This window comes from Oncorhynchus nerka, linkage group LG28, assembly GCF_034236695.1.
Source record: "Oncorhynchus nerka isolate Pitt River linkage group LG28, Oner_Uvic_2.0, whole genome shotgun sequence".
Taxonomy (NCBI): domain Eukaryota; kingdom Metazoa; phylum Chordata; class Actinopteri; order Salmoniformes; family Salmonidae; genus Oncorhynchus; species Oncorhynchus nerka.
Genome location: NC_088423.1, coordinates 46041730 through 46147260, shown reverse-complemented (window position 1 = coordinate 46147260; position 105531 = coordinate 46041730). Strand labels below are relative to the sequence as shown.

The 105531-nt window shown below is 42.9% G+C and overlaps 3 protein-coding genes across 5 annotated transcripts; all 3 read right to left on the bottom strand.

The window, feature by feature from the left end:
* Positions 1–7044: 7044 nt before the first annotated feature.
* On the bottom strand, positions 7045–21393 carry LOC115113304 (zinc finger protein 318-like). Its single transcript, XM_029640819.2, has 10 exons — positions 20916–21393; positions 19615–20526; positions 18225–19434; positions 15964–16046; positions 15757–15856; positions 15323–15642; positions 12047–12229; positions 11198–11297; positions 10669–10787; positions 7045–9957 (listed from the first exon to the last, which is right to left on the bottom strand). Exons 1-10 carry the CDS (start codon positions 21177–21179, stop codon positions 7999–8001), a joined length of 5250 nt encoding a protein of 1749 aa, XP_029496679.2. The 5' UTR covers positions 21180–21393; the 3' UTR covers positions 7045–7998.
* Positions 21394–31849: 10456 nt separating this feature from the next.
* LOC115113303 (uncharacterized) lies at positions 31850–42819 on the bottom strand. The gene is made up of 18 exons (XM_029640818.2): positions 41784–42819; positions 41543–41575; positions 41259–41431; positions 41056–41101; positions 40836–40961; positions 40612–40716; positions 40197–40415; positions 39794–39931; positions 39487–39591; positions 39246–39371; positions 38916–39122; positions 38630–38770; positions 37751–37855; positions 37534–37622; positions 36663–37362; positions 34573–36447; positions 34139–34223; positions 31850–32792 (listed from the first exon to the last, which is right to left on the bottom strand). The coding sequence occupies exons 1-18, from the start codon at positions 42327–42329 to the stop codon at positions 32161–32163; spliced, it is 5451 nt and encodes a 1816-aa protein (XP_029496678.1). The 5' UTR covers positions 42330–42819; the 3' UTR covers positions 31850–32160.
* A 9376-nt stretch (positions 42820–52195) lies between these two features.
* Positions 52196–102382, bottom strand: LOC115113302 (cullin-9-like). 3 transcript variants are annotated; one of them, XM_029640814.2, is made up of 41 exons: positions 102226–102382; positions 100649–101311; positions 78725–78879; positions 77996–78589; positions 76117–76258; positions 75742–75932; positions 73708–74107; positions 73294–73486; positions 72991–73192; positions 72609–72802; positions 72291–72487; positions 71823–72060; positions 71518–71623; positions 71170–71397; positions 70867–70957; positions 70428–70599; positions 70051–70156; positions 69843–69938; positions 69546–69721; positions 69329–69462; positions 69026–69211; positions 68688–68717; positions 68282–68418; positions 67891–68073; positions 67534–67691; positions 67218–67419; positions 66863–67034; positions 63790–63935; positions 63536–63665; positions 63083–63285; positions 62649–62902; positions 61449–61824; positions 59000–59140; positions 58620–58784; positions 58221–58384; positions 57961–58054; positions 55515–55700; positions 54114–54231; positions 53874–54007; positions 53645–53736; positions 52196–53535 (listed from the first exon to the last, which is right to left on the bottom strand). In XM_029640814.2, the coding sequence occupies exons 2-41, from the start codon at positions 101304–101306 to the stop codon at positions 53328–53330; spliced, it is 7752 nt and encodes a 2583-aa protein (XP_029496674.2). In that variant the 5' UTR covers positions 101307–101311; positions 102226–102382; the 3' UTR covers positions 52196–53327. The 3 variants fall into 3 exon arrangements, with proteins under 3 accessions (XP_029496674.2, XP_029496675.2, XP_029496676.2); XM_029640815.2 differs by having other exon boundaries at positions 68688–68714; positions 102226–102309; XM_029640816.2 differs by lacking the exon at positions 68688–68717 and having other exon boundaries at positions 102226–102309.
* Positions 102383–105531: the final 3149 nt, after the last annotated feature.

The following is a 105531-nucleotide window of genomic DNA, read 5'->3' as shown; positions in this document are numbered from 1 at the left end:
CAATCCAGCATGACTTCTACCGCTTTCGAAACTCGGAACTGGGAAATCTCAGACTTCAGTGAGTTCAAGACAACTGGGAACTCTGGGGGGAAAAAAGAGCTCAGATTGGGAAAATACGTTTTGAATGGTCATCCAACTCGGAATTCCAAGTCGGGAACTCTGCCTCTTTCTAGAGCTCCGACCTGAAAATCACTAACATCATGATTCCACCCTGTTTTTTTCTGAGTTCCTTAGAGGAAAACCTGGTTGTCTACTTTTCACCAGACACTGGGAGATACATTCACCTTTCAGCAGGATAATAACCTAAAACACAAGGCAGTAGCGATTTTAGCATTTAAATCTTAGTGGGGCAAAATCCCCAAAAATGTTTTAGATGCATGCCAGCAAAGCCATTACACAACACAACACTAAACAATACATTAATTGCACTATATCATTGAAAACCCACAAACTGTTAGGGCCGACATAAAGCTGTCTCAAGAGCAGAGTTCCAACAACACCTTACCACTGCTACACCTGGCTATCAGTGGAGCCTAGTCTGGCAGCGAAACAGTTAATTCAGCCTCATTTACTGCCTTTCTAAAAAACATAGCTGATATGGCTGACTTTCTTAAACAAATGTAGTTTCTACTGACAATTGAGATGTACAAACTATGGCATAAGGGGACAACAAGCAGATGAGGCAATCCGTAATTTCGATTAAGACATTAATGAGCGAGCTAGGATGGACGTTGTCAATATAACTACTTGTTCAGCACTTTGAAATGTACAGTAACATAATTCAGATCATGGGCCGTTCTTACAGTATTCTCCCTGTACACCAAGTCAGAACAGTAGGATAAATAAAGGGGGCATATAAGGAGACAATGAAAGCTCTTTCTCTAAAACATGCTATAGGCTACATGTGCGCTACCAAGTCAGAACAGTAGGCTAAATTGAGGGGATAAGACACCAAATTATTAGGGTGGGGCACATGGGCTACTAACAGCTTACTACACAACATACTTAGTATTACTTTCTTAGCTACAGAATACATCTCCATGGCATATTACATCATTTATGCAGCAACATACAAGACATTTTTAGACTCACCTTGTTGTGCTCATTTGAACAGGAAGGTGGCGTGGCGACTTTGTGGGCAAATTTTGTCAACAAACTTTGTCATCAAAGTCTGGCATTCTCTGGATTTATGGTGCTTTCAAGACAACTAGGAACTAAAAAAAACCAGGTTGAATCATGACGTCAGTGATCTTCCGGTCGGAGCTCTAGAAAGCGGCCTGAGTTTCCAACTTGGAATTCTGAGTTGGATGACCGTTCAAGAGGTATTTTCCCAGTCGGAGCTCGTTTTTTTCAGAGTTCCCGGTTATCTGAGATTTCCCAGTTCCGAGTTGTTTTGAACATGTAAGAAGTCATGCTGGATTGACAGCATGGCCAATGTTGAATGCTTATTCTTTTAAGCTAGGAAAAAATACCCTTACACCCAGACTTGGACAACACACCCACTCCGCTGAGTAGAAGGCTAGTGATTACTTTGCAATGCTTAGCCACGGATTCCTTCCAAACCACTCATTGTTGAATTTGTGATATCCAACTTGTTGTGTAATGTCCAATGGCCGATGATCACCGATACGTTTAATCTATAAATTCCCTATATATGACAAGGTTTGAAAAGGATTTGCCAGTAGATTGTCAACTTGATTCATGATGATTGCTAGCTAAGATTTAGAAAGTATGATGTTGACATGATCAGTCAAATCAAAGCCACTGTAGATATAACGTTATTTTACGTAATTTTATCTGTGGCCAATTACTTTGAGCCTTCTTGGATGGGCACTTCTAATGTAACTCTATGGCAGTACCCAAGGGTCTTCAATTTTTTAGCTCTCCTCATAGATTTTACAGAGACATAGTGTCCCCATGAGTGACAGAACACTGAGCCAATCACAGCGCAACTAGAAAACATTACCAACCCCTACGCTCTGTATTTTCCACTGGCTGCCTCACCACCACAGAAAGGACTGAGCTAGGCTGAAACACCTGCATTTTGGAGCTGCCTTAATCAAGAAACCTAAAAAGAGACCATGTTGCATGCAGCTTTATAAACTCAATGATTATTGATTTTTTTTACATTGTTTGCAAACTGATACGTGACACGTGTTAATGCCAAAATAACATGCAAAACAGGAAATAACAAATATGGAATCATGTAGTAACCAAAAAAGTGTTAAACAAATCAAAATATATTTTATATTTAAGAATCTTCAAAGTAGCCACTCTTTGCCTTGAGAGCTTTGCACACTCTTGGCATTCTCTCAACCAGCTTCATGAGGTAGTCACCTGGAATGCATTTCAATTAACATGTGCCTTGTTAAAAGTTCAATTGTGTTATTATTTCCTTCTTAGTGCATTTGAGCCAATCAGTTGTGTTGTGACAAGGTAGGGGGTGGTATACAGAAGATAGCCCTATTTGGTAAAAGACCAAGTCCATGTTATGGCAAGAACAGCTCAAATAAGCAAAGAGAAACGACAGTCCGTCATTACTTTCAGACATGAAGGTCACTCAATACGGAAAATGTCAAGAACTTTGAAAGTTTCTTCAAGTGCAGTCGCAAAAACCATCAAGTGCTATGATGAAACGGGCTCTCATGAGGACCGTCACAGGAAAGGGAGACCCAGAGTTACCTCTGCTGCAGAGGATAAGTTAGAGTTACCAGCCTCAGAAATTGCAGGCCAAATAAGTACTTCATAGAGTACAAGTAACAAGACACATCTCAACATCAACTAACTGTTCAGAGGAGACTAAAGGACACCAATAACAAGACAAGACTTGCTTGAGCAAAGAAACACAAGCAATGGACATTAGACTGGTGGAAATCGGTCCTTTGGTCTGATGAGTCCACATTTGAGATTTTGTCTTTTTGAGATGCAGAGTAGGTGAATGGATGATCTCCGCATGTGTGGTTCCCACTGTGAAGCATGGAGGAGATGGTGTGATGGTGCTTTGCTGGTGATACTGTTAGTGATTTATTTCAAATTCAAAGCACACTTAATAATGAATGTGTTGTGAGAATATGAACTGCAAACATGCACGAGCGTGAGCCTAGGCGGTTCTCACTGATAGTGAGTTAACCAGCATGGCTACCACAGCATTCTGCAGCGATACACCATCCCAGCTGGTTTGGGCTTAGTGGGACTAACATTTGTTTTTCAACAGGTCAATGACCCAAAACACAACTCCAGGCTGTGTAAGGGCTATTTGACCAAGAAGAAGAGTAAAGAGTGCTGCTTCAGATGATTTGGCCTCCACAATCACCCGACCTCAAACCAATTGAGATGGTTTGGGATGAGTTGGACTGCAGAGTGAAGGAAAAGCAGCCAACAAGTGCTCAGCATATGTGGGAACTCCTTCAAGATTATTAGAAAAGCATTACAGGTGAAGCTGGTTGAGAGAATGCCAAGATCATACAAAGCTGTCATCAAATGTATTTAGATTTGTTTAACACTTTTTTGGTTACATGATTCCATGTGTTATCTCATAGTTTTGATGTCTTCACTATTATTCTACAATGTAGAACATTTTAAAAATTAAAAAATAAAGAAAAACTCTTTAATGAGTAGGTGTGCCCAAACTTTTGACTGGTACTGAATATTTAATACATTTTTAATTTAGGATGTAACACAAGAAAATGTGGAATAAGTCAAACGGTATGAATACTTAGAGAAGGCACTGTATTTGATGGGAACATCCATGACAATTTATTTAAGATGTGTTGTTCATGACATACAAATACTCTGACTTTGCAAAGCATTGGAAGCCATTTGTGCTGAGATACTCCAATTTATTCAAGGGGAATTTAGCCACCCTCAAATCTGTCATGATAAAAGCACTTCATCCAAGACAAATCTGGTATTGTCAAATAAAATAGTTTTGTTATATTCTGAATCAAAAGTCCTGAGAAAAGCTGGATGCTTTAAACCACCTCACATTCTGTAGCGTTCTATTGAACACAACAAACTTTACTTACTGACAATGTGTTACACATCATACAACTATAGTCAAGTTAGAGATTTCAACAAGTTAGTGAGACATTAACAAATTCACCAAATGCTTTAGAAAGTATGTGTATTTGTGTGTCATAAGAAACATGAATCATCTTCCATAAACTGTCGTCATGGATTCAGAGTATACATACTGTATGCAGGCAGCTCTGGAATGGAAAATAATCCATAGTAGCTGCAGTTCATAATCTCTAGAATAGTATGTTGTTCTGAAATGGAGGATTAAAGTTATGACTATCCATTACCTTTATTATAAATAATATTGGGTCTATAGGAAGATTTAGGGTTTACCAGAGTAATCCAATACTGTATATGAGGAAAGTTTGGCATGCATGTTGGACATTTGTGCATGTCTGTGCAGCACACCACTGGAAATAAGGCACAAGGTTTCAGACCGTGGCAAGCTATGCAGCCTACAAAACTATAGCCACAACTTATGTAACCACTTACTACAATGTACTTTTACTTGTCAGAAAACCTACTGGTAAAAGGCTAAGTGATCTCAGGGTCTGTAGCCTCAATGCACTTGACCAGCACCACCTACCTAAGAGGAATCGCATGTCTGTGCTTGGGAAAGGATGTCAAAATGTGCCTAATTTGTTAAAGGTTCATAAGCACGTTATTGGCATTGATCAGTATCCTTTTTTCACACGTGACATTATCAATATGACAATGGGTTTGCCTTCAAAATATTTTATTTGGCAAATGAAATGACATTGGTTTGTGCAAGGTTTAAATCAAATACATACAGGTAAATAAACCAAACATTTGAGGCCATTCCGTAGACCAATGAGCAATTATTCACATATGGTATCATTGGCGATAGAGTGAAACACAGTCAGTGTAATAAATGAATAGACATGTGCATTTCAGTACAGCTGAATAATTCAGTGACATTGTAGACCGTATTATGAGACAGAACAGCAACAACCTCTGATATCCTGTCCCTGGATTAGCATAGCAAGTACATCAATTCACTTTATGTATAGGTTGTATTGCCTTAAATTCTATCCACCTTCCACAGCACATTTACAGGAACATCATATCTTCATTGTTTTGATGCAAGTGGCCTTACCTTTTCTGAAGTGAAGACTGATGTCCCAGCAGGCTTTGTTGAAAATTACATTTAGTAGAAACTTTAGATGTTTTTTGCCAGACATCTGATCAAGGCCAATCACTGGCACTCAGAATTATATAATTCTTAAAATAGCATACAGCATAACTAGACTGCTCTCACCTTTGCTATGTTACCTATATAGGTTCTGCAGAAGAAAAAAACTAAGAAAAATAAAGAAATCGCTGTCAGGTCAGACTAATTGGACACAATGACATCCATCATTAATTTAGTGCCTTTGCAAATTATTCAGACCCCTTGACTTTTAAAATTTTGTTAGGTTAAAGGCTTATTCTAAAATTGATGAAATATTATTTGTTTTAGCAATCTACACAATACCCCATAACGACAAAGCGAAAACAGGTTTACATATTTTTACAAATGTATATATCAAATTAAATAAATACCTTATTTATGTAAGTATTCAGACCCTTTGCTTTGATACAAATTTGAGCTCAGGTGCATCCTGTTTCCATTTATCATCCTTGGGGTGTTGCTACAACTTGGGAGTCCACTTGGGGTAAATGCAATTGATTGGACATAATTTGGAAAGGTACACACTTGTCTATTTAAAAAGGTCCCACAGTTGACACTGCATGTCCGAGCAAAAACTAAGCCATGAGGTCAAAGGAAATTTCCGTATAGCTCTGAGACAGGCTTGTGTCGAGACCCAGATCTGGGGATGGGTATCAAAACATTTCTGCAGCATTGAAGGTCCCCAAGAACACAGTGGACTCCATCTTTCTTAAATGGAAGACATTTGGAACCACCAAGACTCTTTATAGAGCTGGCTGCCTGGTCAAACTGAGCAATCGGGGGAGAAGGGCCTTGGTAAGGTAGGTGACCAAGAACCCGATGGTCACTGACAGAGCTCCTCTGTGGAGATGGGAGAACCTTCCAGAAGGACAACCATCTCTGCAGCACTCTACCAATGAGGCATTTATGGTAGAGTGGCCAGACGGAAACCACATGACAGCCTGCTTGGAGTTTGCCAAAAGGCACCTAAAGGACTCTCAGACCATGAGAAACAAGATTCTCTGGTCTGATGAAACCACGATTGAACTCTTTGGCCCGAATGCCAAGCTTCACGACTTGAGGAAACCTGGCAACATCCCTACAGTGTAGCATGGTACTGGCAGCATCATGCTGTGGGGATGTTTTTCAGCATCAGGGACTTGGAGACCAGTCAGGATCGAGGGAACGATGAACAGAGCAAAGTACAGAGAGATCTTTGATGAAAACCTCCTCCAGAGCACTCAGGACCTCAGACTGGGGTGAAGGTTCACCTTCCGACAGGACAACGATCCTAAGCACACAGCCAAGACAACGCAGGAGTGGCTTCGGGACAAGTCTCTGAATGTCCTTGAGTGGCCCAGCCAGTCTTGACTTGAACCCGATCGAACATCTCTGGAGAGACCTGAAAATAGCTGTGCAGCAACGCTCCCCATCCAACCTGACAGAGCTTGAGGGGATCTGTAGAGAAGAATGGGAGAAACTGTGCCAAGCTTGTCAAAGGTGAGGGTCTGAATACTTATGTAAATGTATATTTCACTTTTCTTTCTTTTTATAAATTAGCAAAAAATTCTAATAACCTGTTTTTGCTTTGTCATTATGGGGTAGTGTGTGTAGATTGAAAAAAAAAATATTGAATAAATTTTAGAATAAGGCAAAATTGAGAAAAAGTCAAAGGGTCTGAATACTTTCCTAAGCCACTGTCTATTAACATTGTCCTGTTCATTTCAGAGTTGCCCGTTGCAGACACTCATAGTGAGGTTTTTCTTCAGAATTCCTTTCGACTGCAAGGGGCATACCATAGTGATGCTTTATGGTTACAGGGTCCGACTAAAAGGTCTGAGAAATAAGAGAAAATGTTGTGGTCACTGACATTTATTTGAATTCTCCTTTAGCAACAACAGTTAAAAGGGACAACCAGTTTGATTATTTTCACTAACTAACACAGAATAGCATTGCGCATAGTACAAGTCAGTGAACCAATGGAAAGTTCAAAAAAATGTAAAAAAGGAGCAACAATTCCAAGGTTATGTTCATGAGTGTATATATATCCACATCTTCTTTTCTGGAGGGTGCTGTAAAGAGTGACAGATATTACATGGCACAATTGTAAAAGAAAACATTGTTCAGATATTTTGGTCCATGCTGCACTACCTTACCAAATTCTGTTTTCTTTGAACTTTTTCTCTTGTTCCTGTATTAAAATACCATTCAATCATTTAAAGAGAAAATAACTACTTGCTTAAGAGGCTGAACATGGATACACACAAAACTATAGTAATCAATAAGCATGGTACTGTACGTTACCTTAAAGAAAAGTTGAGATGAATTAAGAAATTATTCAACACAAAAAGAACTGCAGCACAAGCTTCAACATTTCTGAAGATTCATCACTTAAGAATGTCTCATATCTTTCAGTGGAAGTTTCATTTCCTTATCCATTCAAGTTCGAGCTGCCTGCTAGGGCCACTAAATTACGCAGGTTGGCATTTATTGGGATGATTTATGTACTGGAAGCAACTCTGCAGTGGTCACTAGGTGGCATAGCCACAAAGTCATAATATATAACCTTACATTTTTACGATATAGCCAATTATGACTTTGCAGTTGGCCCATCTAACGGAAATCACTCAGTTCTGCCTCCAGGGCAAGATTCATGACAATAAACATCAACCTGCCCAAGGCAAACAGGGCTTAGTTTTCTAATCAGAGGGATGTGTTGGTTACTATTTGTTCCCCTCGAATGTACACCCTAATCCCATCAACTACCTAAAATACCCACCCTCCAATGGCCTGCGTTCTAGTGGGATCTGTTAATCAAAATTTAAATCAAACAGATCTAAGCCCAGCACTTCTGTTGGGAGATCCAGGGTCTCTGTTGAGATACCCAGAGTATCTGATGGGTTATCCAATTGTATGGGGGCATTCTCATCTTCCTTGGGCTGTGGGTCAGACCCACGTTCAGTCTCCATTGACTCCTTTGTGTCAGTTTCAATGGTGTTACTGTTGTCAAGAGCTGGGAGCTCAGGTTGGATTTGCTCTGTTTGTGGGGCCGTAGCCTCCAAGGTTTCGCTGTTCTTTAAGTAATTCGGAGCAGCTTTGGACTCTATGACTGCTTTAGTGGACATGGCAGTGCTGGATGTGGTACTGCTGCTATAAAATATGTCAAATAAATCTTGTGCTTTTGCGGCAGCTAGGCTAGACTTCGGTTTTTCTGATTTCTTCATCACCTCACTTGGGGGTCTCTGCATGAAAGGAGGGGGTGTGACCATCACTGGGACATTCTGCTCACTCTCAGGGACTCCTGGTGCAGATACATCCGACTCCATGGTCATCATTATCAGGACAGGCGGGGGAGGCAGGGGAGTCTTGAACTCCGACATCACTGCTGAAGGAGTGGACGTGGGGGCTTGACTAACAGATTCCATTGTGGAAGCTTTCTTTTTGTCTGGTGTAAAATGGGGACCTGGCTTCCAGGTGCCATCTGCTGACTCCAATTCCTCACCACAGAACGCCTTGGAAATTATGTCTGCTGCCAGTACAGGGTCCTTTATAGGCTGGTTCTGTATGACAGGCAGAGGCGTCTCTCCACTGGCACCGGGTGGTTTGATAGAGGGGGAGGTGTTGAGAGGGGCCGGTTTAGCATAGACCCAGGGCCCAAGTCCGGAGGACTTTCTCAGGACCACGGAGGGAGCAGGAAGGTTTGGGCGTATTTTCCCAGAGTTGAAGGGTACCCATGTGTTAGTTGGGGGGATGACTGTCTTCCCTGACAGCTTGATAGCAATGCTCTTGGCTGCGGCCACAGACTTTGAAAACGCATCCGGGTCGTCATCCTCTTCAGCATCTGCCTCATCTTCCTTCAGGAACTCAGCAGCCACTCTCTCGGCCTCCTTCGCAAGCTCATTTTCTAGTTTTTTCTTCCAACTGAACTTTCCAAAAGCAGACGGAGCCTTTGGCTCTACTTTGGTTGTTTCCTCACTTTTCTTGCGCAGCTTTGCTCTCAATGCTGGATTAGGCCCACAGAACACTTTGGGAGGCTCACCGGGTTTCTCAGGCTCAGACTGCTTTCTAGATCCTGACTTCTCATCTTCCCTTTGACGCTCACCCTGGTCTTTCATTGATTGTCTTTCCTCCTTTTCATTCTTAGATTTCCCATCCTCCCTCTCTGATCTACACCTCGCCTCCTCTTTCTTGCTATATTTGGGGTTGGGTTCTTTCCCCTTACCATATCTGGACCGGTCTTCCTCCTCCTCATTATGCCTCCAACTAAACTTGGGTCTCTCCTCTACCCTGCTAGACCTAGGCCTCTCTTCCTCCTCCCTGCGATTTTTTAACCACTCCTCCTCCTCGCTATGCTTGTATCTCTCTTCATCCTTCTTACTGTATTTGGGCCACTCTTCCCCCTCCTTGCTATGTTTATATCTCTCCTCTTTCTTGCTGTACAAAGACCTCTCGTCTTCCTCCTTTTTGCTATACTTGGCCCTCTCTTCCTCCTCCTCCTCCCTCTTGTAATATTTGTACTTCTCCTCCTTTTTGCTGTGCTTCGCCTTCCCCTCTTTCTCCATGTGTTTGAACTTCTCATTGTCCTTTCCCTTGTCCTTTTTGCTGCGTTTATGTTTCCCTTCCTCCTTCTCTTTGCTCTTTTTGGATTCTTCCTCTTCGTGTTTGCGTTTGAACTCAGAGTGCTTTTTGTCACCAACTTCCAACGTGAGGGCAGCCTGACGATCCAGGTTCCTTCTCTGTTCGTAGAGTGGATACTCATACATTTGTTTCTAGCAGAAGGACCAAACACATATGTAAATCATTAAAGTTAATACAAAATAAAAACTGTCTCTAAAATTAGACTTAAAGGGACAGTTCATCCAAGTGTTCTTACCTTGTTGGCAGTGTATGGACAAGGACAGAGTGCAATCCACAATGAGTTTGTTTACCTAGCCACCAACACCAAACACTAACAGAATTTTCTAACCAAAAACCAACGTTAATCAATGTACCCACTATTAGCATGTATGAAATTTCATGCCCAAATCATCTCATAAATTCAAACCAAGTCATTGAACTTTAGACTTTAAATGATTTTAGAAAATGCTTAAATTAGCAGTTGGTGACAGTGGCTAAGTGAACATACTTAAACTTGTGTTGCAACCTCTACTGTAGGAAAACATAGTTCACCTAAATGTCTAAGCTATCCAAAGTAGCAGACCAGGGTTCAAATAGTATTTTAAATACTTTGCTTGAGCCTGCCTGGGGTGTCAAATGAGGTACTATTTTATGATTTCTATTGCACCAGGCAAGCGCCTTTTAAACATTTCAGATACTATTTGATCATAGGCCTGCAAAGTAGACAAAAGACTACTGTGTGCACAAAGCAATAACAAAAACGCAGCAGGAAACCGAACCAGGTTTCCGAATTTCAAATTTGTAAACATCCTTAATGTAGCCCTAGTGAAATAATATCCTACTCCCAACTAGTAATGGCCTACCTTGTATTTCTCATTGTGAGTATGACTCGTGGCATGATCTTCAGCACAAATTGCATCCCCGTAAAACTCCTCGCACAGCTGGCAATAATATCCCCTCACAGGCACCAAAAACTCAGATCCTATGAGAAAAAGAGAGAGGTTTTTAAAAATACCTAATGGTCACAGGAAACAATCATTGATTATTACCTTTACTGTGCTCTCCATGGAAGAACCTGTTATAAAAGTAGATTGTTATAAAATGTAGGTCCGTTACTTGGAGAGTATAAGTACATTCAGTAAACATGGACATATAAACATCAACATTTGTAATTGACTAGCGGTTGCCCAAAATGACCCCCTTTACATTGCATATAGAAATCAATGTTTATTTCTTACTTCTTATGCATAGTTTTGTATTCAGTGACTGCAAACTGTGGCAGTGATCCAGCACAAAGAGCCTAAAAGTAAAAGATTGCTAACAACATTTAACAGTACATTACAAATATTTAGAAAAAGGGAAATGTATAAAAAGAGAAATTCAAGTTTGTACCTTTAGCAGGTTTAGTCATTTTCTCCCCTGAAGAGTAAATCTTATTAATCTCATTGTTGGAGGAACTTGACGTCCATGGTCGATTGTAAGGATCCTGAGTCTGCACAGTGCCAATGAAAAAAGAATGCATAAACAATTTGCTGTAAAAATACAAGACTGCACAATTCAAAAAACGCCATGTTGGAAAGGTAAAGGAAATTCAACCAGATATGGGGACAAAGAACAAAAACAGGAGACCTCAATTTCATGATAGTAAACAAAAGCTCTTCAAGTCACTGACTGAACGACCAACAAGGGTCCAGCTGCAGCCAAGTCCTTAGCAGAGCACAAGAATCCTTGCTGAGAGCAGCCAATAGGCTTTCCACATCACATTCAGGAGTCTGCTGCGTTCATTTCAAGGTAGCTAACTAGCTAGCTAGTGGACTTCATAGCTAACAGGGCCTGTAAAGAGATGTGTCCATCCAAGTGTTTAATAGATAGCAATTTAATTATTAAGTTAAATGTAAACTTCACTATCTAGCTAGCTAGACAGGATGAACTGAAGTGACACAATGCTAGGTCATAATTCATTATTAAATATTAGTTCCGGCCATGCAATTTAATTGATTATCTTGAGCTCCAGCTGTGCTGGTAAAGGCATGAACAGCACGGCTACCTGACCACTCGATCGCAAATGTATTATTAAAGACTTGTACATTAAGCAACACTGTCTAGCTAACACATTTCTTTATTGCGTAGCCTTTTGGTTGTTCTCTGTAGTCTGTACGTTATGTGACAAGTTCCACAGCAAGACTCCGGAACTGCTGGAGCTGGAGTCTTATTGGAACATTCTATAAATGGTACACAAACCTTTCGGTGTGATTTGCTGTGCAAGTGTGTGAAAAAATCGAACATGGAACCACAAGTGACATTGCAGCTTTTGCACCAGTGGTTCCCAGCGTCATAGTATTCAAACAGGTCTGCTGGATGCTCAGGAGGCTGGGTACTGGCTGGGGATTTCTTAGTAGAGGCTCTTAAGGACAATGATGCTGCCTAAATGAAGAACAGAAGTTACACAAGTCAGCAAAAGAGCTAAATAATCCTAGAGGAAGCAGGCAAAAAAAATACTGAAACACGGTATTAAAACGACAAAACACAGAGAATTTTACGATGTTCCCCAAACATTGAAATTTCAAAAACGCTCACCTTGACAACATAGGAGATCTGTGTTCCAGCCTTGAGGGAGTTACTCAGGTTATGTCAGAGAATCCTGTTTTTAAGGCTAATATTTGACTCGCATTGTCATATTCTTGTACGCTTATCTCCTCCAATTAATGGTCAAAATTAAATTTTAAATACTGATCTGTGAGTTGAGCAAAAAAGTTGTGAGAAATGAGTGCTCGATGAATGCTGTTCAGAGACCATGAGTGGAAAAACATCAAATAGGAGATTTCAGGAGATTTACTCCTCACAACAAAACAGCTACAATTCAGAGTTGAGTTTCCAATGAGATCCATTTGACTTTCGTGTATTCTCATCTTCAAATGTTACATATTTTCCATATCCAATAACAATTATTTTAATTGAATACCCATGTTTAAGTGTTCTAATAAATTAGAGATACACCATCACCCTATTAACAAATTAGAAATAATTTGATCCAGTGGAAAGGATTAAAACAGTCCACATTATTGGGATCCCTCTCTGTATGCAAAGTATTCATCCCAACTAATCGCTGATCTCCTAGCTAGCCTACATGTTGATGGTGAAAATGCTCTTATGAAATGACAGTTAAATTACAAGGAATGATGTTAATCTTTCAATCCATGAAAGTAAATACCCTATATCCAAGCTTCTAACAAACATCTTACCTGACTGTGGCATCTCCAGAAACTCTTTCAGAGAAAAAGTTTGACATGGTGGTGGTCTTTCATAAACAAATACTGTGAGCTCTGAAAAATATTGTAAATTGTAGGGTGAGACATCAGAGAAGATGTAACCCTATGCTTAATCACAACTGTTTGCCATATGAAACTGAACAGGTTTCCACATAAGTTGCAGGTTTAAAACACAATCATTTGTAAACATGCATGCATTTGTAGACCAGTTTTGAGATTAGTTGGGTCAGACATTGGCATACAAAGAGGGAACTTTTAAACCGAGGAGTCAAACTCTGCCTCTTGGACAACACCAACAGATGACATAGCACACGGTCTGTCCAGGTAAGCCTGAGCAGTATGTGCACCACACATTGTTTAACCCCATATATGATGTATAAGCAAAAGGCTGAATGCCAGGTATTCAAAGTACACTTTATATACAAAAGTATGTGGACACCCTTCAAATTAGAGGATTCGGCTATTTCAGCCACACCCATTCCTAGCAGGGGCCAGATTGGGAATTTAGCCAGGACACCAGGGTTAACACCCCTACTCTTACCATAAGTGCCGTGGGATCTTAAATGACCTCAGAGAGTCAGGACATCCGTTTAACGTCCCAGCCGAAAGACGCCACCCTACACAGGGCAATGTCCCTAATCACTGCCCTGGGGCATTGGGATATTTTTTTTAGACCAGAGGAAAGAGTGCCTCCTACTGGCCCTCCAACACCACTTCCAGCAGCATCTGGTCTCCCATCCAGGAACTGACCAGGACCAACCCTGCTTAGCTTCAGAAGCAAGCCAGCAGTGGGATGCAGGGTGGTATGCAGGGTGGTATGCGGCTGGCTAAATAACTGTTTGTCAGCAGCTTCATGAAATGGGTTTCCATGGCCTAAGATCACCATGCACAATGCCAAGCTTCAGCTGGAGTGGTGTAAAGCTCGAGACCATTGGACTCGGGTGCAGTGGAAACTCGTTCTCTGGAGTGATGAATCACGCTTCACCATCTGGCAGTTCGACAGACAAATATGGGTTTGGCAGATGCCAGGAGAACGCAACCTGCCTCAATGTATAGTGCCCACTGTAAAGTTTGGTGGAGGAGGAATAATGGTCTGAGGCTGTTAATGATTTGGGCTAGGCCCCTTAGTTCCAGTGAAATCTTAATCTTAGCATACAATGACATTCTAGATGACTCTGTGCTTCCAACTTTGGGCCAACAGTTTGGGGAAGGCCCTTTCCTGTTTCAGCATGATAATACATTTACATTTAAGTCATTTAGCAGACGCTCTTATCCAGAGCGACTTACAAATTGGTGCGTTCACCTTAAGACATCCAGTGGAACAGCCACTTTACAATAGTGCATCTAAATCTTTTAAGGGGGTGAGAAGGATTACTTTATCCTAACCTAGGTATTCCTGAAAGAGGTGGGGTTTCAGGTGTCTCCGGAAGGTGGTGATTGACTCCGCTGTCCTGGCGTCGTGAGGGAGTTTGTTCCACCATTGGGGGGCCAGAGCAGTGAACAGTTTTGACTGGGCTGCGCGGGAACTGTACTTCCTCAGTGGTAGGGAGGCGAGCAGGCCAGAGGTGGATGAACGCAGTGCCCTTGTTTGGGTGTAGGGCCTGATCAGAGCCTGGAGGTACTGAGGTGCCGTTCCCCTCACAGCTCCGTAATGCCCCCATAAACAAAGCGAGGTCCATACAGAAATGGTTTGTCAAGATCGGTGTGGATGAACTTGACTGGCCTGCAGAGCCCTGACCTCAACCCCATTGAACATATTTGTGATGAATTGGAACACCAACTGCGAGTCAGGCCTAATCGACCATCATCAGTGACCAACCTCACTAATGCTTGTGGCTGAATGGAACCAAGTCCCCGCATCAATGTTCCAACATCTAGTGGAAAGCCATCCCAGAAGACTGGAGGTTGTTATAGCAGCAAAAGGGGGACCAACTCCATATGAATGCCCATGATTTTGGAATAAGATGTTCAACGAGACGGTGTCCACATACTTTTGGTCATGTAGCACAATTACTATTTACTGGTATTTAATGAATCAGACAAGGGCAAGTATACATTTAAATCAAAACCGTACCTTTTGAATAGTTACTTATGTCATTTAGACTCATATCATGAAATAAAGCAACGTTGACCTGTCACTTTCTGCAGAATAATTACATTTCTGCAGCAATAATGTACATGTTTTTCTAAGGTTTTACCAGTACTTCAGCTCTCTGGCTTGTGCCTGGAGCAGCTTACGGAATTCTACCTTGACAGAGGCCTGGACCCCAGGTGATACCTCTCGGCTGCGAGCGCGCTCCTGTTTCTTCTCCTTGTCTGGAGGTGGTGGGTGTGTTGGATGCTCAAGGTCTCCAGAAGCCCTACCCTCTCGCCGGGGCTTGTCAGTTGGTTGTAGACCAAGAATAAGAGCCACTTTGTCAAGCTCGCATCGTTTCTTCTCTGCTACCTCGTGCTCGTTGCGGAGCACAGCAATCTGAGACATGACCTCTTCCTGGAGCCGACTGATCTCTGACAGTAACGGGTCCTTATGGCCATCCTTTTCACGCCGCTTTTTGCGCAGCAGTTCCCCTACAAAGTCAACAATGAAAAATGGATTTAACTGTGCAACAACCTTCTGAATAAATTTTTATTTTTTAAATGTAATTAACAAATATAGAAAAGGCTTTGAGATGATTGAAGTACCTTGCTGTTTTCGCAATCTCTCCAGTTCCTTCATGAGATAATCTTTCTTCTTCATGCGGATGTCTCGGTCTCTTCTCAGTTTTTCACGTTCTTCAAGAACCTACAGAATGCAGGAGAATCATTAGAGAACTAGTGTATGCCAAAACAGCATCAAATGACAATACTGTAGGCTTCATTTGAATTTAAGTGGATAGCTGAATACTCCACCTTTTGTTTTTGGCTTTCATTATTTCTCTCTTCTAAAACCCTCCTGTCCTTGCCATTATCCTGAGCGGCCATCTTTGATGATGCTATACAGGAATAATGTACAAAATTAGACAAGAGTTACATCATTAAAACTACAGCTTACAGTATTTTCAGAAAGTATTCAGACCACTTGACTTTTCACATTGTTACATTACAGCCCTATTCTAAGATTACTTTTTTTCTCATCAATCGACAAATTCCCCCATTATGACAAAGCAAAAACAGGTTTAGAACTTTTTGCAAATGTATTAAAATAAAAAAATGTAAATTAAATATCACATTCACATAAGTATTCAGACCCTGTACTCAGTACTTTGTTGAAGCACCTTTGGCAGCGATTACAGCCTTGAGTCTTCTTGGGTATGACGCTACAAGCTTGGCACACCTGTATTTGGAGAGTTTCTGCCATTCTTCTCTGCAGATCCTCTCAAGCTCTGTCAGGTTGGATAGGGAGTGTTGCTGCAAAGTTATTTTCAAGTCTCTCCAGAGATGTCAAATCAAATCAAATGTATTTGTCACATACACATGGTTAGCAGATGTTAATGCGAGTGTAGTGAAAAGCTTGTGTTCGATCAGGTTCAAGTCTGGGCTTTGGCTGGGCCACTCAAGAACATTCAGATTTGTCCCGAAGCCACTCCTGCATTGTCTTGGCTGTGTGCTTAGGACCGTTGTCCTGTTGGAAGGTGAACCTTCACCCCAGTCTGAGGTACTGAGCACTCTGGAGCAGGTTTCCATCAAGGATCTCTCTATTCTTTGCTCCGTTCATCTTTCCCTTGATCCTGACTAGTCTCCCAGTCCCTGCAGTTGAAAAACATCCCCCACAGCATGCTTCTGCCACCACCATGCTTTACAGTAGGGATGGTTCCAGGTTTCCTCCAGACGTGACACTTGATATTCAGGCTAAAGAGTTCAATCTTCATCAGATCAAAGAATCGTGTTTCTCATGGTCTGCGAGTCCTTTAGGTGCCTTTTGGCAAACTCCAAGCGGGCTCTCATGTGCCACTACCATAAAGGCCTGATTGGTGGAATGCTGCAGAGATAGGAGAACCTTCCAGAAGGACAACTATCTCCACAGAGGAACTCTGGAGCTTGGTCAGAGTAACCATCGGGTTCTTGGTCACCTCCCTGACCAAGACCCTTCTTCCTCGATTGCCCAGTTTAGTCGGGCAGACAGCTCTAGAAAGAGTCTTGGTGGCTCCAAACTTCTTCCATTTATGAATGATGGAGGCCACTGTGTTCTTGGGGACCTTCAATGCTGCATAAATGTTTTGGTACCCTTCCCCAGATCTGTGCCTCGACACAATCCTTTCTAGGAGCTCTACGGACAATTTCTTCGACCTCGTGGCTTGGTTTTTGCTCTGATATGCACTGTCAACTATGGGATCTTATCTGGACAGGTGTGTACCTTTCCAAATCATGTCCAATCAATTAAATTTACCACTGGTGGACTCAATGGACACAAAGTCTTGTAGCAAAGGGTCTGAATAGTTATGACAATAAGGTAGTTCTGTTTTTATTTTCAATACATCTGTCTAAAAAGGGGCCTCCCGAGTGGCACAGAGGTTCTAAGGCACTGCATCGCAGTGCTAGCTGTGCCACTAGTGATCCTGGTTCAAGTCCAGTCCGGGTGACCCATGGGGTGGCGCACAAATGGCCCAGCGTCGTCCGGGTTAGGGGAAGGTTTGGCCAGCAGGGATGTTCTTGTCCCATCACGCACTAGCGACTCCTGTGGTGGGCCGGGAGCAATGCACACTGACACGGTCACCAGGTGTACAGTGTTTCCTCTGACACAATGGTGTGGCTGGCTTTCGGATTAAGAAGACATTGTGTCAAAAAGCAGTGCGGCTTGGTTGGGTTGTGTTTCAGAGGATGCAAGGCTCTAGACCTTCGCCTCTCCCGAGTCCATACGGGAGTTTCAGCAATGGGACAAGACTAACTACCAATTGGTTACCACAAAATTGGGGAGAATGAAAACATGTTTAAAAAACTTTTCGCTTTGTTATTATGGTGTATTGTGTGTAGATTGATGAGGAACATGCTTTGATTTAATCCATTTTAGAATAAGGCTGTAACATAACAAAATGTGGGGAAAGAGAAGGGGTCTGAATACTTTCCGAAAGCACTGTACGTGCTGCAGTTTCATTGATCACCAACCAAATGTATTTATTGAAGAGGAATGAACAAGTAATTAAACATCCACTTATTCAATGGTTTGTTCTCACCTTTTCTTTCACCCCCCTGGTGTAACTCTGGCTGGATGACATTCAAGTATGGTCTGTCAAACGGCGGGACTTTAGGAAAATCTTCAATGGGAGATTGAGGAAGCATGCCCATAGATGGAGGTGGGTACATCGGCCACTGTTGGGGCATGTACGGCCAGTTCCCATACTGCCCAAAGCCATGAGGTGGATAGTTGGGTGGTACCAGACCATGTGACTGGGCTTGGGCGTAGGCAGGAATCGAGATAGAAGGGTGGGTGGGTGTCACTGGAGTAGTTTCAGTCTTCACCTCTCCGCCGCCTTGAGTCTTCCCATGGGTGCTGCGTCTGTCAGATGGGGGTGACTTCTTCTGGCTCCTTCTGTTATCAAGGCTGCTGCTTAGGCTCCTGCTACGACTCGGGCTGTTGCTTTCGCTACGACTGCTACCACTGCTGGAGCTGCTCCCACTGTGGCTATTATGCATGCCCTTGCTCCTGCCTGAGCTTCTTGAAGAGTCACGGTGACCCCGCCTCCTCCCAGGACAAGGGGAAGGGGGTTTCGGAGGGGGCCTTTTTCCATGCAGACGCTCCTGAGTCCTGGCAGCCATCTTGCTGATCTCCGTCACCCCCAGATCCAGCCCAATGGTTTTGAGGAGGTCCTGGATCTTCTCGTACTCCTCCACGTCTTGCTTCTCCTTCCCTTCCAGTGGTCCTGTTCCTAGTGGGTAGTCATTAGGCTCTTCAACCTTGATATTATGGTCAGGGGTGGCAGAGGACCTGCTTTGATGCTGATACCTCATGTCCACCTGTTGCTGACGAGAGCTTCTCTGATCGACAATACCAGGATGGGCCTCTAGGTGCTGTGAGACGCCATAGCTTGCCGGCTCACTCATAATATCACCATAGAGCTCTGACAGACTGTGTTGTTGACGGGGAACTCCTGCTGGAGTCTGAGACCTGCCCTTCTCTAGATCATCTTCATCGCCATAAAGGAACTTCTCCTCATCATCAATGTCTGGTACCCTCTTCCTTTTCTCCTCTTGCGGTGCAGATGCATCTCCCAACAAGCCAAGGATCCCTGCAATCCCACTGCGATCAAGTCTGCCCTGGGCCATGCGTGGGTCATCTCTCAGTTCTCCCAGCATGGTGGCCAAAATGTTAGGGTCCATGCCTTTCATAGCTGAGAGGAGACGCTCTGCCTCAGCACCAGGGGTAACTCTTGGAGAATCACTGTTCTGCAAAACAAAAAAACAATATATGTTTAACAAATTAATCATTATAATCATTTAGATAAAAGAAAAAAGGTAATTGTGGGATGACAGGGTTAGAATGAGTATGAAGATCGGTAATACACGACACAGCTATATACTACATAATTAATTTAACACAGTAATAAAATGGCATATGTCCCTTACCTGCACAAATGGGGGGGAGTCGGTCTCTGAGTCCATGCGCCTCTTCAGGATGGACTTTGTGGGCATGTTCATGTCTTCCATCTCTTTGTGGTGACGGGCCAACTCCAGCTCCTTGAACCTGCTCATCTTCTTTATCTTATTAGCGCCTCCCTTGCTGCTCCTGCTACTGCTGCTACTGCTACTACTGCTGGTACTGACACTGCGGCTCCTACTCTTGTGTGGACCAACACTCTTTGCTCTGCTTATACTGCGGGCCTGTCCATAGCTCTGGCCACGACTCCCGCTCCTGCTTCGGGACCTGCTTGGCGGACGGCTCTTGCTCCGTCCCCCCATTTCAGGGCTGCGGCTTCGGGCCCGGCTTTTACTCTGTCCCCCCAATTCAGGGCTGCGACTTTGAGTAAGGCTTTTGCCCTGTCCCCTCAATTCAGGGCTGCGGCTTTGAGTAAGGCTTTTGCTCTGTCCTACCATTGCAGGGCTGCGACTTCGGGCACGGCTTTTACTCCGTCCTACCATTGCAGGGCTGCGAGTTCTGGCACGGCTTTTACTCCGTCCCCCCAATGCAGGGCTGCGAGTTCTGGCACGGCTTTTACTCCGTCCCCCCAATGCAGGGCTGCGAGTTCTGGCACGGCTTTTACTCTGTCCCCCCATTGTAGGGCTGCGACTACGAGGACGGCTCTTGCTCCGTCCCCTGATTCCCGGGCTGCGACTACGATGTCGGCTTCTCCCTCTGCTGGGACTCTGCCTCCTGGGGCCACGGTCGTCAGGGCCATCGTAACTGGACCTCTTTGGCAGGTAAGGAGGGTAGTCTCTTGAGGGTAGCCCTGCCCCAGGTGGTCCAGTCAATTCATTGCCCACAGTGATTACCAGATTGTGGTCTGTGGGGATGCCACCACGGGGAGAAGAATGAGAGCTCTATTGACAGAAACAGATTTGTAATCAAATCCCTTAACTGTAATCAGTTTCATTACAATAAATAGTTGACTGGATTTTGAAGTTATTAGACACAGCATTTCGGCAAATGAATGCATTGCTCCAGTGAAAAGGAAATAGGAGCCAATGCAAGGGACAGGGCAACTTCCAGTTCCACTGTAAATAAAAATTGCACCTGCACTTGTAGCTGGTTAACAATAAACAGTGACCAATAGTCATGATAACTAGCCTAGTTAGCTAGCTAACCAATGCGCTATGTAAACAGACAACACGCACGATTTTTTTTTTTTTAAAGCTACATTTACCAATGGAATTAGATAGTGGCAGACTAGTCGGGTAGACAGTATCCCGCACTTAATTATCGCACTTACTTCTCTTGGGGGAGGGCCGCTGTCCCAATATTCACCGCCTGGACCTCTGTGATTTACTGAACCGGGAGAAGGATACCTCCTGAGCGGTGGAGAACGCCTGTACGGGTCTGGAGGTCCGTCATGGTAACCCTGAAAAGGAGGTCTGGGCCTGCCTCTTTCTTCTCTAAACGGTGGCCCAGGATAAGGCCGGACAGGAGTAGGACCACGGCCCTCGCACTGCTGCGGGTACCCTCCTCGAGGTGGAAGAGGCCGACCACGATACATATTTCACTGTTAAATTGGGCCTTTTCTATCAATTACAGCTACTTGCTACCGCACTGATTTCATGCACATTTAATTGTTTTATTACTTACAGTCTGCAGTTGGTGATAACAAATGCAAGCTACCATGTAGCTATTTGAATTTGAGTGTTCAACGAACAACTCAGCGCTCAATTTGTTGTGATTTCCGGCCTGCTTGAACCTTCTTCTTTGGTATTACTGGCGGTCGGCAAAACAACGTGAAAGATGCATGCCGCCACCTACCGTGCCGAAGTGTGTGGTTGAAAAAGGTTTACATACTGTAAATCCCCCTACCCAATCCCGTACTACTAAGAAAATAGCAAGAGCCATACTAATTCCATCCATCGCCCGTAAAATAACAGGCCCCAAATCCATCTCAATATCTCTACACCTCATTGCATTGGTCTGAATTATATGCGTCTAATGTAAACCCAGACAAATTGATACAAGCAAGTAAGACGTTTCTATTTTTGGCTGAAAAGGGGTAACATTTTTGTTTAAAGTGAAAACACTTGGTTTGAGTTGTATTCTATTTGTGTAATCATCAAAACCTCTAACTTTTGTCTAACTGGCTTGCTTCTGAAGCTAGTTTAGCAGGGTTGGTCCTGGTCAGTCCCTGGATGGGAGACCAGATGCTGCTGGAAGTGGTGTTGGAGGGCCAGTAGGAGGAACCCTTTACTCTGGTCTAAAAAATTATCCCAATATCCCAGGGCAGTTATTGGAGACATTGCCCTGTGTAGGGTGCTGTCTTTCGGATGGGACATTAAACAGGTGTCCTGACTCTTGGTCAGTAAAGTTCCCTTGGCACTTATTGTAAGAGTAGGGGGTGGTAACCCTGGTGTCTTGGCTAAATTCCTAATCTGGCCTTCATACCATCATGGCCACCTAATCATCTCCAGTTTACAATTGGCTCATTCCTCCCCCTTCCTCTCCCCTGTAACTATTCCCCAGGTCATTGCTGTAAATGAGAATGTGTTCTCAGTTCATTTACCTGGTAAAATAATGGTTACATTTTTTTATGGCAAATCATTTGAGTACGGTGCCTATAGAAAGTCTACACCCGCTTGAACTTTTTTCTCTCACATTTTTCTGCCTTAAAATGAATTTGATGTGTTTCCCCTACAGATCTATCTACACAACTTACTCCATATTTTCAAAGTTAAAGAAAGTTAGAGAACATTTTCCAAATTAAAGATATACAGTGCGTTCGAAAAGTATTCAGACCCATTGACTTAATCCACATTTTGTTACATTACAGCCTTATTCTAAAATGTATTCAATTGTTTTTTCCCCCTCATCAATCTACACAAAATAATGACAAAGCAAAAATAGTTTTTTAGAAATGTTTGAAAATGTGTTAAAACTGAAATATTACATTTACATTGTTATGCAGACCCTTTACTCAGTACTTTATAAAGGGTCTGCACCTTTGGCAGCGATTACAGCCTTAAGTCATCTTGGGTATAATGCCACAACCTTGGCACACCTGTATTTGGGAAGTTTCTCCCATTCCTCTCTGCAGATCCTCTCAAGCTCTGTTAGGTTGGATGGGGAGCGTCACTGCACAGCTCTTTTCAGGTCTCTCCAGAGATGTTCGACCAGGTTCAAGTCCGGGCTCTGGCTGGGCCCCTCAAGGACATTCGGAGACTTGTCCCGAAGCCACTCCTGCATTGTGTTGGAAGTTTGCTTAGGGTCGTTGTACTATTGGAAGGTGAACCTTTGTCCCAGTGTGAGGTCCTGAGTGATATGGAGCAGGTTTTGATCAAGGATCTCTCTGTACTTTACTCCGTTCATCTTTCCCTTGATCTTGACTAGTTTCTCAGTCCCTGCCACTGAAAAAACATCCCTAAAGCATGATGCTCCCACCACCATGCTTCACCGTAGGGATGGTGCCAGGTTTACTCCAGACGTGACGCTTGGCATTCAGGCCAAAGAGTTCAATCTTTGTTTCATCAGACCAAATAATCTTCTTTCTCATGGTCTGAGAGTCTTTAGGTGCCTTTTGGCAAACTCCAAGAGGGCTGTCATGTGCCTTTTACTGATGAGTGCCTTCCGTCTGACCACCCTACCATAAAGCCCTGATTGGTGGAATGCTGCAGAGATGATTGTCCTTCTGGAAGGTTCTCCCATCTCCACAGAGGAAGTCTGGAGCTCTGTCAGAGTTACCATTGGGTTCTTGGTCACCTCCCTGACCAAGGCCCTTCTCCACGGATTGCTCAGTTGGGCCGGGCGGCCATCTCTAGGAAAAGTCTTTATTGGTTCCAAACTTCTTCCATTTAAGAATGATGGAGGCCGCTGTGTTCTTGGGGACCTTCAATGCAGCAGAACATTTTTGGAACCCTTCCCTAGATCTGTGCTTCAACACAATCCTGTCTCGGAGCTCTACTGACAATTCCTTTGACCTCATGGCTTGGTTTTTGCTCAGACATGCCCTGTCAACTGTGGGACCTTATAGACAGGTGTGTGCCTTTCCAAATCATGTCCAACCAATTGAATTTACCGCAGGTGGACTCCAATGAAGTTGTAGAAACATGTTGAGAAAATGTTTCTCATGGTCTGAGAGTCTTTAGGTGCCTTTTGGCAAACTCCAAGTGGGCTGTCGTGCCTTTTACTGTGGAGTGGCAACTCCGTCTGGCCACTCTACCATAAAGGCCTGATTGGTGGAGTGTTGCAGAGATGGTTGTCCTTCTGGAAGTTTCTCCCATCCACAGAGGAACTCTAGAGCGCTGTCTTGGTCACCTCCCTGACCAAGGCCCTACTCCACGGATTGCTCAGTTGGGCCGGGCGGCCATCTCTAGGAAAAGTCTTTATTGGTTCCAAACTTCTTCCATTTAAGAATGATGGAGGCCGCTGTGTTCTTGGGGACCTTCAATGCTGCAGAATTTTTTTGTACCCTTCCCCAGATCTGTGCCTCAACACAATCCTGTCTTGGAGCTCTACTGACAATTCCTTTGACCTCATGGCTTGGTTTTCGCTCAGACATGCACTGTCAACTGTGGGACCTTATAGACAGGTGTGTGCCTTTCCAAATCATGTCCAATCAATTGAATTTACCACAGGTGGACTTACATTTGCAAAAATGCATGAAAAAAAAACCAAATTTCACAGTGAGTGCGAGACCTGGAGAGGCCTACAAGCCACAGTGTCTCGCACCCACGAGGAAGATGGATGGTCACAAGCCATCAAACAAAGCCGAGCTGCTTGACTTTTTTGCCCCAGGAGTGGCATAAAGTCATCCAACATCAATGTGAAAGACTGGTGGAGAGCAGGCCAAGACGCATGAAAGCGTGAAAATCAGGGTTATTCCACCAAATATTGATTTCTGAACTCTTCCTATGTTAAAACATCGGTATTGTGTTGTTTAAAAATAAATATCAACTTAATTTCAATTGCATTATTCAAGGTCTGATAACACTGCACGTTTTTCGTTATTTTGACCAGTTGTCATTTTCCACAAATCAATGCTCTAAAGGATAATATTTCTATTTGGAATTTGGGAGAAATGTTGTCATTAGTTTAGAGAATAAAACTAAATGTTTCATTTTACTCAAACACATACAGTTGAAGTCGGATGTTTACATACACCTTAGCCAAATACATTTAAACTCAGTTTTTAACAATTCCTGACATATAATCCAAATTCAAATTCCCTGTCTTAGGTCAGTTAGACCACCACTTTATTTAAAAAAAGTGAAATGTCAGAATAATAGTAGAGAGAATGATTTATTTCAGCTTTCATTACTTTCATCACATTCCCAGTGGGTCAGAAGTTTACATACACTCATTTAGTATTTGGTAGCATTGCCTTTCAATTGTTTAACGTGGGTCAAATGTTTCAGGTAGCCTTCCACAAGCTTCTCACAATAAGTTGGGTGAATATTGGCCCATTCCTCCTGACAGATCTGGTGTAACTGAGTCAGGTTTATAGGCCTCCTTGCTCGCACACGCTTTCTCAGTTCTGCCCACAAATGTTCTATTGGATTGAGGTCAGGGCTTTGTGATGGCCACCCCAATACCTTGACTTTGTTGTCCTTAAGCCATTTTGCCACAACTTTGAAAGTATGTGTCATGACATTGCCCTCTTTGGGTATAGCAAGCCCCATATCCCTCTCCCTGCCTCCCCCTTGCCTCCTTCAACTAGGCTGCTGTGGTCAGAGAGAGGTCGTAAATTCCTGAAAAGACCCTGCCACATGGCCCCACAGTATAAGAGGCAGAGTAAATTTTCATAGAGCACAAAGGAATTTCTTCCACCTCACAGATATTTAGGTACGAACAAATTTCATGTTCCAGAGAAAGTATAAAAGATTGGTGAAGTATCCAGCTACGAACTGGTCCGTTTGTTACAACTTGGGGAAGCTCATGGGAGACGGTGTGGCCACATTACCATAACTCTGTTTAAATACTAGCCTCAGATATGAGGTTTACATCTAATTGTTGTATAAGATGAATGAGTATGATACTGTTTGTAAAATTGTGTAATATGATTTTGGACTGTTTAATGAAGGAAAATATAATTCCCTTTTGATTTGAACTAAATCAGAGGACCGCCCCTGAGGGTCAGGCATCCTGGGACAGCCCCTTTTCTGCAATTCCGAATAAAACCCAACTTTGAGAAATTATCACCAGACCAGGATGAAGGTTGTAGACCATTGTTGAATCTTTTAACCATACCACGTGGTTAAAACTCTTAGACTATCGATACCGACAGAATAAGAACAAGTCTTTGATATTAATTACTAGTCTGCAACTAGGAATTCAGTATCATTGAATGCGAAGAACGACAACCGCCGAAACATTCATTCTATAACAAATGAATGTCACTCTGAACTATCCCCTCTAACCAAGACAGAGAGGGAGAGAGAGAGGACGAAACTCTCCAACAGAAACAAACTTTTCAACAGCGATCAAGATGACACACTTAGCGTAAATATACACTGCTCAAAAAAATAAAGGGAACACTAAAATAACACATCCTAGATCTGAATGAATGAAATATTCTTATTAAATACTTTTTTCTTTACATAGTTGAATGTGCTGACAACAAAATCACACAAACATTATCAATGGAAATCAAATTGATCAACCAATGGAGGTCTGGATTTGGAGTCACACTCAAAATTAAAGTGGAAAACCACACTACAGGCTGAACCAACTTTGATGTAATGTCCTTAAAACAAGTCAAAATGAGGCTCAGTAGTGTGTGTGGCCTCCACGTGCCTGTATGACCTCCCTTCAACACCTGGGCATGCTCCTGATGAGGTGGTGGATGGTCTCCTGAGGGATCTCCTCCCAGACCTGGACTAAAGCATCTGCCAACTCCTGGACAGTCTGTGGTGCAACTTGGCGTTGGTGGATGGAGCGAGACATGATGTCCCAGATGTGCTCAATTGGATTCAGGTCTGGGGAACGCGCGGGCCAGTCCATAGCATCAATGCCTTCCTCTTGCAGGAACTGCTGACACACTCCAGCCACATGAGGTCTAGCATTGTCTTGCATTAGGAGGAACCCAAGGCCAACCGCACCAGCATATGGTCTCACAAGGGGTCTGAGGATCTCATCTCGGTACCTAATGGCAGTCAGGCTACCTCTGGCGAGCACATGGAGGGCTGTGCGGCCCCCCAAAGAAATGCCACCCCACACCATGATTGACCCACCGCCAAACCGGTCATGGTGGAGGATGTTGCAGGCAGCAGAACGTTCTCCACGGCGTCTCCAGACTCTGTCACGTCTGTCACGTGCTCAGTGTGAACCTGCTTTCATCTGTGAAGAGCACAGGGCGCCAGTGGCGAATTTGCCAATCTTGGTGTTCTCTGGCAAATGCCCACCTGTGGACGTTGGGCCCTCATACCACCCTCATGGAGACTGTTTCTGACCGTTTGAGCAGACACATGCACATTTGTGGCCTGCTGAAGGTCATTTTGCAGGGCTCTGACAGTGCTCCTCCTTGCACAAAGGCGGAGGTAGCGGTCCTGCTGCTGGGTTGTTGCCCTCCTACGGCCTCCTCCACGTCTCATGATGTACTGGCCTGTCTCCTGGTAGCGCCTCCATGCTATGGACACTACGCTGACAGACACAGCAAACCTTCTTGCCACATCTCGCATTGATGTCCCATCCTGGATGAGCTGCACTACCTGAGCCACTTGTGTGGGTTGTAGACTCCGTCTCATGCTACCACTAGAGTGAAAGCACCGCCAGCATTCAAAAGTGAACAAAACATCAGCCAGGAAGCATTGGAACTGAGAAGTGGTCTCTGGTCACCACCTGCAGAACCACTCCTTTATTGGGGGTGTCTTGCTAATTGCCTATAATTTCCACCTGTTGTCTATTCCATTTGCACAACAGCATGTGAAATGTATTGTCAATCAGTGTTGCTTCCTAAGTGGACACTTTGATTTCACAGAAGTGTGATTGACTTGGAGTTACATTATGTTGTTTAAGTGTTCCCTTTATTTTTTTGAGCAGTGTATATATTGATTGCAATTGTTCCCGAATGAGTGAGCGTTCATGTGCAAAGGATTAGCATTTCAATTGTTATAATTATCAACTTTGTAGTGTCTCATCTCAGTTGACCCCCACTTCCCCTTTTGTCTAACAAGCCGCGATGACACATTCCCCTATCATTTCTTGTAACCACATTTACCTTGTTTGTTTGTTTATGCATTTCTGTGAATTACAATTGATCTATGGATGACTCATAGTGAAGACTGGGTTCGTACAGATAACCAACAATCTATGACGTTTGGAATGAGACTAACGTGAGGTAAAGTAAATAATTCATTAATTCGAAGACTAATTGATCAGATAAAATATCTGAAAAGTTATTTTAGGAAATGATAACTTTGTAATCTGAATATTTTTCCTTGGTGTCCCGACTTCCTAGTTAATTACAGTTACATGATTAATCAGTTGATCGCATAATACTAATTAAAGAGAATCTTTGATAAAAACTATAAGTCTTCAATTTAATGATAGTAAAGACACAACATATGCTTGGGGTCAATGTCCATTTGGAAGACCCATTTAAGACCAAGCTTTAACTGATTTCTTGAGATTTTCTTTAGATTTTGCTTCAATATATCCATATTCAATATATCCACATACTTTTCCTCCCTCATGATGCCATCTGTTTTGTGAAGTGCACCAGTCCCTCCTGCAGCAAAGCACCCCCACAACATGAGGCTGCCACCCCCGTGCTTCACGGTTGGGATGGTGTGCTTCAGCTTGCAAGCATCCCCCTTTTTCCTCCAAACATAACAATGATCATTATGGCCAAACAGTTCTATTTTTGTTTCAACAGACCAGAGGACATTTCTCCAAAAAACAATCTTTGTCCCCATGTGCAGTTGCAAACCGTAGTCTGGCTTTTTTATGGCGGTTTTGGAGCAGTGGCTTCTTCCTTGCTGAGCGGCCTTTCAGGCTATGTCAATATAGGACTCGTTTTACTGTGGATATAAATACTTTTGTACTTGTTTCCTCCAGCATCTTCACAAGCTCCTTTGCTGTTGTTCTGGGATTGATTTGCACTTTTTGCACCAAAGTACGTTCATCTCTAGGAGACAGAACGCGTCTCCTTCCTGAGCGGAATGGTGGCTGCATGGTCCCATGAAGTTTATACTTGAGTACTATTGTTTGTACAGATGAATGTGGTACCTTCAAGTGTTTGGAAATTGCTCCCAAGGATGAACCAGACTTGTGGTCTACAATGTTTTTCTGAGGTATTGGCTTATTTCTTTTGATTTTCCCATTATGTCAAGCAAAGAGGCACTAAGTTTGAAGGTAGTCCTTAAAATATATCCACAGGTACACCTCCAATTGACTCAAATTATGTCAATTAGCCTATCAGAAGCTTCTAAAGCCATCACACAATTTTCTGGAGTTTTCCAAGCTGTTTAAAAGCACAGTCAACTTAGTGAATGTAAACTTCTGACCCACTGGAATTGTGATACAGTGAATTATAAATTAATTAAATAATCTGTCTGTAAACAATTGTTGGGAAAATTACTTGTCATGCACAAAGTAATGTCCTAACCGACTTGTCAAAACTATAAAACCAAAGAAACTGATAATTTTGCAGTGGTCTCATAATTTTTTACAGAGCTGTATATATACACGCACAGTACCAGTCCAAAGTTTGGACACACCTACTTAAAGGATTTTTAGTTTTTCTGATAACATTTTAGAATAGTGAAGACATCAAAACTATGAAATAACACGTAGTAACCAAAGTGTTACACAAATCAAAACGTATTTTACATTTGAGATTCTTCAAACTAGCCACCCTTTTCCTTGAAGACAGTTTTGCACACTCTTGGCATTCTCTCAACCAGCTTCATGAGGTAGTCACCTGGAATTAACATTTCAAGGTGACTTTCACCTTTCAATTAACAGGTGTGCCTTGTTAAAAGTTAGTTTGTGGAATTCATTTCCTTCTTAATTTGTTTGAGCCAATCAGTTGTGTTGTGACAAGGTGGGGGTGATATACAGAAGATGGTATTTTACCAAATAGGGCTAAGTCCATATTATTGCAAGAACAGCTCAAATAAGCAAAGAGAAACGACAGTCCGTCATTTCTTTGAAGACCTGATGGTCAGTCAATCTCCTCTGCAGTCTCCTCTGAACAGTTGATGTTGAGATGTGTCTGTTACTTAAACTCTGTGAAGCATTTATTTGGGCTGCAATTTCTGAGGCTGGTAACTCTAATGAACTTCTCCTCTGCAACAGAGGTCACTCTGGGTCTTCCTTTCCTTTGGTGGTCCTCATTTAGAGCCAGTTTCATCACAGCACTTGGTTTTTGCAACTGAACTAGTAAACTTTAAAATTTATCGAAATTTCCCGGATTGACAGACCTTCATGTCTTAAAGTAATGATGGACTGTAGTTTCTCTTTGCTTATTTTAGCTTTTCTTGCCATAATATGGACTTAGTCTTTTACCAAATAGAGATATCTTCTGGCACTTTTACTAAAACGTTGATTAATGTGCACGGTCCCTGTAAAAAATCAACTCAAACTCACATAAGGAAATCAGTCAATTGAAATGAATTCATTAGGCCCTAATCTATGGACTTCACATGACTGGGCAGGGGCGCAGCCATGGGTGGGCCTGGTCTGACTTAGTAGCCAGATCCAGCCAATCAGAATTAGTTTCCCCCCCCAAAGGGGCTTTTTTGAATATCAGTCCATCAATGATTCCCAACCAAATGTATGAGTTTGTTTTTGTCAAAATTGCACAATGTCTATACTGTGTTGCCCAGAGAATGTTGGGAGAATTTTATTCCAAATTACTCACAGCTGTAATGACTGTCAAAGGCGCTTCCACCAAGTATTAACTCAGGGGGGTGGAGACTTATCCAATTATATCAGTATTTTATATTTTCTTAATTTGTAGGTTGCGTAGATCTGTAGGAGTAAAATAATCAAATTGCATCCCTTTTGAATTTTAAGGCAGCAAACTGATTTTTTTAAGGGGTGTAGACTTTCCAATGTATTAGCCAGGCTACACTGAAAACGTACTGTGTGTCGAAGTAGTACCAACATGGAATAGGTTCAAGTAGCCTGCCAATCTAATGTATAATTAAAGACACAAGTCATATCTTCATAATAGTCTGGTGTTTATTGTCACACCATAGAAAGATGATCTTTCAGGATTGAAATGATGAAAATAGCAGTTTGTTTAGTAACAAGCCTTATGACAGGTGTACATTTATTTTTAAGAAACATTCTTTCAGCGACTAAACACAACAACGAAAAACTTACCCAGATGCAATTTTTTTTGTTTTGTTCTGAAAATAATCTTTAGGGTGCATTTTCATCGATCTTGACGCTCTGTGCACTACATGTTTATCTCAACAACGTCAGATGTCACAACATGCACACCTCACGGTCACCTATGTACGTCATTTTATATTTCGATCGAAATAATACAGAAACATCACAGAAAAGTACGGTGACAGAACTTCCAAAATTACTACACTGTACATCAACACTGGATTGCACAGATCTTTGTTATTGAATGCTGTATCATATTATATATATATATATATATATCATATATTTTCAAAAAGTGACAAAAAAATATATATATATATTTTTAAAATCTAATTCAGCTGAACTTGTGTTACCTTTGCTATGTTGGATGTTCAAAACCTAGTCCTGAGATCATCCTAGTAAATGGATAAAGGTAAAGAGACTCCTAGGTAGGTAGGAGGGAAAGAAAACTTGGCGCTGGTCAGCAACAAGCAACCTTACAGCTTGGATAGTGAATATAAAAAAGAGAACATTAAGTTACAGAAATAAAAGGTAAAGTAATACATAAGAGAACCCTGGAGTGGCCAATCTGCTAGCTAACTACTACACTAGAAAAGCTCTAGCAACAGTGTACAAACAAAAGTTACCTCTTGTATACCTGTAGAATTTCCGTTGGATATTTGTGTACTTTGGACAATAAAGTCATCTTCCTTCTTCTTCTTCTGCAGTTAACTTAAAAATTGAGTGAGTATGTTTTGACAAGAAAGAGACAATGTTAGAATTTCCACCTAACCAACAGACCTTCACTTTTACCGCCATAATTTACAGACAACCTAGTTTGAATGCCTCTTCTATCACAAGTTTCATATCTCAGAGGCTTCAGAGCTGAATGAAATGCCAAGCACATGATATTTTCCAATTATCTAGTTTATTTGTTTCTGTCCAACAAAATTCATACAATAAGTAAAAGTCTAGCATTTTATGGATAAACAACATGCTAATCATCAGTATGCTAAAACTTAAAAGAAAAGATTACATACAGCATTTAATCAAAGTGGATACTACCATAACAGAATGTATTATTTGCAATGAAGTAACATTACATCTAAAATCAACCCGTAGGTTGGTATCCAGCGCTCCAGCACAGTAAGGTAACTACGACAACAGAGAAATGAAAATAAAACCACCCTCAATAAAAAAACAAATTCATTGGGCATTTCTTAACTCATCTCAGGACCATTGCTTGCCTCGGTCTCCCACTTCTCCAAAAAGTCCTGCAAGTTCAAGTTGAAAGTATCAATACCTTTACCAGACAGATGAACACCATCTGGCCTGTACAGGCCTGCGTCTGAGCCACACATGATGTTGTCATGGGTCAGAGCAGTGCCACCTAGCTCAGCGATGATGGTGTGAATTCTTCTGTTGATGGCAGCCCTAACATTGTCTACTGCTTCGCTGTCCTCCGTTTGCCTCCAGGACATCCGGGGCAAGATGTCAGACCAGACCAACAGGCATTGTGGGAAAATGCTCCTCATGGAGGTCAAGTCCTTCTTCACAGATGCCAGAAGGGCCTCAGGGTTGTGGGTGCCCAGGTCATTCCCACCCAGGTGCAGGATGACCACGTCTGGGCTGGGCCACTTGATCTTCAGCTGGTCAAGCTGGGGCAGCAGCTGGGCCCACGTCATGCCCTGTGTGCCCTTCCACCACACCCGCACACTGCTGGGGTCCATGCCCAGCTGCATGCCAATCTCGGGCGACTTGGCCCTCATCTCTGCCCAATATATAAGGGAGTGGCCACAGATCCACACGTTCCTAGGCTCTGTGTTTGCAAAGGTAACTTTGGGAACTTTTCCTGTAAAAACGCAACAATAACACAGGGTACATGTGTGGGTTAGCATCACAGGGGCTCTGCGAGGTTGACGTTACTGACGCTCCGGCTCTTGGGACTCTGCAGGCTGCTGGTTGGCTGTTAATCTTCCACCTTTGGCTCAGAACTGACGGAGCTGACACTCAAGACTATGTAGTTAGTTAACCTAGTCTAGTACTATAAAAAAATATATCATAATGAACTGAGGTATGAGAAATATTTGACACTAAAGATAGCTTATACACTGAAGCTAAATAGCAAATGACACCATCTGCAGTCTGACCTAGCTTTCTCTTCTTAACATAGCACTACCACACCACACCCTCATTTCCTCATTATTCAGGCCCTAGCTAGTTGTCAGATTGACAGCAGTCCCAATATTTATCCCTGTTTTGGAGTAAAAATAACACTAACAAGTCCCCCCAAGTAAAAGTTTCTCCCTAGCAGTAGAAATTGGAACACCCACTCCCCTAATCAAGAAACATATAGTAATTCTAATATTGCCGAAGAGTCCTAACACTTGCGGACTTCCTACAGCTTACCAGATCCCTGTTTCTGTATTACGCATAAACAATAATGCAATTCAACAGCTTAAGACCTGTTGACGCAAACTCTGCTAAAATACTTACCTTTATCTGTTGGAGAAAACATTACATTTTAAAGCTAGCTAACATTAATATCTGTCTTTAGAGCAACTCCTGTCAGAGTAAAGGAACATGGGAGTCTATGCCTATCTATTGTTTCTGTTAGTATTAGTTTATCTGAGCAAAACAACTTGAGTCTTGAAGACCACATGCTTCTAAATATGAATTGCATGCACAACAAATAAACATATTTTTTAATACTTCATTATGAGCGTAAACCAAGTATGGGAACTCATTTTCCTACTAGAACATACTTGCATTACACAATTCAAGACAAGTGCCAAGCTGGTAAATAGTTACAGGGCCAGGCCTTTCAAAGCAAATATATAGGAACACTTAAAAACCTAGCCCTAACACAAGGATAAAAACAGAAAATGTACATCTAGGAAATATAATAGCTAAAGCTATCTAAGATATCACTGAAACCTGATTAACTGTGGCCGGAATAAGAGCAAGTAAAACCTACATTAAACCTGTCTAAATGAAGCCTCAAATCTATCCATGTTCCCTCCATGGCTGGTTCTTGACACCTACAGTATGGTATCATCTCATCTTGTACTTTAAATGTGTGTTTAGTGCCCAGTATCAATTAAGTTGGCTATAGCTCTTGACTAGTTCTGGTATCACCTAATCTTAACCAATGTGTGGCTGGACACCTCTCTACACTTCAACCTCACTAAGGGTTACCTGTTGCGTTCTTCTTCCTACTGTCACGAGTATCGTTCATTCTTTGCTGATTCTTCTGTCTCATCCGCAGGTTAAACTGCTCCAGCTACAAAGCGACACACACACACACACACTGTAAATACAGTCAATTCCTGAATGCAGCAGCTTTGGACTGACTTGCCAACATTAAGTTAACAGAAGCAATTTAATATTGGGAATACAAAAAGTGTGTACACGCACTGAACCTTTCCAAAGTGCACTATCAGGAATGTACAATTTCAGACAAATAACCAAAAAGCTTTAGAAAATGGCCTATAATGCAATTCAAATGTCAACAACACCAAGGACTGAAGGTGGGTTGCTGGCTTGTAGATTACACACAAACTTAACATGATCAGACGGGTACAACTTTTTCTCATTTCTACAAATGGAATGAACAAAAACATAAAACATACCCTTTTCTTCTGTTTGGCCTTGATATCGTCTTCCGTCACTGGTGGACCCGGAGTCTCTGGCGATAGAGGGGGAGGCGAGGGCTGTCCAGCTGCAGCATCGGGGCATTGTGTGTTGATCTGGAGAGGTATGGTGATATTATGTCTTGGCGAATCCTGCTGTGCACCAGACCCACTTTTGACTGTTTCAATCACCTTGAGGCATCTAGACTGGCTGTTGACTTGGAGGATTTGACTCAAGACATCCATTGTGGGATTCGATACAGTCACCTGATTCAATATATTCACTTGTTGTGTGAGCTGAGTCTTTGCAAACGGTATCATGGGGGCACCAGGATGCCCATAATAAGCGGTGGGCAAGGCCGTGGGTAGGCCAGGGGATTGTCCCACAGGCAAAGCATAAGTATACACCCCAGCTGCTTGTTGACCAGCTGGAACATGAGGTGTGTTTGTCAAGGATGGGACAGGGGAAATATTTTGGGGGGGGCTTAAGGGACCGGGCGGCAGTGATGAGAGATAGTTGGTAGTAGACCCCTTGCTAGGCCAACCCTTAGGAGCAATGGGCTGTCTCTTCTCAGGGAAGTTCCACTTTGTGGTGGAATAGGATGTGCCAGGATGTGAGGAGGAGGTGGGAGAGGTGGTGGGGGGCGAGACGCTCACTTTCTTGGTGAGGCTCTGCATCTGCCTTGCCTTCTCCAAGGCAGCCTCCTCTTCCGGGTCAAGGAACCCTCCATATTCCGGGGTGTCTTGGGGGCTGAGGTACACCTCCTGCTGGGAAGACCTGGAGGGCGAGGCCGACCGGAGGCGTTCGGAATCAGATGAGTCGGTGTTGCGTCGCCGATGCCGATCTCCCCGCCTAGATGAGTGCTTCGTCTCTCTCTCAGAGGAATCTGATGAGTGTTTGGATGACTTTGTCCCGTAGAGGCGCTCCTGGGTCCTGTCTGCCAGCTTGGTGACCTCGGAGGTGTTCAGGTTCAGGCCGATGGCCTGGAGCAGGCTCTTGATCTTGTCGAAGTGCTGTGTCTTGTCCTGACTCTCCTGCTTCTTGGTCTCCTCCACCGGGGCTCTGGCTGGGCTGGACCTCCCGTCATCCCTGGATCTGTCTGTGTGCCCAGGTTTCTCATAGCGCTCCTCCTCAGCCGCTGCTGCTGGGGCTTTACCCCCATAGAGGAAGTCATCCTCTTCTTCCACACGTTCAGGTTCTCTCAGGAACTGGGTGTGGGACGTCATTCCTAGAATTCCGGAAAAGCCACCACTGTCCTGGATTGCTCTCTCGTGAGGCAGCAGCCGGTCTTCGTCTCTGGGGTCATCTTTAGCCTCAGAGGTCTTCACTCGCTCCATGTCGAAGGCCCTGTGCGGCCGCTCTGGCTCCTCCTCTCTTCCCCTGTAGGCATCCTTGTACTGATCTTCATCCCCACGTTCACGCGACCCACGATAACACTTTTGAGGGAGGGAACTATCCTCCTGAATACCAGCAATCTCCTCTCGAGACTCCTTGACCACAGTGGACAGCAGACCGGCATCCACACCTTTGTTGAGGATGTTGAGGAAACGGGCGAGCTGGGTGTTCAAGTTAGGGTTCTTTTCCTGAGACTCTCGGCTGGGAGGAGGTCGTTTTGAAGAATGAGGGTCAAGAGGTGTTTGGCGAACTGGAGAAGGTTGTGATGGGTGCTCTCTAGAAGTCTGCTCATATGGATCATACTTTGCAGATAGGTCAGGAGCAGGATGTCCAGCAGGTGAACCTTCATAATAGGACTTCTGACTGGATGTTTGGGTGAAGGGTGGTTGGGCAGAGTGTGGTTTATAGGGCGTCTCAACGTCATAACCGTACTGTTCCACGAGCCTTTGATCAAGAGGTTGAGCTTTAGGGGGTTCAGTCTGCAAAGAAACAAAACATTTTCCCACCACGTCATACAAATCAAAATTGTCTCATGTCGTGCTGATCACAATAATATTGACTGTAATAGGTTTCTTATATCGATATATGAAAACTATGTAAAGCACCAGCACCCCATGGAATTTAACCAGCTCTTGAAATTCCTAAGAACAAATGATTTTCTAACTGAAAAAGAAGTTTAGAAATAACAACTGACCTGAATTGGGAAAAGTGGCCCTGTGACATGGTCTGGGCGCTTCTTCAGAATGGACTTGGGTTTGATGTCAGTGGGTGGTTTAGGTTGTGGAGGAAGCTCTGGCATTCCATGATTGTAGTCAAAGCAGGTCTTCTCCATAGGCTTCCCTTCTGGCAGGAAATTGGGAACTCCACCATGTTGCTCCATGGCGACCATGGCTCTCTTGCGGTATATCAACTCATTGAGCTCATCTAGTTCTCTCTTCTTTCTTTCTAGCTCATCGTTCATTCTATCTGGAGGTTTACTTCCCGAGCTTGAACCGTTCTTGGAGCTCCTCTGACTGCTTCCATCTCGCTCCTTGCTGTGGCTCCTTTTCGAGGATGTCCTCTCCTTGCTGCTGCTCCTGTGCTTGGAATCTTTTCTCTCCAGACTGTGGCTTCGCCTCCTGCTCCCACGGCTGCTCCTCTCCCTGCTCCGACTCCTGCTGCGACTGCTCCTGTACCTGTTGCTACCATCCTGCTCTTTGCGCTCCCTGCTGGTGCTCCGCCTTTTCTTCACCCGGCCAAACTGGTCTAAGCTGGGGCTCCGGCTTCTGCGCCCGTATCGCCGCCGGCTGCTGTCCGAGTCCTTGCCACCAGATCCAGAGCCAGCAGTTTTTGACCGCAGAGTTTTTACGACTGCTTTCATCTTGTCCGACTCCTCCAAGGCAGGTTTGTCGTTGCTGGGGCACAAAATAATGAGGGAAATGACTTCAAGCACATCTGTTAAACGTTTAGATTTCAGGGTACTTGTGGCTTGAGCTAACAAGTGCCATCCAAAATCGTCACACAATGATACTTTACCTTGACTTCATGTTGGAACCAATACTACTACTAATCACAATCAAACTCACGTAAGATCATCATCTTTGTGCTCTACTTTGACACCTGCGCCCTTGATGAGCAGTTTTGAGTCTCTCATCAGTTTGATGGTCATCTTCTTCTGTAAGACAATAGGCAATTTAATACAACATAGACAGCAACATGTCTATCCCCTAAGTCAATATGACATCCCCCAGCACTAAACATCATGGAACAAAAGCCTGTGACTTTGATCAATCATAAACCAACCTTTTCTTTTGCTGCCACGCCCACAAGCTTGGGCACACGGGTGAAGACACTGTCGATAAAGCGTTTGATCCTGATCGCTTGGTTACCTCCTTCAGCTGTTTCAAGCTAAGAGAAAATGGAAAGCGTTAAAATGCCCAGCGCAGCTGTTTTTATCTCAAAATCAATTCTGGGTAACAATTAGCTAAGTAACAGTTTGTAACAGTTTTCCGTTAAAATTGTTAAAAAGCAACAAAAATAGCTTTTTAGCTAAAAACTCATTCTCAAACAAGGTTTTTGAAAACCTTGAGGGGAGTGGGGAAGGGCACCAAAGCGCTGCATTAACCGCAGTTAGGATTGTGGTGCGGGAATCACAATCCACCAGAGTGGAGGGGCTTAAAGGGAGGGATATGTAACCTGAAAACTAACTGTTATTTGCAGAGAGGTTTTGAACTTGCTTTGTTAATCGTCTATTAACTTATATTGCCAACGTTGCAAAACCTGCTGAAGGTCCTGTGGTGATTGTATCTTCAACCAGCAAGTATAGGGAAATAAAACGGATCACATTCTGTCATACTTTTACAGTGCTAGTTTCATCAGCTGTTGTACACGTATGATACAAAACACAGGATAAAATCATTTTGACTGTTACTGGGCCTTTAACTTTGGTCTTTCTTTTGAAAATAATCATCATGTCAACCAGACTCAGTGGAGGACAGTATTTAAATCGATCCATGTGACAGCAGCAGTGTGGGTTATATGGAAATGTAACCGCGTGATCCTCAAGTTGGAAACAACTGGTCAAAAGAACTACATTTCTCGAAATAGCTACTTGCATGTACAGTATACCAATAGATATTAATTTCCCCATGCCAATCGGATCACAGCTCCAGGGAAACTTACCGGAATGACACTAAACTCCACCTTCTCTGAGATGTCCAGTTTCGTCTCCTCCATGACCTCAGTCAGATGGAAGAAGAGCAGCTGGGGGCTCTGATGGCACTTAATGGTCCCAGACAGCTCCCCAGCTTGCACCACCACACCCTAGAAGGGAAAACACTTCACTTCGACATACTGGGCAAATCCATTAAGGCATTACATAAAACATCCCATCCTTCTTTAGTGTGGAAAAACCTAGCCAGCCTCAGACTTAAAGATATCATGTACCACATGCTAAACATGATCTTACAGTTCTGCGTTGCTCTGTTGACTCCTCAAACGTCTCGGAGAGAATCTCCACGTTGACGGCACGCTCCTCCTTGGTCTCACGGTTGGTGGAGATGTTAAAGTGAACCTTGTCTCCGTCGAACATGGTGGCGTCAGTCAGAACGTCAGCGGCTTCAAACGATAACGGTTTCTGTGTGCCACCCACCCACACCTCCAAAAGGCCCTGCTCCTGGAAGGAAAAGGAGATAACATATTCTAAAATCCATGATTTGACAACCCAAACGTTCTCCAACAAGAACACATAATAAAACTGTCTGATTTATACTTTCAATCTCTTAGTAATACACCGTACCTGCTTCTTGTCGGACACCTTGGGGACAGCCTTAATGACCGTTCCTGCCTGCTGCACAGTGCTAACGTCCTCAAACACCACAGTCCTCTGGGGCAACACCATCTCCACTGGGGCCACTGGCTTCCACTGGAGAGACAGTAATAAGGACATGATTGGGTATGTCACAGATGAAAGTACTCAACTCTGAATGACAGGAGATTTTCCACCACCTATCAGATTTTGCACTGAACTGTGCCCCCACCTTGTCTTTTCCTGCAGTGTCTTCAACCTTCTTCTCCATGGTATCTTCCAGTGTCACCAAGCACTTCAGCTTCCTTACTCTGATGGCCTTCTCCTTCCCTTTGACCTAATGAAAACAATGACGACATGTTAATGTAACATGTATCGGTCAATCAACAAATCATTTATACATTGCTATACTTAGGATCAAAACCTTCACATTTAGAGGGTACTAACATCATTCCCAGGCACAAACGGGTCCTAATTCAGTGTCAACAAACTCAATTTGCCATATAATTATGTGGATGGGAAAGAAACAGTATGCTCACTGTGACGACTGTGAAGTCCACCTCATCCATAACAGCGAACTCAGTTAGACTCATGTTCTCTGTGGTCTCAAAGGGCAGGTTGTTCTGGTTCGCTGCCATTATGGTGCCAGAGCCACCCTTTACGCTCATTATCACACCCTGGTTAAGAGAGCAAAAACGATATCAACAGCTAGCTACAATAGGGATGGCCAACTCTGGTCCCACTGGGCCACTTTGTTTGCAGTAGTTTCTTCCAGCCCAGCTCTAACACACTTGATGTAAATAATTGTGGTCTCAATTGAAGATTTTGAATAGATCATGGAGGCGTGCAGCTCTCCAGGACCAGAGTTAACGTCCACATTTTTTAACAAAATTAAAGTGTAAGAATAAAGTGTAAGAATATAGGTGTGCCACTCAGACTTACCACCTCCCTCTTCTCTCCAGTGATCTTAAAAGTCTGTGGTGTCTTTGGCCGAATACTAGTGGCTCTAACGTTTTGGGAAACTATGTCGGTTAACAAATTGAACGTCACATGGTCCCCTTGCAACAGGGTGATGGTGCTGTCCTTCTCTGAGTAAAGCAGCGCTCTTGTCTTGCCATCGATGTTGGCCTCAATTTGGCCAGGTTTCTGCTTTGCACCAGGCTGTGTGGGGGCACATACATTCAGTTAATACCAACTGGGACATTTTTAAACGAGATGCCAAGTATTAGTCATAACAAGCCAAGCATAGAATCAAATAGACTTACAATAATCAAAACATCTCGTTGTGGCAGTGATGAAAATATTCATAAAGTCAAGAAATAACACATTTTTTCTTTGTGCTACAGAGTTCTCTCACCTGCTGCTCCGGGATAGCATTGCAGACAAAACCTTCAATAATGGTGGAGTCAATCTCCTCAGTCCCCCCTGGAGGTACAGATACATCGGTGGCACACTCCCCTGCCTGGGTTTACAATACAGGGAAGTATAAAAAAGGCAAATACAATGAAAACCAATGGCTCAAACTCCTCCGAATGTTTTCCTTTTAACAATATCTAGCTAAATGTTTCTTAAGTGACCCACCTTCTCCTTATAGGCTGTAAAATGCACCCTGACTCCAGGTATCATGTTCTTGGGGACTCCCAGAAAAGCATCAAAAGTGAAGGAATATTTTTTGAGATCGTCTCTTTCGATGTAGCCATAAGTTGGCTGTGGACAGGAAAGCACAATTTGAGAATGCAATGTTTACTAGTGGAGATGAAGAACCTTCCCTTCAAGCAGGCTTCTCAGCATTTGGACTTACCCCAATGAACGAGATGACCCCCTTGGATCTTCCAGGTGGAGGAGGCCTATGAGTTATAAGTGTTGAGAGGAAAAAAAACATATGCGTATAAATAGAACTTCCTGAACAACTAATGTAACGTATGGAAGATCCAACTACTGTATGCAATCAAACACTAATCGCAGTGATGATGACACCCAATTTGTTGACATAATGACCATTACTTGTCATTGTAGCTCTTCTTCCCTGATGATTTTTTGTCCTTCTTGGACACTTTGGTCTTCTGTTCATCAGGCTGGGGTGGATCAGGCTGAGGGACCTCGGAGCCCCGGCAGAGTCCCCACACATCAGGCACTACAGTTGTCTCAGTCGGAAGGAGGGCTGTTGTCGGAACGGGCTGTTGTCGGGAAGAGAAAAGGAGCCAGTGAAAAGTTGAAAGTAAGTAGGAAAATGTGATTGAAATTGTATCATAGAGATGACAAGACAGAACAGACACAGTGGCACTTACCCACGATGGCGGAGGAACAGCATAAGGGTTTACCTAAAGGAGGCAGACCTGATGTTAGGGATGATTTTTTATTTTAATATTTTAATCATGAAGAACAAACTAATTGTTCTTGATTGCACATTCAAACCATGTCATGTTATTATAATACCAAGACAGTTAAAAACATTTTTTTTTTTTACAAGTATAACATTGAGAATTTGCCATATGCAGAAAGCACTACAAGTTGTCTAGCTAACATTACCTCGCTTTGCCAGGGTGGAGGAAAGCCAGAGTTGTCCACCAGAGGCGGGACCATGGGCGGCATACCTGGGGGAGGAATACCAGGGGGGGGCATAACTGGCGGGGCCATGACTGGGGGGGGCATTGGTCCTGGTACATTGCCCATCATTGGATCATATGGTCCGGGCATACCTGGACCATACCCGAATCCTGGCCCATCCATCGGTGGCCCATCAAAACATCCATCCATAGGTCCACCTGGACCCATTGGCCCATACCCATCCATGGGGCCTCTTGGCCCGTATCCATCCATGGGGCCACCTGGACCCATTGGCCCATAGCCTGGCCCATAGCCGTGATAATCTGGGGGCATGGGCCCTTGCATCATTGGATCTCCCATAAAGTTAGGATGTGGACCGGGGCCACCGTGAAAAGGACCAAAAGGTCCAGGCGGCCCACACCAACCTGGTCCTGGGCCCATGTCAAATGGATGAGGCCGCCTTGGTCCCATGTCAAATGGAGGAGGTCCATTGCCTTTTCCACGCTTCCGACCACCTCCTCGTCCCATTTCGAAATGTTTTATGAAAGCTAGCTAGCTCGCAAGCTAACGTAAGCAGAAAGAACTATTCAAAGGGGACGCGAACGTTGAAATGCTGGCTAGATTACCATCCTAGCTGGGTACATATCTCTGATATTGCTATATATGAAGGTGCACGTATTCACTATTGCAAGTGTGTGGTTTAATTGGTAAATGTTCGGTTAACGTTATATGGAAACTCAAACAACTCACGTTAGCGGTATAGCTATATAGCTAGCTATATAACCTCACACCACCAGATCCGAGCGAACTTGTTGCGGATATTGTGGCTGTGGAGACATGACGTATATCCGATGTAGATAGCGCCAATCCATAGACTGTGAAAAAAAATCGATGAAATCATATGAAAGGGTCGCCACTAGTTTATACAATGTATCTTCTTAAAATGTGATTTTAAACATAACCCAAACCACACTGATAACCGTATGCCAAAAATGTACCTTAAATTAAGACCAAAAAGCACATTGGTAACTAGTCACAACCCCCCTGCCCTGACCAACCAAATACCCCCTCCTCCTCACTGCAACTGCATTGAACTATTCTCTAGCACTCTATGCTGATATTATGACGTTATTAATAGCTATATAGCAGATACATTTTCAGGACACAGACGCTGACATTCGAGCTCAGAAAGGTCGAATACCGCCACTAACAGCACAGGTGATGAAATTACATTTGAAATGAGAAGTTAGGTACTGGCAAAGACAGTACAGTATGTACTAGGTTTAGAATCTCTGTGTCCACAGTTTAGCAGATATTAAAGCGGGTGCAGCGAAATGCTTATAGTAGTGTGGACTACAACTAGCTAGTGTGTATTTAAATCTGTCCAATTTCACACGTACCAGTGTATTAATATGCTTGTGTGAATCGGAAATGTGTTTTTCCATATCCCACTCTCCCTAAAACAACCTCTAAGAGTGGGGTCAGGGTCTGCCACATCCTGGTCTATTATTCTGAACATAAAACCAAGACACTCCATCAGACATGGACCTTAGAGGCTGCTGCCATATGTACATAGACATGGAACACAGGTCACTTTAATAATGTTTACATACTGTTTTACAATTTCATTTGCACAGTTGAAGTCAGAAGTTTACATACACATTTACACATTTACATTTAAGTCATTTAGCAGACGCTCTTATCCAGAGCGACTTACAAATTGGTGCATTCACCTTATGACATCCAGTGGAGCAGCCACTTTACAATAGTGCATCTAAATCTTTTAAGGGGGTGAGAAGGATTACTTTATCCTATCCTAGGTATTCCTTAAAGAGGTGGGGTTTCAGGTGTCTCCGGAAGGTGGTGATTGACTCCGCTGTCCTGGCGTCGTGAGGGAGTTTGTTCCACCATTGGGGGGCCAGAGCAGCGAACAGTTTTGACTGGGCTGAGCGGGAACTGTACTTCCTCAGTGGTAGGGAGGCGAGCAGGCCAGAGGTGGATGAACGCAGTGCCCTTGTTTGGGTGTAGGGCCTGATCAGAGCCTGGAGGTACTGAGGTGCCGTTCCCCTCACAGCTCCGTAGGCAAGCACCATGGTCTTGTAGCGGATGCGAGCTTCAACTGGAAGCCAGTGGAGAGAGCGGAGGAGCGGGGTGACGTGAGAGAACTTGGGAAGGTTGAACACCAGACGGGCTGCGGCGTTCTGGATGAGTTGTAGGGGTTTAATGGCACAGGCAGGGAGCCCAGCCAACAGCGAGTTGCAGTAATCCAGACGGGAGATGACAAGTGCCTGGATTAGGACCTGCGCCGCTTCCTGTGTGAGGCAGGGTCGTACTCTGCGGATGTTGTAGAGCATGAACCTACAGGAACGGGCCACCGCCTTGATGTTAGTTGAGAACGACAGGGTGTTGTCCAGGATCACGCCAAGGTTCTTAGCGCTCTGGGAGGAGGACACAGTGGAGTTGTCAACCGTGATGGCGAGATCATGGAACGGGCAGTCCTTCCCTGGGAGGAAGAGCAGCTCCGTCTTGCCGAGGTTCAGCTTGAGGTGGTGATCCGTCATCCACACTGATATGTCTGCCAGACATGCAGAGATGCGATTCGCCACCTGGTCATCAGAAGGGGGAAAGGAGAAGATTAATTGTGTGTCGTCTGCATAGCAATGATAGGAGAGACCATGTGAGGTTATGACAGAGCCAAGTGACTTGGTGTATAGCGAGAATAGGAGAGGGCCTAGAACAGAGCCCTGGGGGACACCAGTGGTGAGAGCGCGTGGTGAGGAGACGGATTCTCGCCACGCCACCTGGTAGGAGCGACCTGTCAGGTAGGACGCAATCCAAGCGTGGGCCTCGCCGGAGATGCCCAACTCGGAGAGGGTGGAGAGGAGGATCTGATGGTTCACAGTATCGAAGGCAGCCGATAGGTCTAGAAGGATGAGAGCAGAGGAGAGAGAGTTAGCTTTAGCAGTGCGGAGCGCCTCCGTGATACAGAGAAGAGCAGTCTCAGTTGAATGACTAGTCTTGAAACCTGACTGATTTGGATCAAGAAGGTCATTCTGAGAGAGATAGCGGGAGAGCTGGCCAAGGACGGCACGTTCAAGGGTTTTGGAGAGAAAAGAAAGAAGGGATACTGGTCTGTAGTTGTTGACATTGTTGACATAGCCAAATACATTTAAACTCTGTTTTTCACAATTCCTGACATTTAATCCTAGTAAAAATGCACTGTTTTAGGTCAGTTAGGATCACCATTTTATTTTAAGAATGTGAAATGTCAGAATAATAGTAGAGAGAATTATTTATTTCAGCTTTTATTTATTTCATCACATTCCCAGTGGGTCAGAGGTTTACATAATTAGTATTTGGTAGCATTGCCTTTCAATTGTTTAACTTGGTTCAAATGTTTTGGGTAGCCTTCCACAAGCTTCCCACAATAAGTTGGATGAATTTTGGCCCATTCCCCCTTACAGAGCTGGTGTAACTGAGTCAGGTTTGTAGGCCTCCTTGCTCGCACACGCTTTCTCAGTTTTGCCTACAAATTTTCTATTGGATTGAGGTCAGGGATTCGTGATGGCCACTCCAATACTTTGTTGTCCTTAAGCCATTTTGCCACAACTTTGGAAGTATGCTTGGGGTCAATGTCCATTTGGAAGACCCATATCCGACCAAGCTTAACTTCCTGACTGATGCCTTGAGATGTTGCTTCAATATATCCACATAATTTTCCTTCCTCACCAGTCCCTCCTGCAGCAAAGCACCCCCATAACATGATACTGCCACCCCGTGCTTCATGATTGGAATGGTGTTCTTCGGCTTGCACGCCTCTCCCTTTTTCCTCCAAACATAACGATGGTCATTATGGCCAAAACGTACAAAAATGTGCATTTGAAGACCATAGTCTGGCTTTTCATGGTGGTTTTGGAGCAGTGGCTTCTTCCTTGCTGACGGCCTTTCAAGTTATGTCGATATAGGACTTGTTTTACTGTGGATATAGATACTTTTGTACCTATTTCCTCCAGCATCTTCACAAGGTCCTTTGCTGTTGCTCTGGGATTGACTTGCACTTTTCGCACCAAAGTACGTTATTCTCTAGAAGACAGAATGCGTCTTCTTCCTGAGCGGTATGACGGCTGCGTGATCCCATGTTTATAGTTGCGTACTATTGTTTGTACAGATGAACATGGTACCTTCAGGCATTTGGAAATTGCTCCCAAGGATGAATCAGACTTGTGGAGGTCTACAATTTATTTTCTGAGGTCTTGGCTGATTTCTTTGGATTTTCCCATGATGTCAAGCAAAGAGGCACTTAGTTTGGAGGTAGGCCTTGAAATACATCCACAGGTACACCTCCAATTTACTCAATAATGTCAATTAGCCTTTCAGAAGCTTTTAAAGCCATGACATAATTTTCAGGAATTTTCCAAGCTGTTTAAAAGCACAGTCAACTTAGTGAATGTAAACTTCTGACCGACTGGAATTGTGATGCAGTAAATTATATGTGAAATAATCTGTCTGTAAACAATTGTTGGAACAATTACTTGTGTCATGCACAAAGTAGATGTCCTAACTAACTCTACAATGAGATCGTTTGTTAACAAGAAATTTGTGGAGTGGTTGAAAAACGAGTTTTAATGACTCCAACCTAAGTGTTTGTAAACTTCCAACTTCAACTGTATATACTGTATTCTAGTCAATGTCATTCTATTCAACTACTACTGTACATATGATATTCTATCCTGCGTATTCTTCAGATATACTACATATTCTATCCACATACTGTCCATAATGTTTATACATCCCATTACACACACACATATATAAACACACATTATATACAGTACCAGTCAAAAGTTTGGACACACTTGCTCATTCAAGGGTTTTTCTTTATTTGTATTATTTCCTAAATTGTAGAATACTAGTGAAGACATCAAAACTAAGAAATAACACATATGGAATCATGTAGTAACCAAAAAAGTGTTTGTTAAATCATTTTTAATAGCTGTGCAGTGACGCTCCCCATCCAACCTGACAGAGCATGAGAGGATCTGCAGAGAAGAATGGGAGAAACTCCCTAAATGCAGGTGTGCCAAGCTTGTAGCATCATACCCAAGAAGAATCGAGGCTGTAATAACTGCCAAAGGTGCTTCAACAAAGTACTTAGTACAGGGTCTGAATACTTATGTAAATGTGATATTTTCTAGTATGTGAACTATGTGGAATATTTTTGGCCCATTAGCTTCCCTGAAAACAGGTACTAACAGGAGGGGCAATATGAGTCTGCCAGAGGTCTTTACCCTGATGGGGATAGTGATGGAGGCTTTGGTGGTCCACACAACAAAGAGGCAGGTGTCCCTTCCAGTGATGTGGAGCGGCCTTTGGACCTCATGGAAGCTGTAAGACCCTCCCTCCATGATATAGAAATATATAAATCCTTTGACTTCACTACCTCTTCAATGGTGTGGTCCCTTTTGCACCATAGGGACACTTGATCTCCACCACTGCTGTGGTGCCCACCAGACCATCCGGTAGGCCACCCTGGATCCTAGACTCTGTGATCCAAAGCCCTGACTCATGCACATCCATCTCTGTAGCCATTTGATGCCCCCCTCTTCGTTATCTGTGCCACACTTTACAGACAACACCCAATCCAACGACTGAACACCTTGAAATGCAGTCGTTGTAAGAAATGTGCCATTTAAATCAAGTTTGATTTGATTGATGACATTACAGCTGTAGAATATTTAAGTGCAGTTTTTCCATAAACGTTTAATTGATAACTTGGGGTATTACCACTTGACAATTCTATAGTGGAAAAGATCCTATAAATCAAGACTGTGTGAATGCATGACTCTGGTCATTACATTTACATTTCAGTCATTTAGTGACTAACAGGTAGTGCATTAATTTTAAGATAGCTAGATGGGACAGCCACATATCACAGGCATAAAGTACATTTTCCCCCAACAAAGTAGCTATCAGTAGATTAATTTGCATCAATGACAACCTTCTAGAACTGAGTTATCGCTCATAGAAGTCTAGTATCCGGGGTAATCTGGTTAATGATGATATAATTGATCAAGTGGCTCTTTCCATGTAGAATGTTGACAGTGGTATAGAACACATTGTATTGCTAGATGCTAAAACTTAACTTAATAGCTACACTCACTGACACGGGATAAACTTTATCCCTCATGCTGGCCCTGACCAAACCGGTAAATTGCCCCTCACTATAGCTGTACTACTTTACATGGCCAGACTTCTAGTGGTCTTCGCCCCTTTTAATGCTCATATACTCATCCTTGAAAAACGCTATAATATCTGAAATAGCCACCAAATACGACATACAGTACAAAACAATTATCTAGTCTAAGTAAAACAAACAAATGTTTTATATTTATACTGTTCTGCTAAACTACCTAGCTAAAAAGTGTAGCCAGTGGCAAGCTAAGACAGAGAAAGGGGATGTAAATTCATGGATAGGGCACAAAGGTCACAAAGGACACAAAGGTCTTGAACGCTCCCGAGTGACACAGTGGTCTAAGGCACTGAATCTCAGAGCTAGAGGAGTCACTACAGACCCTGGTTCGTTTCCAGGCTGTATCACTAACGGCTGTGATTGGGAGTCCCATAGGGCGGCGCACAATTGGCCCAGAGTCATCCGGTTTAGGGTTTGGCCGGGGTAGGCCGTCATTGTAAAGAAGAATTTGTTCTTAACCGACTTGCCTAGTTAAATAAAGGTTACTTTTTTTATATATAAAACGGTAGCTGACGTCGGCTAGAGATGACGTGAGGAGCTTCCTGCAGGAATTTGTTGTCAACTACCGTTGTAGCACTGATAGAACAATGAGACAGATATTTCACCAGATGTATAAATGTGAAGCATCTGGGGTTTCCACTCACTACCAAATATGGTAGCGAGAGGAAGCCAAAGTGGCCCGCAGAAACGAGATGGATTTTGGCCAACATTCTGCTAATTTACTCATCGATTAAACATTTGATCCCAATGCAGTTCTGGTCATAAAACTAGAATATATTATGCACCGAGTGGACTAAGTTAAGTGGACTTTACCATTTGACAAAGTTTTTTTTTTTAAATTTGCGTTTAGGTGAGCAAAGGCGAATTTAATTATTGCACACGCGCACTTCACAGAGTAGGCGTTCCCCAACGGAAATATGCAAATATAGGCTACAGGATCTCGGTGGCTCGTGCTTGGCCCTCGTCATCCTCCTCTGCCTAATATTCCCATTTCAAACGACAGGTTATGGACTCTTGGTTTAGTTATACACATCTTTGGTCGTATTTTAGGTGTTATCTGTTGCTAATTAGCATTTTGTTGAGTACATTTCGGCGAATATATTGAGAAAACTCACCTTGTCCAAGAGAGAATTTACATGGCTATCAAAACGTCACACCAGACTACACGAAACACAGACTATATTGAAGTCGTTCTAAAATCCCAGATGTAAAATTAATGGGGGAAAAACGATTGAAACCACTACCGGATTTTACCGCTAGATTGTATGGGTATTATGACGCGTCCACTTCGCGGTGCTATTGAGAGGCTTTCGAGACACCAAAAAAACAGAAGAAACTAAATCAATGGCTACAGAGGGACTTATCTTTAAAAGATAGAGTCCTAATAACCAAGTCTGAAGGTATCTCTAGACTAACATATGGTGCTCTATCTTTATATCTTGACCGTAAAATAAGCAAGGAGATAGACCAGATGCTTTTCAACTTTCTTTGGAGAAACCGTACCCATTACATTAGGAAAACTGTTGTAATGAACACTTTTGAGAATGGTGGACTGAATTTTCTGGACTTTACTACTTTAAATAATACTTTTAAGATCAATTGGATAAAACAATTCCTAAGAAGACCCACTTCTATCTGGAATTTTATTCCTCATCATGTCTTCTCTACTTTTGGTGGCCTTAACTTCATGTTGTTTTGCAATTATAATATTGACAAAGTTCCAGTGAAACTTTCTGCTTTTCATCAGCAGGTTTTCTTGTCATGGTCCTTAATTTATAAACACAATTTTTCTCCACACAGATATTATATATGGAATAATCGGGATATATTGTATAAAAATACCTCTCTGTTTTTAGAATATTGGTTCCGAAATAATATCCTATTGGTGAGCCAACTGGTAAATGCAGAGGGTCTTTTACTCAGTTATAAAGAATTCTTATCACTTTACAAGGTCCCTGTAACACCTAAAGATTTTGCAATTGTTTTAGATGCCATTCCTTCAGGTGTTGCTATGTTATTCAGGAACATGTCAAGACCTGACCCTCAGAGCCTACCTTCTGTTGACCCTGTTGACTCATCAGTAGGAAAGATTTGTTTCTCTTTTGGTCCATTCAACAACAGAGCAATACGATCCTTGTTTCAGCAGGATGTTGTATCTATACATTATGTCATGCCTTATTGGAATGGATTTATTGATAATATCTGTTGGAAAAAAGTGTGGATGTTGCTACACACATACCTACTTGTTAACAAAATTAAGGAAGTTTCCTTTAAAATTATTCATAAATATTATCCTGCCAACCACTATATGAAGAAGTTTAAGGAAAACATCAACTCAAATGGCTCCTTTTGTATTGACCACCCAGAAACAGTTTTGCATCTTTTTTTTGGCATTGTATGCATGTAAGAAAACTGTGGCAAGACATCAGTAGGTTTATAATTGAACACATTTATGAAGATTTTACACTATTGTGGAGAGATGTACTGTTTGGATTCTTTACATACAATAGAAATAAGCGGAATCATTTTTATGTAATTAATTTCATTATTCTTTTGGCCAAATTTCATATACACAAATGTAAATTTACAAACAGAAAACCACATTTTCGTACCCTACAAAAAGAAATTGAACTGTATTTTAAGACTGTTAAATGCTCTACTAACAAAAAAGCGGTTAGAATTGTAAGTATATGCATGTCCCTTAAGGTCCTTGTGTAATTGTAATGTGATATTGTACCCCTATATTGTACCCCGATTGTCTATTGTCTGTAATCTATGTATGCTTGTGTTCCCTCATGTGCTTTATATATTGTTTTGTTATTAATAAAAAATATATAAAAAATATTTTAAAAGGCTTTCGAGCCACCATTCGGCCATATTGGTATTGCCCATTCGGAGCAGTCCTCCATAGGAATGAATGGAATTCTACATTTTTCAATTACATTTCAAGGACAAAATTACATGCATTTAAGTATTTTGTTGTAGTGGGGACAATAACATTAGTCATCTCAAAAAAGTGTACTTTAAGGAAAAAGTGTTATATTTAATTTGTATATTTATCTCATGTAATATCATTTAAAAGTATGTTTTAAGGTGTCTTTAATAGAATAAATGCGGCAAAAACGAATGTAGACATTGGTAAATGCATTTATATGGTCTGTCAACGTCACGAAAACGATGTGTGCGCTTCCATGGAGAAAAAGTTAGCCTGTTGTGATTCTGGATGGCCAGATTGCTAGCAAGAATGACAAGAAACTGCCACGTGGGGAATGGTAAATAGCTCCATTCAGCTTGTTTCATAAAATAAAATACACATATTTAGCAGATGTTATTGCAGGTCTATCGAAATGCTTGTGTTCCTAGCTCCAACAGTGCAGTAGTATCGATTCACAAACATCTAAAAGTAAAATAAAGGAATTAATATATAAATATTAGATCAAGCAATGTCAGAGTGGCATTGACTGAAACACAGTAGAAGATATAGTTTTTAAATATGAAAAGAGTAAAGCAGTTTGTAAACATTAAAGTGACTAGCTTGCCATTATTAAAGTGGCCAGTGATTCCAAGCAGCCTCTAGGGTGCAGGGTTGAGTAACCGGGTGGAAGCCGACTAGTGATGGCTATTTAAGTCAGATGGCCTTGAGATAGCGGTTTTGCAATCCCTCTGACTCAGCTTTGATGCAGCTGTACTTACCTCGCCTTCTGGATGATAGCGGGATGAATAGGCCCGTAGCACAGGTGGTTGATGTCCTTGACATTTTTTGCCTTCCTGTGACATGGTGTGCTGTAAGTGTCCTGAAGGGGAGGTAGTCTTAGGGCAGGTCATCCATTTGATACCATGTCTTGTGTGTTATGACGGATTTCATATTAATGCTAATATGGCTAAAATTCGTTAGCTAGCTGACCAACAACTGCAACGATGTATTTGAGATAAGTGCTCATTGTGCAAATGTATGTTTTCAATAAATATTGCAGAGGAAATATAGCTTACATGTCAACTATCTAAACTAATCACATCGGTTTTGCCCGTGGTTACGCACTGGTCTACTTAGTTCATTGACTTTCATAAAAGAGAAAAGAAAGTGGGTTGCCTCGCTGGATGCTTCTAATTTAAATCAGGTAATACAGTTATGAAATCACTCTAGTACGGTAGCAGAAAAAGCATTTATTTAGTCAACTGAAGATGCACAACTTCAACAATGAGATCAGAAAGATAACATTTTGGAAGATGCTCAGTATGAATAAGGATATCTCAACTTCAATGAGCAAAGTATGTTGAGATATCAGATACCTCTCAACCCATTAAACAGATGAACATTGACATGTACAAAAATCAATGCCATTTTCCAGCAAGAAAAAAAAGCATGTAGGTTTTCGCTTAGCAAATAATGCATGAGCTATGATACTTTCAATCCGTTACATGCAGAGGTTAAGAGGTGGCGACATGTTTCTGATTTGTCAGTCTGATGGGCTGTGGCTTGTTGCCAGACACACCAAATATCTTACACCCCCTGCAACCCTTTAACCCAGATGCATGAAAATGTTTCACTCTTCAAACATTGTATTAACTGATGTCTTTAGTAGGCTACTAAACAAACCAAATATAACTGAACAGTATTAACTTTCACTATGGAAATCAATTGATTGTGTTCTTTATCATTTTTGAAGGCATATATCCATGTATTAAAAAATAAACCAAGGCAAACCATTTGAACGACATATGCCAACTCAACATGTCAGTATACAACCGATATAAAAACCATTAACTTAAAACTAAGACAGCCATCCTAGCACTGGATTATAAATCCCTTTATTGGATAAATCAAAATGCAGCATCTGTATTAAACAAAAGTATGGGCTTTGTTCCGAAGTATACGGCCACACCTCCCAAATATATCTTCTTACAGGGATCCTTCATTATGCATGATGATCATGGAACCCTCATCGGCTTCAAAACAGTCATGTGAAAAATAATGAAAGGTTCTAGGATTTCAAACCCATTTGATAAACAATAAGAGGAAAAAGTAAGTGTACGCCCCTAACAATTGCAGTTGTGGCATGGGACAAAAATTGTGAAAGATCAGCACAAAACAGGCTGAACGGAAATGTGAAGGCTCACAGCCAGCCTCACTTTAAACAAGACCATGGCTTTCCTGTTACCAAAGCGCTCTTAATGGATATTTGTTTGTTTAATAAGTACTCTTTCTAATATAGTTATATGGTGTTTGCAGTTCCTGCACAGATTGACATTTCCTTCCTTTTAATATTTTCAGATATTTAGTCAAAAGGACTGAAATCCCTCTCAAGGTTTTCAGACTCATCGTCATCAGAGAAGAAGTCGTCCTCGTCTATGTCATCTTCATCATCTTCATGCCATTCGAGGACTTCCTCATCGTCATACTCATCATCCTCCTCTGCCTCATCTCCACCTTCCTCCTCATTGTTGTTGTTGTTGTCAGAGTCACCAGACTCAGAGGCTCCAGCCCTGCAGAGAGAACACCATTCTCATCTTGAGCACAGAAAATCAGGAAAAACATGCTACTAGATCCAGATGGTAATGTGGAGATCCACTTCTCAAAATGTTCTGTACTCACGCTTTGTTGGCATCTGTGGTCTTAGAGAGATTTGAAGCTTGAGCAGATTCCTGTTCCTGTCCCGTTTTGGAGTTGTAGCCCACTCGAAAGTCCTGTGTTTGGAGAGACCAGACAGGAGGAAACCCTAATGATTTGCTGTTGATTGGACCACAATGCATCCAGTAAGTATTGTAAGTATTAGCACCACACTTTGTGTTCTGCTCTTCAGAGTGTGTGTGCAAGTCCCTACCTGGGTCGAGTGTTGTAGAATGGCCACCAGACGCTCCTGAATGCGGCGGATGAGTTCCAAACCAGTGTTGAGGTGCTCAGGCTTCAGGAGACGGACGCAGGACGCTAGATCAGTACACTGCAACAGGGTCTCCTCTGGGGGGGACACGATAACTTATCCATGAGGCTTGCAACATCCTCAATAGCAATCTGCTTTGACAAAATCTTACTATGATTTTCCTAGAATTCATGAAGGTCCTACCCAGCAGGATCTGTAGAGCATTGGTGTGAAGCTCCAGGGCTTCCATTTGCTGCTCCATCACATCCATCTTCTCGGTGTCCTGGTTGTAGTAGCTGTACACACACGAGTAGGCCAGCACCTACATGGCAGTCAGGCAAGAGGTCCATATTAGTCATATGGATATTTTTTGAATACTAAGGGGTGAAAGCAGATTTAATTTCTTACCGGTACGGGACACCCAAGTGAGTGCACACTTTTTTATATATATATATATATATTGATAGAGTACTCTATCCCGTAATATATATATATATATATACTACAGAAATTACGGGATAGAGTACTCTGCAGACACTGACAAACCAATCAATAAAAACGCAATCATATATTTGGCATTTGCAGCACTTGCTGCCCACATTGCGGGTCCTTTCGACTGTAGGCTATGCAATATAAAACAAAATCGACAGCTTTTATACATTTTTTTAGACGCTAATTATTCTCTATGGCCAAATCATGCTTTCTGGTGTAGTAGCCCAATTATAATTATTTTATTGATTTCTTTAGACTGGAATATGCAATTCAATTTACTTTAAGGAAAGCTCATCATCCCCCTAGCCTTATGGACACGCCGTCTATGCCTTTTAATGTGGCAGAAACACAACCAGTCATTGTGTTTCATTCGATTGTTAAACAATCAATCATTTAACAAAGGCCTTCCTGTAGACTACGCACACATTCATCCACTCACAAAATAATTTCAGCATCCAAACCAACAGTGCACCCGCAATTTGATGAATGGAAAGAGACATTAGTTACAAAACACCTATCGTTATTTGTTTATTTTTTTTTTTAAACCTTTATTTAACTAGGTGAGTCAGTTAAGAACAAATTATTTTCAATGACGGCCTAGGAACAGTGGGTTAACTGCCTGTTCAGGGGCAGAACGACAGATGTGTACCTTGTCAGCTCGGGGATTCGAACTTGAAACCTTTCGGTTACTAGTCCAACCACTAGGCTACCCTGCCGCCCCGTAATAACATTCTACGATTTGTCATTGGGCCTACACTTGATGCATCCACTGTAATCCACGCGCGTCTCGGTCTCAGCCACTCATCTCCACCTTCCCAAAATGTAACAGTTCTCCACAAACCACAACGCATTTTGGAGCGTATACCACTCGGTTTCCAGTCAACTTGCTAATTTGTCATGCGGCTGACCTGCAGTAAGTTTAAATAATGGTGTAATAACCCCACTATTTATTTTCCCAGGACGCAGTACCGGACCACCTTTCACCCCGGCTTGTATGTGAAATCACATGCTGGTATATTTTTCCAAAATGCTCTTTAACACAAGAGACACTGTATTGCTTCAATGTCGCAACAGATTAGTTGGTTATTTTCCTATTAGTTTACTTCCTCTTACCTTGCGAGCTTGAGCAAGTACTTTGCAGGCATCAATAACAAATGTCAATGACTTCATTTGGAGGGCTTCATTGATGGAGGAGACTTTGCTTTCCAGATTGATGGCGAAGTCCTTGGCCTGGTTGTGGAAAGTGCATCTCTCGTTGTAGTCTTGGAACTTCTTTTCCTGCCTTGCTGCTTTACTCACCTGCAGACAGACCCAAAAAATATCACTGCATTGGAAATCAAGAGCTTTTGTTTATTACTTAGTTTTGTATTAATTGGTGAATGCACCAATTTGTAAGTCGCTCTGGATAAGAGCGTCTGCTAAATGACTTAAATGTAAAAAAATTAACTTAATTGGGATAGGGGGCAGTATTTTCACGTCCGGATGAAAAGCGTGTCCAAAGTAAACTGGATAGGATAAAAAACACTGAAGTTTCTAAAACTGTTTGAATGATGTCTGAGTATAACAAAACTTATTTGGCAGGCGAAACCAAGGACAAAACATGCAGATATTTTTTTGTTTTGTTGTTAAGGTCACTCCTTTCAATGAGTTTTCATTGGGATCCAGAATTCTAAGGGGCAGGCTTACAGTTCCTATCGCTTCCACTGGATGTCAACAGTCTTTAGAATTTGGTTGAGTTTTTTCTTTGAGAAATGAAGCAGCACTGTTAACCTCTTGAATAAGGGAGGCACCATTTTCATTTTTGGAAAAATAACATCCCCAAAGTAAACGGCTATTTTGTCAAGACAAGATGCTAGAATATGAATATTAGGATATTAGGACCACTTAGGATAGGAAGACACTAAAGTTCCAAAACTGTAAAAATATTGTCTGGGAGTATAACAGAACTGATATTGCAGGCGAAAGCCTGAGAAAAATTCAATCGGGAAGGGACTCTTGTTTAGAAAGCTCAGCGTTCCTATGCATCCCTATTGCGCAGTGAATGAGATATCAACCAGATTCCTTTTTCTATGGCTTCCATAATGTGTAGTGTCACAATACATAGTTTCAGGCTTTTATTTTGAAAAATGAGCCTGAACGTCAACATTGCGTCAGTGGTCAGCTGAAGTCTCTGAGTGTTTTGTGCGTAAAGGACAAATGCGGCCATTGTTTCTCTCTATCCTACTAAGAAACCACCAGTCTCGGTTGATATATTATCGAATAGATATTTGAAAAACACCTTGAGGATTGATTATAAACAACATTTGCCATGTTTCTGTCGATATTATGGATCTAATTTGGAATATTTGTCGGCGTTTGTAGTGACCGCAATTTCCGGTCGATTTCTCAGCCAAACGTGAAGAACAAACGGAGCTATTTCAAAAAGGAACATTTGCTATCTAACTGGAAGTCTCGTGAGTGAAAATATTCAAAGCTCAAAGGTAAACGATTTAATTGGATTGCTTTTCTGATTTGTGACCATGTTGCCTGCTGCTAGCTAGTCATAATGCTATGCTAGGCTATCGATAAACTTACACAAATGCTTGTCTTGCTTTGGCTGTAAAGCATATTTTCAAAATCTGAGATGACAGGGTGATTAACAAAAGGCTAAGCTGCGTTTCAATATATTTCACTTCTGATTTCATGAATATGAATATTTTCGAGTAATATTTTTTGTACATCGCATTATGCTAATTAGTGTCAGTTGATGACAATTCTCCTGGATCCGGGAGGGGTAGTTCCAAGAGGTTAAGAAAGAGAGTAGAGGGAAGTGTACTCTTTGTTAGAGGCGCGTGACCTGAAAAGCACGCTCTACTTTGTTTTCCTCCGTTATTGAACGCTGTTTTTTCCATCTTAAATTTTATCGATTATTTACGTTAAAAAAATACCTAAAGTTGTATCAGGAAAGTTGTTTGAAATGTTTAGACAAAGATTACAGGTAACTTTTGAGATATTTTGTAGTCATGTCGCGCATGTTGGAACCGGTGTTATTCTGAATCAAACGTGCCAAATAAATTGACATTTTGGATATATATCAAAGGAATTAATCAAACAAAAGGACCATTTGTGATGTTTATGGGACATATTGGAGTGCCAACAGAGGAAGATCTTCAAAGGTAAGGTTTAAAATATATCTTTATTTTTGCGTTTTGAAATATGATTGTCTGTGTTTGTTTGCTGAGGTGCTATACTCAGATAATAGCATCGTATGCTTTCGCCGTAAAGCCTTTTAAAAATCTGACATGTTGGCTGGATTCACAACAAGTGTAGCTTTAATCTGGTGTATTACATGTGTGATTTCACGAGTTTAATTTTTATAGTAATTTATTAGAATTTGGCGCTCTGCATTTTCACTGGATGTTTGCCAGGATCCTAGAGAAGTTAAAGTATGTAGGATTGGACATGGATGATCATATCACATACCAAAGGGGAAAATACTCTGCAATTCATGGAAACCCTTTGCATTTGGACTAAATCTTATGAAGCGCAAACTTAATTGAATCAAGTCATATGGACTCACCATAGCTGAGCAGTTGTAGTAATCTTTGTGGGTTGGTTTCCATGGCTTGAGACACCTCCAGCAAAATCCATGGTTACATTTGGCACAGGTCATACTGGAAGAAAAACAAATGGAGTGGTAGTAACAGTGAAGTCTATAAATCCCTACAACATACTTCTGGTAAACCTTGAAATGGTTTGATGGAGAAAAATAAAAATCACAAAAAAAAATCTACAGAACAGGGCTGAGGATTAAAACTGGTCCAGTAGCTTTACACTTACTGAAGGCAGCCTTCGTTCTTCTCTATCTGGGCCTGGCAGCTGGGGCAGCGTTTGGAGATGAGTTTGGCAAGGTGCTTACTTTGGGCTTCCATGGTCATACCCTCATAGTAGCCACCATCATCCATCCACTGGGACATGTGACTGCAGCTGGCTGGGTAATGAGCCTGGGGGAGATGGAGGTTAAGCTGTACTCTGTGCATGCTTGAGTGTCTGGAAAAATGTATTGATAGATTTACCCTACACCAAGTTTGATCACTAACCATACAAATATGGATTTCTGATTCAATACCATTAAAGTAAAAATATTACAAATCAACCCAAAAATGTTTACTAAAGCCCTAACACACAAATGAGAATGAAGACATGAAGCTGTGTACTGTATGACAGCTCAGTGCTAACCTCTGGGAAGTTGCAGCTAAAGCAGGAGGACCAGCAGCACTTTGAGCAGGTTCCCATGCTGCCGATGTTCTCCTTGCACAAGATCTGGTCACAGCCCAGGGGGTTGGTGCACCAGGTCAAGTTGGAGCAGCACTCCACGTAGCCCCGGAGGAGCGCATTCTCATACTGGAGGAGAAACAAAGGACAGGAGTGGAGGGACTCAGCGAAATGATAGGTACTGCTGTTTTAAACTCACAAGACGCAAACAAACATTGTAAAACTGGACAGAAATGTCCATGCTAAACTGAGCCAGCACTTCATATGACAACTAGACTAATGTGGCATAACATTTTGGGTTAAAATAAGTGTCTTTCTCTCATTGAGTTGTGTGGGGGACAGACCTTGGCAATGGTGTCTTTGTCGGTCAGGATGTTGAAGAAGAACTGAGAAGTAGGTTGCGCACGGCAGTCTGTGATTGGACAGTTGCAGTTCATCACCAGGTTCTGCTCAATCCTGGCCGTGAGGTACTCCTGCCAGCAAGACTGTAGGAAGGAAACATACAGGGCCTTCGGAAAGTATTCAGACCTCGACTTTTTACACATTTTGCTAAGTTAAAGCCTTCTATAATGTATTAAATAAAACAAAAATGTCCTAAGCAATCTACACACATCCCATAATGACAAAGCAAAAACAGATTTAGTAATTTTGCTAATTTATTAAGAACAAAAATACCTTTATATAAGTATTCATACCCTTTGCTATGATAATCAAAATTGAGCACAGGTGCATCCTGTTTCCATTGATCATCCTTGGGATATTTCTACAACTTGACTACACCTGTGGTAAATTCAATTGATTGGTCATGATTTGGAAAGGCACACACCTGTCAATATAAGGTCTCACAGTTGACATTGCATGTCAAAGCAAAATCCAAGCCATATGGTCGAAGGAATTGTCCGTAGGGCTGAGACAGGATTGTGTCGAGGCGCAGTTCTGGCAAAGGGTTAAACATTTCTGCAGCATTGAAGGTCCCCATCATTCTTAAATGGAAGTTTGGATCCAGCAAGTCTCTTTCTAGAGCTGTCTGCCCGACTAAACTGAGAAATCGGGGGAGAGGGGCTTTGGTCAGGGAGGTGACCAAGAACCTGATGGTCACTCTGACAGAGCTCCAGAGTTCCTCTGTGGCAATGAGAGAACCTTCCAGAAGGACAACCATCTCTGCAGCTCTCCACCAATTAGGCCTTTATGGTAGAGTGGCCAGATGGAAGCCACTCCTCAATAAAAGGCACATGACAGCCCACTTGGAGTTTGTCAAAATGCACCTAATGACTCAGACCATGAGAAGTAATATTCTCTGGTCTGATGAAACCAAGATTGAACTATTTGTCCTGAATGCCAAGCGTCACATCTGGAGGAAACCTGGCACCATCCCTACGATGGTGGTGGCAGCATCAGACTAGTCAGGATTGAGGGAAAGATGAACGGAGCAAAGATCCTTGATGAAACCTGCTCCAGAGTGCTCAGGACCTCAGACTGGGGCGAAGGTTCACCTTCCAACAGGACAACGACCCTACGCACACAGCCAAGACAACACAGGAGTGGCTTCAGGACAAGTCTCTGAATGTCCTTGAGTGGCCCAGCCAGAGCCCGGACTTGAACGCGATCAAACATCTCTGGAGAGACCTGAAAAGAGCTGTGCAGCAACGTTCCCCATCCAACCTGACAGAGCTTGAGAGGAATGGGAGAAACTCCCCAAATATAGGTGTGCCAAGCTTGTAGCGTCCTACCCAAGAACACGCAAGGCTGTAATCGCTGCCAAAGGTGCTTCAACAAAGTACTGAGTAAAAGGTCTGAATACTTAAGTAAAAGTGATAGTTTTTATTTTTTATAAATTTGCAAAAACAATTGGTTAAAACCTATTTTTGCTTTGTCATTATGGGGTATTGTGTGTAGATTGATGAGGGGGAAAAAAACAATTTAATCAATTATAGAATACGTCTATAACGTAACAAAATGTGAAAAGTCAAAGGATCTGAATACTTTCCGAAGGCACCGTAAATAATCATCAAATGAGTCCTTTGACAAACTGTACACATGAATTAGGAGAAGATGTTACTACTCAGTATGTACAGCGTCATTCATCCTTAACCCCCTAGAGTTAATTCTCACGTAACGTCTGTAGCGTCCCAACAGTTTGACATACAAACTCTTATGACCACTATGGAAAGGGGGAGACTTTCACGTACACAATAGTGGTCACCAACCCCCACAAGTGTCAGAGGACTCGTCTGAAGTCGGTACCGTTGACATGCACATTTCTGTTTGTAGTGTCCAAACAGCTGGCTACAAACTAATGTGACCCACTACAGAAAGGGTCACAGGACTCGTCTGAAGGTAACCGGTACGGTTTACTAAAAAAATATTTAAAATAACAGAAGTTTGAAGGTAGTTTTATGCCTAACCCCTCCAAAAATAAAAGAGTTAAATGTGTAAAAAAATATATATTTCCTGAGCTTTCTCATATCTTCTAGACAAACACTTAAATCTGGTTCCTTATGATAGTTTTTTTTTACCATTTATGAATGTGTTATTCAATGCGTTTCTCTAGGCTATAGTAGTAAACTAACAAATTCAATATTTGATCAAATAAATATTTTATTCCTGAAGGGGTACTGAAATTCAGAATCAAATAGGTAAATTATCTATAGTATGACCATCTTAAAACGATTCCATGTCAGTGTAGAACCCTCGCTCCCCAACAGCTTAGACATTAGAATTAAAGTATCCGTGCAAGATTTTTAAAAATGTAAAAGTCTGAAAAGGGGTAGAAAAATGTGTAAGGTGACTGACCCGGCAGCAGTAGTGCATGCAGCAGAGGGTGGGGGCAGGCTCTGCCTCCCCTGTTTGGGAGATGAGGCACACGGGGCAGCTGGCCACGGGGCTAGGGGGCGGCTGGGGGTTCAGGCCCTTTAGCCCGGCAGCCAAAACCAGGGAGTCTGGGTCGTCTGTGTAACGCTGGATCAGCACATCCACGTTCCACTTGCAGTGGACCAACAGGTGCTCAGCCCAGTCCAGGTCCAAACTCAGAGTGCCAGAGACCTGCTGGACGGTGCGCTGCATCAGCTGCCGGACTTCCTCCTGGTTCATGGTCCGGCCCATGGACAATAGGACAGCCTCCAGGACTCCATCTTCTGCACTCGGAGGGGCTGCAATGATGCCTTCCAGGCTGCAGGAGGAGACACAGTGGGTCACAAGGGTACTTTACAACTATGGAAATCTTAACTTATTAAAAGTGAGGGTGTCAGAGTTTAGTATGATTACATTGGAAATGCTCTCCTTTAAGAGAACACGCATGTGTTACTTAGTGAGTAACCATAACATCCTTATAGACAAGCAAAACTTAGTCATCAGGTTAGTAGTAAGTGTGATTTTAATGACAGCGTGACTGATTTTGGAATCTTCGTTAGAAAATCTCACCGCACAGAACATTTCTAGACTATTTCATTATAACACAAAGAAAGCAACAAACATGGTTCAAAGTTGATCAATTTTCTTTATTTATAATAAAACATTCACTGGCATATTTTGCCTGTTCCTGAACATATTGTATAAGAGCCTAGATTATTTTTTATGTTGCATTTATCGTTTGAGTAGAGCCATGGGTTTCTTGGAAAGTAATGGCTTAGATGAACAGCATCAGTGGTCATCCTGAATATGAAATTACTGACATTGGTGGGCATCGCCATGCAGCCACAGTTAAGGTCAAAGTGCATTTAAAAGCTTAAGTAGGACAGAACGAGAACATATATGTCACAAATACGTGCTGTAACAGGACTGAAGACCTCAACCCAATTGGTTATTTATTAAAGCATTTATCCGATGCCTAAGGCAGTGGGACATAAATGGAAAAGGCCTGTTAATCTAGTCTACTCTCCTTCCCTACAAGTCAAAAACCAAACTAGCCCCGAGATACAGAATCTCCCCAGAGGCCACACCAGCCATCCACATTAAAATTCTTTCCCCCCACTAGGTCAAGGCCAGTCCGCACACCTGATGTCAGCGTTGCTGCTGCTGGGGTTATTCTTCAGCTCAGCCTTGCTGAAGGAGAAATGCGCTTGGCCCTTCTGGGGAGTGGAGGGGTCCTCAGGCAGGAACTCCACGATGTGGGGGCTGTCCTCGTTGCGCCTGATGTAGCCCTTGCTGATGACATGCATGACGCAGGACAGCACGTCTGTAGTGCTGCAGCTGAAACGAACTGAGCCCGGGGAACGAGTCACCTCCCGCTTCTGACACGTGTCCAACACCTGGGGGAGGACAAGTGAGAAAAGTAGTACATAAGACACCAGCTGCTAGTATCTGGCCCATCAAATAAAGCTGGTCCTGAACCACAGAGGGATGGACATCTACTACCCCTACATAGGTTCAGTTGAGGATCTCCATTGCTCACACATGAAAAAGGACATGGGGAGGAAACATGGCCTTACTCTGAACACCAGGTTGTCTATGTGCATCTCTTTCTCAGCCTTCATGATCTGGATGATGAGGCAGTAGATGAAGTTCCTCTTCCTCTCCAGCGAGCGGGCAGCATCCTCATCCACATTGAGGTAGGTCTGCTTGGGCAGCAGGTAGCAATAGCTGTGGTTTTCCAAACTCTGAGACAGAGCTTTTTTGTTCAATCTCAGGACTCCTATGAGCAGAGAACAAAACTATACATTCAGTGCAACTCCACCGACAAATGCCAACAGTAATTTCAAAATGGTCATTAAAATAAAATCTAACTGGGGAACAATGCAGGAGATGAGGTCTGTCAGTAAAAATGTAAATGCAATGTCACAAAATCTGATGGATTACAGGGATCAACAGTAGCTCCATAGAATATTTGTGAAAGGCTCAGAGAGAAAGAGCTAGCCAGGGGAAGACAAAGAGCAGGAGCTCACCCTTCACAAGATTGTTGTCAGGGTTGTCTTGGGTGAGAATGCCCTTCCCTGCTGTGAGGGGAGACAGAGCATGGGCCAGCATTGTCGGGGAGAGACCTGTGGCCTGCTGAAGAGCCTCCACAGATACATCCTGAAATAAAATACAACAGGCGGTAGGGTAGTATCAGAGACAACAGCCCATTGTCAAAGGAGAAAATGTATTACTTCAACTCCCCATAGTGCATTGCACTGTACCCCCCTGGTCATATAGTTACCGCTTGGTGGTTGAACTGCAGGAGGATGTACATCTGCAGGGTGGAGACGTAGAGAGTGCAGGTGCCGTAGCGCAGCTCTGCATGGCCCAGCCAGGTCCACTGTAAACGCCGGGGCTTACTGTGGGTCAGATTGTACATGCACTGGCCTGCAGACAAACACACATCACTCAACGTTTAGCCTTGAGCACTTTCGTTCTGAAAGATGCCATTGTAACGGACTGGTTCTGATGAGATTTTGGCATACGTGACTCGTTTCAGGAAACTAGGCATACGTCTCTGAGATAATGGATGGGCTGGACATGCCGGGAGATGAGTTTGGATGGGTCTGCCATGTGGCATACTTCTGTCTATAACGTGAGCTGCTCAGTACGTGTTCTTTCTACCGTGCAATTTATTTGAAAGATATAATGCTAGCCATCGAGAACTACAAAATTTTTGCTACTTTCTCAACAGCATTGATACCCTGAATTTAGCAGGCACTTTCGACAGATAAGATGGAAAAAGTGATGGGCTACTTTCTGCACACGCCACGGTAATTGTGAACGTGAGTGACTGGACAACTCTGGCCAAACAATGTGGCTACAAACAAAATAGAGTTCAAATGGTGCCCGTTTGCTATGATGCGTTCAACCATGTATACGGACGGGTAAGACTAGCAACATTTTCAGATACAAGTGTCTAATTTTGTGTGAAAGTCATTTTCATTCCAAGTTAAAGCGTACCGTTTGCTGGCAAACTGGCAATAATATTATTACACAAATCATGTATGATCTGTGTAGTAATATTATTGGAATCAGAAATCTATTTGCATTGCTAGTTATAGCCTAATGTTAACTAGCTAACATTGAACATAGCTAGTTGGTTAGCTTTAGCTACCTGCAGATTCATACTACAGCTATGACTAGAGGTCGACCGATACCGATTACTGGAGGACCAAACAAGCCGATACCGATTATTGGCGGACCAAAACAGTCAATACCGATTAAATCGGCCGATTTTTTAAATGTATTTGTAATAATGACAATTACAACAATACTGAATGAACACTTATTTTAACTTAATATAATACATCAATAAAAATCAATTTAGCCTCAAATAAATAATGAAACATGTTCAATTTGGTTTAAATAATGCAAAAACCAAGTGTTGGAGAAGAAAGTAAAAGTGCAATATGTGCTATGTAAGAAAGCTAACGTTTCAGTTCCTTGCTCAGAACATATGAAAGCTGGTAGTTCCTTTTAACACAAATCTTCAATATTCCCAGGTAAGAAGTTTTAGGTTGTAGTTATAGGACTATCTCTCTCTATACCATTTGTATTTCATTAACCTTTGACTATTGGATGTTCTTATAGGAACTTTAGTATTGCCAGTGTGACGGTATTGCTTCCGACCCTCTCCTCGCCCCTACCTGGGCTCGAACCAGGAACACATCGACAACAGCCACCCTCGAAGCATCGTTACCAATCGCTCCACAAAAGCCACGACCCTTGCTGAGCAAGGGGAACAACTACTCCAAGTCTCAACGCTATTAGCGCACACCCACAACTAGCTAGCCATTTCACATCGGTTAAACCAGCCTAATCTTGGGAGTTGATAGGCTTGAAGTCATAAACAGCTCATTGCTTGAAGCATTGCAAAGAGCACGAAAGTATGGTTTGAATGAATTGCTTACCATCGCTCAGTCAGACTGCTCTATCAAATCATAGACTTAATTATAACATAACACACAGAAATACGAGCATTTGGTCATTAATATGGTCGAATCCAGAAACGATAATTTCGAAAACAAAACGTTTATTCTTTCAGTGAAATACAGAACCGTTCAGTATTTTATCTAATGGGTGGCATCCCTAAGTCTACTTTCCCTAATTATAAGAAATTCACGTTAGCAGGCAATATTAACTAAATAAGCAAGTTAAAAAATATATACTTGTATATTGATTTTAAAGATAGGCATTGATATTTATGGTTAGGTTTGGTGCAACGACAGTGCTAAATCACCACCGGTTTGGCGAAGTAGGCTGTGATTCGATGAGAAATGAACAGGCACCACGTCGATTATATGAAACGCAGGACACGCTAGATAAACTAGTAATATCATTACCCATGTGTAGTTAACTAGTGATTATGTGAAGATCGATTGTCTTTTATAAGTTTAATGCTAGCTAGCAACTTACCTTGGCTTCTTGCTGTCCTCGCATAACAGGTAGTCAGCCTGCCACGCAGGCTCTTCGTGGAATGCAATGTAAAGGCAGGTGGTTAGAGCGTTGGACTAGTAACCGGAAAATCGGTGTCCAAAAATACCGATTGTTATGAAAGCTTGAAATCGGCCCTTCTGATTAAATCGGTCAACCTCTAATTTCCATGTTAAAATGTTACGGGATGCATTTTCTCCGTTTTTGATGTAGGCCACTGGTTAAAACTTAAAGCAGGTACAGCCTCAGTGTTCACAGTAAATGCACGCTGGAAGTTGCACAAAATGTTCATTACATAACTTGGATGTTATTTGATAGTGTGTGTTTACCAGGGACGCTAATGTGAAGAACATGACCTGCACCAAAGTTAGATTAGGATATAGGCCAAGGACTAGACAAGTGTATTTTACATGGATTCTTTCCTTATTGTAGGACACTACTTTTAACACGTAGACTTAAAATATTTGGTTGTTTACTAAACTACTTAATCTGTATAGCACTTGGTCTCACATGTCAAACCTTAAAGAGAAGGGTAGAGCTAAGGCTTAAGAGGGTGGGAATGATGCTGAATGGGTGTAGACAAAGAGCTTTCCAGTAGGTGTACCAAAACATCCAAGGGCCATGTTCTCAAAACTGGGGTTAAAAGTTTACTTTTAAAGCAGAATTACTTTCCCATTGTTACTCAACTGTAGTGTATGATAACATTTTCTAGCTGACTCTTTTATCCAATGTAAAAAAAAACACAATTTAAAATGTTGCTACGTAACACCGAATCGAGACGGTCAGTCACATATGAGAAATAATAAAATACATCAATAGGAGGCAAACAAATTATAGCATACAAACTTTTTGAAAAGAGATAACCGAAGGGGACTGACTGTTAGAGTAGAAGTCCGTAAACTCTGCCAGGTAGGTGCAGAGCTGTTTGGGGAAGTATCTGCTGTGGTTGTCCATGTAGCAGGGGGAGGAGACAGCCCAGCAGCGAGGAGACAGGATCAGCACCTTCACCTCACTCTCCTCCTCAGGCTCCAATGGCTGATCATCCATCATCTGTAGCACAGCAAAGGACAAAAATAGTTTGTTATGGGTTGGATTCCCAGGAGCCCATATCACATCGTAACATGTGTATGCTGCTTTGGAAACGTATAGCATCAGCTATATATCTATATTTTCTTTTTTAAAGGAAAAACATTGCAGGGCCTGATACAATAGTAGTTCTCGTCCACTGCTCACCTCCTCGTCGACATCCTGAAGGGTCTTGTCCAGCTCCTGGAGGCGGTAGAGGTGGAACTCCTGCTGCAGCTCCTCAGACTCACTCAGGTTCTTCAGCATCTGCTGGGGGAAGCGGTTGGGAAAGCAGGTGCCTATCTGCATTATGACAGCACTCTCCAGCCACACCTTGCCCTGGCCTAGCAGCCTGTCACCCAGGTAGTACCTGTGGAGGAGGAAACGAGATGGATTGAAACTCGGGTACAATATGGTCCTTTTCAGAATGATAAATGGTGTTAGGTGGACCTTACCAACTACAGGGATAGAAATATGGCCTTACCTGTAAAAGTGCTCAAAGGTGTTGGCCAGCTCCAGGCCGGAGAGGAAGAGCATGGGTTCTAGGAATTGCTGCAACTGGTTAAGAGTCTCCACGTTGCCAGAGTCCACTCCACTCTCCTGGATCATCAAGTCGATGTACTGGGCAAACCGCTCGCTCACCTGCAAACAGAGATGGAGAATTCAACCTACACAAAGAGCAGTGATCTGGAGAATAGATGTGTTAACGGTGCACTGCCGGGTCACGTTCATTAGGCACCAAACAGAAGAAAAATGACTGGAATGGGGAAGAACTGTTTTCTGTTGCATGCCCTAATATGACCCAAGTAGTATTGAGTATAGGTCGTCTAGTATAACTCACGTGCATGGCAGTGAGGATGGAGAGCTGTAGGAGAGCAGCAGAGAAGCCGTGGCGGAGAGCCAGCACAAATGCTGTCTGTTGGCCAAACAGCTCCTCCATGGCATTCTTCAGACGGAGGTACATGTTCCTGTAGCGCTCCACAAAGTCTGGCAGGCTGCACGTAGAGTCCAAAAACTTCTTAACCTGTTAAACATGTGTTAAGTCATCACTCCAAAGTTATTATTTATCTAGGAGTTCCAACTTTTGAAATCCTGCCAAAGACTCATTTAGTGATGTCATCTAGACTCAAACCTTTTTTTTAGAGTTACTACACCAACTTAATTCAAGGACATTAGATCAGAGTAGGTTTATAATGGGCCTCAGCGGTTTTAGAGATAAAGGAGTGGCTTACCTGTCTCTGTACAACGCCCTGCCAACACAGTGCTATCCCTGCAATACTGCTGGTGTTCTTCATCTTCGGCTTGACAGAGTTGGAGGAGGAGGAAGAGGAGACAGCGGCTGCATCTTTGTTCTTTCCCTCTTTTCCATCTGAAAGTAAATGACAATTCAGTTACCTTCTAAACAAAAGGTTTGAGATAAAAATCAGGGTAAAAACAATCTGCGGCCAAAAATCAAACACATCGTCCTGATCATTTTCAACTGAAACTGGAGGGTTGCGTGTGGGAGGAAAGCGGAATGTTGCAGTCATTAGTTATATATAAAAAAAATTAAAAATGAATTAAAAATGGGGGTGCCATTGAGCTGGAAGAATAACTTAAAACGAAATGCAGTACATTAGCCTCTAAACTGTTACTTACTCTTTAAATCTTTGCTTCGGTTGATACCTTCTGAAAACAAAAGAAATACCTTGAAATACGGAAGACTTGATGAGTGGTGTCTACCAAATATTATAAGTAAAGTAAGTATCAATACGCTCGCATTTCCAAATTTTATATTACCATGCAAAATCTGTTCTACTAAGATGTATTCTCAGCTCATTTTGATTGGCAATTCCCAGCACCCATTTCCAGGGGCAATAATTGTCCGTTCACTATTCTGAAGGTTGAGAAGCTGGACAGAGGAAAGACCCATAGCAGCCTTGAGTGTTTATCAGAAGTAAATGCGTGGTAAGGTATAGCGTTACAGGATTACTCACTGCACTTGATGGGCGGCTTGAGCTCCTCTGTGTCCACTCTGCTGGTATCCACATGAACCAGTAGGTGGGTGAGGCGACGGACGCGGGAGTTGAAGATGGCGGCCCGGCTCTTGCAGCGCCTGGCTGACTCTGCATTGTCAAGGTACTCATTGAGCAGCCAGGAGAGGGGACTGAGGACTTGGGTCTCTGTTGGGAGTGGAGAAGAGAAGCAGGTTATTTGTAATGTATGACTGATAGAAGCTAGCTGAAGTGCAGGAAGTGTGTGCGCGAGAGGGACAGAGTGAGACAGACTCCAAAAGTTACCAGAGATGGTGATGCTCTGTACGATGGGGGTGATGAGGGCCTCCCAGCAGGTACGTCCCAGAGCCTCCGCTGCCTCGGCATCAGGAAGGAAACGATCAGCAAACATCTGCTCGTGTCGCAGAGCGCTGTTCAGTCTGCAGACACACACCAGGCCAGGTTAGCACAGTCAGGGGGTCCGTGTAATTTGCAGTACCGTGTATAGTAGAGACAGGCTTACTTGTTGAAGAGCTGCAGCAGCTGGGCCTTGTCCTCCAGGATCTCCTGGCACCAGGTGTGGGCCTTAGTGGTGTAGAAGAGGTAGGTGCGACAGCAGAGCTGCTCCTTGAACACGGGCCAGAAGGTGGGCTTGGGTCCCAGCACCTCAAAGCCGTGGACCCTTGTGTCAATGCCACCCTGGTGGGAAGAGCAGGTTCAAAATTTAAAAGGAGACTCCCTGCTGACCAGAGTTGGGATTAGTACCATGTCAATTCAGGAAGTAAACTGAAATTCAAATTTTCATGATTCCACAGCCCACCTGCTGACACCGCTTGATCCTGATCTGCACAATGGACCAGAAGCGGGTCATGTTCTCCAGCAACACAATGCGATTGGCTGAAGGAGGCACATTGACCTGTAAAAACAAAGAGTTGGGTGGGTGAGGGGCTTAAAACTTAAAGACAAGATGGTAAATGTAACCTATTTCCAAAAGTTTCCTACTCCGGTCTGCTTATACAGCTACTTACTGTGTTCAGCTCTGTGTTGATGTTTGTGGGGTCGTCTCCTCCAAGTACTACCATGCGGGCAGGCATATAGCTGGAGTCTTCACTGGCCACAAGCACTGCCAATTGCCTGAGTTAATCAAGAAAAGGAGAACATTTACTTACAGTAAGTAGTTAAGAGTAAAAAAATAAATTTAAAAAAGTTTAAAGTACAAATATCAATGTCATTGAGGTAACCACAGTTGTTTGAACATTTCAGTATACAGGCAAGGTAAAAGTGGGCAACACAGGTGTGCTTCATTTTCAATTGTCTTTAAAAAAAAGTGCAATTTGCATACATCAAGATTAAAAATGCCAACATTCTAAACCCTCTGTATGGCCAAAGTGATGTGTGGACGTACCTAATCACCACCCCCTTGTGCATGTAGATGTTGATAAAATGGGAACCTGTGCAGCCATTGGACTCCCAGTACGTTTTAGGGTTCTTGTCAGTGAGCTTGTTGGCTCGATGGTGATTAGAGGAAACCTCCACTTTCTCCCAGCACTTGTCCTCCTTGAGTTCCACACTAGATCCTGTTAATGGTCACAAACAAAGAATGACAGTTTAAGACAAGTTGTACTTTAACTTTCAGAGGCTAAATAAAAACTTCAAAGGATGTTTGGTTAAAGTAAATAAATCTACCAGTACTCATTTCTTGATTTTATGGAAAAAAAGAATACAAAAGTAACATTATTTATTTTGGCACCATTTCTATACAAGGCTATTATTCACTTGTAATTTGAGTTAGCTAAAAGTAAAATATAGAGATATATAGATATAGTTTTTTTTTATAAACACACCTTGGCACAGATTGCGCAGAAAGATGTCAAAGAAGGGGATGTTAATTGGTTGGTGGCTTCGCCGATGCTCCTCTATTTGGCCCAAAACCATCTGTATTTGGTTAGAAAGGACAGCAGAGATTACAAGTGAGCTATTAGCAACAGAGCAGCATGACACTTGCAAGCCAAATGTGGCACCCACTATTGAAGGAACATTTCAAAGACCCACAAGTAAAAAATCATATAAAAATGTAGAATTTTACAATAAAAAAACCTAGTCTTGTAACTGACTGAATAGGTAAGATAGTAGAATTTGTATTAAACCTGTATGCAACCAGCCAGAACGCTGGTGGTCATTTTCTTGTAGAGACTGGCGTACTTCTCACAGTCTGTGATCAAGTCCCGCAGCTCTGTGACCAACAGCAGGTTGATACTGTGCTTGTCTAGCGCCTTGACCAGGGCATCCTTCGTGCCCAAACGACACATCACCACGGCATAGTCTTTGTTCACAGAGGCCAGGCGATACAGGAAGCGGATGAGCAGTTGGACCACCTAGACAAAACAACCTTGTGTCAATTACATAACCATTAATTGAATACGTATCTAAAATAGAAAGGTAGAGGATTATAACTACGCGCCTTTGGGTTTATAATTATGGAGGATCTTTCCTACCTCACGGTCATTGATGAATGCGGTCATAGAAGACAAGCATGGTTCTATGCTCTCATGCCATGGAAGCAGATCCTCCAGGTAATTGTCCAAGAACTTGTTCAATATTCTACAGGAGAGAATATACAAATGTTCGTGTTAAATTAGTTATCCTCGGGGCACCATTGAAAATAAAATACATGCAGTGCATACATACGCCCTTTGGAGGTTCATTACACAGTACACTGATGACATGATCTAGGCACTGACATGACATTCCAACAACTAAACCCTGTCGGTAGGCAGCACAACAAGCCCCTCAGTCTCACCTGAGGATGGAGAGCTGCGCAGCCCGGTCAGCTCGGTGCTGGTCCATGAGGCGCACCAAGTCCTGGTAGGTCTCTCGGCTGCGGGTCACCTGGTTGCGCTCCTCCTCTAGCTGGGAGGCGTCGTCACACAGCAGCTGCTCCAGCGTCAGGATCACCTCCTTGGTTGCTGTCATCTCCTTCAGGCTCACCACCAGCATCTTCAGCTCTGTGTCCTTGAAGTCCAACTCATCCTTTGACTCTGGAAAAATATCCAGAACATAATTTATTTACTTAATCTTCTTAGTCCCCATTAGGACATAGGCCCACAAGAAGAGGACAATAAACTGTTCTTTATCGTTTATTGTGGGAAGAAGGATCTATTATAGGAATGCAAGAGGCATGGCAGAAAAAGCATATGTGCAACTAGCTAGCTAGGAACCCATACACATAACCTGCTGGAGTGTGTTCAGACGAGCAGTGAAATCAAACCTTTTTTCTCCAGCTTGTGGACCATGGAAATGTGGTTGAGGGCAATGATGGCCAGCATGTTCACTGGCCGCGAGGCTGCGAGGCACTTCTTGAGCACAGCGCTGACATCACAGGCCACCAGCTGTTCCGCCAGGCTCTTACTACTGGAGATCAGCATGATTATCACCAACAGACCGTTCCTCACCGATAACATACACCTGGAAGGAGAGAGAGAGCAGATATCCCTTAGCCGCCACTGTGACATAGCAGTGTCATCATAGGAAACAGTGGAGTTGGGCATGTTACCATTCCCTTTGAGAGTCAGTGTAAAAGACATACCTAGGTGTGTTGAGCATCAGTTCAATGCCAGCGGGGATTGCAGCCAGCAGTCCCTTGGAGCCCTCGGCAGTGGCAGAGCCAATACTGGCAAAGACCCCGAGCATCATGGGTGTGCCAGACTCAGAGAGAGGAAGATAACAGCTGCTCATACTGCCCAGGTCATGCTTACTGGCACCTGTGATAACCATCAGAGTCTAGGGAGGGGAAAAAACCAACACACACACTAAGTGTGGACAGAAATATGATAGATAACTTCACAGCTGCAGTGTTGTCATGACTTGTCATCCCCTAAAACTATAAGGAAACATGTGCTCTTTCATTATAAAACTAGCTAGACAATAAAACGTGAGTTAAAAAAAAGAAAAAGTGATTGAGAACTCACAGCCAGAGCGACTTGCTGGACCTGTGGGACAGTGGGGTATTCCTGCATACAGGAGAGGATAGCTTTGACGCCACCTTCAGTGGCAAAGGATACCCTCCACTCGTACTTGACCATGAGGGCGCGGGTGAGACGCAGGGTGCTGACCACGTTCTCCTTGGGCTGCCCACTCAGTATCTCGACCAAAAGCTTCAGGACTTTATCCCTGGGGGGTGGGGGGGGTTTCAAAGATTAAGGTGGAGGACACAAATGTTAGAGTTCAAACATGACCCTAAGAGAATAGAAGTGTGCAGACAGCAGCCTTACCGTATGGTCTGGACAGCGTCCGTCCTGAGGGTGCTTCTCTCCTGAGGCCCCTCATCCTCTAGGACCTGGATGATGAACTTGATCCCAGCCAGCTGCTGAACTGGATCTGAGCCACTCTTCTTCATGATGTCAACCACCTCCCCCAGCTTCTCCAGGGCTGTCTTCTTGCCCTGCACCTTTGGGTTGTTAAACACTGGTAGGGAAAACACAAGGCAAAGCATGTTAGAGCAAGAATGGCTGTCATTATTTAAAAATCAGGCTAGAGTGCAACAGTGTGAGGTAATAAAAACAACCCTGTATTCTTGGGCATGTTTATGGTTTCACTTGTCTTTCTCTGGAAAAAGGGGTTGGCTACAGCTAGAGGTAGTTTGCCAACAACAAAAACAAACAAAGCTCAAACACAGACTGCCACACCTTTCATCTTTTCCTTCAGGTCTTCTGGGTAGTTAGACTCATCTTCCATGGGCAATTCAGACTCTGTGTCGGAGCAATAGTCCGTAGGACTCTCCTTCTTGGGCTTCTTGGACAATGAGCCCATGGCAGAGGAGGAAGAGGCAGCGGCGGTGGCATCAGATGAAGAGTTGCCCCGTCCTCCACCCAGGCCAGAGGATCCGAGGGAGCCGTCGGGCAGCAGCTCATCGTCTTCCAGGCCTCCCCCACCACGCCGCAGGTAGTGTTTAGAGAAGGCATGGGAGCAGAGCAGGTCCCACAGACATGAGTTCTGCAGGGTCTGCTTCAGGTAGTGGAGCATCTTCCGGGCCACCTCGCCTGGCACCGATAGCTGGATAAGAGTGGCCTCATCTACGTCTGACATCTGACAGAGCAGAGAGAGGCAAAAACATGAAATCTCCTCTCAACATCCATGGGGGCTGAGCATCATGAAAAGAGCAGGAAGAGTGAGAGGATTAGAGAGTGGGAATTAAAGACGGATGGGGTGGCTCTATTTTCCCTCGAACATCAATCCAATAGAAAATCACATCAAAACACTTAACACAGTATGTGCTTTACAACTCACCTCACTGCGATTGATCAATTTGAAGAAAGGAGTTCAACAATAGGTTGAAACTGAGTGGAAAACATGGTCGTTGTGAATGTTGTTTCAGAGCCAAACAACGAAATGGACAGCACTTTCTAAGGTGAGGATTAATTCAAATCACCCATATGCATATTGGAGCTTACGCATAAGCCTTTATGAGCCCAACCCCCCCCCAAAAAAATGTGATTTCAAATGATGATTGTGCTGTTACACAATACATAGCCAACCACATTTTACACCTGGCAGAAATACATCTTTGGTCTAGCCTAAATTTAACAAATTCATACTTAGCCTACACTTAGTGAATTTGTATTTTATAACGAATATATTTTTATATTTCCATAATAGCCTGACATTACCTTTAGCAACAGAATATCTCACCACCGTGAGTTTCCATCTCCTCCCCCAGCGTGCAGAGAGGGAGTGTCAGTTTAATGAGATTGTTTTCACAACAAAACATGTAACTATCAATGTTCCAGAACAGATTTCCCCTGGTTTCCTAAAAATTAAGCACTGAGTTACTGCAGGAACAAACACCCACAATAACATCTGCTAAATATGTGTATGTGACCAATAAAATTGGATTTGAATAGGGTGGTAGAGCCATTGCATACAAAGTTTGGGCAGAATATCACCTGTTGACAGCCAAATTACCAGAGTAGCCCACCCAACATGAGTGAAAAACATACTGGCGGGGAAGTGGCTTCCATTCGCTACTCCAGGGCATACGGATGACACACCTTTTTTGTCTTACCCATTTAATAAATGGGCCATTCAAGTAAAGACCAGATTAAGCTGAGAACAGTCTGATGGGTGAAAATATGATCACTTGAGAGAACAACGTGTGCAGCCTGAGGCAAGGAACAGAGTGCAAGCTTTTTTGTGACTTTCTCAAAATCATCAATAGGTCACATCATGCAGCTCATATCTTGTGATTTCTAAGGCAGTCTAAGGTTTGCATCACTCACAACTAAAGTTGCTAAATAACTCTAAATCTAGCATATAGTACATGTTTCAAACGCTCAACATAGCGACTTCATATGGGCGCACTCTCACTCCGGAAAGGGAAAAATATCCATTCTATTTTATTCAGTTATGTTCAAATATGTTCCTCTTATTCTAAAATAATGGCACGGGACTTAAGCACATCTTGTCTGGTAAATTAACAACAGCACGGTGCACTGTCAGATAACACACAGTAGGGGAAATCATATTCTGTTCTTCTGAAATGCATTTTCTTCACATCATGTTTCTTTAGACCTAAAATAAATAATTCATTTATTGTGATAGTGTATATTCAATTGATTTATTATACTTTTTTTTTTTTAAATGTAGATATCCAAAAGGCTTGTATGACAATAACTGGCTGACAACATTTCATTACCGCCACAGCTCCAGTGATGGGCACTTGCCTGTTCATCGAGGCTCTGACGCAGGATGTTGTTGATCTCCTGCTGTTGCTTTGGTTCCAGCTTCTTGATGAAAAAGAGCACTTCCCACCACTCGGCCCTGCTCAGGGTGGCGCCGTCAGACTGCAGCCCCTCAGCCAGGTAAGGCAACGAGTACAGCCCACCAGGAGGCTTGGAGAATAATGTCTGACTCACTGCATACAAGACAACAATATTAGACAACAGTTTCTAATAAAAACAATATGGCAATTTGTTGAATTTACAGAATAACCTGCGTGTGCATTAGGGTTCAAAGTTTGTGTTCTTTGGCGCGTCGGAGCCATGTTACTGTTAAAAGTCACTTACATGAGTGAGTGTGGTTGCAGGGGATTCTCTTACCAGTCGTGAGCTTGATGGTCTCAGTCAGAGAGGAGGCCTTCTCCTGGGCGTCTTTCTCACCTTGTCCACTAGTGCCAGTGCCCAGGATCTCAACCATGTGCCAGTGCACCCAGTAGGTTCGAGACAGGGAGGTCCAGTACACCTGTGCACAGAAAAACAATCACTTTACAGCAAATCTAATCAAACAGCGTTAATGTCTTTCCCACCTCCACCCTACCTGACACCCTAGACCCACTCCAATTTGCTTACCGCCCAAATAGGTCCACAGACGATGCAATCTCAACCACACTGCACACTGCCCTAACCCACCTGGACAAAAGGAATACCTATGTGAGAATGCTGTTCATCGACTACAGCTCGGCATTCAACACCATGGTACCCTCCAAGCTCGTAATCAAGCTCGACCCTGGGTCTCGACCCCGCCCTGTGCAACTGGGTACTGGACTTCCTGACGGGCCGCCCCCAGGTGGTGAGGGTAGGCAACAACATCTCCTCCCCGCTGATCCTCAACACGGGGGCCCCACAAGGGTGCGTTCTGAGCCCTCTCCTGTACTCCCTGTTCACCCACGACTGCGTGGCCACGCACGCCTCCAACTCAATCATCAAGTTTGCGGACGACACAACAAAGTGGTAGGCTTGATTACCAACAACGACGAGACGGCCTAGAGGGAGGAGGTGAGGGCCCTCGGAGTGTGGTGTCAGGAAAATAACCTCACACTCAACGTCAACAAAACTAAGGAGATGATTGTGGACTTCAGGAAACAGCAGAGGGAACACCCCCCTATCCACATCGATGGAACAGTAGTGGAGAGGGTAGCAAGTTTTAAGTTCCTCGGCATACACATCACAGACAAACTGAATTGGTCCACTCACACTGACAGCGTCGTGAAGAAGGCGCAGCAGCGCCTCTTCAACCTCAGGAGGCTGAAGAAATTCGGCTCGTCACCAAAAGCACTCACAAACTTCTACAGATGCACAATCGAGAGCATCCTGGCGGGCTGTATCACCGCCTGGTACGGCAACTGCTCCGCCCTCAACCGTAAGGCTCTCCAGAGGGTAGTGAGGTCCGCACAACGCATCACCGGGGGCAAACTACCTGCCCTCCAGGACACCTACACCACCCGATGTTACAGGAAGGCCATAAAGATCATCAAGGACATCAACCACCCGAACCACTGCCTGTTCACCCCGCTATCATCCAGAAGGCGAGGTCAGTACAGGTGCATCAAAGCTGGGACCGAGAGACTGAAAAACAGCTTCTATCTCAAGGCCATCAGACTGTTAAACAGCCACCACTAACATTGAGTGGCTGCTGCCAACACACTGTCTCAACTCCAGCCACTTTAATAATGGGAATTGATGGGAAATGATGTAAATATATCACTAGCCACTTTAAACAATGCTACCTTATATAATGTTACTTACCCTACATTATTCATCTCATATGCATACGTATATACTGTACTCTAGATCATCGACTGCATCCTTATGTCACTAGCCACTTTAACTATGCCACTTTGTTTACTTTGTCTACATACTCATCTCATATGTATATACTGTACTCGATACCATCTACTGTATGCTGCTCTGTACCATCACTCATTCATATATCCTTATGTACATATTCCTTATCCCCTTACACTGTGTATAAGACAGTAGTTTTGGAATTGTTAGTTAGATTACTTGTTGGTTATCACTGCATTGTCGGAACTAGAAGCACAAGCATTTCGCTACACTCGCATTAACATCTGCTAACCATGTGTATGTGACAAATAAAATTTGATTTGATTTGAAATCCGTCATCACTCAACCCTAACTCAAAACGCAGGAGCCTGTGCTGTGTGACACAGTCTAGGCTGATACAAGGTGTGATTTTTACCTGCACTGGTGGCGAGCCATCATTACTGTAGCGGAAATCCCCCTCATCACCAGCGCTGACCTCCTCATAATCCTCCAACATACGAACCAGCATGCCGCTCTTCAGGTTTTCCTGCACATATTCCACATAAGCCGAGCGGCTGGCAAAGTCTGTGCGCGTCTTGAAGCCGTTGCTGGTCTTCTTCTTGGGTGGTGTGGTGGCTGCCATGTTAGAGGCGGCAGCAGTGGCAGGAGAGGCAGAAGCAGAGGCAGAGAAGCGAGGCTGGAAGATAGAACGCACCACACGGCGGGGCGGCTCATCCTCCTGGTCCTCCCCGCAGGCGCTGCCCTGGACCAGGCCGGCTGACTGTGGCGGCTGCCGGTTGCGGTCCCAGCCCATGACGCGCACCAGCTCAGAGATGAGGTTAGCCATGGCCATGGTGAACTCAAACTCTCGTTGGACACGCAGGTTCTCCGGCTGGTGACCTGTCCCTGAGGAGCCTGCTGCGTCTTGCCGCTCAGAGCTCGACTCCACCCCTGCCGTGTTGAGCTTGTCCATCAGGGACGTCACACACAGGTAGCGCTTCACCAGGGAGAACAGCAGCTTCCCTGGGATCTGGAGCACACAGGAGAAATGCCACATTACATCTCAGCGACCAGTAATTCACTGGTTTGATCTAGAGGTACATGTAGGAACCCATTGGTAAGTAAGAATACAGTACAGAGACATGGAATATGATTTGGTAGCTACCTGAGGGAGGTGGATCCCCTCAAAAGAGATTCCATGTTCCTCAGAGGAGGTGGTCTCTGCAAACAGCTCCAGGAGGGTGTAGCGATTGTCAAAGTCCATGTGCTGCTCAATACCGTCCTGCTGGCTGAGGGACAGGAGCACATAGGCACGGCTCCCTGCGGGAAGACAGGAGCACCATTATTTTATGTGGACACTATTTTGAGCTTACCCTCTGAATCGTTACTGCTTGTTGGTCTGTCATGACACCTAGTATCTAATGAGGTGGTTACCACTGCCCTAGGAGAGTTGCATATGCACACACATACCTACCTGATTAACAACCCTGTTCGGTTTCACGCAATTTTATCTTCAAGTCATACTCTAAAAAAGTGAGGTAATGATTCACTGCTTCAGTACCAGATACAAATATGTTTAAGATACAAGTGCATAGGTCAGCAGGACCCAAAACGGTCCAAGCGTAGAATAAATTGTTCATAAAATGTATTAATATGTTACGAATTGCCAGTTCACTAAAATGTTTCTCATATTACATTCTACCTTACGAAAATACCGCTCATCTTGAGACAACTGATGCATCCTCTCCGTCAGTGTCAAACTGCATGTACCGGTGTAAAGAATTGCTATTATGCAGGAGACCAATCTATTGCTAAATACATGGCTATTGCATTGTTATAACTGAGATAACACATAGCAACGTATTTTCACAGTAAAGCCTGTGGGGTCCCCTACAGGATAGCTCCCACATTACACACATAATCTCCCTTTTAACCGAACACTGTGTGCCCGAAGAAGATTCTACGATGACGGACAGACAACTGAGCCAATGGCGGAAGACTACAGACTACAACCAGCTGAACCAATCCGGAGATCCGATCTTCCTAGAGTCAACCTACTTCCTGTGACGTATATAAGGGCTGTGCTGACTGTTTACGCGCTCTCTGCCTGCTGTTCCAACACGAACTAACGGAAGAGCCGTAATTACGCTGTACTACATATTTTCACTCTGAATAAATTGTTTACTTGTCATAAAATGTACCACTTAGTCTGAATCGATCCTTGACCGGCTCACCCATCTACATATCCAATTGCTAACAGAAATGGTACGCAGAGGATGGTTAACTAACGGTCCAGTCGAAGCGAGCAGATTGGGTGTGAGAGAGGGGGTGAGCGCGTGGAGAGGAAGATTCGAGAAGGACGGGTGATTTGATTTTCGGGGGGTGGACAACAATTCTACTCAACTCGGGAAACTGATCTAAAGGTGCACCATAAATAAGGTAAGCAAAACCTGTTAAATCAAACTTTGCATATTGTCGTATAGTCTGCCTAAATTTTGATCAGTATTTCCGAGTAAGTATGAATTCTTGTGTAAATTTATAAATTTGCTGACGAGTCGAAAAGAACAGTGTAGTGAAGATATGTAGAAACAAGCCAGCGACGGCTGGTGTGATATAAATCATTGATGAGATATCAGTAGGGGATAGTTAATTACTATTCATTAAACCTGGAACCGAGGGGAGAAATTGTAATTTTCTCCCGTGACCCGGTCAGCACAGTCTGATAGCTTTCAATTGATGAGAGATCACTTAAAGGCCTAGATAATTCCAATAGGGGTCGGACATATATAAATTCAGTTCCGATAGGGGTTGGACATGTGTATTAATTCTGATAGGGGTTAGTGCGATATAAATCAGGAATAGAGATCGGTAAGGGATAGTTAATTACTATTCATTAAATCTGGCACCGAGGGGGGAAATGGTAATTTTCTCCCGCGACCCGGCACGGCTCAGTCCAATAGAAATTCACTGATAGGGATCGGCTTTCAGAGGTCAGAGAGAACGTGTATTAATTCTGATATTGTTAATTCGATAGGGGTCAGTAGGGGATAGAGTTGAATTCTAGAGTTGAATTCTATCCAGTAAATCCGCTTAGTTCGGTCTGATAGGGGTCGATTAATAAGAGGTCAGAGATATAACCTGTAATTGTGTGTTTTGTCTTGTTTTGTCTATTTGTAACTGTTTATATGAAAATGCAAGGTGGTTGTAATTGTTTCCATTAAGATTGTTGGTGGTTACATAGAGAGAAAGAGGCAGAAAAGAAAAAAATCACGTATTTAGGAGGGAGGGGTCAGATACGAAGGGAGCGAGATTGATGAGAATCCTGATTGAGGGAAAACTTTGGGCGTTTAGGTTGGTGCTGTTTTCTGTTGTTCAGATGCCGGAGTAACAAATGCAGATAACTGAAAATTGGGTCTATTTGCGGAGAATCTCAGTTCCATAAGCATTGGTGGTTCAGTGGTACAATTCTCGCCTGCCATGTGGGAGGCCGGGGTTCGGTTCCCAGCTGATGTGTAAAGAATAGTTATATATGTCTGAGTTTTTGGTTGTAATTGAACTGGTTGTTTTGCAGAGAAAGTTATAGTCACTAGTATTGGTATAAGATATAAACTGAACGTTTTAAATAGTTTGTTTGGTTCAAATTGAAAGACTAATTCATTCAACTTAATATAAGAAAGGAGATTTTGATGCAAGGCGATGTCTGTTCACTAAATGATTTGTTGGGAATAATACATTGGGAAAAGAGTCGTAATTAAAATGCTAATTCAAAGACGAGACAGTAACTTAAATCAAATTCATTCTGAATAATAACGGGGGAACAATTACGATAGATTTGTGTCCATCGAAATGTTTTTATAAAATTAGCGAATTGAGAGATGTTGATTGATGTTGTAAACTCTAATTCAGGATTCAACAGATGTGATAAATTAGGTTTGGTTTATCGAACCCGAAATACTGTTGTTGCAGACAGCCAACCATTATTTACAATGAGTTGAAAATCGTTGCGAAATGAGTCAAAATTGAGAGCTTGTTGATGACATCACTCGCGAGGTTTCCGTCGCCACGGAAATGATGTCTTGACTGGGGGTGACAGAGAAAATGGTTAGTGTCCTTTAGAAGGAGGTGCGGCCATTAATGTTGAGTCACTTTTCAGAAGTTGATAAACATTTCGAAATACATTTTTAAAAAAGGAGTATGTAAATCGTCAGGAAAGATGCTAAAAACTAGCAGCTGATTCGCTGGGTGGGTATCATTGATTTGTGGCGTTTATTTGGACTGTAATTGGGCCGTGAGAGAGAGGGATTGGATGTCTGAGTCATAAAACATCGTGATGGTGGATTCTGATGGTTGTTGATTTTTGGTTTGATCGTTTGAATAGCACCAGTGAATTTGAGCACTGTTTCCATTATGTGGAACGGTGTCAGGGTATTAATGGTGAAAAGCAACCTCTATGGTAAAACATAATTGTACATGTTTCGGTAAACTAGCGAGGTTGAATTTGGTTATTTGAACATTTCCCTTGATACGTAGACATACGTAACAGGGGCAAGTTGTTTTTCCTTGAGGAACACGCAGATGGTGTTTTGTTTTATTGAGATGTAAATGTGAGTTGAAGGAGCCAAGGGAAAATACGTTATTTTTATTAAATATCAGGGATTATAATCTTGGGGAGAATGAGGCCATAAACGACCAAATTGGAAAGGCCTGGAAGTTTTGATTAATCATTAAGGTTTGCAAATATATACACATAAAACATTTGTTAGGACTATTTGTTTTGGTGCAAAGGTATTTTAAAGAGACACGCTCAAATATGGAACTTTATGAGTTTTAAATTACACAAGTGAATTTGGATTTTAAGGATAAAGGGTTCTTTAATGTCTAGTGTAGTATAGAACTTGACTGTAAAAGGGCGGGTTGACTCATGGACCTTATCATGACTGTCTTCTAAGGTCTGATCAGCCTTAGGGGAGAGTCATTGGTATAATGAATGTGGTCATATAGAGTTACTAGTTTTAAGGTAAATTCATTATAAAGGAGTTTAGGTTAGGAGGTTAGGATAGGATATATATTAAGCCAATAGGGCAGGGAATTAAATAGAAAAATAAGTTTCAGTTCTTAGGGGTGATAAATTACTGTAGATAAGGAATTCTGCACTCTGCAACATATATTAAATTCATGTTATTGTCGGATAGAATACTGAGGGTCCTTGAAGGAAGGATTTTGATATGATAAGCATTTGTTTTGAATTTTTTGACCAATCTTACCTAAGTCATTATTTAGAGTAGGTAAGGTTGATACCTGGGCAGAGTCAGGTATCAAAAGGGGGATGGGTAAATTGTGGTCTAGGATAGGATGGGGCTTATTGGATAAGAAACTAAAAAAAAAAATTTTTTTAAATGTAAGCTAACAATTGGGAATAGAAGTTAAAGATATAATCAGATAAAACATATGAGAAATTGTTTGTTAACCAAGCCTGTATGTCCAGGATTTTATGCATTACAGGTGAACTACAGGTGAAGTCACTCAATCCAGTCCCAGAGGCTTGGGGACCATAGAAGACCCCTGGTGACAGCTAGCTGAAAGAGCTACCCAGATTCATATCGCACGGCGGAAGGGTAAGACATTTTTTCACTGTCGGACAATAAACAGAGTTCGGGAGAAGAACTGGAATTAACAGAATTCCGGGGGCCAACTCTCGAATGAAGTAACCCTACCTGTCCTATCACCCCTGTTTTTGTTCATAGAAGTGAAGATGTGTCTGGCTCTGGCTAAGTGATGTGTATTTTGTTCCAAAATAAGCATAAGAAATCCCTAGATCTGGGTAGACAAGAAGTTAGAGTAGAGATTACATGATAACCGACTTCGGACAGTTCTAGGATTGGAGAAGAGGGTATCCTTATAGCATGGGGGATCCCACAAGGGTGGATAGGTTTTCCATGATATGGGGAAACCTGGGAGCAATGTTGAACTTTGTAAAGGTGATGAAATCCTACTAACCATCAAAACTATTAAGCTCTCTGATGCAGGCACTCACACCCTCGGACTACAAAGGACAGACATGATGGGTGTGTTTTCTATTAAGGTACTGCCAAGACCAGAGGTAGCCGGACACACTCCTCTACCACCACTGTGTTAAAAATACCATTCAGGTAATTAATGTTAGAGACTATTCGGCTATGGATCAATTAGAAACTGAGACTGGTTTTGATAGTAGGGACAATTTGTGGCTGTCTTATATGAGGTACACAGCTAAAACCCTGAGAAGAAAGGACTGTATTATTTGTAGTCATGATAGACCTGTTCTGGCTACACACCCATTTGCTGTAGGAGAAGGAGGGGGGTGGTTGTGTATTTTGAGAAGTTTTTACCAGGTTAAGCCTAATTCAACCCTCTGTTCCTCTTTGAGCCTTGTGTTTCCTGCAGTACCTCCTCATCGGGCCTCTTGGGGTGTTGAGGCATATGGGGGCAATTACGAGTGCATCACGGGTACAGGTAATGGCATTGATTATGGGAGATTGCCTGAAGCTGATTGCAGGAGTAACATAACCATTAATTCCACTTGGCCAGTTACAGGCCTAAACCAAACTAGTGGTCTGGCTGATGTATGTTGGATGAGTGGAGCAAAAAGAGTGCTGAGACCCATTCTTAGAGGAGAATGGCAAGGTACGTGTGGTCTGACCAGTTTGATAATTCCACGGACCATTGTTGATGTTGTTGCTGAACAGCTGCTGAGTTCTGTAACCAGGGGACCTGAAAACATTCCATCCCATGGGAGACATAGATGTAGTAGTGCTCCATGGACAGAGGATGTAGTTGACATACACACTAACCTGTTGGGAGTGCCAGTGGGGATTCCTCATGAGTTTCAGGCCTTGGGTAGGAATGATGGACTCTGGCACTTACTACCTACTATGGGTCCAGCCATGGTGGATGCTAGACAGACTGCATGGATTAATTATATCTACTATAATCAACAGCGTTTTGTGAATTACTCCGTGATGCACTCACTAGTATGTCTGAACAGCTTGAGGCCACATTTGGGGTTTCCAGACAGAATAGACTTGCCTTGGATATGCTTCTTGCCAGTCAGGGGACGTCTGCAAGATGTTCGGTAAACAATGTTGCACATATATTCCTAATAATACCAGTCCAGATGATAGTTTTAAACTTCACAATCTAAGGCGGGGTTGATGCACTATCTGCTAAGATGAGGTCCACAGGGGGTGGAGGAGTCTGTTCTCTTGGCCTGGTTTGGTAAGTACACTGGTATGATGGTTACTGGATTTCTGACCCTAATTCTTGTATTATTTGTTATTGATGTGATGTGCTGCTTGCATCATACCGTGTTTTGAGAAGTCTGTTACAGATGTGGTGAGGGCTTCAGGCATATGCCTTTGCTTGATGCTCAGTTGGCGATGCCGATACGGAAGCATGCTTTCAGGGGAGGATGGGACTGACTGAGGATGACACATGGTTTGGAGTCCCTGGGTGGCAAGGAGCCCACCTGGTACAGGATAGGAGTAGCTGAGAGGACCAGATGGTTTCTAATAATTCTTTACTCTGTTTTCCATGACCAAAGTTTTATCCTACATCTTACATGTCAATAGCAATAAAGTTTTATCCTGTTTTTGATAAGTGACACCCTTGGGGGAACAAGCATACAACAAAGGCATATATAACTTGTTATTAGTAATAAACTTTTTATTATTTTCATGAAATGCTATGACTGATGAAATAAAGGATAATTGAGTGACACCCTAGCGGGAGTCAAAAGGGTGACCTAAATTTCACACTATTTTCTTTTGTTCTGTTTTTGAATGAGCTGTTCTCTTTTAACATGAGGGTAGTTTAAACTTTGTAACTGTTATGTGATTCATTGCTGAGTTTTTGTTCACACCCTTGGGGTTATTTTACATTATAGCCATTACCATATATATGATTGAATATTATCTGCTGTTGCCTGGTGTGGATGTATGTATGTGTTATGCTACCTAGCTGATTTGAAACATTGTTAAAAGTATCAGGGCCATGGAACTTTCTCATGCTGGAAAAATACAGAAGGGAGGGCACATTCAGAGCGTGGGGTTGCGAGAACAAGCGGTCTTTTTGGTTAGATAACAGGAGCCAGGTGCGAGATAACGGTATGGAGCATGAGACCCATCTTTCAGTTTTTGCAGCAATTTTAGGAGGGGATCCAGTTGCTTTTATTGATTAAGCTTCTCCATTGTATGTCGTGTCCCATCTGGGATGGGAAGAGGGGGAAATTATTTTTCTTTGTGGGCCATTTCCGGATAGACATACCTAGTTTAGGATATTTTTCCTTTTTGGATTATGTCTTCGTTTTTGCTTGGAGTAATGTATCTGGACTATATCACATCTCTTAGGAGATGTGAAGAGAGGGTATCAGAAACTTTTTCCTGCTGGAAAAAGTTGGCTAATGTGGAAAATAATTTTTACTTTTATTTTGAGCTGTTCTCCGCTCTGTTAAATGAGGGTTGTAAGTTCCTAGGTGACTGGTAGCCAACTTAGTACATAGTGGGATTGAATGGAGAACATGATGGTAATACATAAATATCTATTTCTGTTTAATACCGTGCCTTATTTCATAGTCCTTTTGGGAGAAGTTTCTCTTTGTGTCTGGATCTAGTTAGGTTGTGTCACGTCTCTGGTGAGACGTGAAGAGAGGGTTTTGTAAAGAATTGCTATTATGCAGGAGACCAATCTATTGCTAAATACATGGCTATTGCATTGTTATAACTGAGATAACACATAGCAACGTATTTTCACAGTAAAGCCTGTGGGGTCCCCTACAGGATAGCTCCCACATTACACACATAATCTCTTTTTTAACTGAACACTGTGTGCCCGAAGAAGATTCTACGATGACGGACAGACAACTGAGCCAATGGCGGAAGACTACAGACTACAACCAGCTGAACCAATCCGGAGATCCGATCTTCCTAGAGTCAACCTACTTTCTGTGACGTATATAAGGGCTGTGCTGACTGTTTACGCGCTCTCTGCCTGCTGTTCCAACACGAACTAACGGAAGAGCCGTAATTACGCTGTACTACATATTTTCACTCTGAATAAACTGTTTACTTGTCATAAAATGTACCACTTAGTCTGAATCGATCCTTGACCGGCTCACCCATCTACATATCCAATTGCTAACACCGGTAAATGTTGAGTCATTAATCTAGTATTACCGCCCAGGCAGCATCAGTAACGTAGTCAAACTGAGCAATATGCCCAGCACTGAGCAATGCAAGGTAGGCGGCCTCTTCCTGATATCTGACACATTCAGCATTCAAATGCTAAAATGGCTTGAGTGATATTAGGTTGTCACTCAAATAACGCTTATGTAATTTGCTAGGTTATCTTCATTTCGCGCGGTTAAAATAGTGTAATAAATGTAAGCTACCGGGAACAGCGGCTACTTAAAGCTGTCGTCAATACCACTACCAAGGTACTGACTGATCTCGTTCGCAAGATCCGGGAGCATAATATCATATCACAAGACTGGAGAAAAGTACTCATCTTCAAACTGTCAAAGAAAGGAAACCTCAGCAAATGTGGCAACTAGAGGTCGACCGATTAATCGGAATGGCCGATTAATTAGGGCCGAAGTTCTCATAACAATCTGAAATCGGTATTTTTGGGCGCAGACTTGCGCACAGTTAAGAACACATTCTTATTTTCATTCTTATTTTCAATGACTGCCTAGGAACAGTGAGTTAACCTCTTGCTTCTACTTGGGACGCTTGCGTCCCAACTAGAGCTCTGGAAATGCAAATGCGCTACGCTAAATGCTAATAGTATTAGTTAAAACTCAAAAGTTCATTAAAATACACATGCAGGGTATCAAATTAAAGCTACACTCGTTGTGAATCCAGGCAACAAGTCAGATTTTTAAAATGCTTTTCGGCGACAGCATGAGAAGCTATTATCTGATAGCATGCACCAATACACTACAACACAAAAGCACAGCAGGGGACGTAAACAAAATAATTAGCATTTCGGCGTTACACAAACCGCACAATAAAATAGAAAACAGTCATTACCTTTCACCATCTTCTTTGTTGGCACTCCTAGATGTCCCATAAACACTATTGGGTCTTTATTTAGATTAAATTGGGCCATATAAAGCCAAGATATCGTTATATGTAGACTGTGTGATAAACGAAAAAAACAGCGATTTCACAACGTAACGTCATTTTTTTAAATTCAAAAAGTAGACGATAAACTTTCACAAAACACTTCGAAATACGTTTGTAATGCTACTTTATGTATTAGTAAACGTTAATAAGTGATAAAAATCATTAGCTGTCGTCTTGGAAAAAATTTCACGAGAGAGCTCTTCCGGAATGTTTTGTGCGGAGACCGGAGGTAAGTGGTGCCCCTGTTTCGGTTCAACCAAGAATCAAAGATGATTCAATTCACAAGACTCTAGACAACATGGGGATGCTGTGGGAGTTGAATGCTCGGTCTTATCTAATTCGGCTCACTGTTAACAATTGCTGGAAGTGGCGCAAGGATATTTATTTCCATTTTCTGTGATCAGGTTTTCCTGCGCTTTCCGATGTAACGCACGTTATGTTATAGCCACAGTCGTGATTTAACCAGTTTTAAAAACGTCCGAGGGTTTCCTATCCACACATTCTAACCATATGAACGTACTATATTCCTGGCATGAGTAGCAGGGCGCTGAAATGTTGCGCGATTTTTAACAAAATGTTCAAAAAAGTAGAGGGTAGGAGCAACAGGTTAACTGCCTCGTTCAGGGGCAGAACGACAGATTATCACCTTGTCAGCTCGGGGGATCCAATCTTGCAACCTTACAGTTAACTAGTCCAACGCAATAACGACCTGCCTCTCTCTCGTTGCACTCCACAAGGAGACTGCCTGTTACGCGAATGCAGTAAGCCAAGGTAAGTTGCTAGCTAGCATTAAACTTCTTATAAAAAAACAATAAATCATAACCACTAGTTAACTACACATGGTTGATGATATTACTAGATATTATCTAGCGTGTCCTGCGTTGCATATAATCTGACTGATCATACAAGTATTGGACTGAGCAGTGGTAGGCAGAAGCAGACGTGTAAACATTCATTCAAACAGCACTTTCGTGCGTTTTGCCAGCAGCTCTTTGTTGTGCGTCAAGCATTGCACTGTTTATGACTTGAAGCCTATCAACTCCCGAGATGAGGCTGGTGTAACCGAAGTGAAATGGCTAGCTAGTTAACGCGCGCTAATAGCGTTTCAAACATCACTCGCTCTGAGCCTTCTAGTAGTTGTTCCCCTTGCTCTGCATGGGTAACGCTGCTTCGATGGTGACTTGTCGTGGTGTTGCTGGTTCGAGCCCAGAGAGGAGCAAGGAGAGGGACGGAAGCTATACTGTTACACTGGCAATACTAAAGTGCCTATAAGAACATCCAATATTCAAAGGTTAATGAAATACAAAATGGTAGAGGGAAATAGTCCTATAATAACTACAACCTAAAACTTCTTACCTGGGAATATTGAAGACTCATGTTAAAAGGAACCACCAGCTTTCTTTTGTTCTCATGTTCTGATCAAGGAACTGAAACGTTAGCTTTCTTACATAGCACACATTGCACATTACTTTCTTCTCCAACACTTTGGTTTTGCATTATTTAAACCAAATTGAACATGTTTCATTATTTAGTTGAGGCTAAACTGATTTTATTGATGTATTATATTAAGTTAAAATAAGTGTTCACACAATGGTCTATTGTTTGATAAAATCCATTTTTATAGCCTAAAACGAAACATTTTGTGAACCACTTGTGTTGTGAATTCCGTCTCATTCCATTTTCGATGTAAACACACACACACTAAACGTGACTTTTCCAGTCATGTTTGGTTTCATTGCAATCAACTGGTTTGTTTGTAACACAAGCAAACTTGATGGGTCATTTCCCGGGACGTATTGACTGAAAGAAACCAATTTGAAGACAACAAGTAATGACATCATTGGACACCAATGATATGACCGCTGTTTCGTTGATTGACTGTATTTTAACCCAATGACCACTGATCGTTTTGAAATCTAGCTGGGTAGATAGCCAATGAGCTGAGGTAAAAGGCAATATGTAATGTTTATGTGTTGGAAGACCAACCCATGTAGTAAAGCTCCGGCGTAAAGAGGGTCAATCGCCATTGAAGTTTCATACCGGAAGGAGCAACGCATGTTACGCTCAGCGTTGTTTTGGTAAAGCATATATATATATATATATATATATATCTATCTCTCTCTCAATCAGTATGGCAACTAAGTCAGGAAAAGCTAAATCGAAATCTAGATATACACACAATTTTAGGAGAAATTGATCGGGAAAGTGAGAGAGATTGTTGGAGGACGATTCCCAAATGGAGGAATATTTTTTGAATGGAGAGGACATAGTTTTGGACTGGTAAGTTCTTCTCATGCTAATGCTGTTGTTTGAAATTAATAATAAAATATTTGTGATTTTTGAAAATTGTAGTAGCAATATATAAAAATGTAATGTAATGTGAGACGAGTGTGTCTGCCGCCCCACCTCACATGAAATAGCCTATTAGAGGCTGTTGAGGGGAGGGCAGGCCCACAACAATGGCCAAAGTGAAATGGCGACTGTAGATCTAGCTGGTCTGTCATAATATAAATGAGACAGTAGATCTAGCAGGTCTATAATAATATATTCAGCCTTATGTTCCCTGTACTCTTATATACATCTGTTTATTATACCTGTTGATACAGGGCTCATATGTGAAACTATTCTAACTGAACATTTTCTTTCACAGTGACACGGACTCCGAATGGGAGCCCCCAGTGCCAAGGTGTCCTGGAGCTGGTTCATCCAGCTCCTACCACAAGTGGCGTTCATCTGCCCAAATTTCTATTTGCCCAAATTTCTAATTTCTATTTCTGCAGGTTTGGATGTGCCTCAGGGCCAAAAGGGCACAGCATGGAGGCGTCGCTGTGTTCTTTGCAAAATGAAGTCCCCCATCACCTGCACCACATGCTTGGTGACCCTCCGCTTTACAGCAGAAAGAGACTGCTATGGCACCTGGCATAGCAGCAGCACAATATTGTGTAGAGGACTGAGGGTCTTCCAAATATTGAAAGTGTTATTTTGTAAATGTGTTAGGGGGGTGTTAGAATACCATTTTGGTATTTTGTATATAGTTATTCCATTCAAAATGTATAACTTCACCAATTTGGCCCTTGGGTACATTGGGCTACTTGTGTGGGACACCTGGGTGACTTCATGAAAAATGTCATGTAGCACACTCATTTTGGGAGTTATCATTCTGAAACTTTGCACAAGTACTGTTGCCGTCTTATGTTTTTCACTGAAATTGTCCCCATCATCCTGAATGTTTGTTTTGTCTTTTTCATTTTAAAGATATAAACATGAAAAAACATATGGTTTTTTCATTATATTACCTAAACCAGATCTATTGTGTTATATTCTCCTACATTCAATTCACATTTACACAAACTTCAGAGTGTTTTCTTTCAAATGGTACCAAGAATATGCATATCCTTGGTTTTGAGCCTGAGCTACAGGCAGTTAGATTTGGGTATGTCTTCAGGCAGAAATTGAAAAAAGTAGGAGGGTAACTGTAAGTAAGAGGTTAACAAAAGCGCATTCCCAAAAAAAGCACAATCATTGCACCAGTGTACCCAACCATAAACATCAATGACTTTCTTAAAATCAATACACAAGTATATATTTTTAAACCTGCATATTTAGTTAAGAAATTCATGTTAGCAGACAATATTAACTAGGGAAAGTCAATTCTCTTGCGTTCAGTACAAGCATAGTCAGGGTATATGTAGCAGGTTGGGCCTCCTGGCTCGTTGCGAACTGTGTGAAGACCATTTCTTCCTTACAGAGACCGTAATTAATTTGCCAGAATTTTACATAACTATGACATAACATTGAAGGTTCTGCAATGTAACAGCAATATTTAGACTTAGGGATGCCACCCGTTCAATAGGGAACGGTTCCGTATTTCACTGATATAATGAATGTTTTGTTTTGGAAATGATCGTTTCTGGGTTTGACCATATAAATGACCTAAAGGCACATATTTCTGTGTGTTATTTTATTATAATTAAGTCTATGATTTGATATTTGATAGAGGAGTCTGACTGAGCTGTGGTAGGCAGCAGCAGGCTCGTATGCATTCATTCAAACAGCACTTTCCTTTGTTTGCCAGCAGCTCTTCGCAATGCTTGAAGCACAACGCTGTTTATGACTTCAAGCCTATCAACTCCCGAGATTCGGCTTGCAATACTGAAGTGCCTATAAGAACATCCAATAGTCAAAGGTATATGAAATACAAATGGTATGGAGAGAAATAGTCCTATAATAACTACAACCTAAAACTTCTTAACTGGGAATATTGAAGAATCATGTTTAAAAGGAACCACCAGCTTTCATACTTTCTCGTGTTCTGAGCAAGGAACTGAAACGTTAGCCTTTTTACATGGCACATATTGCACTGTTACCTTCTCCAACACTGAGTTTATGCATTATTTAAACATGTTTCATTATTTGAGACTAAATTAGTTTTATTTATGTATTATATTAAAATAAGTGTTCATGGGCCTCCCGGGTGGCGCAGTGGTTGAGCAGACTGGTGGCGCAGACTCTGGGTTCACGCCCAAGCTCTGGTCGTAACTGGCCGCGACCTGGAGGTCGGTGGGGCAACGCACAATTGGCCTAGCGTCGTCCGGGTTAGGGAGGGCTTGGCCGGTAGGGATGTCCTTGTCTCATCGCACACCAGCGACTCCTGTGGCGGGCCGGGCGCAGTGCGCGCTAACCAAGGTTGCCAGGTGCACTGTGTTTCCTCCGACACATTGGTGCGGCTGGCTTCCGGGTTGGATTGCGCGCTGTGTTAAGAAGCAGTGCGGCTTGGTTGGGTTGTGTTTTGGAGGACACATCGCTTTCGACCTTCGTCTATCCCGAGCCCGTACGGGAGTTGTAGCGATGAGACAAGATAGTAGCTACTAAAAAAACAATTTGGATACCACTAAATTGGGGAGAAAAAGGGGTAAAATTCACACACAAAAAAATAAAAAGTGTTCATTCAGTATTGTTGTAATTGTCATTATTACAAAAATAAATATATATATAAAAAGTTATAATAATAAAATCAACATCGGTCCTATCGGCGTTGAAAAAACATTATCGGTCGACCTCTACTTAGCGCCATGTCAAAAGGTCTCAGCTATTCCTGATAGGGGAGTCACATTTAACAGTCCACAAGGTTGGACCGTCATGGCCCAAGGAGTGGGAATTCAAAAAGTACAGAAACAGAGGCGCAATACAACACTATAGCTGTGTTAGTCCATTCAAGACAGTAGAGCAGACAGTGTCTTTATTAATTAAAAGGACAATTGTGAGTGGCTTAATAAAAGAAAAATGAACCTACCATAACAATCAACAACCCAATTCAATGAATGTTGACTGGTTTCATAAAGCATGTTAAAAAAAATCTTTATCTTATCAAACATGAAAATGTTATCCATTTCCTCCAGCAAACATAGTTGCTAAGAAACCTTAAAACAAACAGTCCAAATCAGCCAAGGTGGCCGACGTGGCCTCTTTATAAAGGGAAGATGAGTAAGCCCTTCTTTTTTACCATTCATTGATGACGCATATGAGAAAAACATCAACAGCTCTACAACTGGGGAATTCTCTGTAATAAGGCTACATCAAATTGCCAAAAAGGGTCAGTTGGAAGGCAAAAAACATGGTAAAGAAATGCTTGGTGGGACCTGGTACAAGGCTTTATGTCACTGATCAAGTGTCATGGCTGTCAACTGCAACAGACTTAGCCAATGTCAACAATTCAGAGTATATTCAAATGAATAACAAACAGCTTAACAGGTCCGGGTTCACATCCGGACTAGTTGCACACAATTCCAAGTTACAGAATATTCATGTCATGACTAAAGGGCAAGTACGAGAGCCCATAGTTAGGCTAACCATTGCCCACAGGCTAACCATTACCCAAAGACTAACCATTACCCAAAGACTCACACCCTTAAAATCAAAACGGAAGCATTGTTGGTCAAATAGAAAATGCTACGCAAACTAAAGCCATCAGGCAAAGGTAAGATTAACCAGTGGAAAAACTGCATTGCTAAACCCAGAATTCAAGCCCCTCAGAAAATAAAGCTATAAGTCATTCAGAAATACCATTACTTAGGTCAATGATGTTCACAGAAGAATATATTTGAACCTTTTAATATCACACAGACCTAATGACCTATTATTAAGGATATGAATCTTTCCCGTTCAAGACAATCCAATACATTTCTCAGATTAGATGTCTTCTCAGGTCCAACAAGCTTTTCTCCCTGGCCCCTAACTGAATAAATGTATGTTTTAAATATGGAGACCAGGTCCAAACAGACAACCAGACCCAGCCCTGTATTGACCCTGTCAAGTCCAGACCAGGCTGATCCGAATCGAATGAGGGAAGCAGCAGAAAATACATTGTTTTTGCTGTGTTATTAACTGAAGCTTTTAAAAATGCACAAACTAAGGGAGAGGAAAACTGAGCTGGCAGCATGCGGGGGAGGAGCCGTGCTGTGTTTTTGACTGTGTGGCTGAGTAGCACAAGGAGGAAGAGAGTGAAGCAAAGAAGCCCACTTGTACTAGTTACTAACTTCTAGCTGCTAGGTTATTTATCATCCACTGATTACATAGCACTCGTTTTTACTGCATCAAACCAAGAGTAGCTAGTTAAGCTAGCTAATCAAAGCTACATTGGCTGCCCTTTCCCCTGTTCCTACACAGTAACTTCATTCAAAGTTGAAGGAGCAGCCTACCTGCTGGCTCTTGGTCATTGAAACATATCCTTCTCATTTAACAGCATCATTTTAAATAAATCTTCCATTGATATCCTAACTTGCCACAACAGAGTCAGAGGCTAATGCCACTGATGATTGGCCGACAAAAACAACAAGCTACATGCGCCTCCTATGAAAACACAATGTTAATGTGTGGGTAAAGTTGATCGTTTCGTAAGGACAGTAATAAGCTTTACGTATTGACCTCCGTACGTATATCCAAATGAGTTGCGTCTCTGGTAACTTACTTTTATTCCGGTAAAGCATAATTGACTTATTATCCCTTGCGCAAGTAGCCTACAGCTGTGGGAAACTGAGGGCCCAAAATATTTTATACAATGTTGCAAGCACATGCTTTGGGTTGGACCAACTTAATACAATGTTAAGTTCCTTGCAGACAGGCCATGCATAGCCAATGTGATTTATAGGATATTTACTTTTAAAACCAGGATATTTTCTACCTACCGAATGCAATATTTGTATTTGTCGGCTGTATGTATGCTATTCTTACATATTAGCACATTCACTTTTCGAATAGTAACATTGATTGACCACATGACATTGATTGAGATATGAAGACTATTACAAATTTAACTGTTCCATAAAATTGTGCATATGAAAATCATAATCATGTCAGCAGAAATGGTCAAATAAATTGGCACTCCAAATGGAAGAGGTTGTTGACCGCTGGTGTAGCCCATTACTGGCAACTTGACTAAATGGCAGAAGGCCAGCAGCAGCAGGCTGGGGGGGGTGTCAGGAACAGGTTCTCTTCTGGTTAGGCTATATTGATTAGAGGTCGACCGATTATGATTTTTTTGTAATAATGACAATTACAACAATACTGAATGAACACTTATTTTAACTTAATATAATACATCAATAAAATCAATTTAGCCTCAAGTAGATAATGAAACATGTTCAATTTGGTTTAAATAATGCAAAACCAAAGTGTTGGAGAAGAAAGTAAAAGTGCAATGTGTGCTATGTAAGAAAGCTAACGTTTCAGTTCCTTGCTCAGAACACGAGAACATATGAACTCTGGTGGTTCCTTTTAACATGAGTCTTCATTATTCCCAGGTAAGAAGTTTTAGGTTGTAGTTATCATAGGACTATTTCCCTCTATACCATTTGTATTTCATTAACCTTTGACTATTGGATGTTCTTATAGGAACTTTAGTATTGCCAGTGTAACAGTATAGCTTCCGTCCCTCTCCTCGCTCCTCCCTCGGCTCGAACCAGCAACACCACGACAAGTCACCATCGAAGCAGCGTTACCCATGCAGAGCAAGGGGAACAACTACTAGAAGGCTCAGAGCGAGTGACGTTTGAAACGCTATTAGCTCGCGTTAACTAGCTAGCCATTTCACTTCGGTTACACCAGCCTCATCTCGGGAGTTGATAGGCTTCAAGTTATAAACAGTGCAATGCTTGATGCACAACGAAGAGCTGCTGGCAAAACGCACGAAAGTGCTGTTTGAATGAATGCTTATGCGCCTGCTTCTGCCTACCACCGCTCAGTCAGATACTTAGATACTTGTATGGCTCAATCAGATTATATGCAACACAGGACACGCTAGATAATATCTAGTAATATCATAAACCATGTGTAGTTAACTAGTGATTATAATTGATTGTTTTTTATAAGATAAGTTTAATGCTAGCTAGCAACTTACCTTGCCTGTTACGCAAATGCAGTAAGCCAGTTTTTTAACCTGGATAACACTCGCCAGTCCAGCTTCCCTGCCCCATCCACCGATGCCCCCTGGACACTGATCACTTGGCTACATAGCTGGTGCATGCTGGACTGTCCATTAATCACGGTACTCCATTCTGCTTGTTTATGTTTTATCTGTCGGCCCCAGCCGCACTCAGGCTCTGTGTGTAGTTAATCCGACCCTCCCTCTGCCTAGTTAACGCCATTTTACCTGCTGTTGTTGTGCTAGCTGATTAGCAGTTGTTGTCTCACCTACTGTTTTAGCTAGCTCTCCCAATTCAACACCTGTGATTACTGTATGCCTCGCTGTATGTCTCTCTCAAATGTCAATATGCCTTGTATACTGTTCAGGTTAGTTATCATTGTTTTAGTTCACAATGGAGCCCCTAGTTCCACTCTTCATACCCCTGATACCTCCTTTGTCCCACCTCCCACACATGCGGTGACCTCACCCATTACAACCAGCATGTCCAGAGATACAACCTCTCTCATCATCACCCAGTGCCTGGGCTTACCTCCACTGTACCCGCACCCCACCATACCCCTCTCTGCGCATTATGCCCTGAATATATTCTACCATGCCCAGAAACCTACTCCTCTTATTCTCTGTCCCCAACGCTCTAGGCAACCAGTTTTGATAGTCTTTAGCCGCACCCTCATACTACTCCTTCTCTGTTCCGCGGGTGATGTGGAGGTAAACCCAGGCCCTGCATGTCCCCAGGCACCCTCATTTGTTGACTTCTGTGATCGAAAAAGCCTTGGTTTCATGCATGCCAACATCAGAAGCCTCCTCCCTAAGTTTGTTTTACTCACTGCTTTAGCACACTCTGCTAACCCTGATGTCATTGCCGTGTCTGAATCCTGGCTCAGGAAGGCCACCAAAAATTCAGAGATTTCCATACCCAACTATAACATCTTCCGTCAAGATAGAACTGCCAAAGGGGGAGGAGTTGCAGTCTACTGCAGAGATAGCCTGCAAAGTAATGTCATACTTTCCAGGTCCATACCCAAACAGTTAGAACTACTAATTTTGAAAATAATAAGAAATAAGTCTCTCACTGTTGCCGCCTGCTACCGACCCCCTCAGCTCCCAGCTGTGCCCTGGACACCATTTGTGAATTGATCGCCCCCCATCTAGCTTCAGAGTTTGTTCTGTTAGGTGACCTAAACTGGGATATGCTTAACACCCCGGCAGTCCTACAATCTAAGCTAGATGCCCTCAATCTCACACAAATCATCAAGGAACCCACCAGGTACAACCCTAACTCTGTAAACAAGGGCACCCTCATAGACGTCATCCTGACCAACTGGCCCTCCAAATACACCTCCGCTGTCTTCAACCAGGATCTCAGCGATCACTGCCTCATTGCCTGTATCCGCTACGGAGCCGCAGTCAAACGACCACCCCTCATCACTGTCAAACGCTCCCTAAAACACTTCTGTGAGCAGGCCTTCCTAATTGACCTGGCCCAGGTATCCTGGAAGGACATTGACCTCATCCCGTCAGTTGAGGATGCCTGGTCATTCTTTAAAAGTAACTTCCTCACCATTTTAGATAAGCATGCTCCGTTCAAAAAATGCAGAACTAAGAACAGATACAGTCCTTGGTTCACTCCAGACCTGACTGCCCTCGACCAGCACAAAAACATCCTGTGGCGGACTGCAATAGCATCGAATAGTCCCCGCGATATGCAACTGTTCAGGGATGTCAGGAACCAATACACGCAGTCAGTCAGGAAAGCTAAGGCCAGCTTCTTCAGGCAGAAGTTTGCATCCTGTAGCTCCAACTCCAAAAAGTTCTGGGACACTGAAGTCCATGGAGAACAAGAGCACCTCCTCCCAGCTGCCCACTGCACTGAGGCTAGGGAATACGGTCACCACCGATAAATCCATGATTATCGAAAACTTCAACAAGCATTTCTCAACGGCTGGCCATACCTTCCGCCTGGCTACTCCAACCTCGGCCAACAGCTCCCCCCCCGCAGCTACTCGACCAAGCCTCTCCAGGTTCTCCTTTACCCAAATCCAGATAGCAGATGTTCTGAAAGAGCTGCAAAACCTGGACCCGTACAAATCAGCTGGGCTTGACAATCTGGACCCTCTATTTCTGAAACTATCCGCCGCCATTGTCGCAACCCCTATTACCAGCCTGTTCAACCTCTCTTTCATATCGTCTGAGATCCCCAAGTATTGGAAAGCTGCCGCAGTCATCCCCCTCTTCAAAGGGGGAGACACCCTGGACCCAAACTGTTACAGACCTATATCCATCCTGCCCTGCCTATCTAAGGTCTTCGAAAGCCAAGTCAACAAACAGGTCACTGACCATCTCGAATCCCACCGTACCTTCTCCGCTGTGCAATCTGGTTTCCGAGCCGGTCACGGGTGCACCTCAGCCACGCTCAAGGTACTAAACGATATCATAACCGCCATCGATAAAAGACAGTACTGCGCAGCCGTCTTCATCGACCTTGCCAAGGCTTTCGACTCTGTCAATCACCATATTCTTAACGGCAGACTCAGTAGCCTCGGTTTTTCGGATGACTGCCTTGCCTGGTTCACCGATTCCTTTGCAGACAGAGTTCAGTGTGTCAAATCGGAGGGCATGCTGTCCGGTCCTCTGGCAGTCTATGGGGGTGCCACAGGGTTCAATTCTCGGGCCGACTCTTTTCTCTGTATATATCAATGATGTTGCTCTTGCTGCGGGCGATTCCCTGATCCACCTCTACGCAGACGACACCATACTTCCGGCCCGTCCATGGACACTGTGCTATCTAACCTCCAAACGAGCTTCAATACCATATAACACTCCTTCCGTGGCCTCCAACTGCTCTTAAACGCTAGTAAAACCAAATGCATGCTTTTCAACCGTTCGCTGCCTGCAATCCGCATGCCCGACTAGCATCACCACCCTGGATGGTTCCGACCTTGAATATGTGGACATCTATAAGTACCTAGGTGTCTGGCTAGACTGTAAACTCTCCTTCCAGACTCATATCAAACATCTCCAATCGAAAATCAAGAGTCTGCTTTCTATTCCGCAACAAAGCCTCCTTCACTCACGCCTCCAAACTTACCCTAGTAAAACTGACTATCCTACCGATCCTCGACTTTGGCGATGTCATCTACAAAATTGCTTCCAACACTCTACTCAGCAAACTGGATGCAGTTTATCACAGCTCCATCCGTTTTGTCACTAAAACACCTTATACCACCCACCACTGCAACCTGTATGCTCTAGTCGGCTGGCCCTCATTACATATTCGTCGCCAGACCCACTGGCTCCAGGTCATCTACAAGTCCATCCTAGGTAAAGCTCCGCCTTATCTCAGTTCACTGGTCACGATTGCAACACCCATCCATAGCACGCGCTCCAGCAGGTGTATCTCACTGATCATCCCTAAAGACAACACCTCATTTGGCCGCCTTTCGTTCCAGTACTCTGCTGCCTGTGACTGGAACGAATTGCAAAAATCGCTGAAGTTGGAGACTTTTATCTCCCTCACAAACATCTGCTATCTGAGCAGCTAACCGATCGCTGCAGCTGTACATAGTCTATTGGTAAATAGCCCACCCATTTTCACCTACCTCATCCCCATAGTGTTTTTATTTATTTACTTTTCTGCACACCAATATCTCTACCTGTACATGTCCATCTGATCATTTATCACTCCAGTGTTAATCTGCAAAATTGTAATTATTCGCCTACCTCCTCATGCCTTTTGCACACAATGTATATAGACTCCCCTTTTTTTCTACTGTGTTATTGACTTGTTAATTGTTTACTCCAACACTCTGTTGTCTGTTCACACTGCTATGCTTTATCTTGGCCAGGTCGCAGTTGCAAATGAGAACTTGTTCTCAACTAGCCTACCTGGTTAAATAAAGGTGAAATAACATATATATTTTTTAAATCGATTAAATCGGCCATTTCGATTATTCGGTCATTTCGATTAATCGGTCGAACTCTAATCTAGAACATCCCAAACATGCTCAATGGGTGACATGTCTGGTGAGTATGCAGGCCATGGAAGAACTGGGACATTTTCAGCTTCCAGGAATTGTGTACAGATCCTTGCAACAAGGAGCTGTGCATTATCATGCTGAAACATGAGGTGATCGTGGCAGATGAATGGGATGACAATGGGCCTCAGGATCTCACAGTAGCTGTGCATTCAAATTGCTACCAATAAAATGCAATAGTTTGTTGTCCATAGCTTATGCATGCCCATATCCCCAGCATGGGGCACTGCTCACAACATTGACATCAGCAAACCTCTCAAGCACACAACGCCATACACATGGTCTGTGGTTGTGAGGCCTGTTGGACGTACTGCCAAATACTCTAAAATTATGTTGAGGCAGCTTATGGTAGAAAAATTTACATGAAATTCTTTGGCAACAGCTCTGGTGGACATCCCTGCAGTCAGCATGCTAACAGCATGTCACTCTACTCTACTCGACAGTCTAAGAATGAAACTATCAAAACCCCATACCTGCGTCATGAGAGGCCAGAGCCCGGAGCATCTTCCCAGCACTTCGGCGGGTTTGTCGCTCTTTGTTGCAGAGCAGCTCCATGAGCAGGTCCAGGGCACCGGTCTCCTTGAAGACGCCCACCAGTGAGCCGATGCTGGCGTAGGCACTAAGCACGTGGATGGTGTGTGTGATGCTGATGGCAAAGTCGCTCTTCTTGGCCATCTGCTTGCGGGCCCTCGTGACCAAGTTCTTGACATCGTCCTTCATGTCTGAGAGCTCCACCTCGTCAAAGGTGACATCAGCAGGGAACTCTCCACTGGGCCTCTCCTCCTCCTGGAGGGGCCGCTGGGTGTCTGCCTTGCGCTTGCCCAGTAGAGTGGGGCAGTTGGCGTAGACATCCTCCGTTGACATCCACATCAGTATGTTCTCCGTCTTGCTCTCGCCTGAGGTTGAGCCGCTGGAGCCACCCACCCCTGAACTGCTTCCCCCACCTCCTCCTGCCTCATTGCTCCCTCCACCTGAGCCACTACCGTCGTCTATGGCCAGCAGGCACCAGCGGATCAAGTACTCTGTCTGGCCATCGTGAGTCCGCCGCTGCCGGATCAACTCCTCTGGATAGGCCTGCAGCTTCGTGCCCAGCTGGACAAGTAGGTTCCCATTGCGGCGTTCGCCTACCATGATTGCTGTAAGTGAAATATAAAGGAATGCTTAATATCAATATACTTTGATATCTGCATATATATTTTTAAAAACAGCTGTACATTAGTTTTGCAACGGTAAAGTAATTTTGAATCACCAATTAAGACTATGCAAATCAGAGTGAGATACTGGATGGGCAAATACTGTACTCTGCCAATGAAGGCTTAGTTGCATATAAGATGTACCCTTCTTGGGAAGGATAGACATGATAAAGCCATTGGTGAAAGGACAACTATACATTTCTGGAAACTTTAACTTTCACTGAGTTATTTGAACATCCCTTTTTCAAGGCAAAGATAATTAGCGAAATGACGCCACACTAAAAAGCCAGCTAACAGGTTATACTAGCCAACTCAGCTAGTCGTGTTGAACAATAATATCGACTAACATGTAGACAGTAAAGTATTTTGTTAGTTCAACTAAGTTACCTAAATAACGTTAGGTAGTTACGAACATCGTTTGAATAATTTGCATAAGAGATTGAGTAACAGTTAGCTAGCTAGTTCGCTAGCAGTTGCAAATGCCAAACACGGTCGTTAGCGCATTGCATACATGGTAAACGCTGGCTGTTGCTGCAGTTAGCTAGAAAAAGCTAACTAACGTTAGCTAACTTTGAACTTGAAACATCTGATTGCATAAGCTGTGAGGTTAGTCAGCTCTACTTTTTAAACACTAACGTTATCCTCATATTTACGGTGAACAGGTGTGGCTGCCAATGTCGATGATTAACTCCAACACACCAGTTTACCGACAGACTGCCTCATTATCAGCAGGGGCCCGTTTTGACAAGGCAAGCCTGCCTCAACTAGCTAGCTTGCCAGCATCGCTCAGTAGCTAGCTACGGATAGTTGGAATAGTGCGGCCTAATAACACTATAATAACAGGGGATACCTCTTACCTCCAGTGTTACAGGGTTTCCCCCTTTTCCCGCTCCTCTGTCGATGGAATGTTCTTCTCTGTTGTAATATGTCGTTTCCCAGCCTGGAACTAGTTTTTAGCCAGCGTTTGATACGGGGCGCGCACGTGACAGGTAGGAATTTCACCACGTTCACGTCATGTCGACAACTCGGTAACTACGAGTCAAATGAACGTAAGTTCTTTGTATAGACCGTATAACTTGCTATTGGTTTATTCTGATACCACCCAAGTGGGGAAACTCGGAATCCAAGTCTTTCGCTTTGCAAACAAGGGTGCAGGGTTCCGGTGACTTTTATCAATTCGATTTGCTAACCTCCTGCGTCATCTCTCGCCTCTTTTAAAAAAGGTCGAAGTTAATCGAGGAGAGTGAACGTGGTTGGAAATGCACTTTCTTGAAACAATATGGTTCTTCTCCATCACTCGCGCTTCATTAGGCAAATTACATTTACAGGGGTCTATCGCTCAATAAGTGTAAAGTGATCAAAACTAAGTAAATTAATTGTGCAAAACATTTTATAGAAAACAATAAGTAGTATGTTTTTCTCTAACAAAACGAAAGCTGATTCAAATGGGATGTGGAAGATTTCAAAACTCTTCTGCCGTTCTTTTTAGAGTCACTAATCGCGTTTCCATTCCATCCAGTTTTTATGCCAGTATGCTAGTAAGTCATACCTTATTTATTTTAATCATGACATGTATCCTATTTGTGGTACAATTGTATAAATTCCAACAGATCATTTGTTTTTTCAACATGGTGGGATCTTTTTGTGTCAGTAAAATAAATTATGCAAGAACTGGTGGAGGAAATATTGATTTAGCCATCCTCCCGAGTTGCGCAGCGGTCTAAGTCACTGCAACCGAAAAAACATTTTATTTTCATCCAATGTCTCATGTTTTAGGTTTACATGATTCATTAATTGCTGCTCATGCTATATCAAGTAGGCTGTTATCCTACTCTAAATATAACTACAATTGAAATAATCACTTTATTTTACCATTTTTAACTAGCGCAATGCTGCTGTTGTCAGCTAGCCAGCATAAATAGCGAGCTGGGAAGTGCTCGTCTGAACAACTGACTGAACCAACTAAACCAAATCCATTTGTCTCAAATAAACTTTCAACTGCGAATTTGGGCACGAGGCGTGTCCGTATAGCCTCCCCCACATTAGGTGGAATGCTACGGAAGTAAAGAGGAACAGTTTCTTTCATAGAATATTACATTGTTCACGTCATGACAGAAACGGCCATTTCCAACAAAGAATTTGAGACTGCGTCCAAGATGTCCTACCGTTGTTTTCATCGTGATCTATTCAGATTCGCATACTCCGATTCATGAACGGTCTATATCCGGGTTGCATCCAATGTACATGTCCATAGTATGGCCCAAACGGCGTTCCATAGTAACACAACAACATGCAGTGTGTCCCGCTTGCCGAGTATATTGTAGCCAATATCAGGCCAATATGACAGCTAAAGCACATTTATTGTAGTGATTTTCCCCGAAAATGTAAATCTACGGCATTACATCTACATATTTTTTTTTAAGTCCCAACTTCGGCAGATAAATTTGAAATTCTGGTTGAAGTTTCTAGCCACAAGCATAAACTAGCTAGCTGGGAAGGGCTCATTAGACAACTGACTAAACCGATTCTATGGCTGTGTTCGATTCTGATATTTTCCCAGTGGGGAAACTGCGCGAGTTTCAGAGTTACAAGTTGTCTTGAAAGCGGCATCCATCTCGCTGCGCATAATAAGTCATACATTTTGGGCATCAGGCTTGTCGCATAGCCTCTCACCCCTAATGTTTTATTCTTCTTCTCTGTGAGTGTTATGGCGGACCCATCCAAAAAAATGTGTATTGCCACCCCCCCTAATGTTTTGAAATAAGCTTCACGATAATATCATAAAATTCGTGAAAGTCCTGTCATTTAAGATAGATAACAATACACTCATTGCGCAGTTTATTATGTACACCAACCCATTCACGAAAAGGGATCGCTCCTACAGACAGTGAGTGTCTGTAGGAGAATGTGGCAGTGGCTTGCTATATAACGCAGGCAGAAAGGCATTGGGGCATTCAATTACTGTTCAATTGAACGTTAGAATGGGCAACAACAAAAAATCCTGCTGTTAATTCAGCCATAACAATCCGCCTAAGCAACGGTATGATCGTCGGTGCCAGGCTCGCCGGATACAGTATCCCCAAAACGGCCACCCCCTGACCTTTTCACAGATAGGATATTGCAGCAGAAGAACACACCGGGTTCCACTCCTATCAGCTAAAAATAAGCAGCTCCAGAGTGCATATGATCACCAACACTGGACAATTGAGGAGTGGAAAAACATTGCCTGGTTCATCGAATCCCAGTCCTGTTGCGTCTACAGCTGCACAATCGAGAGCATCCTGACAGGTTGCATCACCGCCTGGTATGGCAACTGCTCGGCATCTGACTGTAAGGCGCTACAGAGGGTAGTGCGAACGGCCCAGTACATCACTGGTGCCAAGCTTCCTGCCATCCAGGTTATCAGCTTATCTGAACATTGTTGCTGACCAAACCCAATAGAGCATTTTTGGGATGAGATGGATTTGGCTGTTTGCAACATGAACGTACACCGTCCAATCTGCAGCAACTGCGTAATGCCATCGCTTTAGCATGGACCAACATCGTCTGTGAAACGTTTCCGACACCTTGTAGAATCCATGCACCTGAAGAATTCATAGCAATAAAAATGGCTTACAGACTACCAAGATACATCAGCAATCACTACGTTAACAGCATATCTGGACTGACATCAATCAACAATAGACAGTCAATCATTGGCCAGAAGTTCATCAACAGAGCCGCTCACAACCCATCATTGAAGGAAGCCGTGGGACAGGCCAAATAGACCACAGATACACCCATGTCCATAATGCTGAAACTGACCTAGAAGAGAGGAAAGGGCAGAAGAAAAATAATAATAATACAAAAAATACAATCAATTGTGTGTGTATGAAAGTGTGTAGAATTGCACTCCTTAGCGCCCCCATCCCTCTCCCCCTGCACATTTGTGAGCAAATTTTTTTATGACGTTTTCTATTTTTTATTTTTTATTTCTATTTTATTTTTTAAAGTAAACACCACAAACTCATGTCGGGAAAAGAAAAAGGCGAAACTAATCTACACCCGTTCTGATAAAAACCCTAGCCTCTGGGGATGCCTTGCTGGACCACACCCTCCTTCCTTGCTCCTGGCCTGCCCTGCCTCTTCCACCAATCCAATGGTTTCTTATGGACAGAAAAGAG

Coding starts and splice junctions, on each gene's coding strand:
- LOC115113302 (XM_029640814.2), bottom strand. CDS start 101,306: ATGGTAGGCGAACGCCGCAATGGGAACCTACTTGTCCAGCTGGGCACG. Junction 67,035..67,217: donor TTCAGGATGTCGACGAGGAG/GTGAGCAGTGGA, acceptor GCTGTGCTACAG/ATGATGGATGATCAGCCATT. Junction 53,536..53,644: donor ACCACAGATGCCAACAAAGC/GTGAGTACAGAA, acceptor TTCTCTCTGCAG/GGCTGGAGCCTCTGAGTCTG.
- LOC115113304 (XM_029640819.2), bottom strand. CDS start 21,179: ATGTATCGTGGTCGGCCTCTTCCACCTCGAGGAGGGTACCCGCAGCAG. Junction 15,643..15,756: donor GAGATTGCGAAAACAGCAAG/GTACTTCAATCA, acceptor TTGACTTTGTAG/GGGAACTGCTGCGCAAAAAG. Junction 10,788..11,197: donor AATGACTAAACCTGCTAAAG/GTACAAACTTGA, acceptor TTTTTCTCATAG/GATCTGAGTTTTTGGTGCCT.
- LOC115113303 (XM_029640818.2), bottom strand. CDS start 42,329: ATGGGACGAGGAGGTGGTCGGAAGCGTGGAAAAGGCAATGGACCTCCT. Junction 40,416..40,611: donor ATGCTATCCCGGAGCAGCAG/GTGAGAGAACTC, acceptor GCCCCCACACAG/CCTGGTGCAAAGCAGAAACC. Junction 39,123..39,245: donor AGGTGTCCGACAAGAAGCAG/GTACGGTGTATT, acceptor TTTTCCTTCCAG/GAGCAGGGCCTTTTGGAGGT.